The following is a 144179-nucleotide window of genomic DNA, read 5'->3' as shown; positions in this document are numbered from 1 at the left end:
CCTCTGGTAAAGATACCTCTTCTACACTTAGGGAGGTGGATTGCACCCCAAAAGCAGATGCTTATCTGTGAACAGTGTTCCATGAACCAAAGCCCTGTCACCATCACCAGCTCCGCAGCCAGTTATTGACCTGCATCATTGTGTCCTCCTCCTCTCACCCTTTCCCTTGAGCAGTAAGATTGGAGGGAACACCACTGGACTCCCTATGTCTGTGACTACTGTCTACTGTGGAATTCAAGTGACAGGGATAACCAGGTGGATTGAACATCTGGCTCCCTATACTGCATTCTTTCAAGGCATTTTTGGGGCAATATTTAGAATGCCTCAAGTCACCCCTCTACCAATCCCATCTCTGTAGATGGAGGTGGAAGTATAAAACCTGGCTTCTGCAAGCAATGGTAGGAATGTGTTCATACCTTGTGCACAATTGCCACGTGGACCCACAGAATGTAATGAGAACTCAAATGACAAGGCTTTATTTAGGGAAATCACAGGATCAAAACACTTAAAATCAGACAAAGTCTTAGGGCAGAAGACAGCTTCTAAATATTCAGGGCCTAGGTGTTCCTTCCCCCAGTAGTGTCAAAGTGCTTCTTTCCAGCTCCCACAGTTTAATAGATAGCTGGTAGAAAACACAGACTTAGAAAATGAATGTCAGCAGTGACTTTTCTTCAGCACAAGGCATCTGTATTTTGAATGGCACTTTAATCCTGATTTGTCTTCTTAAGGCATAGCTCCAATGACAAGTGTAATAAAAATGTTGTCTCTTGGTTTCTGCATTCTCATTTGTGTCTCTCTGTTTATGCCAAAGCAACATAGACATACAGAATGGATCTGGATAACATTTCACAAAAAAAAACAAAGAAAAGAAAAAAAAAAGTTACCTCCTTCCCTAAATATTTTTTTTTCTTTTCTGTGATCTTTTCCTTTACTTTTTTCATTTTTCTTCTCTTTTTAGTAGCAGAATGAAAACTGAAGACAGCAGTAACACAATTCCTGGGAAAGAAAAATGCCACTGCTTCTCAAAGCCCAAAAAAATTCATGAAATTTCTGAAATATTCCACTGAAGACATTTTTTACTTCCAGTAAAAAAGGAAGCTTCCAGTACAGAAGTAGCAGTGATGAGTAGGTGGGACTGTACAACACACCACATAATAGATCCTCTGCACACCTGACACTCTTCAAGTGTTGCTCTCTCGCTGTCCCTCCTGCTTACATGTAGCAGTGTTTTGTTCCTGTGTTTTTGAGCTAAATGGTATTTTAGACCTTCCAAATCCATCTGCTCTTTTGCCTCCAGCTGCTGACTTATGGAACACTACCATTGTGCAATGTGGTGTGGACACCATTATGATCTCCAGTAGGTGACTGGCACTAGACCAATTCAAACAGCTTTTGAAACTATTTTCCTAAAATGCAACTAATAAAGATAATTGTATTTAGATTCCCAAATCATGCCTTCTTGAAACATTATGTGGAACCTCTCTGGGGCTGGTATTTCCAGAGCAGCTTCTGTTAGTTTACTATCTAGTTTTGATTTTAAGTCTTACTCTTTCTCTGGACATTTTAATTCTTCTGTCTTTCATTTTAATAGACTAGTGAAAATAACAGGGCCTGGTCTTTGTGCGCTATATCTGTAACACTTAGATTGTCCTTAGAGTTCTCCTTAATATAAATATAAATTATAATATTTTTTTCAATTGGCTTTTGTTGTTCAATTTCTCCCTGACGAGTTGAATTTTATTTTTTTTTTTAACTGCTTTGGGATACTTTTTAGCATTTTCCCCTAAAAGTTAGCCACTTACCTGGTGGAAAAATAACAGATTTATGATTCTGTGGATCATTAAAAAAAAAAATTACAAAATGAGAAAAAAATCCAGAGTTAGTATAATTGAACAAGTGGGTTTTTTTCTAAATGGGAACTCAGGTCTATTTAACTTCAGACTGTTTTGAACAGATATTTTGATTTTTCATTAAAAATGTGAATTATTTAAGCTTTCCTATAAAGTCCTATTTCTCCTATTAATTAAAATAGGTAAAAGTGTCATTTGTAAACAAAGGATATCTTTTACTTGTACAAAAAACACCCAGAAGAACATTTTTATTGACCAAAATGAAAGAGTAACTTTAAAAACAGCAACGGAGGTAATTTAATTAAAAAAAAAAAAAGTTATTTTCTACAAAAGCATTTGTTAAAATCTACTTGCTTTGTGTCTTTTTTTTTTTTCTAATTACATTTCCCATTCACTCCTTAAGCTTTGCTTAGTTCTAGTTATATTCTGTCTTCTATCCATTTCTCCTATAAAGTGGTATCTTTCTGCCAGCATGTGCAGATTCACAAACTACTCATTGCTCATATGAAGGTGTTTTCCCAGGTCTACCCTACACAGTGTTTCCCCTCAGTTTTTCACATATTTGCTGCTGCCAGTGGGTTAAAGACCTGTTCTTAGGGCTTTGATGGAGAGCACTGATCTGATTTCACACACTAATCCTGAGTCCGAAGGGGCTGAGGGATAAAGTCTCTCACTTCCTACTTGTGATACAGTAGTTGTCCAGCAGAGCTGGAGCCCTCCATAGAAACAAAGTGTTATGCAATGAACTGGGAAAAGCACAAGCCTCCCAAGGTCTGGAATGAGTAAATCTCTGGAGGAGACTCCAGTCAACAATTACATCTTAAGGATGGAGAAAGCTAGAAAGTTGCACTGAACAAAGGATCTGAGGTGTCAGATCCTGGTGAGTAGCCCTAGGGACCATCTCAACTGGGAGGGCCGGGGTGGGTGTTTAGGTGGGCTTAGACTGGATTTCAGGAAGAGGTAGGTCAGAAAATGGGTACTCTGAGATGATACAGGAGCCACACTATGTGGAAGCATCAGTCTTGTGTATCTGGATCAGAGATTAATGGGTAGTTCTCACTTTGCATCCTGGGACCATCACTTCATGTCATACCACAGGGAAAATGGGTGAAAACATAGCAAACTTAGGCATATGATGCCCACATAATATCTACTGTCATATGCTTATGCATGTTTTGGCTTCCTGTCCTTACCATGAGGAGGTATTTCAATGACACCAAGTCTTTCCTGTTGAGAAGGAACAAAAGTGTTTTTAACCTGTGACTTGACTTAGTACTGATTCCATCGTAGTTGCTCTTCCCAATCTTGTGGCAGTGAGGTCTTCCTCTTCTCTGTATAGTAGTTTAGTGGATGTACACTTGAGCGCATCATGGAAAGCATTCAGCCACTTACGTTGCTCAAGAAAACCAGCAATATTTAATTCCCACACATACCAGTTTAAATAGTAGTGTCCTGAGATACAAAGGTCTTTTTTTCTCTTTTTTTTTTTTCCTCACTGCTATTTGGTTTATAGTTATACTTTTAAAACAACTCATGCTGCAGGTGTTTGTCTTTATTATTTTTTAATATTATGTAAAAACAATCAGTAATTAAACCTTTCCTTTAAGAGATGGCATCAAAATCCTCTTGTTACCTGTTAGGTCCCAGTCAGTACCTCTCAGTAAATAGTCTATAATTCTTTAATTATTTTTTTTACTGAAAGCTTTTTGGCTTCCTCATCATGCCATTGATTACAGATATTCAAATAATCCTGCTATTTTGAAGATCTTACAGTAGATATTTACAGGCCAGGATGCCATTGGCCGTCTTGGCTACCTGGGCACACTGCTGGCTCGTGTTCAACTGGCTGTCAGTCAGCACACACATGCTCAGTAATGACCACTAGGGAATGGGGATATAACCTGTATTATTCTGTGACAACAAAATGACAAAATGTAGAGGCAGTAATTTTAGATGAAAGTCAGTGTTCAACCTATTCCATGAATTAGAGAGAGATACTTTTCAGTGATGACCAGTGATAGGACAAGGAGTAATGGATACAAATTGGAGCATAGGAGGTTTAAGGTGAATATCAGAAAAAATATTTTTACTGTGAGAGTGACAGAGCACTGGAACAGGCTGCCCAGAGAGGTTGTGGAGTCTTCTTCACTGGAGACATTCAAAACCCGCCTGGACACCTGCCTGTGTGATGTACTCTAGGTGACCCTGCTCTGGCAGTGGGGTTGGACTAGATGATCTTTCGAGGTCCCTTCCAACCCCTAGGATTCTATGATTCTATGATTCTATGATACTGATGCTCTTTGCAGAGTAGCTGGCTATAGATCTCCTAAGGTGGAGATTCTATTGGTTCAAAAGCAACTGTCTCAATGCCAGGTAATTTGTCTGCTCTAAATTACTAAACTAAGCTCCCTTTATAGAGAGACAGAATCTCAAAACAGGAATCTGAGGGAGAAGGGATCAAATCACCTCTGGATACCTGTGGGCAAGGCACATATCTAGGAGAGTCACATCACTGGTAGCAAGTTGGAACCAGGCTTTTTTAGGGACAATGAAGTTGCAGGGAAGGCTTTAAATGTTTCAGTGAAGGGCCTACTGGACCACAGTGGTGATCATCTGAAAATAACAGAGGAACCCGCTCTCCAGTGGTGGGTAAAGAACCCCTCCAGTCAACAGAGAGTGGTGAATACCTTTAATGGGAGGATGGAAATTATCTGCCTGCTAAAATTCTAGCCAGGCTCCTCAGTGCTCTGTGATTGGAGGGGTTCATAGGGATGAGGAGGCACGAAAACATAACTACAGAAAACCATGTCTAGCAAGAAAAAAAGTTTGGCCACCAGGACCAGGGATGTGATCCTACCGCTGTACTTGGCCTTGGTGAGGCTGCACCTCGAGTGCTATGTTCAGTTCTGAGCCCCTCACTACAGAAAAGTCGTGGAGCTACTGGAGTGTGTTCAGAGAAGGGTAACAAAGCTGATGTTTGGAGCATATGTCTTACGAGGATCTGCTGAGGGAGCTGGGGTTGTTTAGCCTAGTGAAAAAGTGGCTGAGGGGAGACCTTATGGCTCTCTACAACTACCTGAAAGGAGGCTGTGAAGAGGTGGGGATAGGTTTGTTCAATGAAGGTACAAGTGACGGAGCAAGAGGTGATGGGCTTAGGAAGAATTCCTTCACCAAAAGGGTTATCAGGCATTGGAACAGGCTGCCCAGGGCAGTGGTGGAGTCACCATCCCTGGTGCAATTTAGGAGTCCTATAGACATAGAACTTAGGAATATGGTTTAGTTAAGGACTTGTCAGTGTTAGGTTAACAGTTGGACACAAAGATCTTGAAGATCTTTTCCAACCAAGGTAGTTCTGCGGTTCTGTGAGTCAATGGAATGATTTCTTATGGATATTCCCTGCATCTGCAAATAGAAAAGAAAGCCTCATGACCCAGGATCTTCAGGTCCATCTCTGAGATATTTGACCCACTTCAGGCAAATGAGACAGGAATAGCCTATGGTTTCCAGTTGTTTGAAAGGTAAGACTGGCTTCTATAATTATATTCAAAGAAGCACAGTTTCTGAAGACCTCCCAGAGTAATGAAGGATTAATAAGAAGAGAAATACCAGAATGTATCACAATTCCATGATAGCTGGAAATATAAATTAATTAAAATAACTTGGAAACATCACCCAATGCACAACAGTGTTTGCAATGGTGACTGCTGCCAATGGGTTGGTGAAGATCATTGGCTAAAACAGTTCGCTTTAGTTGTGGACCTTAATTGTCATAGGAGTTGAGAGGCACATACCTCTTCAATGTTGACAGGTATGACTGAAGCCGTATCTAGAATTTGCCATCCTATTTGTTGTATTATGACTACACTGTGCAGAACTACTCCAAACAAGTTGGAGCAGGCATCTGTACACACAACTGGCTCAGAGCAGTACCATGGACCTGGTTAAGTTTCATGATAAGCACTCATATGCCAATACTATTTTTTTCCTATCCCTTAGTAGCCCAAGGACGAATGGACAACAAAGCCTCTTGAAGAGGCAATTTTACTGATGGCAAGTCCTGGAACTCCTGTGAAGCTGGGAGTAGGTAAAATTTGTGATTGTGGCTTTTTTTCTTTGCACTAAATGTTCTCTTTTATTGCTTTTAGCCATACATTATTCTTAAGTTAGAGACATATCTGGTATGCAGGATGCTTGTAATACCAGTATTTTGGCCATGGTTTTCATAGAAATCATAGAAAGTTTAGGGTTGGAAGGGACCTTAAAGGTCATCTAGATCCAACCCCCCTGTGTGGGCAGGGACACCTCCCACTAGATCAAGTTGCTTAGAGCCCCATCCAACCTGGCCTTGAACACTGCCAGGGCTGGGGCTGCCATGACCTCCCTGGGCAACCTGTTCCAGTGCCTTACTATCCTCACAGTAAAAAAATTCCTCCTAATATCTATTCTAACCTAAAGAATGTTTTCTCATTGCTTTTTCAGGTGTCTCATACCTCTTTCCTCCCTTTTTATATATGGATATTGTAGCTTTGAGCCTCCAGGGTAACATTTGGAGTGTATGTCTGGACTTTTCTCCACAGCAGTGAGCATTTCCACCCATGGAAAGGAAATTCTGTGAAAACCACACTACTCTTGAAGACAGTATATCAATAAAAACACAGGTGTGATGGCATATAAAGTCAAACTGTGAGGAACTGATGGGGTAAATGCTAAGTATGGAATGAATTTAAGCAAATGAAAAACCAATCTTGTTGGTGGCCTAACGCTGAAAAGTGAACACCCACACAGTGAAAAAGCAGATACCTTGCAGGTCTTGCATGACAGGACTGGCACTAATTGCAAGGATGAGCTGGAGAAACAGTCTAAGATGCCTACTTTTCAGCAGGGATTTCCTACTACATGATTACTCATTACTTATCTTACTGGATGTGGGATGAATTTCCATTGGCATACTACCCAATGGGCAGAGGTGTGAGTGATACTACCTGACCACTGCAGTGCTAATTGCATTTCCCTGGTGTCATCAGGTCTGCAGATGTTACAGGTCCATCAAACACTTCAAAACGATTTTTTTCTTAATGTAGGTGACTGGCACAGCCTCCTACACATGAGTAAGAATACAGAAGTAATCGTGATCATATTTAGCAGGGTCATGTCTTCTTGTCTACAGAGCTGGTAAACTGCTTACATTCTTGGAGTTATGAGGAGTAGTCCAAATGGCTCCCTTGCAGATTTTATTGAGATATGGACATCAGAAATTTGTGTTGACTAGGTAATAGGCAGCAGATATGTGTATATGCTTAGCTGTCTGTGGTGGTGTGATTTAGTTGGTTTAAGCATATTTGGAGAAGTTATTTGCTTTTGTTGCAAGAACCTACTTCTCTGAAGAACCAATTTCTTTGTGGATAAGATGAGAAACTAGTTGTAACTTAGACTCCAGTAACAGTCAGGAGTTAGTTCAGAAGTAACTGTAAATGAGCTACATTGCAATAGAGATCATTAAATTTTACGTTCTCCTACAATGCTCCTTGTTGTGAACTAATATTATGCATGGGAAATCTTTTGTTGTTGTTACAATTTTTTTGGCATATACAACAATTTGTTTGTAAAAAATAGTCTTAAGTCTGAATTGGAAGAGCCTCATCCCCATTTCACTGCATTACATTGAACATTAAGCCAACTCCTGCTTCTTTAATGGCATTTGGATTGTGCACAAAGGAATGCTGAGTTAGAGATAAGGAGGGAACCCATTCAGCCTTGACCCAGGTTACTCTGTAAAGCTCCATGTCTTCTCTCCTAGAAGTTCCTCTTTATAGGAGCAGACAGTCTGCAGTCTTGGGGAATTCCTCTATTTCCTCCAGCATGTCTCAACCTGGCAGCTGGCACATCTACTTTTGGCAACTTAAAAAAAATCTGGTTTTAGTATGGAGAGCAGATGAAGAATTACAATCTGTAACTTCTAGCTATTTCTACTCATTTAATAGGCATCTTCTTTTGTCCCTTCTGTCAAAGAAACAGGCAACCTGAGTCTCTGGTCCTGACTTTGTCCCTGGGCAGTTGTGATTTTCTGTCTTTGGGGAGCCGTTGTGATTTTTCTGAAGTTGTTCAGGGCAAGACCAAGGACAGAGTGAAGCAAGACTAAGGAAAAAAATTTTTCTTGTTTGCTGCCAGCACGACTCGCCCCTTCTTCCAGTCTACAGACCTGAAGGACTAAATTTCTTCCTTTTCTTCTCCTTTTTTTTTTTTTTTCCTGTTTTTCCTCCATTTATTGCATTTTAGCTATCACCAAATCCCGAGAATGTATGCAGAGGAGCTGTGGTCCCATTCACTTCAAAGCAGTTGGATAGGGAAGCACCAAGAAGGAAAACCAGTCCTTGATGACAATATCATAACAGAAGAAAACCAGGAATTATATCTGAAAATGTTCCTGTATAATTGCATTTCTTCATAATATCCATAAAGTCAATCTTTGTTCCAGGTTCCCCTAGGACAAATTTGCTTCAACAGTATGTTTCAACAGGAAGAGAAAAAAACTGAGAAGTGAATTTTGAAATTACAGAGAGTCCTGCCTTGCAGATTAGTTCCATCTGGGACTACTAGAATATCATTACCCTCAAACCAGAGATGAGGTGTTGCTATTACTAGGGAACAATAAGTCCTATTGGAAGAAAAGTGCAATTTCCAAGGAAGAAAAACATCTTCATGAGTTTGTGTTTAATAGACAAATATCATTGTTTAGGGAGGAAAAAAAATAATGTATAAAACTTGAAACAGTATTTTAAAGCTTTCTTTTGGTTTGTTTTTTTCTTTTAATTTTGACTTTAGTGTCAAGAGGTTGCAAAATAAAATAAAGCAGTAAAGCAGTTTATTTCCTTGTAAGTCTCTCCACACATCAACAACCCACTCATCCTATGCCATACAGGGTATAAAAATTTATTGTAGTAGAATAGTTCTGCAGTTCCACTCCATTTGCTTCTGCAACTCAACTAATACAACGAGAAGGGAGGTTTGCACAACACTGAGTGAGCATTACACCAGCATATGCAAACAACCAGCACTTCCTGCACATCCTGCACACTTCTTTTGTGTGTTTTACCCTTTACAACAAGAAGGTTGCCTCTTTGTTTACTCTGGGGACAGTTTTGAACAGTAATGAAGGAGGTCACAGGAATAAAGAGTTGAGGAAGGCCTTGAAATACCAAATTCTGAAGAGGACACTGCTAGAAGAATCAGCATTTCCTAGGGAATATGTGAACCTAATAATGAACACTTCATTCATTTCACAGCTGTTCATTTATTAGCACTAATGAAATGCATCTATAAATAAGTAAAATTAAAAGGGAGTTTGGGAATACCTTTAAGAAGATATTAACAAGAAGGTAATTAAACTACCTCTAACTTGATGCTGGTCTTCTTAAGTTAACACAGAAAAAAAAATGGCCTCACTTCTTCGCCATGAAATGAGATGAAGTATCAGCATTTTTGAGGTAGAAGAATTTGAAAACTTCAGGCATTTTAGGAATTCAGTTTTGCAGCAGAAGTGGTTATACTTCCTAATGAAAAACGTTTTTGAATGAAGTTTATTTTGTGGCAGTTTATTTTGACAACTTCAAAGTTTTGTTCTGCCTTTGCTTGCTGGAGAAATAAGTCATAAAAAAATTCCTGACCAGGCATAGTTAAAAAACAGTGAGACTGATTTATTCTTCTCTTGCATAATATCAAGTTGAAACGTTATTCATTTAAGTATGCCTTTTGAACATTGCTGTCCTCCTACTGACAGTATAAATTACCAGGATTCCTATGTCTCTTGAATGTGCAGAAGCAATTAAAATGAGAGGTCAATCAGACAGTGCTTTAGTATTATCATATCAAGACATACCAAAGAAGCCTGTTTTCCAACCAAAAGAGTTGGTCCAAGAGAATGAAGTTGGCACACTTTTAGTCAGGGAACAATGTACTATCCAAGATACAAGAAAAGGCTGGGATACATTGGATATGCAGTTGAGTCGCACTACCTCTGCTGGTTTTGTCTGGGAATAAAGTTAGTTTCTTCACAGTGGTTAGTATGGGACTGTATTTTGGATTTATGCTGGAAATGGTGTTGATAACAGAGAGCTATTGTAATTGTTACTGGGTGGTGCTCACACAGAATGAAGGCCTTTTCTCCTTCTCACCACACCCCATCAGTGAGCAGCTGGGGGTGTGAAAGAAATTGGGAGGGGACACAGCTGGGACAACTGATCCCAACTGACCAAAGGGATATTTCATACCATAAGACATCATGTTCCTCATATAAGGAGGAAATGGGGACATTCAAAGTGATGGCATTTGTCTTCTCAGATAACTCTAACTCCTGATGGATCCCTGCTATCCTGAAGATGGCTGAACACCTGCCTGCCCTTGGGAAGTAGTGAATTAATTCCTTGTTTTGCTTTGTGTGCATGCACAGCTTTTGCTTGACATCTTAAACAGTTTTTAACTCAACCCACAAGTTTTTTTCACTTCTGCCAGTCCAGTTCTCTCCCCTCTCCCACCGAGGGAGAGTGACCAATCTGCTGCATGTATCTCAACTGCTTGGCTGTGGCTGAACCAAGACACCGGTTGTGATAATAATGGATAATCATTCTGTCAATTAAACAGCTGTAAATCACCAATTTTAAGCTAGGTGCTGGTGTCAAGAATAGAAAATAACTGATTGCAGCTCTGCAAACAGCATCTTATTTTCTGAAAATGAGTGAAATAAAAGGCATGAAAATGAACTTGGAGCAGGCTGATCCCTCTGTAAAGTGTGCAGTGAAACACTGTACCAGCTAATGCATTGTGTGACAGAACAGCTGGAAAGCCTTGTGATACATTGTGAGGACCATTTCTTTTTTGTTTTTGGTGTTACTGAGTTCTGCTGTTAACTTTCCCTGTTAACGTATCTGCCCGGACGAAGAAGAATATTTTCTTCTCAACAGTAAAAATCAAATACTTGTTTGTTTTTTAATAATGTCTAAATGAAATCAGTCATTTTTCCCCCGTCATTTCCATGGGGGGAATTTAATTTTGCTCCAGCTTATGGGGAAAAGAAACTTCCAACTGACAAGTTTCCTCACTAAAGGGGATAAAGAAAACCCTCCCATTGCATGAAATAATTACCTAAGTAAAGCTGAAATATTTAACAAAAGAACAAGAACACTTTTAATGGTGATACTGAAATACTGCACACTCGATTTGCATATTCTGTACCCATGTGAGAAAACTCAGAAGGGAAAGAAAAGTATTGTGAAAGAATTATCACTGTCTCTGATATTCCTTTTTTCTGCTTACTCTAAAATCCAGGAGATTATTTCATTTTAAAGTCAGTATTTTTTATTAGTTCAGAGCATTCCAAATATATTGTTACTAGTGGGATTAGTCTGCCCAAGTAAAAGTACTCATACTGAGGTTTACTATGTTGAGCTAAACCAAATTAGCTTGATGGTAAAACAACCAATAATGCAAGTATTCAAAAGTCTTCCATCTGACTTTGGGAGTGCAAGCCTCTGTTTATTTCAGCAGAATGAGTTCTGAGGAAAATATCCATCTTTGGAAAAGATGACTGTACCTGTAGATCCCACAGGAGAGCCCAGGAAATAATGTCTGGGCACCTGTAGCTCATCATGTAGTTCTGAGACTTACCCCAACCTGATAGAGGCGAGTTGAAGGAATTCTGAAAGGTATCTAGATCAATATGCCTTTGCCAGAAGGTGACTTCTCTTGTCCTAAAGTTCAGGATTCATGTAGGAAAGCACATGCTGTTGTACAGTGCTTCCATACCTGGAGAGAACCCTCCAAGGCCTTGCTTCTTGTGCTTGATATTGCATATAGCATATTGGAGTCTGGGAGATGGCCTGTCCAGATGACTTTGATGTGACAGGCTTCTAAGGTCCAGGAGTATGCCACTCAGGAATCAGGGAGTAACTACATGCTGCTTCTCCTTGTAAGCATGAAAATTGATACCTAGAGTGATGCCACTGAACACGGGCTCATGGAATCAATCTTCCTCTGCTCTGGGACTGGAAAATGAAAGCAGGCTACCCAGAAAGGAAGGAGTTTTTTCTCCAAGCCACCTCTCCTTGTTCACGGATCTGCTTTAAGCAGAAGACTCTGCAAGCAGGAAGCCTGAACTGAAGCAATGGGAAATGTGACATAACTTTGAATTGAGGAGCAGACATCCCAGCTGGCCTGCAGTGATCCGGTTGAGCTGGTTTATTATCCAGTGCAAATGGGATTTACAAGGATGAATATCTGATGGAGTCTTTTTGTGTGAACTAATGTGATAAATTCATTTGGTTCCCCATTAAGTCTGGGACAAGCCCTCTGAAACAAATTTCTTAGAGAGCTCTTTCCTGTGATAGTCTCTGATGGTGAGTCCCTGGGGAACCTAACTGAAACAGGCAGGGACAGCAGCTTCTTACTTTCAGCTGTGTTTAATGTACTACTACTACTACTTTGATGTAGCAGGCTGTATTTCTGTTTGACCAGAATTGTCCCAAATTGGTTGGTTTATCTTTTGTCGGCTTTGGGGTAGTAAAGCAGGCTAACTTAGTGCACTTTTATCTTCTTGGCAATGAGTGGAGATGAAGGATGAACCACTCACCTAAGCCAAGATCCAGTCCAGATATTGGAAGTTTCTTACAGTTTGGAAGTTTTTACAACTCTGGTAATTCATGCGACTGCTGGGGTAGGGTGGAGCTCCTGTAGCTAGATTGTTATGCCAACAACAGCTGAAGGCAAAGATTGACAGCCAGAGTCATGCCAACGTGACTGAGGAGGAGTACACAACTGCAGCAAGTGTTTGTTCTACTTTCCCCTTATCTTAATTAATAGCACCATTAGCCTGGTAGTAGCCAATTAGCACACAAGATAGAAGCTTGACCCACCTCATAAAAAAAGTATTAAATAGTCTTGAGAATCCTCTATTTTTGAGGAAGACAGTCCCAACTCTTTCTGGGTGGGTTGATAGGCCTGGACCTCTGACCTCCCCAGGCAGCAATGTCTCATTGGTAAGAAGATGCACCTTTGCTGCCTTGCAAATGATATCCAGGTGAATCATTACTCTAGTTTCACTCACTATTTAGCTACCTTTGAGATATTCAGCACTAACGTAATCAATGTATTTATCAACAGCAATTCCAAAATTGCATCTGTCGCCTTAATACATTTTCTATCATTTCAGCTGTGTGAAATTGTCTCAGTGCAAGTGCTTTGTGGGGCTTGGAAACAGGCCATGTTGACTTTTTTTTTTCAGCTGTCACAGTGAAAGTCCTTTGTGGTCTCTGAAGTTGGCAAATGTTGCCTCTGATATGTGGCTGCACACACACTTAATCCTTTAGTCAGAAGTAATTGACCAAGTCTGGGACTAGGATTACATTGATGCAGCTGCACCTGGACTCCTCTCTGAGTCTGAGCTTCATGACTCAACAGGAGGGTCTTTCCCAGCCACCTTGCAGACTCATACCTTTTTATGCAACACTGTTAGCTTTAAGAAATATATGGCAAGCTTAACCTTTTGAGTGCTTTCAGAAGGCTTGTGTTTGAGCAGTTTCAGCTGAGAAATTGAAACTGAAAAAAATACTTGTTTTTGAAGAAAAAAGTACCCATTTATGTTATTGTCACAGCCTTGGGGGATGGTGACAGACTTGACACCTATACATACCCTTGAAAACAACAGTATTGCTAACACGAAGGTGTCAGGCTTCCCAAGCTGACATGGAAATTATTAAAGCCCTAAAGCCTGTCAGGATGCTGACTCAATAACCCAATATGCTTGGCTCTGTGCTTACTGTTTGTTCTTAACACAGCACTGGAAGAAAGCCAGCATGGGTATCAACAGAAACATGACCTCCTGAAAGACTGATGAGAAGTTGACCAGGAGCTGTTTGTGCTGAGTGTCCTTCCTTGCGGTGGTCTGTGCTTCAGCAGGCACTGTGGAAAGGAGCTGAGGGACTGTCCGTATTCAAGATATATTCTCAGTATTTCTGCTGGGGGACTATGCTCCCAAAGAAGTCACAGATGCTGTCTCCAGCTCAGTTCACATAGGTCTGCACCAATTTCAGACCAAGGTCAGTGATTTTTCTGTGTCAGTGATAACTTTCAGTTATTTTAACTACAAAAAAACAGTATCTGGACAAGTCCCTCTCAAACTCCACTTTTTAGCAGATAAACTCCGTAATGGCTTACACCAACAATTTTGTTTAGTTTGGTTTAAAGTACGGTTTCCTGAATTTATCAAGGACTCCACATTAATGTCTCCAGAGAGCAAAGCAGTTAATGCTTGCTCAATGAAGGAATCTGTCTTCTGCTGCAACCTCACTTCCCTTAGCCGAAAGACTAAAGCAAGCCATAATTTTGTTGATGAAAAAAAAATATGCTGTCAGCAAGTAATCTCAGTACTGAGTATAGATTTACACTTCAGTCTCTCTGCTGGATGTGTCTCATACATACAATGCTGTAAAGGTTCGAAAGACTAATGATTTACTGTACAAGATGAACTAGCCAATGGATTTCCCATGAGTGTTTTCTAAGCACTGATTACTATAAAAGCTGGTATTTAAAACTTATTTTTGCAATTTTATTTCCTGTGCAGTGATTGATCTTCTTGCTCTGTACCACTATTAAAATAATGTGCAAAAACTGCACTGTTGCATCTGGCTTTGGTTGTGATGTTGTTCATCCTTGTTAGTCAAAAAGAGACCAAATTAGTGAATAGGAGTAAAGAATGGCATCTGGACCAGTGAAGTCTGCATGAAGAAGAAGAAACTTCAGCTGCCTGAAGAAGCTGGTCTGGTTAGTAGCATGATGGCCTAGGGATTATGCAAGTGGCTTTTACTTATAATACCTGTGACTGCATTTACCTGTGAAGACAGTCATTTTCAGTCTCTGTGCAATACAATCAGCTATTGATCCAAACCTTCTTGCACCCTTCCTGTTTGTGGTTTAACTTGTTAAGCTGGCTGAAGGGTCTATACATCTGTCTCTCCTAAGAAGCTCCCAGTCTCACAGGAACAGAAGCATCCACATTAGCAGGAAGAAGACATGTCATAACCAACACAGAAAGACACTGTGGTCATCACTTTGGCTGTCCCAAAAAAAGGGGCCTGACACATCCAGTACTCACAGAGGGCTTGTCCCTCTTTAGAACCTTGTCAGAACTTCTTCCCATCTTGGGATCATACTGTCTGTGGCTCAACAACTGCTACTTCAGAATAGTTTGTTTCAGAAGAATTTTGTCCTCAGAGGCTTTTCATGGTCTACTTGAAAACAGATTTCAGTGTTAAAAAAGGTTTTCTAGTGTCTTTGCTTGTGAGGACCTGGGTTTAGGACAGATGTTATTAGATTTCTTATTTCACTATAGCAAGTTTAAAAGTGTCGAGGACCACTGAAGAACATACTGTGACTCAAATGTGACCATTAATTTTGGACTCCCTGGTGTCTAGAGATGGTACAGTTCCTGGACAAGAGCAAGACCCACTCTCCATGTTCCAAATTAAAACCATCTGCATGCAGCATTTTTTAGCCTTGCTGATGAGCTATTTTTTCTGAATTCTTTTCCCCATCCCACTGCCCAGGCAGTGAGCAAGCTGCTGTGTCATGCTTATCTGCCCGGCAGAATTAAAACACATCAGTCAATCTTGTGCAACAGGCAAGAGTTCCTGACTTGATTCTCTGTTCTGCTGCTCAGCCACACCAGGAGTGAAGTTCAGAACCAGTCAAATGTGTGCACTAAGACTTTTCTGAAAGAATACTGGAGGTTTCTGTGAGGAAGAAAAAAAAAAAAGTTCATAAAAATATTAGGAAGTGTACCATGAGGCAAACACCACCTTTATTCCACAAGGAACAAGTACCTTTTATGCTTAACCCTTCTGAGATGCAGCAAAGATGAGGAAAAAGCCAAAAACCTGTGAACAGGCCAAATTAATAGGAAACAGTACAGTGGGTCTGTATCCTTAAGGCATTAATTGTTTGAAGCCTCCTGTTGAATGTTCTTGTCCTAGTGCCAAGAGTTCCCTGGTGCTCCAAGATGCTGGAAATTGTAATAGCTGTGAGAATACCAAGCAAAATTACTATTGCAGTAGCTTGAAGGCCGCAGGATTCAGCTCCGCTAAGTTGCACTCACAGAGCACTAACGAGCAACCCCATTAGGGAGAATACCTAAACTATGCCAAAAGGAGCAGAAATAACTAGGGTAGAAGGCAAGTGAAAGAAGGCTGGAGTGGAATAAGCGGTCTGGTTCAGAAATATGACTGAAAACCCTTGAGCCAGTTGATCCATTTCAAATAATTCCAGGGCTTCGGAATGCAGAGCTTGCTTTGCCTGGAACCAGCTGGGTGAGGAACACTCCTGAACTCACTGCCATGTATCATACAGCTAAAATGTAACAGAGGGTCATCTGGTGTTTTTCTGGAGGTCTTGGCAATAAATAATCTTCAAACACTTAACTTACTGTGGCTGTTCTGGCAGACTATGATATAAGCTGAGTAAAGCAAATTCCTACTCTCTTGTATTTTTTTTTTAGTGAACAAAGATGTTTTCACTCTGACACTTTAGCTAACTGCTCACAGTCTGATTTTTTGCAGTGGGTATTTTTTAATTAACTCAGGCTTGGTAGAACATAAAGTTCAGCATAGGAACATTTCTTGGTGATAGTTTTTTATTGGTCAACCTTCAAAAGAAATTAACTGATTTTTCTTGAAACTCCTCAGACAATTCAAGTTTTATTCACAGATAATGGACTAAAATTATGGTGAAGGTTTGGGGTTTTTTTCCCCCCACTTACAATAAAAAACAGAGAATTCCCTTCCTGAAGGACAGAAATGAACATATCTTTAACCACGATAGTACAACAGTAGTATGATTCTAACAGTAGATCAAAAAGAGCAGAAAACATATTCCTATGCTGATCTTCTTACTTTAAGAATTTGAAATTTTCTGCAGCTAGACTACATAAAATCAAGGACTAGATTCCAGCATTGGGTTGGTTAGTTTACTGGGACTTCTGGAAACTTTACCTATAAATCATGTAGTTAAACAGTGCAAAATGATGATAGCATTTGATGAGCAGAGGAGTATTTGGCATAGGTGGTATAAATACTTCTCTCATTGCAAAATCTCTCTGTGAAAAATTGTCAGATTCAGTTATCCGTTTATATCCATTTGCAAGGTTATCTGCTGCCTAGAGATACTGAAAAGGATTCAACCAGGGAAAGAATCAAAGAATTCTACAAACAAGGCTTTAATTCAAGAAGAGTACAACTCAAGGTCAGGTGAGACCTGTGATGAACAGAGGGTGATTTTGTCAAAGTTGTGTTTTCTTCCCTTCTGCAAATCTCACTGGTCCTTTGAATACTTCATATATTCAAGGAAAATGCACTCATTATGATCGAAATACATTACTCGTTTCACCTGTCCTGCAAAGACCACAGATACCTATAATTATAAAGAAAGCATTAACTGGAAATGGTAACTTCATGTTTTTATCTATAAAAATACTATACTTTTCAAAGACATCTAAGACATGTTGAAGGTCTTTTCCTGATTACTTGACCTGAACAATCTGTTAAGCTTAATTCAAAATCTCAGTGCTGAAATTTAGAGAAAAGGTGTGAAACAAGGCACAAGTGAAGCTGAACACCACTGCAAGATAGAAGTGGATTGTCGGTCTTTCTCCACATCTGTTAGTAGGAAGTAGACTGTTTGTCATGTGAAAGTGTGAGAAGAAAAATCAGATTTCTTCTGGTTATGGAAAGAATGTAGAACAAGGAAATTCAAGACAAGTACAATATTTTTCACGAAATAGTAGTGAGAGCAGTGGTTTTTACATGCAGTCCATGGAGGATGAGTTAAGAAGTATGCAAGATGCAGTGGTCCCCACTTTTCAGAAGATAAGTTACTAACGATGGGGAACAGTCTTTCAGAATTGTTGGGCAAGCCATTCAGTACTGGCTGCTGAATTCCTTCCAAAATGCATCTTGGAACACTTTTTACTTTCTGGAGATAAGGATCTGAGACCAAGACCCTGGAAAGTGAAGCAATCTGCCCATTTTTCTGAGAACTATGTAGATTCAGAGCATTTTGGAGCACAGCTAGGCTCTTCTTGAGTGTTGTTTTGACCCCTGTAAAACTATCAAGAGAGAAGCGGGAGGGGCAGAGCAGATAAGACAATAGCGGGCAGTTTGTCAGGCAGTGAAAAAAGCAAGGATTTTCTAAACTTGATCCTGTTTTCCTCAGTTCCAAGCACAGAACATGATTTTTCCAAGCATAGGGTTTGTCCATAACTAGGTGCAGGTTATAAACTTCAGACAGAGTGTGTCATGCTCACCTCTTCCAGGCATAGGCTCCTTGTTAATGTTAATCAAAGCCCTCACTATGTTTTTCTAAAATAAAAAAATAAATACTTTTATCAGACAAATAATAGATTTTTCTCTCTGATGGCATTAAGACACTTTAAGTTGCTTTTTACCTTTAACTTTTGCCCTTACTGTAGCTCAGGACGAGGATCAATGCAGTGTACACTGCAGAATACCATATAAGCTTGCATCCCTTTCCTGGAATAATGCTGTCCTTGCTGTGCCTTCTGTAGCCTGCTTTCTCCTGGCAGGCACATTCAGATGATTGATTGAAAATGAGTCATTCTAAAAATATATTGTTTTTAAAATCTTCTTGCAAATTCAAGATGATTTAATAATGCAAATACATCACTGTGACAAATTTAATTAAAAAAAAAAAAAAGACCAAAAAAAAGACAGATTAAGCCAATGTCTTCCCTAAATGATATGAAGTGGCTTTCAGCCATTATACAATTGAATTATGTCAGCTTTTGTTAATTGTTTTATTGGGAAGTACAGTTAGAAAAAGGCCCCTCCAAAGACGGCTCAGAACCTTCAGAAAATATTCTCATCTGTGCTGAAACAAACCCCTATAGTTTCAATTTAAAGCTTTAGTTTTTAGAGTGCTAGAGGATTGATGCTGTCTCTCAGTGGGACTGCCCCTGCACAAGTTCTTTCCGTTATTGGGTTACTTTTAACATGCTTAGAGTGTAGTGATTTCCTGTATCCTCAGACAGTTGTCTTGGATGGGTTAGATCAGCCTGGGCATGATGCTGGTCTGACCTTGGTAGCATGCTATGTTGGTTTGCTAAGAGCTTCGTCTTTTTCCCTCTGTTGTGGGAAGAGAACCGAGCACAGTGTTTGAGGTGGACCTGGCTTGGCCTCCACTACTTAGCCTGGCATGATCCCAAAGCAATGTTAAATCCCCATCAAACTAGAATTGGAGAGGAGAATATCAGCAAATGACAGAAACCAGGCTTTTAGCAAGCCACTAGGCTTTATTCCATGAGGAAGCAAGGCTGAAAAGGGATTCAGAAAGCACTCATAGTGGATCTGAAGGCAGCAGGGTGAGAGCTGTTGAGGGATGCTCAGCTGTCTCCCTGGAAGTGCTGGAACTGACAGCTCAGGGTATTGCAGCCAAGATGAGGCATGTAAGATTGGTATCACATGAACCTCCACCAAATTTTCTTGCAGAAAGGAAGCTCTAAAAAGCAATGAGCTATTATAATTCTTCAACTAGTTAGAAGCTTATGCAAATATTTACCAGCAGCAAGCAGTAATAGTATTCTTAATTCCTGTAAACTTGTTCGTATTTTTAATTTATCTAATGCTTGTAGAGAGGCAGAAAAATACTCTTTCACTGAGATCCTCCAAGAAATCTGTTAATACTGTGGGTCAAGTTTAGAAAAGCTGTAGAACTGAACTTCACCAAGGATTACAAAGCTTGAAGATCATAGAATCTTGGAATTATTTGGGCTGGAAGGGACCTTAAAGATCATCAAGTCCCAAGTCCCCTGACATGAGCAGGGACATCTCTCACTAGATCAGGCTGCTCCAAGCCCCATCCAACCTGCCCTTGAACACTTCCAGGGAGGGAACATCCACAATTTTCCAATGCCAACTGTGCCACCATCTCACAGGAAAGAATTTCTTCCTAATATGGTTTCAGTTTTATATAATTTTTCCTTCATATCATATGCATAACTTTGTAAATTATTTCACATCTCTGGAATTAATATTTAACACAAATATTAAATAGAAATGGATTAATGAGAGAAAAACTTCAGAAAGTTACTGTCTATCTGCACTAGTAGAAATGAAAGAGTTCTTGTATTTCAGTATTCCCACCACATACTCTGTATGTATAATATTCTATATATATGTGCATGTACACTATACTTTATATAGCCTGTCTTTGATATGATGACCCTGTCTTTCCTCTGCTGCACTTCAGCTCTATAACTTTGTCTTTATTCTGGTATTGTCACAAACTTGAAATAGCCCTGTCATTTCTCAATACGCATCACATTGGAACACAAAACAAGCGTGTGGTTAAAACTCAGTATTGTCTAAGTTTTAGCTGTAAACATTTTCATTGACTATGAATCTCTTTTTGCAAAATGTTCTTAGTGTTATTGATTAAACACACATTATGCTGTTACTCTTTTGCACAAATCCTGTCTTCCAGCATGTAACATGAAGATGAGAGAACAGCATTTATGTAGACTGGAAGCATTCCTTTGAAGATTTTGCTAGCTTTAAAAGTTTGAAACCCTCAGTTATTTGACATTTGTAATTAATGAAAATTTCATATTTAGGACTGAAATCTATAATCAGTCTCTTTCTGATAGTTCCTGCAGAGGGTAAACTTCATGGAATCTCAGATGGCTGCTTTTTTCTTTCAAGAGAAATCTAGTATTTAATCCACGCCATAGGATTTAAATACCCAATCTCTATGGATTTTAATTTGTTTATTTTTAAATGATGTTCTGCTCAGTTTGCTTCTTCAAAGTAAATATACATCTAAATCTTTATTTATATTCTGAGAGCATCTCAGAGTCTCAGATAACTGAAGCCACAGTGGCAGCCAGCACTAGCTTCTAGATGGATGGCGACAAAAAGAGAATGAAGAGAAAAGGTACCTGAAATTCTAGTCTAGTGACCTGGCTCCCAGTTATAGAATCACAGAATCACAGAATCATTAATGTTGGAAGGGACCTTCAAGATCATCAAGTCCAACCATCAGCCCTACACCCCCGTGACCACTAAACCATCTCCCAAAGCACCATGTCTACCAATTTTTTTAATACCTCCAGGGACAGTAACTCCACTACCTCCCTAGGCAGCCTGTTCCAACATCTCACCACTCTTTCAGTGACAAAATTTTTCTTAATATTAAATCTGAACCTCCCCTGGCACCTCTTGACTCCATTTTCTTTTGTCCTCTTGCTAGTCACCAGGGAGAAGAGGCCAACACATACCTCACTACAATCTCCTTTCAGGTAGCTGTAGAGAGCAACTCTACAACTGAGTTGTAGAGAGCAACTCAGCCTCCTCTTCTCCAGGCTGAACAGCCCCAGCTCCCTCAGGCTCTCCTCATAAGACCAGCTTAGTTGCCCTTCTCTGCACCCTTTCCAGCACCTCAATGTCCTTCCCATACTGCAGTGCCCAGAACTGCACACAGTGCTCAAGGTGCAGCCTCAGCTGCTGGTCACACTATTCCTGATTCAGGACAGGATGCCATTGGCCTTCTTGGCCACCTGGGCACACTGCTGGCTCATGTTCAGCCAGCTGTCAATCAGCACCCCCAGGTGCTGGGCAGCTCTCCAGCCACTCCTCCCCAGGCCTGTAGCACTGCTGGGGGCTGTTGTGGCCAAAGTGCAGGACCCAACATTTGGCCGTATTGAAACTTATGCCATTGGCCTTTGCCCGTGGATCAAGCCTGTCCAGATCCCTCTGAAGAGCCTCCCTGCCCTCAGGCAGATCAACACTCTCACCGAACTTAGTGTCATCTTCAAAGTTACTGAGAGTGCACTCCAACCCCTCATCCAAGTCATCAGTAAAGATGTTGAATAGGACTGGGCCCAGCACTGAGCCCTGGGCAACACCACTTGTGACTGGCTGACAACTGGATTGAATTCCATTGAACACAACTCTTTGGACCTGGCCATCCGACCAGGAAAACAATCCACTTGTTTCTTTCCAAAATTGCGAGACCCAGTTAATCACTACTGGAAAAAGCCAGTTCTTCCCTAGGGCATGAAAAAGAGAGCATTGTTCCTCTTTCGTTCCTTTGAAATTCATTTAGGTGTTTTTTTTGCTAATCATTATAGTATTCTACAAGCTAGATAAAACAGTATATAAGCTGAATCTTTGCCTCACTCTACTTATACCTTTTGACAGTCAGGTCTCAAAGACAAGTAAATGTTACTGGAAAAATAAGTGCTCATCTCAAGTTTGCTACTGTGAAAGAAGACCTCTTCCAGCCAATACAACAATGTTTGTGATATAACTTAATGTTATATCACAAATGTTAAGGTTTTGTGGGCTGGGGTAGTGTGTCTGGCATGTGTGTCTGTGTGTGTGTATGTTTAACTGATGGCATATCCTATAGCAACCTTATCTCCCAGGAACTCCATATGCCTTGTGGACTTCTTGGGAAATTTTAATAGGTCAGACTCACTCAGATAGCTCTCACAGTTACCTCCATTTGCAGCTTTCTGTTAGCCCTCCAGCATTCAGGCAGTCTTGTCCTCAGTAAGGGAGGGAGGTTTTGAAGGCTGTGTTTATTGCTGTGGGATTTGTTCCTCTGCTGCTCTCATGAGCTGTAATTGCTAGATTCATGAAGTTGCTTGACAGTGACAAAACCAAACGGGCCTACAGGTTTTCATCTACAAAGCTGTGATTATGATTAACACCAGACCTGGTTTGTTGTCTGTGTTGCCTTCTTTTTTTCTTGTTCTTTTTTCTTTTTTCTTAAACAGCTTAACTTTTGTCCAGACTCATGAGTAACTTTTGGGGGTTATTTTTAAGTCCTTATGAGTTGTAATGCTGTATTTCAAAGTAATGCCAGCCTCAAATGTTATAGCCCCATTGAACCCTTTCCTGTGGTGACTGTTGTTAAAGTAACAGTGCTTGGTAGTGGCTATTGCATTTGCAAGTTATTTTAGAGTGGGCAAGATTTGGTTATTGTGTACTACCCAAACAATCTCCCTGTGAGCAAATATTGGCTTTTTACTTTGAGATTTATATGTGGAAGAGATCTAAGACAGAGGTTTAAAAAACTGGCCATTAGTTTAATTTTTAGAGTTTTAGATGTAGTATTAGTAGAAAGCAGCCTATGCCTTTAGTTAAGCCTGAGTTTAAGAGAAAGTTGGTGAGTAATTGCCAAGTAGATCGATAGGTCTGCTTTTTGTGGAGATGGCAGAGGTAGCATTGCTAACTGGGGCTTGAGTTTTTCCCTTCTTAGCTGTAGAGGATGTGTTCACAGAAAATGTGCAGGACTCTAAAGATAGAAGTTACCTTGTTCTTTTGAATGTCCTCACACTCTGTCTTACCCCATCTCAATGGAAGACATTTGCTACTCCAAATAAGTAGGTTTGATTTCTCTGCTTCCTTGGGCTCCTCATGCCCAAGAAGACCCAGGATGCATTTGGTGACTCATGGAGATATGTAGTAGTGTATTGCCTTCCTGAAAAGACATTTCCACAGCAACCCTGACCACAAGTGGAGATTAAGAGCACAGAGCTATGGATGGAATCCCTTCTGTGTGGAGTCAGTTCTCAGTGGTGTACCACAGGCATTTATCTTCTGCTTTAACCTTTCACAAAAGCTTATCCTGCTGCATATTGACATGATGCAGGCAGAGCATGTTCACTGGCAACTGGCCCTTGGAAGCAATTTGTCTTTAGCAGTCAGTGTGCAAAACTAGTAGTCTAGACTACTAGAGTCTTGTCCTCCATTTTCTTATTTAGTCACACTGTCATTTGTACCACATTCTCCTCCACACACCTCCTGTCACAGGATGGCAGGTATTCAGCCACAGGCCTTGGTTGGATCACAGCTTCCTTTTAGTACAAGGATATGCTACAGTCACATTATACCCATGGTCCTGCAGGAGAGCGTTTTTCCATGAACACATGGAGTTAGTGAAGGTTGGAAGATTTAGAGAATCAGGCTGATCCTCACATTACTTCTGTTCTGCTCACACAGACATCTGGTGTGATGCTGAACACTTGCAGAATTGTTGTAAATGCAGTTTGGAGTTACATTAAGCACCCAGAAGAGACTGTCAGTCCCAGGCAAGATAAAGGGAAATTTTCCAGAACTGTCCTTATGCCAAGCTACTTATCCTCCAGGTCTTAATAGTGTCCCTGAGAGGGCATCCCAGTTGCTCCCACAGTAACAAAAGATGCTCCTGCAGAAACAAGGCAGGGCAGCCTGAGAGCTGCATCCCACAGCATGATTGAGAGGGAGAGTTTTCTTTCGTGATCAGCAATAAGGACATCCATCTGGCTTCCATTATAACCATAGTAGGAACGGCCTTACAGGAACTTGTGACATGCATTAATTAAGCCCTGCTGAAGGAAGGCTCATCTGAGAGGGTGAGAGTAACAGTCATGTTGAGATGATGCCTGATGACATGACCCCAGTGCTACTCAGAGCTTCTTTGAACTTGAAGACCTGGCTTTGGATGTAGTACATTTTTTGTTTAGATAAATCAAAGTTCTAGGCATTGGAGGCTTTCGTCAGACCAATATCTCTTTGAACCCAGTGGGAAACAGTAGTGAGAGACCATTCTTTGATGAATCAATTAAAATTTATTTCCCAACAGCCAAGCCAACTTCAGGTTCATTAATATAGGTCCATTTCTTGTTGGGCTGTCATTTTTTGTCACATTTTTTAACACCACCCCTAGAGCATGGGAAGCTTAGTTATAAATAATGCTCTTGAATAAAAGAGTTCTTGTGTTTTTTTCCTCCCTAGATCAGGGAGGTCTTTCTTGGAGAAACATTAATAGAGTTTTTTCACTGTCAGCTGCCAAAGTCTATTTGCAATAGCAAGGAGGTCTGTAAAAGACGTAAGCTTAAATCTCCACAAATTAATGAACCACAGTGGTGTTAAATGCCTGCAGAGACTTAGGGTGGACCAGAGCCAGATATTCTCTTCCAATCAGCAGCACACTGGGGAAGAGTTGTTGTGCATTATCTCTAAATACAAGCTGACAGATGATGCTGCTTTTTTTCTTATCTATGGTGACTAAAAGTAAAAATGCTGCATGAGACTGGGTGAGACACTCGCTCTTAGTAAATAACTGGAGCCACTCTGGTGGGTATATAAATTTCTTAAGCCTGTACTCACATGAAGCAAGTGAATACCTTGGCATTTTTGCCCAACAGCATGGAAGCTAAGTGAGAGCTCAGATTATCATATCTGTGAGCAAGGATTTCCAATCTGCCTTCCTGGCCCTCTGTTCCTCAGAAGCTGGAGAAGGTCCCAGGTTCTCACCAAACATGTTGATAACCAAAGTCACGAGGCCACTAAGCAGACTAGGTGTGGAAAGGTAGTGGAAAAGGAGGTATGGCAGCAGGAATGAAAATGTGAAGGTCCTGCATGTTGTTATTATCCAGTGATATTTGGAGTAATGCTGTTGCACTGTGCAGTTTCTGGTGTCATCTCTCAGAACAAATTTGGACATGAGCTTATAAAGCTGCCAGTGAAGGCCAAGCAGAGACACCTCCTCCACTACCTGAAATTTGTTCCTCACCGGCTTCTTCTGCCTTCAGAAAAGCTTCTCAGCATATGTGCAATTACTGACATAAGGGATAAAGGAACAAAGTTACCCCCCACTGTAGGAGTAGGGCAGGTTTGTGACCATCTAACCTGAAGGTGCATAAATCTATGGAACCTGATGGGATTCACCCACAGGTCCTGAGGAAGCTGGTGGATGTGATTGCTAAGCCTCTGTCCATCATATTTGAGAGGTCATGGCAGTCTGGTGAGGTTCCTGCTCATTGGAAAAAAAGGGAACATAGCCCCTCTTTGTAAAAAGGGGAAAAAGGAAGACTCAGGGAACTACAGGCTGGTCAGTCTCACCTCTGTGCCTGGCAAGGTCGTGGAGCAGATCTTCCTGGAAAGTCTGCTAAGGCACTTGGAAAATAAAGAGATGACTGGTGACAGCCAACATGGATCACTAAGGGCAAGTCATGCCTGACCAATCTGGTGGCCTTCTACAGCCAGACTACAGAGATGGTGGATGGTGGCAGAGCAACTGACGTCATCTACCTGCATTTGTGCAAAGCATTTGACACTGTCCCACATGACATCCTGGTCTCCAAACTGACAAGGCATGGATTTGACAGATGGATCTCTTGGCAGATAAGAAATTGGCTGGATGTCTGCACCCAGAGATTTGTGGTCAATGGCTCGATGTCCAAATGGAGGCAGGTGATGAGTGGTGTCCCTCAGGGGTCAGTACTGGGACCAGTGCTGTTTAACATCTTTGTTGGAGACATGGACAGTGGGATTGAGTGTGTCCTCAGCAAGTTTGCTGATGATATCAAGCTGTGTGGTGTGGTTGACACCCAAGAGGGAAGGGACCATCCAGAGGGACCCTGACAGGCTGGAGAGGTGGGCCAATGCCAACCTCATGAAGTTCAACAAGGCCAAGTGCAGGGTCCTGCACCAGGGTCAGCAGAACCCCAGGCACAAATACAGGCTGGGGGGAGAAAGGCTAGAGAGCAGACCTGAGGAGAAGGACTTGGGGGTGGTAGGAGATGAGAAGCTTGACATGAGCTGCCAGTGTTTGCTGGAGCCCAGAGAGCCAGTTGTGTCCTGGGCTGCATCAAAAGAAGTGTGGCCAGCAGGGCCAGGGAGGTGATTCTGCCCCTCTACTCTGCTCTGGTCAGACCCCACCTGGAGCACTGTGTACAGCTCTGGTGCCCTCAGCGCAGGAAAGATATGGACTTGTTGGAGAGGGTCCAGAGAAGGGCCACAAAGATGATCAAAAGCCTGGAGCAGCTCTGCTATGAAGACTGGCTGAGAGAGTTGGGGCTGTTCAGCCTGGAGAAGAGAAGGCTCCAGGGAGACTTTATAGCACCTTCCAGTACTTGAAAGGGGCCTAGAGGAAAGCTGAGGAGGGGCTTTTCATCAGAGAAGATAGTGACAGGACAAGGGGTAATGGCTTTAAACTGAGAGAGGGGAGATTTAGGTTAGATATTAAGAAGAAATTCTTCTCTATAAGGGTGGTGAGGAACTGGAATGGGTTGCCCAGGGAGGTTGTTGATGCCCCATCCCTGGAGATTTTTCAGGCCAGGTTGGATGAGTTTTTGCGCAACCTGGTCTAGTGGTAGGGTTCCCTGCTCAAGGCAGGGGGGGTTGGAACTTGATGATCTTTGAATTCTCTTCCAGCCTTCATGATTCTATGGTTCTAAAAAAGCTACTAATCTTATGAACTGACCACAGCGAGGGAAGGGATCCCAGCTCTGTATCAGCAGAGAGTCACAGCAGGAATGAACCCTGCAAACAATGTGGCAATGGAGATATAAGAGCCATTTAATGCAAGGGTGTAACTACTAAAAAATGTCTCCACCTGGAAATGTCTTGTCCTTTCCCTCTCCAGGTAAAAAGGAGAGTGGTTTGAAAAGGGAAATATGTGGTCTCTAGGCACCTGAACTTTAGAGAAGGCCATGTGTTCATTTGTGGCCACTGGAATGGGCCTCTGTGTTGGACAAGGAAAGCAAATGGGTTTTCTGACAGAGTTTATTTGACAGGAGAAAGGAACACATAATGTTTCAGCTCTGGTCAGCACTTCTGATATGCCCACACATAAGCCCTGAGCTTCCCAGGCTTATAAAACACTTCCCCTGGAGATTGCAAGTCCTTCACTGCTTAGCAGACTGGAGCACTGTAAAGAGCAACTGTACAAAGATACACACGACCTTTAGAAAGAAGGATGAATATTTACCCCTGCCTCGCCTCTCCAGAACACGTCAAGGGTTACTCAGGCTTGCTGAGCAGCCATTCCCTGCCCCATCATGTGTCACACCACTATTAATGTGTGTGCCCTTTCTCACACCTTTGTTTTAATTTTAGTAATAAAATCTGAATACCCTCCTTGGATTGAACTGAGCCAGAGATTGACAACCAATGACACAGAGGGTTTAAGAAGCCTTTTATAGTCATCAGTGGAGAAGCGTGTTTTAGCACAGCAACTTGTTTTCTCAGAGCAATGCTGCATCTCTCCTCTCTGGTCCCTTGACTAGACAATATTGTTCTGGCACAGGAGATCTTATAGGAAGCAGTTCCCTGCTGGTGGGCCTGTGCTTTCCTGGCAGAAGCTGGTGTCATATCTGAAACCCTGGAAGTAGCCCAGCCTGCTTCCATGGGGAATCCTGTCTTAACTGGAGATTTCCAGTAACCTGACTGACAGTGACTACTACCATCCACAGACTGTGGGATATCACTGACAATGGACTCTGCATTTGCTCAGCCCTAAGCATTGCTTTCCACATGACTACAACCTCTCCTGAGCCCTCACCCAGAGCTACTGGCAGGAGAGAGACAGGAAGAGGACTTGCAGAATTTTTTGCTCTTCATTACCTCTCACATTACTTATGAATACACAAAGTCTTACAAAGTTTTATTCTTTAACCGTTCTTTTAAGCAACCTAAGAATTTTGTCTCCCTTGCTTTTCCTGGAAGATCATTGGTTTGGGGATACTATGGGGGATAATCACAGGTGAGTAAAATACTAGAGTAAGTACTCTTAGTTCAGATAATTTCCTGAATTGAAAGAAAAGCTCACAACAAGACACTTGCCACCCCATTTCTGCTTAGAGTTAATTTAACACCCCTGTTAAGTCTGCTGAATGCCTCAAAGATTGCTTTGTCTCAGCATTTGAGAAAGAAAATTAGAGTAAAAAGGCATTTTTTTAGTAGGAAACACTGCCATCTCTGAGAAACAAACAAAAAAATAACATTAAATGAAGAATGGTCACTATATGTTCAGCTTTAAAGAGGCTTAGATCAGTTAATACAGAGTAAAGAAGATCAACAGCAGGTATGTTTTATCCTTGACAAATATTTAGTTGGAGTAAACTGACTATGTATTTCCTATTTGCTAAGCTGCATATGAAGCAGTTAGTTGTTCAAGGGAGCACTCCTTGTGCTTCGCTTATAGAAGCATGTAGTAGATTTTACAGCAGGTAAATAAATTTTCATCTGAAAAATAGAGTATCACCTAAACTGCTTTAACACATCTAGTTATTCTCAGAGCCTACAGTAACATTTGGTAAGTCTCACCGATTTAATTTCTTTCATCTAATATTTCCCAAGATTCTTTCTGACATACATTGCTTAGATTTTGCTGACATTTGAGTTGCAAGAGTCCACAGGGAAAGCTTCTTATATACATGACAGTGTATGTCCTTTGAGGGGTGAGGTGGTGGTGTCAAAGAGGGGTCAGAATCATTTTTGCAAAGAGGAATCAGGATCAGTACCCTCATTTCGCTAGAGTGGGAAAATGAGGAGTGCTGTAGCTCTAGCTTCTTGTCAGGTGACGGAAGTAGACTTTAATAATTGGTCAATGTTATCCCTTGTGCTTTGCACAAGGATGGCTTTTGAAGGCCTGTTCTTGTGCATGACTGTAGTGTTCCAGCCGAACTATCCCTCATTGCCTTAGTGAATTAAAGAACTCTGTAGATTATCTAGAAAATTTCCACTAGAAAGTTCTATTCTCATTTTTTTTGTGTTAAAAGTAGTGCAGAGCTGTGATGAACTGACCTAAAAAAACCATGAGCAGTCACCATCTGCCAGCCCATTATTTCAAATGAGTAGTGGACATTTTATTTTTCCTCTCTTTGTCATAACCTATTAAGCTAGTCTGGCTCATCTCCACACTAGAATGGCTGAAATTCAACAGAGGATGAAGGATTTTTTTTCAGGTGAAAACAAGACATCATTAGGAGTTTCCTAATGCTACATTGTAACACAATATTAAAAACTTCCTAATACCTTGCATCACATCCCCATTTAGTACTGTGAATTCAAATTCTTATTTAATCAACTAAATAAGAAGGGCTTTCAATTTGTAACCTGCTAACAGCTGGCAGTAGATGCGTTGGAATTTTTTCAAGTATTACTTAGAAATAAGCAATAGCTGCGAGGTTTGCACCAAGTCTCCCAGATGAGTTTCAGTACCTTAAAATGTTCACATTTGGTCTGAGATTTGCCATGCTGAGTCTTCACAAAAAAGGAGGATTCTTTGTGGCTGAGGGGTGCATATATGGTGAGTATCTGCACAGCTGTTGATAGGATAGGGGACTCTGTAAAGTGTTCCATTTTCAACAGCTTAAAAGCCAGCTGCTAGATATCGAGTTCATGTATGCATAAGATTCACAGCTTATCAGGCTATGAAACTGGAATAGTAATGTCCCATCTCAATAACGGGCTACAGGATTATGGCTTACATAAGCAAATTTGGAATGACTGTACACATACTTTGTCCCATCCCATGCAGACTGGCCTTTTCTTGGGGTTTGACTTCTTTGGCCAGTAGCTGACAAATTATGCTGAATTCTGTTAAAATCTTAAAATATTTTTTTAATTAAAAATTAAATAGAATTGAACTACATTTTCAGTCAGGCTGTTGCTTGCTGTGGGGTCTAAACCTTTCATAGTCCAGCTGAAATGCTCACCATGTAAGACTTAAATTCTGACTCAAATCACCCTCAGCTGCTGCAGCATGAACTTGCCAAATAAAAATATATTACCCTCTAGTACAAAAATAAGGGTTTGGAGGAAAACAAATGTCAGATGAAAGAAGTTGCTTCCATCCCACAGTGCTAGGAGAATTCTGCTTCACTCTAAATACTGAAATCACAGGTGTCTGACATCATATGCTCCAGCCATTTGTCTCAGTTGTGTTTTTCACACCTATCTGACACTGTCTTTAAAGTCACCAGAGACAGGTTGTAACAGAGCTGTCTTAATAAAGAATATCTAAATCCATTTGTAACCTGTTTTTTTCATGAAGAAAGGAGGGACAGTTGGAGAGAAAGAATTAAATGTCTTCATTGAGTGTTTTTAGCTGAGACAATTGATGTTTGCCACAAACCACCTGGGATGCCAATACACAGGGCAGCATCGTGCCAGCATTGTCCATCAGCCTTCATTCAAGTCTCATTTTGAAGGAGAGCTTTATGAGGCCTAGATCATCCATGGTACTTCAGGGAGAAAACTAAATGAAGGCATTAAAATGAACCTACTCAGAATAACCAACAGTGAGTATCACTGCACCCAGCTTTTCATGTAGAAGTTTAGTATCTGCCCCAAGCATGTAGTCTGTGCCTCCATTGCTGTCTGTGAAAGCTGAGAGCAGGACAAGTGTCTGGGATGTGTGTCACTAATGCACTCTCCACAACTGCAGTGATTTTTCAGCAGAATGACTCATGATGTGCCTGCTGATTTCTTTTTGTGTTCTTCTCCTCTGAAGAATGTTTTACTCGACAAAGTGTACTTTTAAAGTGGGAAAACACAGATTGCACCAGCCTAACCACTGGAATTATCCTTCTGTATCTTTTTAACAAGAAGGCAGAAGCTAGTTCCAAAGAGTAATTTACTTTCATGACACAATGAAGCCTGTCAGAATCACCTGCACCCTTTCTTTCGTATCTGAAATTTCTCCCCTGATCACACTGCTCTGATGTGATGACTCTGGTTCCTCTGAACTGGCTTTTTCTTAAGAGAACCAATTAATACTTTCTTGCCCTGTTATCTTCCTCTCCTGAAACTCAAGAGTAAATGAAGAGCCTGCCCTTGAACTTACAGACTACAGTAGTGTTAGTGTGCTTCGGCCTTGGCAGTGTGGGGCTGGAATTCTGAGTAGGTGTTACAGGATGTAAATAATACAGGTTGATTCTCTGTGACAGCCCTGTGTCTTCTTCTGTTAGTAAAATAACCCAACACATCACCTTGCAATGATGCTAAGAAAGAGCTTTCCTAGGGGAAAAGGTATCAGCATTTGCTATGCAATATATTATTATTTCTCTTTCTTTTTCTAATATAATGCAATGCTTTTAAGCTGAACGTAACTACTGCTTTGCCTCTGAGCAAGCAAAATGAGGCTTAGCTGTGTGCAACCTGTTTTGTATATATAATAAATTCTGGATCCAGAGATACATTCGATGTCATTGCATATCAGTTTTTAACTTTTGGCTACAAGAAGCAAACATAGTCACACCAAACTATATAGAAATGCCTGTGTTTCCTTCACAGAATGTTGTTTTTCCTAAGCAGAACTAATGCAAAGTAGCAAAACTTATTTAGAATTTGATAATCAATTTTAGATGTCAAGTCTCAACAGTGTTTTTGACAAATGAAAAAAACAATATATCCATTCAAATAATATCCATGTTTCTCCTCGATTCTGCTACCATTCTATTTGTATATCAGCATCCACATGTTGACTTCCAGATGTAGCCTGGTAGGAATTTCACAGGGAAGCATTGCAAAAAATGTATGAAATCACTCATTTTTTTATTGGCTGTGATTCCATTTTAAAGGAACATCATACCATTTACCCACATCATGCAGGAAAAAGTAGCAAGTAAGTAACAAATGAAATTCACATTCACAAAGTCTCTAAATCATCTTCTAGCTGCTTGGAGGGTTCTGCATGCATCTGAAAGAAAGCTGGGGGGCATTTCTACTAGAAATTGCATGGCTAAGTTGAATTTTGCTCTGTGTGTGAGATAAAGAGAGAAAACAAGCATTTATTTATTTATTTATTTATGACAGTATTGAAACATTTTACTAACTCAGTGCATGAAGAAACAGTAATCTTGGTAACATATATTCAGAACAGATACAGACAACTTTCAGATACATAAGACATTACACTGAGGTCACAACAGCTAATTTCTAACAATGCCTATTCTAGCACAGTAAGCTTGCCAAAAAGATGTATTCAGCAGCATTGGTGTAGTCTTTCTTCACAAATGAGAGGGGCTGGGAGGGACCTAAGCCAACGCCTGGTACTAGAAACATAGACAGAGGAACTCCAAAATTATTTAGCACATGATCTTATATTTTGTATTATTTATTTGAAACACAAGAGTAGCATTCATAATTAATATTGCAATCTGATTTCATATGGCTTTCTCTAAAGATAATGCGATTTCACAAGGCCAATGGCAAGCAAAATACTTTACCCTCCAAGGGTGGAGGCCCTTTGACTTCTTTTTTCTAACCAGTAAGGTCTTGGAACTGTGAAAAAAATGGCAGCAGTGTCTAGCCATCACCCTTTCTGTGTAAATAAAAACTAGTGAAAAACAAAAGACCTCATTTACCTGAGATTGAACAGACCAGTGAAGCAAATAAAACAATAGCATGGAAAGACAAAGAGATATTCAGAATCCAAACAACAAACCATGCTTCTCTTTGGTCTTGTTAAGTGCTCCAACACCTGCTTGAGTGCTGCAGGAGAAGTGTCAGGAGACAATGCTTCTCACATCCATACATAAGCCAAAGGTGCCTGTGTTCCATGCTGCCAGTTCAGAATGGGAAAGGAAATGGATGGGCAGAAGGAGGGGAGAATGCCTGCTCTTGAGTCTGTTCAGCATGGCTTAGGCACTCTGGGAACAGTGGAATGACTTCAGGAGTTGTCCAGAACTCATGCAAAGTACAAGAAGTTGTATGAGGCAAAACCAAGCAAAACCTTTCCAGTACCTGTGGGAGACCTTCTGTCATGCTTCTTTATTGAAAGAAAAGTAAAAGTAAAATGGGAACTAAGAGCTCACACCTAGCTGAACTCCCTGTGTCCAGGGAGGAAGGGCTGCTATGGGTGTGCAGAGCTGAAGTACAGAAGTTTTAACATAGCTGAGCTGGGAAGCTCCCAGAAAGAAAAGACGGCAAACATTATTTTCTGCTCTGTGAGCCCGCCATGAGGCCTAACAAATTCACCACAAGAGTTCTTATGACCCTCTTCAGGGTTTGAATCCAGATGTTCTCACAGATCAGGAGCTCAGCTCACAAAAACAGTATTTTTAATGCTCTGAAATAAGAGATAGCATTACCTGCTTATGGAATTTGAGCACAGGTCACACAAGATGCTGACTTAGACCAGTCATTCAGTGGCACAGCTGCTGAGGCACCTTTAGAAAGAATAATACCAAATATTGTTCCCTTATCTCTCTTCTCCCTTTCTTCTCTCTTTTTCTCATCTTGCACTTCTATGTGCACAAACTTGGACAGCAAGCTGCCAGTGAGACTGTGAAAACAAAAAACAATTGGCATTACCATTCTGCAAGGAGGACACCAGGCAGAAAATTCTGATTCTCTATCAGGAACAGTATTTTTCTAGATGTGGAAGTGAGTCCCTGAAGGGGGCTAGGGAAAGGTGAACCAGCCAGTGGTAGAGAAAGGCCAGAGCACAGCAGAATGAGGTCATTCTCTTTATTCGTTTGTTTCTAGAGTTCTCCAGCACAAGGCCAAGGAAAAAATGCGGACAGATGTGCTCCTAATTTCATCAGGGGCACACTTCTGCTGATTCTACTTACGTATTAGAGGATGCAGGCCACACAGATTAGTCTGAGCATTTCAAAAATACGGATGTCAGCATGTCAGTGTGATTGGGGCTAGAAGATTTTGCTAATAGTGACTAGATGAAGCAAAGAGCCAGCTTCTGCCTTTCAGTTTTCAGGGGTGTTTGGTTTAGTTACCTCTGTGGCAGAGCATCAAAAACAGCTGCTGCCTTTGTGACAAAAGGAGAGTTTTCAATTATTTGAGGTTTACTTAAATAGGCTCAAATTACTAGTTGCTGAATTTGCATGGGGTAAGCAGGACACACTACCTAGAAAATAATAAATTGATCAACACCGCTATGCTATACTTAACCACTGATTCAGAGATAAGGAGCGCTCCAAGTCATTAAACCATATCGGGGACTCATCCTGCTTGAAATGTAAGGTAGGGAAAAAAAAACCCACTAACATTATTTGAAAGAGTAAAATCCGCCTTTTCTTTCCTCTCAGAAACCTTTGGCAGCTTGTACTTGAATGAACACGTCTTGTTTGTAGATCCAGTCTGAAGTAAGTTGCATCTCTATCAGCTGGTTCTGACTTGTAGATCAGTCAAACTTCCTCAGTCTCCAAATTAGGTTCAGTAGAAACATATAGTTGAAGTTATCTGTGAAGAAGCAAGGACTACCATACTGAATAAGAATTGGGTGAGGAAGGGAAAATAAATATATTTCTTCTCTTTCATAATATTTTTCAGAGGTGCTGCTAAAAGGCACGGAATTCATGAGCTCACTGCCTTAACCGTGGTGCAGATTTCTTCTGCTGACCTGAAAAGATTATAAATATCTTTTAAAATGTCTTACTCATTAAATACTGAGTTATTCACCTAATCTCAGTTCCACTAAGCAAATGCATCAAAGAAGTTCCATTGAAGTAAAATGCCTAATTTAGGTACATAAGGAAGGGTCTCAGATGGATTTTTTTTCTTTCTTTCTTTCCTTTCTTTTCTTTCTTGCCTTTTTTTCCTCTTTTTTTTCTCTTTTTCTTTTCTTTTTTTCCCTTTTTTTTTTTCCTTTTCTTTTCAGTAGCAAGTGTGCATTGGCTTCCAAATCTCTTCTATACACTTAGGAAACTTTCATTGTTCCCATGATGGGGACACACAGTGCTTCTCTTAGAAGATTATGAGACTGAGATGGCATGATGCTCTCACAGAGATGCGACTACAGAGAACTAGTCAAATGCAAAAAGTCCAGGATCAGCACTTCAGATGAAAAGACACACCTGATCATGAAGCTCTGTATTCAAAATAAGTCTGTCTGTGCATTTGAGCCTGTGTATGTACTAGCAACTCAGCATCTCCAATAGAATTTGGCTTATGTTTTGCAGTTACTCAATACCTACATTGCTGTATTGATAAGCTTTACTGACCTGGGAAGGGCAATAAAGACAATGGTGAGAGATTATTTCCTCCCACTCTACTAGTATCAAGGGATGCTACACACCGTTATGATATTAATTAGCTCCTGCACAGCACTGGAGAAGCACCCTCACTTTATGTCTTTGTTGTAGGTAGAGGCTGAAACCTACATTTTACTGCTGGAGAAGCTGGGTGGGCAGAAAATTAAGTGATCTCCCCAAGGCAACACGTTAATTTACCATGATAATAGCAGGCATACTCAGGATTTCTGGATCTCCAGGGCCATGGCTAAGATTCAGGCCACCACACTCTCCCACACAGTTCAGGAAGGGGTAGGCAGGACACGGTCACCAGAATATACTAGAAACCAAATGTCTGTCATGCGAGCAGTGCTGGGAATGGGACAGCTGATTACAGTACTGGGCAGCAAGAAAAAGAATAGTTAATCAGAGCAGGCTATATACTTAGTCATGTGGGAGGTCCTCTACCAGAGCAGTGTGCACTCTCTTGTGATTTCAGCTCTGTATTGCAACTAACTGACCAAATCTGCTCTTTCATGTTAAGTGTATGGCTAATTCCCAAAGTAACATGACTCTTGTTTAGATTCTGAGGCAATTAACTTCTGAGGCAGATGACTCACTTCTTCCACAGTTCTAAATGATGTCAGCTGTTTAAGTCATGTGTGATTTACCATCCAAATGAACTCTTATTTATGCCAGTGGTGGAATTAAAACAGGATAGCTCTGCTTCCATGGGAGAACTGAGATATCCCTTCCAAGGGCAGATGTGCTCAACAACAAATGGCTAGTGTGAGCCAATCAACCAGAATACTAATAATAATTGCTAATAATTATTATTAATAATTATTAAAATATACTTAAAGAAAATGAAAGAGGCCACTGCTCACACTAAGTGAACACTCCTTCCTGCTTTGGATGGAAATGCATGTGAGGTTGTTCCTTTTCTATGCTTAATGTACAGTTGCCTTATTTAACATACATAGTACTATGGCTTATAATAAAAGTTGTGTAGTCTGCAGCTTTTTAATTGTTACATCCATTCAGAGGCATCTACTGGATGTGACTATGTACAAAAAAAGGGATGGATGAGTCTTGTGGTGGAGGGAAAGAGGCAGTCAAAAGGAACAGGAAGCAAAGGGACTCCCAGTGAGCAGAAGAGGGCAGAGGTGGGGAGGGCTGCATGGTGAATGGCAAGATTGTAAATCCCCATTGGGCAAAAGAGAAATCCTTTGCAGTACTGTTCATGCCCATCTAACAGTCTGCAACTATTACTTCTTGAACATGTCTTGCAGGGGCCCTGGTAGGTATTTGATGACTGTGTCTAGAATGCTCTCTTCTTCCTCCTCCTCTTCATCCCCACAACCAGGAGGGATTGCCTTCTTTGGGCGTGTCAGGCTCCCTTCAGCATTAGCTTCCAGTGCAGCCTGGGCCTCTGCTTCCTTTTCTTCCTTCTTCTTTATCCCATACTGCAGGGGAGAGATAGCATATTGTCAGTCACTCACTGAACAGGATGACTGATAAAGCCAGTCATCACACATGGTGCCTCATACTTTACAATATGAACATCACTGTTGATATTCTGCTTTTGCTATTTTAGACAGACACGCAAATTATCAATCCTAAGAACTACTCCCTAAGTACAGCCCAGAGGATGGACAGCTCTCAGAAGCCAACGTGGTCAGATGCTCAAATCACTCAGAAACAAGCACAGGAGAGAGTTTGGGGCTATATAGCCTTGGGCCTAGCAAAGACAATATAAGCTCTGTGTTGGTTAAGTTTTGGGCTGGTATTCTACTGGTGTTGATCCTTCATTTTCTGTTAAGAAGTCCAATGCCCAAGTCCATCATCTACAATGATTTTGAAATTCCATCGGCAGCATTTATAGTAAAGGTTTATGGATGTGGCAAAACTTCAGGAAAAAAAAGTCATCCTCAACAAATGAAAACAAACAGCACAGGCATATGACTAGCAAATTGCAGTGGAAATGAGACAATTTTAGATATTCTCAAGTAGGACATGTCCTACACAACCTCCTCCCTGTTCTCATGGTATAAGCGGGACAGAAAGACCTCTTAGTGAAATTAAACCTCTGTGAGAAACTCTATATTTACACACTTAACTCTGCACATCTGGGGATAAAGCTGACTCACACTGTCTGATGACAAACATCCTTAAGCCTACAATCAGAATGGATGCCTGAAATTTGGTACTCCCACTGAGAATGAAAGGCACACCTCTAAGACTTTACACAAGTAACCATAATCTCATGTTAAGATTTTATATTCAAAATGCTATATTTAATAGAGAAGTAAAGATATGGCTGAGTGTATCAGACTAGGGAGAGTGCTGCAGTATCTCAGCTCCCTCAGTGATTAGAAATTTCTTTCCAACTGTTAGTTTGAAGGCATGTCCGAGGAAAGCAATTTCTGCACCATCTATCCTCATCACTCCTCAGCTTTCATACATTTCAGTAATCCTTAGGTTTTGCTGCTATTTCCATAAGTGTGTTCACTTCAGCTACATTAGGGAGGCATTTGACCTTTGCAAGGAAGAGAAAAGGCATTCAGGTTTGCTGTAGTAGCTATCAGCTTCAAAATAATTGTTGTGTAAAAGCTGTTCATTTATTTATGCCTAAATTTTAATTAAAGTACTAAATAGAATTCAGATTGCTCTCAGTACATCAGAATCATAAAGTGCATAATCTGAACCTGTGCAAAGGCCAGCAAAACATTTTTCATTAATAAGCTTGAAAATAATTTTGAAAAGAAAATCAGATATGATTCAAAAACATCAAAGAATCATGTTGGTACAAAGTATTCTCTTGGAGAAAAATGACATTGCATCAAAAACAATTTTTATAAGAAAGGATCCGTTTTGAGTATTCAGTGTTATCATTTAAATTTGGTGGTATTTTGTAATGTTTTACATTAATCAAAATGTAATGCTGTGAGGATTCATAGGTGAATAAAATGGCATTTTTCAGGTTTGAAACTGCTTCGGAGGAAATAAAATTATAAAAAGGGAAATCTTAATATGAACAAAATTTTTAAAAGAAAACAAATAATTAACCAGACTTGAAAGTGTATGGTTAGAGAAGACACTGAAAGGATAACTTGCCCACCCTTCAAACTCAAGGGGTAACTTGACCTGGACCAGCATTTTTCTAGAGACCTCAGCTGGTGAATATCTCTCACCTGCTCTGGAACTTAACTGCTCTTTACAATTAAAATATTCCTCCTCTTGCCTAAACTGATTCGTTCTGGAATGCATTTTTAAAAGAAAATATCTAGAAAACTAAAAAGACACAGCTATTGTGATAATATTTATCTTTCATGTGTCTTTTTGGGCTTCATTTATTATATGTGCTAAGTTATTTCTTTTCTTCCACTACAAAGCCTAATGAGGGTCTTCCCATCATTAATTACCTCATGGAATGTTCAGTCAGGACTATATGTAGGACTGAAACAAATTCAGAACAACAGGTAGCACGAAGCTGGGAGGATTGGCTGATTCACCTGAAGGCTGTGCAGCCATGCAGCAAGGTTTGGACAGGCTGGAGAGCTGGGCAGAGAGGAACATAATGAGGTTCAACAAGAGCAACTTCAGAGTCCTGCACCTGGGAAAGAACAACAAAATGCACCAGTACAGGCTAGGAGGTGATCTGCTAGAGAGCAGTGGAGAGTTATCCATGGGACAGCAATGTGCCCCTGTGGCCAAGAAGGCCAATGGTATCTTGGGGTGCATTAGGAGAAGTGTGTCCCACAGATTGAGGGAGGTTCTCCTCTCCCCCTACTCAGCTCTGGTGAGACCTCATTTGGAGTATTGTGTCCAGTTCTGGGCTCTCCAGTTCAAGAGGGACAGGGACCTACTTGAGAGAGTCCAACAGAGGCTATGAGGATGACTAAGGGACTGGAACATCTGCCTTTACAAGGAAAGGCTAAGAAACCTGGGGCTCTTCAGTCTGGAGAAGAGACGACTGAGAGGGGATCAAATTGCTGTCTATAAATACACAAGGGCTGGGCGTCAAGAAGGTAGGGACAAGTTCTTTTCACTTGTGCCCTGTGATAGGACAAGGGGCAGTGGATTCAAACTCGAGCACAGGAAGTTCCACCCGAACATGAGGAAAGAATTCTTTACTGTAAGGGTTACAGAGCTCTGGAACAGCCTCCCCAGAGAGGTTGTGGAGTCTCCTTCTCTGGAGACTTTCAAGATTTGTCTGGATGCCTTTCTGAATGATCTGCTCTAGTTTTGGTCCTGCTCTAGCAAGGGGAGTTGGACTCAATGATCTTTGGAGATGCCTTCCAACCCCTAACACTCTGTGATTCTGTGATTCAGCTCTACAACTGCAAGAGTCCCATGTACAGAAAAAGACTGTGTGTATTTGACCTACACAAGCCTGAAGTCTTTAGACAATTTCCTTTGTCTCTCTGTGAGTGAACAGGCTCCTAGGCATATTTTTTGATTTAAGCTTCAGGTGAAGATGAAGCACTTTTCTGTCAGAAGCTTAGGAGAGTATCTGCCATTATGATGGACTGCCGTCTAGTTTTCTCTTCTTACTGATGCTACAGTATTGCATACAGGTCTTCCCATGGCAAGAGTGTTGTTGTGTGTTTATGTGGCAATGGCGATAGCCTATTTTTCTTTTCCTACCTCTATTCCCCTTAGGTGACAGAGGTTGGGATGCTGCAGAATGAGAGGTTTTTTCCTAGAGGAGATGACAGGACTGAAACCTGCAGCCCTGAATACCTTGCTCTCAGTATTTGAGATGGATGTGGCCCAGCAATGTGCACGGGCTCTTCTTACACCTCAAATAACTGATTTCACTTATGTGTGAACTTTGGCTGTGTTTTGGTTGATTGACTTGTTGGTTTTCTTGGTCTGCCTGTCCCATCAGTTCATTTATCCCTGATTTGATGTCCAAGGAGTTGCTATGGAGAGGGGGAGAGGATTAGTTCCCAGACAACTTCTGGAGAAGCCTTTTAACACATTTGAAAGGAGGACACCATCTTTGCCCTCTTTGGGAAGCAAGACTCTATAAGAGGAACAGGCATAGGTATCACATATAATTATTTTTTAAGAATACTCAGCAGAAAAAGTGTTTTCTTTTTCTTTGCAAATAAGTTAATTTATTTACTCTTGTGTGTGCAGCATCCATATTAAAACAATGTCTTACTGCATAATGGTCAGCCTCAGTGAGAGGGATTAAAGTTAATAAAGTTTCAGGAATGGCAGAAGGTTTTAGGAGTGGAGGTAATTAAATTACTTTTGAATAGCAAACACTTCCATCTTGTAATCAGAGAAGAAATCTCCAGAGCAGAAAAAAAATATCTGAGTCATGAAGGACAGCGTAGGATAAGAGGCTCCAAAATACTGATTTTAGATACCTAGAGGGCTGTCTGAAGTCACCACACTGACTCATGACTACAGGGCCCAAGGTAATACTGGATATATTGTACTCCTAAGCTTGTTAGGTCCCTTGGAAAATCTCTCCCCCAGAATCTGAATTGCAGCTTCAATTAGGAAAATCCATTTCATTTCTGTCCTTCAAAGCAGCTGAGACAGGGTAAGAAGAAATAAAAGGTAGATATTCCACACCAACAATTACAGTTTAATTGCTCATAGTTAACAGTGAAACTTTAGTTTTGCTCTATGGTCACCAGGATGGGGACAAGCTGCAGAAGGTTGCTTATGAGAACAGAGGCACTTTCCAGTGATGCAGAGCAGGTGAGCTCCTAGAAAAAGAGGGAAGTGATTTCTTCTGTTTCCAATGTCTGCATTTGTTTTTTTACAAGAAAACCTTCCCAGAAGCCACCGACAGGCAGGGATCCTGGAAAAGCACAAATGCAGTCACTTATGTAAATTAATTTATGTTACAGCTATATATCTGACAGTATAAATAAAAACATTAAATATATCTGTGTTCATCTGTGCACTTTGCAAGACCAGAACTTAAGAGTGTGTCTTGTCCTCCTTCTTGCCTCCTGCAATTTTTGCTTTGCCAAATAAAAGCCTTCCTTTTAGAAAAAGTTAGTAAAATTAATTTCCCAGGATGCTGAAGTAATTTAGATTAGACACAGCTAGTTATTTTTCATACCCTCTGTTTACTATATGTTTGGGGGTTTTAATTTTGGTTTTAGTTTGGGGTTTTTTGTTTGTGTTTGGGTTTTTTGTTTTTGTTTTCATTTTTGTTGTGTTTGTTTGTGTTTTTCTCTTTTTGGTTGGGGTTTTGTTGTTGTTGTTTTTATTTTATTTCTTATTTTATTTTATTTTTAAAGCTCTGTTCCAGTCAGCATAGGTTTGGGCTTGTGTTTCTATAAGAACCTAATGCAAGTGTTCCAGCAGTTGAGGAGTGCTTCACTGCAGGATGAGGAGTCAGCTTTGTCTTACAGTGCAAAGCATGGTGAAGATGCAGATAACTATCAAAAGAAATATTGTTTGTCCTCTCCAGGACTACTGATAACACTTAGAAATTATTATAATCCTGCATTGCTATGTTTGTGCTTGCTAGAATTCATTATTCCGTTGCCTTATTGATCACAAGCACTTCGGCAGACTGGAGGTTGAAGGGACAGTTGCATTCAACTGTAGTCTTCAATTAAATAGCAGACTAGGGGGAGAGAAAAAAGATTAAATTCTGTTTAAACAAATACAGCAGATCACAAACATTGCTTAATTATTACATAAGCAAAAAAAACCAACAAACAGAAACAAAAACCAGAAAATATTAGAAGAGAGCCAGCTAGCAGTCCCAGGTATAAAAGGTGCACTCATACCACTACTGCTGAGAATCCTGGAAGGAAAATAGTCCCCTAGACTGACATTTAGGTATGCATCTGCATTTTTTCCCAGTTTTCTATGGGACCTGTATGGGAGAGAATTCATTTCTCCTTGGTGGACAGAGAACTTAAGGAAGATTTACCCTTCCAGTCATTGCTTATAGTGATGCCACACTGAAATGCAGTAAGTTGTTTCCACACCATTCTCATAAGGTCATTCTGCCCTCAGTAACTCCCCTGGATTGATAGGATGAACTGGAAAGAACATTAAGCTCCCCAAATTTTTGTGTTTTTGTTTTTTGTTGTTGTTTTTTTTTTTCCTTCAGTAACCTACACCACTGTTTTCAATGCTGACTTTGCTGGCAGCAAAAGACAATATAATTCTGCAATAGTAAGTGCTCAGAAAAGATTAGTTAGGTGATTATCTTTAGTCCTTGCTGTGAGACTATTACATTTTTGTCATAAAATCCTTGGGGATTCTTCTGTGTGGAAAAAATCCTGCCATACTCCATTGTGGCTAGGATCTAATTAGCACACCCAGCCCAACAGTACATCTTTGGAGACCAAGGCATTACCACAAACTCAGAGCCAAGACTCAGTAAAATCCAAGGTAGCTAATGAATTTGTTTCAAACCTTTGACATGCACTTCCCTCCAAAGTACAAAAAGTACTTCTGAATCCTATTAGCCAGCAACAGAAAGAATTCACCAAAATGCTTTAAAAATTGGAAGAACACTTTTGACACCCAAAATGAGCGAGTAAGAAAGTGTGTTTATTCACATGCTGCAGCCTTTCACAGGGTCATGAAAAAATGCATTACCTTTCTCTAGCCCTTTTTTATCTGTCACACCAGCCTCTTTCTTTTTTAATTCAAGGTAGCTTTCTTGCTCCTCAGGAGGCTGTGGAAGTCCTGTTTGTAGTGAATGAAAGTTGGTAAGGGAGAATATTTGGTGCATCTTAACAATCCAACTAAATAGTACTAATGGTGTTACAATGCAAGAGGGACCCACTCAGCCTCTACAATGCTGCAGGGTTGGGTTGCTATTACAAATCTGGAGAACTGTTGTCACTTGTGAATAGCCACTGTGTAATAAAGGTCCCACCATTGCAACAGCCTGCAACAAGCTTGGGCTGGTAGCTCAAACCCGCGCTAAAGATGAGGTGCATGTTTCATCTTTCTTCCAGGTTGAATCACTGGTTGGCCTTTTCTCATCCTTTCTGTTTACTGGCTGTGGTCACAGAACAGATATTTAGCACCTTCAGTGATACGTGAGGCAGATCCCATGAAACTCATGACCCACACCATGCTAAGAGCTGTGCAGCTTCAGGGAGAGACAAAGCTTGTACGGAAGAGCTTGCTGACTCTTCTGTACATTTTCCATAGGCATACCTTTGTTTTACGGCAACAAGACAAAGAAGTTTCACTCCTACCAGCATCTATTTAAGCATCTATCTAAGAAAAGGAGCATTTTCAAGGGAGAACATTTACTATAATAATTTTCAAAGGTTCTTGAGTTATTGGTTGTGACCTGCAGTTTTTCTTGCCCTCTCCATATATGCAGGACCTCCTAGCAATTTAGAAAGGAGGCAACAGCTGAAATGGTAACCTCTTGCTGGGTAGAGGCATTAATCCTCCAGATAGTGAGTCAGAAACCCAGTTTCCTTCTCTCTCTCGGTCTGAACAAGTACTTTTTTTCCTGAACAGCAATGAATGGGATCTTCTTGCAGTGGTATGTTGGCTTTTTGTTGTGTTCATTTCAAAAAGCAGCAGCCACATGGACTCCCTTATGGGATAAGTGATACCCAGCCATGCTCATGTTACCATCCTCAAGCTAGCTAAACTAAGGCTGGGTCTCTTTTTTATATTGTCTGAGCTCTTCGGTATCACTAATGAGATATCCAGTACTCTTGTGGTGGAAAGGGGAACAGTTTAGAGTGACTTTACTGTCACACTGAAATTGAGCCTTGGATGATGTGAAGTGGCAGTGAGTGTTGGAAGGAAACACATCACTAATTGAGCCTGCACATGCATATGACCATGCACATCAAAAGCAAGCTCAGCTGATCATGCTGTTTCATGCCCCCAACCACTGTGTAGTTCCTTCCTATAATTTTCCCCTCATAAAACACCTGTGCATGCCTAACAGAGCCATGAACCAGTGGGAATGCTATAACTTCAGAAATTTCCGTATCTGCAGGCTATTAATGAACAGTCATTCTTTAAACGTAAAAAGGAATAATTACAAGAACAACTAAGAATACACCTCACTGAAGCACACATGAGCTTTTTTGGATCAGCTGGGATTTATTTTTGCTGGGAGGACAAAGCCTCAGCTAAAGCCTGAAGGCTTTAGTTTGGCTAAAGACCTTAGTTTTCCAAACTCCTGCTAAAACCTGGAACCTTTTCATGTAATAGGTTTTGCTGAGAAACAGAGAGAAAACCCTTTCAAATCTCCATGCTTGCTGCCACGAACTAAGTCCTGTGTTAATGGAATTGTCTCTTTTACTACTAGTAGAGTACTTAAAACATTACTAGCATGCACATACACACAGAAGCAGCTAACACAAATGCAGTGAGGAAAACAGAAACTCTGATACTGGTGTAAGGAGTATTGCTGTCTCTGAGAAGCACTACAAGAAAAGGGCTCTCTCTGTGCAAAACAGAGAAGCCAGCAACTAACTCAGCCCAACCTGCAGCCAGGGCAGGATAAGCAAAAACGACAAGTAGAAATTATGATCTGACCTGGTTGAGCTGCAGAACTGAAAGGACACACTGTGTCATGCCCACTGATGGGTAGCTCCTGTCACCACATCAACAAGTCAAGCCACTATATTACCCTGTGATTACCTTCCAGACCTTAGCAGATGCTGAGATGTGTGTTGTGTTTGAATTCTGACACTTGTTGCATTTGATTTGCAGGATTTCTGCCAAAAGGGTTTGTAGAGCATGGGAGGCTAGGAAATTTGCATGTTGGCAAAACACTTGTGTGTGGATTTTTAAGCTTCTAATTCTGGATTTCTTGCAAGCAGAGTGGAAAACGAAGTGTGCATTTCCTCACTGGTAGAAAATTTCCCTGTTATTTATATGTTCATACAATCTGGGCATCCTTACTGGTAACAGCTTGCCAGTCACCCAATAACCTTCGCAGGTTCCTCAGTTCCAGTTCCTGCTCATTTGTTTTAGTTTTTCCCCTAAGAACAAAACCAGCCTCTCCCACGGGTGTGCAAGGATTAAAAATCAGGAGCCTTAGAGACACACAGTCTGAATCTCTGAAGCCAGGACAGCTCACTGACAGCATGATCATAGCTGGTTCTAAAAGCAATTGTTTGCTCTCTGGATAACTAATCAGTATCCCATCACTCACCACCTTCTCAGGGCAGAACAGCAAGCCTGAGGACACCGTGTAATTTTTCAGTAACATCACATGGAAATGTTACTTGCCTGTCATTTCAGGCTTGTGTTTGGAAAATGGGCGCTACCTTCATCAGCCTGTATCAGAGCAGGTGTGGGGCTGCCAAGAGAAGGTGCCAGTTCTGCTGGTGGAGGGACAGGAGTGCTGCAAATTATGAAAAACAAAGGAAACCGGGAGCTGCTTTGTTTCAATAAATTTATTTATAAAATATTCACACTTTCCCCTTTGTGGCTTTTCCTGCTGGGTTATCATCTGGAAAGTATATACAAAACAAAAAGCAAAAACTCCAGGCTATACAGAAATTACCCTCTGCATGATGTTTTAAAAACGTAGAGCGTTTCTACATCATAAAGGACAAAGCCTGGGAAGTCACACTGCATTGGGTTTACTGCATTGGGTGCTGTGAACAGTGTTCTGCAGGGATGGCCTCTGTAAGCAGTGGCCAGGGCCTGTCCTGTGCCAGACACAGCCAGTTCCAGATCCAGAGAGAAACAGAGACTGCAAACTGGTAGTTGGTTTAAGGCCATGATCAAGAAGAACTCAGCTCATTATTTAGCAAGATGTTCTCCCATTTGGAGCATTCCACCCCACAAAGGCTTCTCAAAAAATATGGTAATATAAGAGGCTCCTCAAGAGCACCTTGCTCAATTTGATAACTTCAGGTTAAGCAGCTTTTACAGTCACTGGGGAGAGACAAACACTGTGGACAGCAATACATCCTGTGCCAGGACAGGGATATAGGACATCATCCTTTGAGGTAAGCATTCCTCCCTATTGTGTACTGAGGAAGAACTGACCACCAGCTCAGGTGAAGACAACAAACACTTCGATAGCCAAAGCCTGATAAGGTGTACCCAGTTCATTAACCTGGTTATCCCTAAAATGATAGCAAAATATTCCTAGGACTTCTTCCTCAGCTGAATTTATTTCCTCTTACTCTGAACTCTGCAGGTGCCTGTTGTGAAGTTCTTCAATTTATTTTTTTTAAAATAGATGCTTAATGACGTGTTCTCATTCTGACTGATTCACTAAAATTAGAAAGCAGCCAGGTTCCTCTTCCTTTTCCTCCCTCTCTCTCTCTCAAACTCTCTTCCCTTAGGTATAATCAATTCCTTCTGCAGAAATGGAAACAGTCTGGAAATACATGTGGGTTCTGCTAATGAAATCTGGCAATACTTGTGGCATTCACCATAGCAAGTCTCAACTAGTTCCAACGTATATTATGTCACAAAATATCATTTCATAGCTAACAGCCAGCACAAAGAAAAAGAGTCTTTTAAAATGAAGGTCAAAATACCTTTATTTAGTGCTGAGTGAATATGCTTCTTGGCTTACTCACAGATGGAATCATTTTAGATACAACTTCAGTATAGTCTTCCTGCAATTCTCATTTCTTTACAACAAGATTATTTGTTGCATGCCAGATCTTAGCTCTTTTTAAATGTGAGGCCTATCCCTCTGAGAAACTAGAGCACAGCTTCAATAGGTCCTGTTCTTGCCCTCTTTGGGAAAAGGAAGATATGTGTCAGATAATATAGAAGGCTCTACAGAGTTAATGCCTTTCCAGTCAGGATAATAATGGGGGAAATGTGAAGCAGGAATAGAGGAGCTCTTAAAACGCCAACTCTGATATCCCACCTCACTTACTATTTCTGTTCCCCTCAGTGACCTGTGGACCTTTTTCAGTGATGTTGCTAAGCTGGAGAGTTCCTGCACGGAAAAGTTCAGGGAAGAAGTTTTGTTTTTTTTTCTCTGCACATCCTGAGCCACAGTGCAGTAGGATCATCTCGCAACAGCTCTTTTGTTTGAATACTTGCTGGTCACCACCACATTCCTGCAATATGAGGCCCTCCCAGACTGACATATTGAAGGGAGCTAAGTGGATCATAAGTTTTGAATGGTTGCAGGGTATTTAAATCTCATTGGCAGGTCAGAGTTCTGGAGAACATCTTCAGTTTCTGGAGAGAGTTAAGATTTTGCTACAAGAATTAGGTTTCATCAGACATCACTTTATTTTATCATTTTTTTATCACTGTCTGAAGAAATTATGCCAGTAGCTGTGTGTTGGGACCATCTGTGAAACTGGACACTGTATGTTTCTTGCATCAGAGATGTGGAAATAGCAGGCAGGGAAACAAGGCTGGAAGAGAAAGAAGCCTTGGGCAGAGTGCTTGTAGTTGGTCAGGTGCAGAAGGACAGAGCACAATGCTGTGTAAATATCTCATCCCCATAGTAAGTTTCTGGTATGTTATTTAATAAATTTCTATCTATTTCTAGAAAAAATACAGTGACTTTGTTTGTCATCCAGCCAATACTTTCAACTTTCCACAGCCCTCTCCCAGTACCTCAAGCTCTTCCCAGCCCAGACACTCCTCTAGCAATTGCATCATTCACTGCAGAAGATCAAACTCATAACACAGTCTTCTGCTGGGCTTTGAGCAGAATAGTTGTGCTGTGGCTCGAACAATGGACCCTATTCAGGATCTGGCCTTTTGTCTTTCCAGCATGACAAAAAGCCCATCACCTAGAGACAGGATGAATCAGGATTAATTTTGAGGTAGAAAATACAGATTGGTAAAGTGATACAGTGTGGTAGAGTGACTTCTGTGCCCACCATCAGGGAAACTGCTTTTGGTTTTGAGTTTGTTCCTGAAGAAACTGAAACAGATTTTGGGCAAAACTTCCAATAAGGATGATGAAAAATGCTAGGAGTTCTCATCCTAGATTAAGAATGTGCTATGCTCAGTGTGAGCCAGATGGAGAGAACAGAGGAAAGAGGAGGGGAAAGACACAGTCAGCAGTACTAACAGCCCTGATCTGCTCTCTTATTTACATGTAGTAGAGATGAGTCACATCCTGGATTATAAGAAAAAGAAAGAAAATTAAAACTCAAAGCAATATTAGTAGCACAAATGCAATGGTACAACAGTACGGTAAACTGCATTAGATCAAGGGTCCAGTTAGCCAGCTAGAAGTTGATGCTTTGAGAAGGATTGTAAGAAATAGCATAATATTAAGAAATCCTGCCTCTAGCATAAACTACGTTCAGTCATCACCATTTTAGTGATATCATGAAACCATGCTTGCATTTGGGCTCTCACATTTAGCTCTTCTGCACAAATGGATGTAATGTTTCTTCTCTTTTAATCCTGTTATATTTTTGCATTTTCAGTTCTGTTGAAAGACTTCAGCTTCCATGTGACAGCATCACACCCTGGGTGCTCTTTCAATTACAGCTGGAGAATAAATTATTGCATTAAGATTAACTTCCAGAGAGCATGGCAGAGACAGTGCAGCCTGTTTCAATGTTTTGTCACCCTCAAAGTAAAGACTTTTTTTTCCTCACATTTAGATGAAACTTCCTGTGTTGCAGTTTGTGCCTGTTGCCCCTTGTTCTGTCACTGGACACCAGTAAAACGAGTCTGGCCCCATCGTCTTGTCAGCCACCCTTTAGATACTTATAAGTGTTGATTAAAACCCTCCTTGGTCTTCTCTTTTCCAGGTTAAACTGACCCAGGTCTCTCAGCCTTTCCTCATGTCCTGGTTTGAGCCCGGATGAAGCCAAGTTTCTTTTTACTGATGTTTTTTCTTGCAGTGACCTCTCTTCTAAGCAGCACACTTGCTGAAATTAACCGCAAGTTTTCCAGCTAGTGGACTGATCATGCCCACATGTTTACAGTTACTGCTGAGAGACCAAGGACACTTTGCTCTTCTCGGATCTGCTGCTTCAGACCCTAATGGAGCAGAAAAGTCATATGTACAGCCCTCCCACTGGAAGGAGCAGACTAGACAGATGGAAAAATTGATCAAATTATTCCATCCCATATATACATAACATTCAGTATAAATTTGGGGATCAATGAAGTGACTTTCCTTCCTCCTTTCTGTCCATTGCCAGCATCCAGGCAGGACTCCATCCATCCATCACCACTGATCCCCAGGCCCATGCATCCCTGACCCTAATCACTCTGCCCTCAGCTCCTGTCTGCTCTGCCACTCTCTCTGGCAGCTCCAGGACATTTCAGGACTGTTCACAGCTCAGGAGATGCAGGGGGAGTTGCTGCAGGGGGAGGCAATAGGGTTTTGCACATTCCTGGACATACTTGTATATATTTGCACACATTTTCTTTTATCACTATTATTTCAGTAAAGCTGTCTAGTTTTATTTTCCATCTGGAAAGTCTCTCTCATTGTCTCTCTCCTTTCTCTAGCTGAGTGGGAGCGGCACGGGATCGAGAGCATTGTTGTTACTTGTTTAATTGCCGATCCTGATTTAAACTGTGACACCTCATAAGAGAGATGTTCCAGTTCCCTAAACATTTTCATGGCCCTCTGCTGGACTCTCTCCAGTAGGTCTTTGTGTTGGGGAGCCCAAAACTGGAAACAGTATTCCAGATCTGTCCTCGCCAGGGCAGAGTAGAGGGGCAGGAGAACACCATTCAACCTACTAGACACACTGTGCTTGATGCACCCCAGGATACCATTGGCCTTCCTGGCAACAAAGGAACATTGCTAGCTCATGGTTAACTTGTTGTCTACCAGGCCTCCCAGGTCCTTCTCCACAGAGCTGTTTTCCAGCAGGTCAGCCCCTAACCTGTACTAGTGCATGGGGTAATTCCTCTCTAGATGCAGTACCCTACAATTGCCCTTGTTGAACTTCACTAAGTTCCTCTCTGCCCAAGTCTCTAACCTGTCCAGGTCTCACTAAAAGGCAGCACAGCCCTCTGGAGTGTCAGCCACCCCTCACAGTTTTGTATCATCAGAAAACTTGCTGAATGTACACTATCCCTTCATTTAGGTCATTGAGGAACATATTGAACGAGAGTAGATTCAGTAGATTCCTGGGGAACACCACTATCTACAGGTTTCCAACTAGACTCTGCACTGCTGATCACAGCCCTCTGAACTCTGCCACTCAGCTAGTTCTCAATCTACCCCACTGTCATAACTCTTCTAACCCAACTTCCTCTGCTTACCTATGGAAGACAGTGTCAAAACTTTGCTGAAGTCAAGGTAGATAATATCCACTGCTTTCCCCTCATCTACCCAGCCAGTCATAGAAGATTATCAGATTGGTCAAACATAATTTCCCTTTGGCAAGTCCATACTGACCACTCCTGATAACCTGGTTTTCCCCCACATACTTAGGGATGACATCCAGAATGAGGTGTTCCATAACCTTTCTAGGTATGGAGGTGAGGCAGACTGGCCTGTAGTTTTCTGGGTCCTCTTTCTTGCCCTTTTTGAAGACTAGAGTGACACTGGCTTTTCTCCAGTCCTTGGGCACCTCTCCTGTTCTCCAGAACTTTTCAGAGATGATGAAGAGTGGCTTAGGAATAAATCTGCCAGCTCCCTCACCATTCATGGGTGCATCCCAACAGGACCCATGGATCTGTGGGTGTCCAGTTTGCCTACATGATCTAAAGTCTGATCCTCTTTGACTAAGGGAAGAATCTTCCTTTATCTAGACTTTCTCTTCTGTTGCCAGGGTCTGAGATTTCTGAGGGCCCACCTTAGCAGTAAAGACTGAAGCAACAAAGGCATTCAGTTAACTCCTTCTCTGTATCCTCCATCACCAGGGCACCTACCTTATTCCACAGCAGGCCCACATTTTGCCTTGTCTTCTTTTTACTGCTTCAAGAAACCTTCTTGTTGTTTTTGACATCCCTTGCTGGAGTTCATTCCAAGTGGACCTTAGACTTGCTCATTGCATCCCTGCATAATCTGACAACATTTGTATATCTCTCCCAAGTGCCCAGTCCTTTTTTACACATTCTGTAAACTTTTTTCTTCCATTTGAGTTTTTTTAGCAGCTCCTTGCAAATCCATGCAGGTCTTATGCCTCCTTTGCTTGATTTCTTACTCATGGGAATACACTGATCTTGATCTGGGAGGAACTGATGCTTGAAAACTGACAAGCTCGCTTGGACCCCTCTACCCACAGAAGCCCTAGCCTGTAGGATTCCTCCAAGTAGGCCTTTGAAGAGGCCGAAGTTAGCTCTTGAAGTCTAGCATTGTAATCCTACTTATTGCCCTGCTTCTTCCACACAGGATCCTAAACTCCACCATCTCATTTGGCTTCTGTGTCTACTTTCTAGGCAAAATTGAAATGTGCTATGAATACTTTTCCAGTGTGTGCATGTCATGACTACTAGTGATTTACAACTGGCAAAAAAAAAAGCTTAGAAATGTTTCAGCTCTTCATTATGTTTTGGAAATGTATAATTATAAAATAAAACAAGAGATGTTGATACTTCATGAAATACTTACCATATAAACATAAAATATATCTATGCTGTATTTTACATGCTGGTCTTCATGACCGAGTTAAACACCATTGTCATAATGAGATTTTACTGAGATTACTTACACTGGTCCGAAGACACAGGGCAAAACTGACTCTCTAATTTGCCATTCCATGTATATACCAGAGGTACTTCTTTCTAATTGCTACGCTTACCCCTTTCTAATTTGACCCTATCCGTGCCCTTTATCACTTTACATTTTATAAGTCTTAAAGGCACCGGGGATAATTTTATTTATTAGTTTATGTCCTCTGATAATAACACAAAGTTACATTTATTAACACAAGATTGTGTTTTCAACTGGGATTTCAAGCTAACTTAATGCACCTAAAAAGATCAATCCATCCCAAGAAACAGTAATGAAAGATTCTCACTGATTTCTCTCAGCAGGGGATCAGGCTTGGGACTACCTTATTTCTTCTTCTCATCTCCATTAAACTGAATAGATATTACAAATATTACTCAGCTAATCATTTCAGAGCATGTGCAAAAGGTAGTCTGTTTTGCCTAGTCTGCTAGGTCTAAAGTACACAAATACTTTGCTTTTCTCCACACCACATGAATAGTCTCAGTCAGATTTCCTTCCTTCTCTCAGTATTGGAAAGCGGGTGGGATTACCTTCTCATGCTGAAAAGCCACCCAGTTAAGCAGATACTAGAATTCAAAGAACACAGATTTTTTTTTTCAGCCTTGCCACTAAATTGATGGTACCACTTAACCTAATTGGCCTTCTTGTTCTTTGTCTTTTTTCTATTGTCCCGAGTTCTTTACAATCAACCATTTAGACATTTATCTTGTACCACAGAAGTCAATGGAAGTTTTGCTACTGGCTTTAACAAAAACTCAAAAAGCATGATATTTTTGCTGCTTTGGAAGAAACTCTCCACGTTTTGATAATTTTCTCCCTCACTGAAATGGTTATTTAGTTATTGAAAAAAAAAAACAACACAAAAAAGCAAACAAAAACACACACATAAAAAAACCCCAAAATGAAAAAACCCCACAAACCCAACACCAACAATAAACAAAACCAAAACAAGCTGTACTACATGAAAAATAGTTCCAAACACAGGCTGAATTGATCTTTTTCACTAAAATTAAAACACTTAACTTCCACTTGCTCTCAACGAGTCCTTGCTTGTAGAGCTATTTCAATCTAAAGAAAAGTATTTCCTGACACAGGGCTGTTACAACAGGACAGAAACACTCTGTTCTTCTCTTACTAGATGAAATCTCTTTCAAACTAATGTATTTTCTTCAAAAGTCTTCAGCATAAGTGTTTTCAGCAACATTTTCTTCTCTGGCAATCTGTTGATGGGTCTTTCAGAGCTACCCACAGCATACATTCTTTTTCCCTAACAGTGATTTTTCTTCAGGTCTACAATGCTCCACTGAGCAAATCAGAGATTTATTTGAGGCAGTCAGTAGAGATTTGTCTAAATTTCATCCTGTCACTTTTCTTCTGGGACAAGGGAAGAATTTGGTCCGGGGGGATTGCAAGCTTCTACTCCTCTCCCTGTCCTCACTCCTGCCAGGAAAGGGGAAAGAAAGCAACTTGAAATCCATGCAGATTTCAGATTACTTGGTGATTCAATTCTGGCAGCATCAATGGCTTAGGAGTAGCTAAGTGAAGTGGAGTCATTAGCAAGCAGGGCTGTGCTCCTACCCTAATATCATCCAGAGGACAATTAATTTTTCCATGGTTTGAAGTACAGCTATAGGAAACTTTATGTCTCAGGATTTTAAGGCTGAGAGATATCACCAGAGCCTCTGTCTGTTGTGTTTAAGCTCTGCCAATAGCACTTGACTCCTGCACCATGCAGAAATCAGCAGCTGATGTCAGACACAAGTCTGCTGTCCAGAAAGGTGCTGAGGACTGAGAGTGACCAGCAGCTGCACAACTGCCCTCAGGAACAGCTGGCAAAGATTTACCACCATTTGCACACACAGCTAAGTTCCTCCTTTATGGAGGGAATACCTTTAAATCTTGGCTTGACTTTTGCATTTTGCTCTTTTAACTTCTGTAAGTTAATGCCACAAGTTAAGTAAAATTTAAGTTACGACTTAAAGAGTCAAAGGACAGAAAAACCACTATTAACTTCATTTCATATACACTGAATGTTTTTAATAATGTAAGAAGATATTACATTATCAGGTTCTGACATCTTCTTATAAGTTGACATTTAGTGATGCTGTTTCAAGAAGGAAAATCCACCTACAGACTGTGTGAAAAGCAGTCATGGAGCAGAGAGGCTGACACGTTGGATCAGATAAACCGTAACAACCATCCCATGCACATGTACACAAAAAAAAAGCAAGTTTAACTATCAACACAGAAAGCACTGCAAAGCTTCCTCCTTGTGAGTATGTGCAATATGCATGGCAAAACAACCACTTTCCCAAAGAATACTTTCATTGATTCAGAACAAATAATCAGAGCATACCACCTCTTACAGAGCCAAAAGAAAAGGAAAATCATCCTTTAGTAGAAAAGATGAAAAACGTTGTGATTAGCATAATAATATCATCATTCCTGTATTAATCTGTAAATTTGCATTTAAACAAGTTAAATACTCTAGGAAATTTCCCTGCAGTTTAAGAGTTCTAAATAAAACAGGTAGTTACTTGAAGTTGTAGCTAATATTTTTTGTGCTTTGTTAAGTGGAAAAAGAAAATCCATGCATTTATTATGTTGTTTAAGCTTATAATCAAATGCCTACTGTGACTTTGCATGAATTTGGTTTTTTTTTTATTATTATTTTTTGTTCTTGAGTTGGGAGGCAAAGAGTGGTGTGGAATCCAATATCGGTAAGGGATGTAGACTCAAAAGATTTCTTTTACTTGTTCTTGCTATCTTGCTATGCTCTGAATTGTCTTCACATTGGGATGGCTCCTCAAATGAATAACGTAGGAAGCATGACAAATTTGAGCTCTGCTGTCATCATTAGCACAGCAATCTATAGCAGAATCATTAACAACACTTCTCTACCTCAGCATATTTTTTTCCTAGTTGCAGCATCATCTTCCTAAAATGTTCTGCCTCCCAGCTAAAGGCAATTGGCCAAGTAAAGGAACCAGACAAGGATCTGAAGTATCATAAACCAATTTCTTTAGTAGAATAAAAGAAGCCATGCACCATCTGTGACCTGTCATATACCTAGCCCACATCACATCACCTCTTTGCATCTGCTTTTCCTTTCACTTCCTTTCACCATCTGTCTAGCAGTGTCGTCAGGTCAGGGATAATCCTGACACCAAGTGCATGCTGCCTTTCCCATGTGGAGCTGTGGAGACCAAACAAACCATCTTACAGTCCTAACTCGGGCATTTGCTGAAAACTGAAGCCAGGCTGATTCTTGAGACTGAGATCCTCTTCTCCAGCCTGCACTGCAGGTGAATTTACCCCTATTCTTACATGTTACTTCACCTTTACCTTGTCATGAAAGAGTTGCCCATAATTTCTGTTTCAGAAAGCATGAGGCTGCTTACTACAATGGTATTTACTGTATTATGCAGATCATAAAGCAGCTGCAACTCCTGAATTTTCCCAAGCACGACCCACAACTACAAATTAAGTTCTTGTTTTTGAGTTTTGCTTTTGTAGACCAGGATTCATCACAAGTTCTAGCCACTGTGATCAGGACTACACTGCACCTAGTTCTGGAGGTTTTTACACAAGGGGAACTGCACTTAAGAGCATGTTCACTAGAAACTACATAGTTTACCCAATCTACAAATTAGTCTGTTTCTACAGCCATCCTGTTGTGCAGTGTCCACTTTCATTCTTCATTCATAATTTGAAGTTGTTCAATTTACCCTTGAGTCCAGTAAAGCCAGAGAGACCTGGCATTTTGCCGCAAGACCCAGGTGCTTTAATAACTTTTTCTCCACTTAGCCAACACTTCAGAGCTTTCAGGTTTGACTTTCATTAGAGGATTGTGACATTTTTAGTATCTTTTAAGCAACTGCCTTACCTCCCAATCATGAAGCTCTGATTACAACAGACCAGGGGAACTGTGCAATGCTGTTGCAGGATAACTGCACCAGGAAGACCCAGAGTTTTGTCCTGTGGGGCTCCTATCAAACTCGTTCAGAGCTCTGCTTACCTAGTGTTGAAGCTTTGTACCTTTTATTTCAGGTTTCTTTGGCAGAATCGTGTACAAACTTACACGTGCGCAACAGTGCAGGGCTTACCATGTTGTTTCTGACTCTTCAATGAGCAAATGCCAAGAAATTATCCTAAAAAAGCCGTTATATTTTATGTTAAAAGCTTGCAGGGTGTGTGTGTAAGATATGAGATTTCATGCTGTTTGGTGCTACCAGGACAAAGCTCCTTTAGTAGTCTCTCTGCACCTGAATTACCCCCACCTTCAGTAAAGCAATAGCTGATACCTCATCTCTATTTGACATCTGACTTAAGATAAATTGATGAACTCTTATAGTTTTTTAACCAAAAACTGAAATTCCTTTCTAAACTACTTCAGTCTGCAAGACAAAAACAGTCCAAGTCAGTCAAATAGATTATTTTACTAAGCCTGAAGTATACTTTAATAATTTATTGGTATCCTTACTAAAAACAGATGACAAATCACAGACATTCTTTCATAGACTTACTGGAGTTATGCTGTTGCTCTTACTCAAACTGCTTTGTGGTTAAGACACTTGCCACAATCTGTGTTGTAGAAAGAGGCAGGAAGGAGCTTTGAACTACCATCTCCTGCCAGGATTTCAAATATTATCTCTGCCTGTCTAAAGAATACATATGAACAATACAAGAAAAACACAAGGGGTGCCCAGACCACTGGGACTGGACAAAAAGATGTCTCATAACTGCTCAAGTGGTAAGACTTCTTAAAAAATAGAATGCTATTTTAGCAAAACCTTTCACTGAGTAAGTTTTATCAAGGGCATGGTTTCATAATTGTGTTAAGCAGATTTGAATTATTTTAATGTGTTCAGACTCTATGTTGCTGTGGGATATTTGCTCTTATTACCTGTCGTGTGGTACCTTTAACATTCATGTGTGCATGTGGATCACTAAATTGGAGACAGAAAGGTTTTAGATAAGTCAGTTCCCAGTTCTGACACAGTGTAGGAATGCTGAATTTGAGGTAAAGCACTCTGCCTTCTCTGTTTCACATAATGCCTCTCTAAGTGCTTTCAGTAATCAGAAATCCCAGGTTTGCTCTTGAGAAGTTGCTGTATTTTGCAGGGAGAAGTTGCTTTTTTGGAAACTGAGGACCAGTCAGTGGTAGGAAAAGAGCACAGTCTTGTTGGTTTGTTTTAAAATCTGTTTTTGCATTTGTGAGGCAAGCAGAGATGAAAAGCAGTGCTGGTAATATGAACTGACTATTTTATGTTAACAGCACAAGTGAACAGCCAGAAGGTGGAAAAGAAAAATCAATACAAACGTTGGTGTGTTGAGCACTTCCATGATCGGTCACCTCTTTTGCCCCATCACTGGGATTGCTTTTGCCAACCAAATCCACTCAGAGATTGTTGCCAAAAATGCTGGTGAACAGTCCTGAGACTCCAGCCTCTGGAAGGGCCTGCAGGGTGCGGAGTGTCTTTTACACAGGCTCTAATGTGACATACAGGAGTGCGAGGCAGACTATGACTGGCATAAGTGACAGCCGTTCTCCTTGGCATTCACTGAGCCTGTCAAATGAGATTGAGTGCTAAATCTCTGAGAAATGGAAGCTGAAACAAGGGACTGCACATACCTGTCAAGGGAAGAGCCTATAGAGCAGATCTGAGACAGAGTCCTGCTTCTTTCCTCAGAGTGTCAGATGACCTGCAGGAGCAGGGATATCCCTATCTCTGGGCATAGCTCGGCAGTTTCTCATTTGAGAGTCTCCCACTACCTGTTTAAAGTGAAGCCCTGAAGAACCCCTTCCCTCCCTTCACCTCCAAATCCACACTTAAAGCATTTGGTAGCACAGGATTAGCTTAAACCACTCACCAAACACCCAATCTGATTGACAGAAGATCAGCTAACCAGTGCTATTTTTTTTTTTCTGTTTGTAATCACCCTTTCCTAGCAAAGCTCTTGGAGGAGGATGAGACTTTTTCACCATATGTTGAAATTTTAAACCAGCACATTATTTTCCTTTACAACAGGTAGAACATACATCCTCAACCTAGACCCACAATGAAAACCATTGGTTTTGAGGTGATACGACCATTTTCCAAACACCTTTAGAGAGACGGGTCTACAATCATCTCACTCACCAAGTCAGACTTCCTCAGCAAGAATTCAACATAAAGCCTCCTTTGCAGCTCTCATATTGACTTGTGGTCCTCAACTCCTCCTCTGGAATCTGTCTCCTTTCTCAAGACATAGGAGAAAGGCAAATAAAGAGTGGAAGCACACATAAAAACTGAGAGTCTGTTTCAAGAGCATATACAGGTTGTCAGCTCTTTTATCGCAGGAGACAACATAGTTTAGAGTAACAACTGGCTGTCTAAGTTAGAAAGGACATCTTCTCAAGGGCTGGAAGTCCAGCTGGCACATGTATAGAAGGCATTGGTGTTGTACTTCCTGACTTAAAAAGCACTGTGAAACTTTTAGGAGTTAACTCAAGTGGGTCTGTTTCTGTTAAATAGCATTAGACTGACAAGGCCCTGCGTGAAGTCAGGGAACTGTTCTCTCAGATTTCCAGAAGGCTCTGTATCACGTCCAAGGCTTTGTGGAGATCTGAGCATGCCTCAAAAACATCTTTCTCTGTTTCCACTTTGAATTTTCTCATTCATCTCCATCAAAACTACCCAAGAACAAAAGCACTGTAGACAAGAGTTGTTGCAGTAGCAGCAAAGAGGTATGAATGGAGAACATTCCATAAACTCCCAGCCCTAATTCCAGATCAAAATTCAGCTAAACTCAAGCCACAGTTTTAAATTCCCACTTGGAGCTAAAAACTCACATTATATGAAACTATCTTGAAGTGGGCAGAGGCAGAAGTCTTCCTTGTTATTCAACTAGAGATTGACTGTAGAATGCAGAGGTGCTGCCCTTCACCTCACTGAAAGCAGTTTACTAGCTTCTTCCCTTCTAAACACACCCAATAACTGCTGCAAATTATGGTGCATGCAAATCTGTAATTACAGCACCAGGAAATGTAAAGATTGCAAGCAAAAATTTTCTATGCAGATATACAGCTGGACCAAGCACATGATGAAGCTGAACCTCTGCTTCTCTGCAATACTATTTTGCCAATTTGCCTTTGCTGGCCAGGTTTGTAGTTTAAACTGGTATGTTCTGCCTACAGCATCTTCAATGGTACAAGCCACTCATTAGGGAGAGGAAAGAAATACTTTCAGCACCACCCACCAGTCAACAACCAGGGGTTCATCAGAAACATCAGAATGTGTCAAAACATTCTAGGGATTTTCAAGAGAGGAATACTTGGATGTCTCTATACCTAAAACTCCTTGGCAGAAGTTGACTAAACTTACAAGAAGGAAATCAGTCACCAATGGAAAAACAAGCAAAAAACCAAACAAAATAAACTAATCAACCTGTCCTATGTATGAACTGAGATCTGGCCTTGTATCAGCCCTTCTCCTTTCAGGCATGTAGTGTGACTAATTCTTCCTGGCAATCTGAAATCCCAGGCTGATGAAAGAGAAAGCAACATCAGAGCAGATGCAGAGTTTTGTGGTGAGTCCAGCACAAAGTCACATCTCGCTATAAGGAAGCAGCAGCATTTCAAAGACTGAGCCTGGCTCTGATGACTTTCAACAGAAAAGAATGATGCATTCATTAGCTGAGCTGTGAAGGTATCAGGCTGCATTCTCAAGTAGGCGTAACTCCACTGGTCTCATTAAGTCTTGGCAAAATATCTGATCATTCAAGACTCAGATAACAAATTGCCAATACAAATGACATAATACAGCTAATGTCTGATATTAAGCAGTAACTAGGAGCTCTTTGGCTGCAGCAAAAAAGGCACAGACCTTTAAATCTTGTTTGGTGACCTTAACAGTCCTTGAATTAGCTTGATACACAAAAGAACAAACAACTGTACAAGCCCTCCCCCTTACAACTGAATTAAGCTGGGGGGGGGGGGAAGTTATATTAAAAAATGGTGTAACTGTACTTATTACATGCAGCATTGCTGATCAAATTATTCTCATGCCATTGTCTGGATTATGAGATTGACACAAGCAGCATGATCCAGGATAGAACTGTCTACCTTTAAAGCTGAAATGAATAAAAAAATTTGTGGAGGGTGTGTTGGAAAAAATTCTCCTCTAGTCACTTAGCCAATTTTTATACCATTCTACCTAAGGAGATTTTCTGTTGAGGAAATAATATTTTCTTCCCCAAAGCAGCAAAGCAGCAAATAAGCTGTTCTGCCTCTTGATGCAGATGGATGCATTCCCTTGCCGAGATTTAGCCAAGAAATTACTCCATGTAGTCATAGCTCTAGTGGCTAAAGAAACTCCAAGTGGGTGTTCCCATTTCTAGAGACTAGAGACAATGGGAATGTGGGTCATACAGGCTCTGGATTGCTTTTCACTTTTAAGTCCTAAACTTCTGTCATGTGCTACTGTCCATGGAGGTGCCCAGGTTTTTAGGAGGAGAAGAAACCCCATTTACACACAGGTCAGACTATCTCTACACCTTGAGCTCAGGAAATCAATTCCCTTACTCAATCACTGCATGATTTTGTGTAAGTCACTTGATTTCTCCACCTGTAAATCATAAGTAGTAAAGTAAAAAGAAAAAAGTAAAAAGTAATAAGTAGACAAAGTAAAAAGAAATAATAATAAAATTATTAATTATATAATTAACACCAAATGTACAAGATAATATATTCTTCATTATGTAAGTTATATAATTACTGTATGACATACCTATATATAATTAAATGATAATAATTTTTTAATTAAATTTTGGAGCTCTGTTGTGAAAAAGCCCTTCTGTGCAGCTTGGTCTTGCTGGCTGATGTGAACAAGCAATGTCATTTGGCCACACTTACAATCACAAAGAAACTTCAAAAAGGCAGAAAGAGAGCTAGCTGCTATTTCAGAGATGAATGCATACTGTTACCTTTATGTTTCTCTAAGAGAGTTCAGTCAGAAATCCACTGAAAAGACCTGCAATCATTTTCTTCATACAGATTCTTAGTTCCAAGTGTATTTGGGCAGTTCCTGTCTGGAGAGTCAGCATGAATTACTGCAACCCAAACTCAGAAAAACACTGGGTTGTGCCAGCTCTCCTGGATAAGTAAGCTAAGACATGTCTGCAGCCTTTGCAAAAAAAGAGAACTCTGGATGCATATAGGTTGCTTTACTTCCTTCTTCATGTAGTGGATTTGACCTGCCAGTGCAGGGATGACTGTGAATGCTACTACCCAATAGGATATTCAATAGCCTCTTTGTCCAGGTATTAACCATTGCTAATTCTATGAAGAAAGACAGGACCTTCAAGGATGTCCTGGTTTGAGCCAGGATGAAGCCAATTTTCCTTTTTACTGATTCTTTTTCCTTCAGTAAGCTTTCTTTTAACCAGCAACAGTGTGTCCTAGCTAAAAGCTGGTAAGACAGTGGGATGTTTTTCTAACTGCTGGGTCTTCAAGGTCGCACCTTCACTCTGCTGGCTCAGACACTACGTGGAGATCTATGACCCCCCCGTAGGAGGCTGAGTTAGACAAACAGCAAAACTGGCCAGAGATATTCTATTCCATATATCTACATAAGCTCAGAGGAAGGTCAGAGATCACTGGAGACAACTTCCTTCCTTCTCCTTCTGCCATTCTCTTCCGTCCATGGCCGGCATCCGGGGAGGACTCCATCCATCCATCACCATCGACTCCCAAGCTCGAACTCTCTTGACCCGCATCACTCTGTGCTTTCTCCAGCAGTAGCTCCAGAATTTCTAGGGACTGTTCCAGTTCAGGGGAGTGCTGTGAGAGTTGCTGGGGGTGGGGGGAGGCAAGAGGCTTTTGCTCATATCTGAACATATTTGTATATAACTGTATATATATTTTTTCTTATACCATTCATTAGTGTTTAATTAAAGCTGTATAGTTTAGTTTTCAATCCAGCCAAGTCTCTCTTTTTTTCTCTCTCTCCTTCCCTACCTGGGTGGGAGGGGGAGGAGATTGAGAGCATTGTTGTCTGACCTGAGTCAAACGTTGACAACAATTTATTGGTGCCCAACGTGGGGCTTGATTTTAAGCCCAGATTACACATTTTCATCAATTGGGAGTGTTCAAAATTCCATCTCTGATGGGAGGAATTCCTCAGATAGCAATGGGCAACAGTTTGGCTGAATTTCCTGACAGATTGAAAACTGAACAGACACTTTCTACAATTAATCTACTGGATCTTTTTCCAAACCTGCAATTGTACATGTGGTATGCAGCCAAGAGCATTCTGCTTTATGGAGCTGCTCTTGTGATTGTTTTATGGTTTATTGATAGAACTGTAGCCATAATCAACCATATAATTACCAGCCTAGTGATCCTAGGGATTATTATACTGTTCTTTATGGGGACTCTGTATGTGTACAGTTACAGTACAAGTCCTAGTGGTACAACTCCTAAAGTGAACGGAACGGTCCATGTTGGTACCAGCAGTAGCAGGTTCAATCGTACATCTCCATTTGTTTTGAGCTGAATCTCCCAGCTTTTGATCTGAATAGCATTGTTGCAGGTTCTGGTCATCCTGTGACCAGAAGCAAGGCAAAGGCAAAACGTTCCCCCTTTTTACCCACTCCCTATGCTCCAATTCATAGAATCATAGAATCATAGAATCCTAGGGGTTGGAAGGGACCTTGAAAGATCATCTAGTCCAACCCCCCCTGCCAGAGCAGGGTCACCTAGAGTGCATCACATAGGAACGCATCCAAGTGGGTTTTGAATGTCTCCAGTGAAGGAGACTCCACAACCTCCCTGGGCAGCCTGTTCCAGTGCTCTGTCACTCTCACAGTAAAAAAATTTTTTCGGATATTCACCTTGAACCTCCTATGCTCCAATTTACACCCATTACCCCTTGTCCTATCACTGGTCATCACTGAGAAGAGCCTAACTCCATCTCCCTGAAAATCACCCCTTACATATTTGTAAACATTGATGAGGTCACCCCTCAGTCTCCTTTTCTCCAAGCTAAAGAGACCCAGCTCCCTCAACCTTTCCTCATAAGGGAGATGTTCCACTCCCTTCATCATCTTAGTAGCTCTGTGCTGGACTCTTTCAAGCAATTCCCTGTCCTTCTTGAACTGAGGGGCCCAGAACTGGACACAATACTCCAGATGCGGCCTCACCAATGCAGAATAGAGGGGGAGGAGAACCTCTCTTGACCTACTAACCACACCCTTTCTAATGCACCCCAGGATGCCATTGGCCTTCTTGGCCACAAGGGCACATTGCTGGCTCATGGTCATCCTCCTGTCTACCAGGACCCCCAGGTCTCTTTCACCTACACTACTCTCCAGCAGGTCAGCCCCCAACCTGTACTGGGACATCGTGTTGTTCTTCCCCAAATGCAAAACTCTACACTTCCCCTTGTTGAATTTCATCATGTTTCTCCCCGCCCAACTCTCCAGCCTGTCTAAATCTCTCTGAATGGCAGCACAGCCTTCTGGTGTGTCAGCCACTCCTCCCAGCTTGGTGTCATCAGCAAACTTGCTGAGGGTACATTCTATACCCTCATCCAGGTCGTTGATGAAGATGTTGAACAACACCGGTCCCAGTACCGACCCCTGAGGGACTCCACTAGTCACAGGCCTCCAACTAGATTCTGCCCCATTGACTACAACTCTCTGACTCCTTCCCATCAACCAGTTCCTAATCCACCTCACTACCTGATCACCAAACTCATACCTGATCAACTTATCTACAAGGATGCTGTGGGAGACGGTGTCAAATGCCTTACTGAAGTCAAGATAAACCACATCTACCGCTCTACCATCATCTATCCACCTAGTAATTTCCTCATAGAAGGCTATGAGGTTAGTCAAACATGATTTACCCTTGGTAAAACCATGCTGACTGCTCTTGATGACCCCCATGTCCTTGATATGCCTAGAGATAGAGACAAGAATAAGTTGTTCCATCACCTTTCCAGGGATGGAGGTGAGGCTGACCGGTCTGTAGTTACCCCGGTCCTCCTTCTTGCCCTTCTTGTAGACTGGAGTGACATTTGCTATCCTCCAGTCCTCAGGCACCTCTCCTGTTACCCATGACTTACTGAAGATGATGGAGAGTGGCCTAGCAATGACCTCCGCCAGCTCCCTCAGCACCCTTGGATGCATTCCATCTGGACCCATCGATTTATGGACGTCCAGATTACTCAACTGATCCCTAACCCAATCCTCATCTACTATGTCCTCACCTATCTTGACTACTTCTGGGGCTATATGAATCTGGGGCTCATGGGGAAATCCTGCAGGAGTAAAGACAGAGGCAAAGAAGGTGTTCAGCACCTCTGCCTTCTTTATATCCTCTGTCACCAGGGCTCCCACCTCATTCCTCAGTGGGCCAATATTGCCTCTAGTGTTAGTTTTGCTAGCTATGTATTTGAAAAAGCTCTTTCTATTATCCTTAACCTGACTTGCAAGGTTAAGTTCCAAGGAGGCCTTAGCTTTCCTAATTGCCTCCCTACATTCTCTGACAACATTCCTATATTCCTCCCAAGTGACCAGCCCCTCCTTCCATGATCTGTAGATTTTCCTTTTCCACTTAAGTTTGCCCAGTAGTTCCTTTTTTAACCATGCAGGTCTCCTAGCTCCCTTACTAGATTTCCTAACCCTTGGGATGCTCTGATCCTGTGCTTGCAAGAAGTGGTCCTTGAATGTTGACCAGCTATCATGAGCCCCTTTATCTTCCAGCACCCTGTCCCATGGGATTTCCCTTAACAGTTGATTGAGGAGGCCAAAGTTCGCCCTGTGGAAGTCCAGGGTTCTGGTCCTACTGGGTATTCTGTTCCTTCCACACAGGATCCTGAACTCCACCATCTCGTGATCACTGCAGCCGAGGCTGCCACTGACCACCACTGCTTCAACAAGGCCCTCCTTGTTGGTGAGCACAAGATCCAGCAGCGCTCCTCTTCTAGTCGGCTTGTCCACCATTTGCATTAAGAAGTTATCATCAGTGCACTGGAGGAACCTCCTAGACTGTGAAAGGCTGGCTGTGTGAGTCTTCCAACAGATATCGGGGTAGTTAAAATCTCCCACGAGGACCAAGGACTGCAGTTGTGAGGCTACTGTCAGCTGCCTGTAGAAAGCCTCATCAGGAGGTCTGTAGTGGACCCCCACAACTGTATCACCCACACCAGCCTGCCCCTTAATTCTTACCCACAGACTTTCAACTTGCCCCTCATCAGTCCCTGCACAAAACTCAATACATTCTAGTTGCTCTCTCACATAAAGAGCAACTCCACCACCTCGCTTCACTGACTGATCTTTCCTAAAAAGCACACAGCCATCCATGGCCACATTCCAGTCATGTGAGCTGTCCCACCATGTCTCTGTTATTGCTACCAGGTCATAACCCTTAGACTGCACACAGACCTTTAACTCTTCCTGCTTATTCCCCATGCTGTGTGCATTAGCATACAGGCATTTCAGGAAACAAACAGAGCCCACTGGTGGGACTAAATCCTCCTTAGACCATCTGCCTTCAGGCCCTGGTACGTTCCTCTTGTGCTTGTCCCTAACAAACCCAGTTTTCTCCCCTTCCCCCTTCACATCTAGTTTAAAGCTCTCTCAATGAGCCCTGCCAAGTCCTGCCCCAAAAGCCTCTTCCCCCTCTGGGACAGGTGCATCCCACCTGCCACCATCAGGCCAGGTGTCTCATATAGCATCCCATGATCAAAAAAAACAAAACCCTGTGTTTGACACCAATCTCTTAGCCATTCATTGACCTGGAAACTCTTCCTATATACCTCCCCACCCAATCTTGCAGGAGGGATGGAGGCAAACACTGCTTGCGCACCAGACCCCCTAACTAGCCCTCCTAGGGCCCTGAAGTCACTCTTCATTGCCCTTACATTTCTTGTGATAATTTCATCACTGCCAACCTGAAAAATCAGCAGTGGATAGTAATCAGAGGAACCCACAAGATCAGGGAGTTTCCTTTTAACATCTCTAATCCGGGCCCCAGGGAGGCAACAGACCTCCCTGTGGGATGGGTCCGGTCGACAGATGGGCCCTTCTGTCCCCCTCAGAAGGGAGTCACCCACTACAATTACTCTCCTATCCTTCTTGATTGAAGAAGTCCTAAGGACTCGAGGTGACTGATGAGTCCTAGGTGCTTCACTAGATAAATCTACCCCTCCAACTTCATTTTCCTGTCCCTGAATTTCCAAGGCCTCATATCTATTATTCAATGGCAATTGGGAGGGTGGAAGGATATCTCCCGCCTGAGATATCCAGAGTTCCTTAAAGCAACAGAGGCTGAGACTGAGGAAGGAGAGGATTCTAAATCTGTTGATGGAGCAGGTACCTCTCAAACAGATAACAAATCAGACCACTCTCAAGCACATAGAAAAGCAAGCCCTCCTCAATCAGATGACGACAATGACCTTGTCCAGCCTTTCTCTATGAAGGAACTGCGCCTCATGAGAAAGGACTTCACACGCACTGATGGTGAGGGAATTCTTCCTTGGCTTCTTCGATGCTTTGATAGTGGTGCTGAAACCTACAACATGGATGAGAGAGAAGCCAAGCAGTTGGGATGCTTGGCCAGAGATGCTGGTATTGACAGAGCACTTAGTAGTAAGATGGCAACTACCACCCTGTGGGACCAACTTCCTTCAGCTGTGAAAGAGAGATACCCCCACAAGGGTGACATGGAATGGCGCCAGAGCAGAACACCCACTCTTGAGAAAGCCATCACAGTGTGACACACAAATATTCCGGAGGTTTGCACAGACTGTACCAGCAGCACATGCCCATACATTCTCCCTCATGGGATACATTGAAGACTACGCAAGACCAACTGTGCGTGAGGTGACTTTGTGGCTAGAGGCTTTTGCTCATATCTGAACATATTTGTATGTAATTGTATATATATATATTTTCTTATATCATTCATTAGTGTTTAATTAAAGCTGTGTAGTTTAGTTTTCAATCCAGGCAAGTCTCTCTCTTTTTCTCTCTCTCCTTCCCTACCTGGGTGGGAGGGGGGGGGGATCGAGAGTGTTGTTGTCAAACCTGATTCAAACGGTGACAAAGGACTTCCTCAAGCTGTGGGCAAGACATGGTGAAGACTGAATGCAGAATGCCACTGAAACTGGAATGAAGTAAGGTTTTACCCATGATGCAGATATTCCCTTTGCATTCATCTTCTCCTATATGCAAAAAACCCAACCCTTTCTGATTAAAAAAAAATCTATTCAAACTCTATATAAATTCCTCTGTGTGTACATGCACATAAAGTCAATAACACAAAATAGCAGGGTATACTGTCTCCCTATAGTAATGATGCTCTGTAGGAAAAAAGTAGTGCTTCATAGATTACACATTCTTTCTCTGCAATGTGTTCAGTCTATTCTGGCTCTGAAAAAAAGGAAAGCTCCTAAAAGAGCAGTTCAACCAGGAATAAAGAAGGTACAAGAGAGGGAAGCTGTACCGTGTGATCAGACAATAAACTACAAATAGTTATTGTCTTCCCACTTTTCTTGTTCTCTGGGTGATAACATAAAAAAAATAACTGATAGGGTGAGGGAGGGCCAAGCTGAATTAATTAAAAAAAAAGTCAATTAAAATCATTGGCTATTAGTTACCAAACAGATCTTCTGGTAATGGGGCACCCTGGTATGAAGGCCAGAAGGGTAGATTAGATTGTGAGGTGGCAGAACAGCATGTCCAGCAGAGAAGTAATATCTGGCTGTTCAGACACTGGTGCTCTGCTGCAATGGTACTTGAAACAAAGGGGTCCATATTTCTTGTCTTTCCAATTAAGTGAGCCAAATGCTTGGAGTTTCAATAAGTCATAGCCAGGAAGGCTTGATACACCATTCAGATGGCCTTCCTGGCTAAACTACAGCATTAATCACTGTAGGTCTCCTGCTTCAGATTATTTTTCACCCAGTCCTGAGTGGGTGAATCTGCTCAGCATCATGCCAGTAATGTGCATAAGTTTTGCCAACATGCTCAGCTGAGACAGAAGTTTAAGTGAGGATTTCAGGCGAATGACTCTAGAAGACAATCTAGTCAGTGCATAACAGAAAAAAAGGCTGCATTTCAGAGACATTTCAGAAACTCTAGAGGCATCACCCAGTGGGATCTCATTAGCAAGTATCCAAAGTGACATCTGCTGGTGTAGATTTGGATTAGCGTGAAACATAGAAAGGAAGTCAGAGCAAGGTAGAGCTGCACAAAGAAGCTGACTAATGAGACCCAAAAGGTATTAGTGGGGGAATCGGCAGCTGGAAACTGAACCTGCTGAGTTCTGCTAAGTAATTGAACCTCAAACTATTATGGAAGCAGATAAAAACATGTCAGTTTGCTTCCAAGCTCCAATGGTTTGCTAATGGTGCCTCCCTTTTCTGAATTTTAAAAATGGCATAAAGCTACAGTGCAGAAATGAATCCACTCAGCTTTTCCCATCAGGGAAGCTCTGTTAGTTTAATGCCAAGAGATAAGGCCTGGTACATGCACTTTCTTTGAGACATCCCAAAGAATTCTGTATGTGTTGGTTGCTGGATTCACAGAGACCAAGACATGTTACATGTCCAGGGACTTCCATGGGAATATAAAGATGAAACTACAGGGATCAGGTAGGAAAAGTTTCCCTAAGATCACTCAAAAGACAACCGTGTTGAATAATGGCCTTGCAGGTCCTCAGTAGCTACATAAATCCCTGTTCTGTGCTGAAAACCACATCTGGTAAGCACCATTCTTTCTCTCAATTTTCAAGAGAGACAGTTGAATTTGGGAAAATCCAGATAGCTTTCTTAACCCTTGGCTCTCTAGTTGTGCTTTCTCTTACCAGAGAAGACCAGTTTGCCCACTATTTCACAAGAGAGAGTAGCTGCCTTGCAGACAAAGGGATTTTTTTGGAGATGCAAAGCGGAAAATGAAACCTAGCTGGAATTTCCAAAGGTTGAAAGTGTTAGAGAAGTGAGTGATTTAGTAAAATTGCAAAGGGCTGTAGTCCAGAAACAAGTTTGAACCTAAAGATCTGTACTCCATTCTGTGGAGAAAACTGATACGGAAACTTATTAATCTGTCTCAGAGGCAACACAAGCCAGTCAGGACACCTTTGCATACAGCTGGCTGGGGACAGGTTCTGGCAGGAGGTCAGAAGTGTGGTGCAGGTGAAATCACTTTAGCCCCTTGGATACCTCCAAGTACCAATATGAAAATTATCTGAGGGATTATGGTGCTCTTCAATCACCATGCAGATGTCCTTTCCTTCTTCTGACTCCGCTTGGGCTTATGCCAGCTTCCACTGTCCTCAATAACCAATTAATCAAATGTGTCCAAAGCACAGTAAACACCACAGGAGACTGTCCTTGCAGCCTTCTTCACCCAGAACAGCCTGTGATTTAATTGCTGCAAAGAGTACAATTCTTCTCAGTTGTAATCATTACTGGCATTATTACTGTTCCCACCTACCTCAGAGCCCACTTCTTGGAAGGCACAATGTAATCCCTGTCTGGCAAAGCATCACACTGGGGGTGCCATATAGCAAGGCCTATTGCTTTCTCCTAGGCAGATGGCCTGTGACACAGCTGTCAACACTTTTTGGTCTATAGCACAAAGACTATATACGCACCGAATGAAACTAAGCAAAGAATTCCTTTCTTCCTTTGTTTGTTTTTTTTTATCCTGAATTATCAAAGGCCTATGTAAAAGCAGAAGAGACAAGTTAATGATACCACTTCTCATAAACATCTCTGGAAATCTATTTTAAGGCTCACAGACTGAAGATCAGCCCCAGTTTCATAAGATCACAAGTACTGGATAAAAATTCACACCGCTGGTTTAATATAAAAGATTTAAAAGGGAAGAGATCAGACAAAATGTCTGTGTTCATTGAGATAAGAATCTTACAGCTTGAATTACAGAACATGATTCATTGCTGAGGAAAATATTTTATTTGTTTGAGATTCTTCACCTTTTGACATGCAAAGAATACAAGGAAAATGTACTTACATATTTCTTTCTCTTAAAATTGCTTTTTCAGGTAGTGAAATTTCATTCCTTTGTAAAGGAATTTTTAAAGCCGTTGGCAATTTCTACATCTGAAGCTAGTGAAGAATGAAACACCCCATAGATGTACTAAGACCAAAGAGTTTAGCTAACAAGCTAACATTGTGGAGCTGTCTCAGACAGGCAAAGATTTACCAAAAGCAGCAAAGTTTTACCAAAGGTAAGTTTGTGCTCCTGAGCTTGGAGTTTAGTTTCAAAGGTCTGATTTTGCTGGAGAACAGAGCCAATTCACATTCTGGTATTTTTCCTTCCCTAACACAGGATTTTCACAGTTACACAGCAGCTGCATATGGAAATATACAAATGAAATATTAGAAGTAAATGAGTACATGGTGTTGCATATTTATTATCTCACAGAAGAATCTAGGATTGCAGCTATAAAACCTGATTGTCTTTTTGTTGAAGTGATTTAGTGCAAAAAGAGAAGAGAAGGGAAAGAAAAAAGGGAAAGAAGAGAGGGGGAGAGGGAAGAAAGGGGAGGAAAGGAGAGAAGAGAAATAAAGGGGAGGGAAGAGGAAGGAAAGGAGCAGCATTATGAAAACACTTTCCCACTTCAGAAAACAAAGATTCTAACATAGGACTTCTCTCATTCCTAGTAACCCAAATGTTCTCACTTTTCTACATTTAAAATCCAGTATCACCTGCCTTAAATAATGGAAACCTGAAAATTACATGTCTTAAATATCTACAAAGAACTGAAGAGGTTTTTTGGGTATCCTGGGATATGGACAATTCTAAATACTGCAGAGTATCTTACTGAGTAACCACTAAGAGCATTTAATAGCCCAATAAGAAAAATGTGAAGAATTAATGGCATACATCCAGAGACAGAACAAGGACTACACATTCTCCTGCTGTGTGATATGCTGCCTCCAGGAACAAGCATCCAGTCCCAGACTCTATAATTTTCCTATTGCCAGCAAAGGGACAAGAAACACTTGAGTATTTCTTCCTGTGCCATAGAGGCTTGCTGATCCAACAAGATACAAACATTCTTCTGCCACCAAGGCTTTAATCACAGAATCACGGAATAATGACCCTTCCACTTTTGTACTTTGCTTACCGAGATAAACCTTTGAAGAAACATGACTGGGATAGTCCTCAACTATATTTGTGAAAGCCTAATAATAATAACAAAGAACTAAATCCTCAAATGAGGAAATTAATTATATTGCTATCAGAATTTGGACACTACATATTAAATGAGCTTCAGAACACACATTGTAGGGCTCAGCAGAGAGTATAAACTGCTTATTAAAAAAAACCCACACAATTGATCTAATCTTGTGCAATGAGAGAGAAGCTTAAACATATGACCATGTATTTAAGCACCCTGTCACAATCTTTACACAACACCAAACAAGGTAAATTACAATTGTAGAGACAACTTCAGTCCTCCCAGCATTTGAGTTCTCTATTTGCCACCTTTCCATACTTCTCATGCAGTTTTCATGCTCAATTTGGAGGAAAGGAATCCTCATTACTATAATGAATTTTGCAGCAACCAAATACTTTTGCATAAAAAAATATCCAGCATTTTCATTTGGAAGTGAATTTTAAAGGATGACATTTGGACATGACATTTTGAAATAACTGGGCCACCAGTTGTCTGCCAGCTCCTAGTCAATATTAAAGTCCAGCATCTGATACTGAAAATGGGTTGAAAGAATGTAAAGAATGTACCTCAGGTGTATTGCAGCTTCCTTCTGCCCCGAGGTGTATGTGTGCAGCTTGCTTTGTGATTTGATCTGGGCTTGATCTCAGCACTACTTCCTCACCTATGTCCTGGGACCTACCACAGCTGCCTCTGGGGAGAGTGTCATGTCTGACCAGCACATACAAAACTGCTGAGAGCCTCAGTGCCACTGTGCCTGGTAGGTCAGAGTCTGTTGCCAGTGTCCCAGTGGTGAGGCTTTGGATAGCTAATATCCCTGCTACCTTGATAACACCAAGTACTACCAGCTTTTCATGCTAGAGCAGCCATCTTGTTTCCAGTGCTGTAGGGTAGAATACTGCCTTCTCTAAGCATATGACCTTTTTATGTTCTATACCTGCATCTTCAGTGAGAGTTAGTTACTTTCTTCATGTAACAATCCATAATTACTTATTTGCATAATTAATTATTTCCACCACTACAGTAGAACCCAGGCCTAAGAGAGCCCTAGTACATGCTCCGCAATTAACTCTACTCTTGTCTGCTAGTGAGACAAAGCCTGTAGTTTGTCCTCTTGGAAATCTTACTAGGAGCAGCCATGCTGGGCTGAGGGCATATATATCTCAGTTTAACGGATTGGATTTAAAACCTGGAGTTAGCACATGTGGGAACATGTCTGTGGTATCTGTCATCATTCCTTTCAAGTTCTGCCATAGCTCCCATGTTTTCTGAAGCCCTAAAGAGTGTATTCATTACACTTGTTGGAGAGCCAAGGCAAAAAGTGCAAAACAACAAACATGATGAGCTTGTCCTTTCTGTAGGCCTCACCTAGAGCCTACAGAATTACCTGATGAAGCCATGGTTCCCAGGTTGTTTCCCTGACATCCTACAGATGCACTAAGGGAGTAACTTTGTGACTGTGTGTCCATGACCCAGGACACACACTGTCAAACCTGTGTTTTGTATAGGTAATCTGTTCCTACTCATTCACTCAGCTGGAATGCTCATTTCTCACTCTTTCATGTGCAAAATGAGCAAATATCACTGGCGAGACCTTTAATACTTAAAACTTGGATTTGATTCACACCTGATAACAACAAGTTATTTATGTATGCATGGCACACAGGATATCTGTTTCAGATTTCTCCTTCTCTACATTTCTGCTTTTACTGGAATGGAGCAAAGATACTAAGGTAACTTCTAAATAAACAAAGAGAAATTAATCCAGCCCTTTTTTTCTATTATTTCAATGTTTGTTTCTCATTTCCAGACACCAAATTCACAATACCTGGAGATAGAGTCTTCTGTATCATCAAATCCATCTCTTTGTCAGGACAATGTAATCTCTCGCTTTCATAGAACTGTCAAACTTAATTAAAATAAATATACATCTCCTTTCTACATATTTTCTGATTCTGCAGAAAACAGCTTTATCTTTCAAAAGCATGCTACCTGGGATTATCCCCAGGAGAAAGAAAACCAGAAGGAACTGAGCTCCTGCTTTTTCACAAGCTCAGTGCACCCCCAAAAGCAGAACTTCATGTTGCTTATCTCAAAGATAACTCACCACATTGTTAGAAAAAGCCACACTCCAGAGCTCTGACTGAAGCCTAATAACATTCCTTCAAGTATCCCTGATTACTCTTCCTGCAGAGCCAAGCCTTTATCATATTGCTCAGGAGACAATCCATTTCCAAGAGACTTCACCACCGCAGCCTAACGCTGCAAAGTCTAGATGGCTGACAGTATCCCAGGGAAATTCCTGTTGGCTGGGTGTTTCATCCAAGCTCAGGCTGTAGGCAACCTACTCAGGAACATGTGAATTCTAGTCTAGATTACATCAGATTTGTAACAGAGGGCACATCAGATTTAAAAAATATTTTTGCAGGAGTTTGCCCAACAAGAAAAATGAAACCATCTACCTCTGGGAACACTTCAGTGTTCTAGCAGAAGAGGCAGCAATAGTGAAAACAGGGCATTAGTCTACCTGTCTGCAACTCAGAAATTAATTACTTTTTTTCTTCCCCTTATGTCTAATGGAGACCTGTGTCATTGCTTAGAAACAGTTTCACCCATAAACATACATTAAATATACACTGCACAAGTTGGTATGTTTATATTAATGTATATGCACTACCTCTCTATTAATTAAGTACATTATAAAAACAAGAAATTTTGACCAGGTAGGCATTCTGAATCTGTCTGTCTGTTAACTCGTACCCTCTTTTAAATGACTATATGAATAATTTTCTCTTGCAGTGCCTCAGACAGACAATTCCCTGTGAGTACCATCTTTTGATAGCAGCATTAGCCCAAATTTATTTATTTATTTTGAGAACAACTCTTTATGCCCCTTTACAATTTGCACTATGCGACAGAACAATTAATCCTTTTCCTTGCTTCCTTCCTGAATCACAAGGATTGAGTCAGAAGTTCAGCTAAGTTGCAGACAGTTTTATCTATGCACGGCCACTCTCAGCTCTGTCATGAGACTTTGACGCCCCCTCCCAGACATGTTCTTAGGGCACTGTAACCTGTGCAGAAATAGGCACTGCACAGGGAACATCTCTTATATTGATCACGACAGGTATTTTATGTTGCTCTTTTGCATGTGATGTAAGTCAATACACAGTCCTTCATCATCAGAAACCCCTCCTCCAACCATTACTCACATTTCTTTCCAAGTTGCTTGAGCTCCAGGGCCTCTCCCAATACAGCAAAAATATGCTAAAGAGGCAATTTTGGCCCAGTCTTGAGGGTGAGACAGCAAAATGATCTTCTCCTTCCACACATCTATCTATCTATCTATCTAGTAAAGGTTTGTTTTGTAGACTTGTTCTCAATCTCATTTTGAATCCTCACAATTATTTGTTTCCTTCTCACACCAAATCCTGTCATACAAGCATCAACTTAACTAGAAGAGAGTGCTTCCCAATAGTTAAGTCCCTCAGATGAAACTCTCTTCCTTTCAGATTAATTACCTGTTAGAAGTGGAAGCCTGCATATCAAAGTAGAGTAGATTTGTCATTTGAAATGTCAACTATTTGAACTGTCAACACAAAAAAAGCCTTGGAAGCAATACAGAAGATACTTGGACTGTATCTCTCTGAAACACATCAAATTATGACCCTTTTCACAAACCACAAATGTAAGCTTGGAAAGCACCCACACAGGATCAGAGCAGCCTCTTACATTTAAAATAATGTGAGCATTTAACAAATCATCAGAAAAAATGGTATTTTTCTTCCTTCATCTTCACTATTTCAACTTTGCAGGGCTTTTCAGGGTGGGAGGGGTTTTTAAACAGGGACACAGGTCAGGGGACAGTGCACAAGATTAGAAAGTTCAGTGTGGCAAAGTAATTGCCTGGCTCTACCCCAGTGCTCAGGGAACTGGCCACAAATCAGCTGAAAACAGTAGTTCTCCTCTAAGCATTATGAATTGCCAAGTGTGTGCTGAAAGCCAGATCCTTACCTTGTCTCGAATCCCTTGTCTCATAACTTCTCTTTCAGCCTCCATCTTGGCATATTTGGCTTTCCTCTCTTCCTCTTCTTGCCGGAGAGCCTCCTGTCGTTCCTCTTCTTTCTTAGCAGCATCTGGGTCTTTCTCTTCATCCCCACCCAGCATCTTCCCCATGTCTTTGGTAGCCCCTAAAGAAAGCACAAGAGAAAATCATCCCTGTAAGAAAATGGGAAAGCCATGATGATGCCAGCTCTCTCCTTTCCCACACTCAGGAACTCCTTCCACTCCCTCTGCACCTGGAAAGGAATCTCCGTCCACTGAGGAGAAGGCACATCCTCACAGAGGCAGGAGGTGGGCAAAGTACTCAGCCTGACCAGCTGGGTTACCTGCCACTGGTAGAAGCACAGCAGTGAGAGGAACAGACTACGTCCGTAGACTTGCGGGATAGCAACACAATTGGTTTGCAGTCCTGAAGGGGGCAAGGTGTGATTCACACAATGTTCTCACTCCATCAGCCCAGTCAAGTGACTGAAGATTTATTTTGGAGGGTCTTTAATGGAACATCCAGAAAGAAATTAAATCAGAGCTAGGAAAGGAATATGAACTATCAATTGTGGGAGTAAATTACCATAGTCTTAATTGTTGGCAGAAATTACACATCCCATGGCAGGCAGGAGCACAGTGCATTAGCAAACATTTGGAATTGAAGATATCTAGGTTCCTACCATGGATCAGGAAGAAGCAGCATCTCTGCATCTCTCTTATCTACTGTGCCTCTAATGCTTAGGACATAGGTGGGATCCTGGCTCTGCCTGGTCTTCTTTCTACACTTGTATGCACCTTTGTCTCAGATTTTCAGACCTTGTGTGCTCCTGAGCCCGATCTTTGTTATTGTGCAAACCCCTTGAAAAGATATGCAAATGGGGAGGCTTCTCGTACATCCCTCTGTCCCCACAGGGCTGCATAAAGGCCAATTATTCTGTATTTCAGAGGCACTTTTATTGGCAAATGACTGATAATCATCCAGCTGGAGAGGAAGGCAGGGGCTGGGGAAAGGGACAGGGCACTGACTGTGGTACTTCATCATCAGGCCACTGGAGGGCTGCAGCATGATCAAGCATGATTACATGGTGAAGACATATCCCTTGGGAGTTGTGTTGGACTTTGCATGAAGAAGGAAAACACACTCCATAGTTCACTAAAAAAAGGTACCTTCACCCTGAAAGAACTCTGTAGACAGTTGCTTACTGTCCTTAGTTCCTCCTGCATCAGGATAACACCAGTTTGGTTCCTTGCTGACTAGGACTTCACTGAGTTAGTCTGATACAGTCTTCTTGTAACACACCCACATGTACATACATGCATACACATTTAACATCTCTTGCCTTGCGAAAGACAAAGTTATCTGGCATTTTCAAAGGCTTAAGTTGGAAGGAGACACTGTAAAAGTCCTTCCAAATAATTGTTTGTTGGCATTATAAGAGGTTAAGTGAAGGGAAGAGGTTTTCCCAACCCCTTACCCCCCTCCCTTACAAATTACCTCATCAGTGTCTCAATGGGGACAGAGAACTGAGTTTGTACTTGCTTTCCTCTATTTCTCAGGATGGCAATGGTGGAAGCTTGGTTCCTATAGGGAGAAAAATCTGTAACCTGTCAGAATGATTCCTCCTGAATTGTCCCAGATATGATAGGTATTGGATTAACTACTGCTTCTAACAACCACCAAGTAATTTGTTGAAAGGTGAGCAGATCCTGTGGCTTGTCCCCTCCACACTTCTTTTCTGGGTCACATGTTTCCCCAGAGCCCTATCTTGTAAGCATCCCTGAATCAAAAGTAACCTTCCAATCCCCAAAATGTGATAGAGAAATGAGCCCTCTATATATCTCATAGAGAAGCATGGGGAAACTGAACAATTTAAGCCTGATGAGATCTGGTTGTTACAGATTATTTTTGCTAGGTGGAAAACACTAACAATAAACATGACTCACTCCCGTTCAGTTAGGTAACCACAAGCCTCTTGGCACTTCCATTCTGTTAGAAAACCTGTGGATACAAAGAGGAAGACACCCAGCATCCCCAAACAAACCCCATCTGGAATATTAATGGTCCCTAGCTACTGCCAGCCATCCTCTACTATCATTTTGCATCCTCTGCAGGGTCAGATAAATACACAAAAATTTCCATTTTTGAGAAAACTTACTCAGACCATGTGATTATTGCCTTCCTGGGGTGCAAGAAGGGCTAAATGAAATTGCAAGCAAGCTAGGATTTCATAGCAAGTGCAACGGCAATGCAGACTAGTTGGGTCACACATCCTTATTGCAGAGACCTTCCTAAGCAGCTTTACAGTGCATAAATCACTGATGATCAATGCCAGTAACATCTTTTTTTATTCCTCTCAACAACTATTTCCACTGATGATCAAGATTATCAAGGTTATGTCTTTTAACTTCTCTCCACTTAGAGCTACCCAGATGGAGTAATACTCTAGTTACTTATGAAGCAGAATTCAGCAGCAGAAAGAGATTATTTTTGCCCTTTAGGCACTATTTCGAGGCTACCATTAAGTTATAATCTCAGCTGAGCTCATCATGTAAGGAATGAAATTGCAGACTTCTTTTTTCTTCTATCTCTTAGATAAGAGTAAGATTTTGAATAATTTAGGCATTCAATTTTGCAGCTGTTCAACACACGGAACACCTACAAGAATAAAAATATAGTTTCAGAATCTTCACAGGCTATTTTAATTCACCCCGATTTCAAAGTCACCTTCTGGATATACAGAATGCTGCACTGTGTCATCAGTCATCGCTGATGACAATGGGAAGGAAATGTATAATGAGAAGGCAAATTTTACACTACATTTTCACTCTGATCTCTTGTGTTACTTTTTGGTACAGAAAAGCTTTTTTTTTCTTTTTTCTTTCTGTCTCATTTGTTCTTCATCTTATACTTTAGGCTTTGTTGTTAACATTCCCTGGATAATATCATCTGGTTTTAGCAGGTCATCAGTGGAGGCTCCAGACAATTCATTTGCATACAAATGAGATGCTGCAGTTACAGGTAAAAGCAGCAGAAATTAGCAGAATTTCTGTTGACAAGCCTGCTTTTGAATCTTCCAAGGAAACAGAGGGGAAGGACACACTTGACTGAACCTGTTCATGTGATAAACCTAGGTTTTTTTGTCTTCTTTTACATCTAAACCATAACATCTACCTTGACAGAAGAGAAGTCAGAGAATGCCAAAATAATCACTAATCAGTAAGTAGCTTCACTCAACATTACTCCCAACACCTCTAGGCAAGGCCACAGGAAGCACACAGAAACAGCTAAAGCTCCAGGACAAGATGTGCAAATGGTCACCTTTCTGACTATAATCAAATGCCCTGCCCATGAAGGTTAAAAAAATTCCATGAGGGAAGGTATCTCTGAGTGGTTTTTTTAGAAGATGAGTGGTATGGCAGGCATTCCAAACTAATAGTTAGACCCTGCATCCTTGCAGCAAAGAAGGTCAACAGCCTCCTGGACTGCATTAAGAGGAATGCTGCCAGCAGGCTGAAGGATGGGATCTTTCTCTTCTACTCAGACTTGGTGAGACCAGATTTGGAGTGATGTGACCACTTCTGGACCCCCAGATATAAGAGAGATATGGAGTTACTGGAGTGAGACAGAAAAGGGCCATGTAGTTGATTAGAAGACTCAAGGATCTGTCACACAAGGAGAAGCTGAGACAGCCTAGAGAAGAGAAGGTTCAGGACAGTCTCAGTAGTGTGCATAAATACTGATGAAAGGGAGTGAAGAAGAGGGAGTCAGACTCTTCTCAGAGACAGGAAAAGAGATACTGTGTACAAACTGAAATACAGAGAATCCCATTTAAACGTAAGAAAAAAAAAAAGGATTTGCTGAAAGAGGCTGATGAGCCTCTATCTGTGGAGAAATACAAACTTCATAGGCCATAGCCCTGTGCAACCTGCTGTAGGTCACTGTTTGAGAATGTGATTGGACTAGACCACTGCTGTGGATCCCTGCAAACCTCAGATATTCTGTGACTCTGTGAGACCTCACAAGTAAGTGGTTTAAATGGCAACTGAAAGAGACTGTGGTGAATAGAGTAAAAAACATGTACCGAAACAGAACTTGCATCTGAACAGAGGTGAAGTCAGTTCTTAAACTGCCTGTCTTCTGTAACAGGAGAACCACCTCCTGTGGCCTAACCTTTCAACAGCTCACTGACACCAATCCAGCTTTCACACAGAAAACATAAACTCACAGATCCAACTTGCAGCAGCACTGCTCAATTTGTTACTTGTTAAAAAATAAATAAATATAGGTATCCTAAATATTCACATGCAAACCTATTTGCTGTAAAAGCTATATGGAATGAAAGAAGGATTTTTAAGGACAACTTACAGAGAAAACATAGGAACACCTTGGGCATTCTTAATTAAGCAAAGGATGATGCAAATTTGCACTCACCATTGCTTCAGGTGAGGTAATTAAGTGAAATCAGAATTTCTTTTGCACAAATCTCTTTCCATATTGCAGACAAATAGCACCCCATACCCATCTTTCAAGAGGGCTGCATATTTGTGTGCATCTCAGAGGATGTTGCAGAAGTTTTCTCCCTCAATCACAGGTGACAGAGGATGAAGTGAGAGGTTTACCTGAAATAGGCATGACATGAGGAAATTTTGCAGGTACCTTTTTGGTAGTACCCTTTGTGGTTCAATATTTAGATCAAACAGACAGGAAAACTGATGTCTCAGAGTTTCTAACTCACAGCATGATTTTTATGTTGCATCATCCAATCACCTGGAACTAATCACAGAGAACTGTCCTGGAGGAGGAATGGGTCACTCATTTTTACAGCATCACTTCAGAACCAGAACTAAGAATGTTTTATTGATGCCACTGGAGAAACATCTTTTTCATTAAGGCCTTAATGCAAAGCTTATGTCTAGTATACAGAAAGTACTTTCCCCATTTTAAGGCTCAGGAAAAAGGCAAAGTTGCCATTAAGAAAACAGCCTTATAGCAATCATTATGGGACTCCTTACACTGTCCAGAAGTTGAGATGCTTAAGTATTTGTCAGGAAAGGCTAGGCTGGCATTTCTATTGAGACTTCACTAGGCAAAGTAATTTCACACACAATTTTTCCCTCTAAATTGAATAATATCTAAAGGAATCAGATCTTGTCAAAGTGCTTTTGTGCAAATCCCTTAGATGTTACAGAGATCCCTTCAAATTATTCCCTCTGGCTGCTGTGTCATAAGCTTCTTCTCCTGTTGTAGCCAAACACACAGCAGTAGGTGAGATTCTTCTAGACAAAATACAAACTGAAACTCTGTTCCCCCTTCTCTCAAAATATGGCACTATATTTTCCAACCCATTTATATTCCTCCAGCCGTGTCATTTTATCTGCTTATTGCACCTGAACGAATTAGAATGGCTGAGACAGCAATTCTCACCACCAGGTTGAAATCCAGTTCCCAACAGGGATGGCTAGGTTCAGGTTTCTGCTCAGAAGTGTATTCATGTGTGCTGGGTGTCTGACTTCCCATTACAGTACATGGAAGCCCACTGTGACCTTCTGTTGCCTCTGTTGAGAGTGAGATTTCCTACAAAGCTTGAATCACAGCCCAACAAACCGAGTCCAAAGTTGCATCAAGCTTCAGGTGAAGCATGCTCCCACCTTTGGTGAGTTCAGATACTTATTTGCCATGTCAATACCTCATGTAGATGCATCAGCCTATGTATTTTACACAGCAGGATTCATCTCCACCTATTCCGATCTAGTAAACAGTCAGCTAAATACCATGCTGAGATACAGATTTATATATGCATTTGAGTTGGAGACAGAGTAAAAACTCAAAAATATGGTCTACAGGAGCAGAATGGGGAGTGGGGAATGAGTGCAATTTCTCTCTAGCATAAAATATAGACAAGAAACAGCAGGCTCCCAAACTTGCTATGTTTGGAAAGCAATTCCATTTTATGCACTTTCTTTCACCCTCAGAGAAGAAAGAGCTGTCTGCAGCATATCACCAGCCTCCCTTGCAGCAAAGACAAAGTGACAGAGGAATGATCACTAAACAGCCCTTTTACACAGAAGCTAGCTCAGTCTCAAGTGAAACAGAAAATAAGGAGTATGTATTCTATAGCCAGACCTAACCCACTGATCTCTAGAAGTTGTTTGTATTTATTCAGTGCTACTGCAAGACATTTCCATTCTGTAATGCCTTGAAAAATTAACTGAATGATTCATGAGTTCTTCTGACTTCCAAAAACAAAACAGCCCCAAACTTACTACTCATAGCTCATTATCTGCTACACAAATAACTCCTGCAACTTTGTATAAACCCAGCAGGAATTCAATTTTCCCATTTAGTCCCGGGTGAAAACAAAACAATGGCCTTGGGACTTTTAGCAACCAGATGAGCCAAGCATAAAGGAATAAAGAGCAGTCAACAATGGACTCGATATCATTTTTGTATTTCACTCTGAGGGTTTTTGACATTACAAGATGGGTTCAATGTGACTTGAACTTTTCCATAGGTTTTTGTCTCACTCCTCTTTGAAAATGAGAACGGGAAAAAATTAGTGAACTAAGCTATTTAGGGTCTCTACCCAGTTTCCTGCACTCTCTTCTGGGCTCTCTTCCAAGGCTTACAACAGGTATATTGTGAGTTTTTCAGACATACCATGTTGCATCTCCTTTCTTCAGTCTCCCCATCTGTAAAGTACCAAAGAATCTAGATGTCAGTTTCACTCTGGTCAACATAAGGCAGGTCCTGATTTCTTGGTTTTTTTTAGCCAGCTTCCAACAAATGATGCCCGTTTCAAGAAAAGTTATTGGACGTGACATGAGCAAAAAGGTTATAAACTATGTAATCCAAAATCACTGTGTTCAGACTATGGGTGGTTCCAGTACCCCTAATTGTGTGGATGGATTTTTTCTTGTCAAGAATGAGATCGAAACAACTTATCCACAAAGGACCAGTACTTAATGTCAGTTGGTGAGACTTAAGCCTTTGACTTTTCCACACTACTGGGGCAGTCTGGTTGTGTGCCTGGTCTTTCTGCCTCATGGACAAAAACAGGGAAGGGCTGAGAAGGGCCTGACTCAGACATCCAGGCCAACACACCAGCTTTGGAAGCAATAATCTTACTCTGATCAGTACCATAAGACAATAGCCAGGAAAGACTTTGGTGCCTATGTCCATGTTAACCTCTTGCTCTTTTCAAGTACAAAAAGTAGTTTGACCTCTGCTATTAATCCATTTAGGAGCAGAACAAAACTACATTTTTAGGAATGTTTTGGAAACAAAAGAGTACAGCTCCATGCTTGCTGTAGAAAGCTGTTTCCTGCAAATATCTGCATATTTCCTCAGTGAAAAGAAAAAAGATGCCTCCACTATCTGCCTCTGGTTCCTTCAACTGGGAGATAAAGCTGCAGGGTCCTTTCCTTCTGCAGTTTTATTAGCCACAAGACTGCTATTTTCCCATTAAAAAAAATTAAAATATATATACACACACACACATATATACATATATTTATTGAAAAATATATTTGTTTATAATAAACTATTATTATTTCATTATTCTATTTTATATATTATATTATTATATTACAAAAATATATATAATTACTTATTTTAAAATGGCACGTTAATACTTTCAGCTGAAAAAAACACCTGACTTCCTTCTGTTAAAGTTTCGATAAAAAGGTAACAGCCTTTTAGGAGGGTATCACATGACATTCTAAAGGGGTACCTGCATGAACAAAGTATTATATTTATACATTAGTACTGAATAGCTCCAGAGGAGATACCACATTTCATTAATTAACTATAACTAATACACCTACTGAAATGTATTAGTGATTCCTCTTTCATAAACAAAGAACTGATACCAAGTTCACTGATACTAAGGAGCTCACCTGAGAAATAATAATATCTCTGAAAATGTCATTTTCTGGACTTTTTGGTACAGAGAAGATCTCTGAAAAGGATCGTGAACATTGTAATAAATAAAGAAATTCTTAATGAACTTCAAAGCTCAAATCAGACATCAACCTACTTCTCCATTTACTTTTCCAGATGCACTCAGAACAAGTGTCTTACACAGCTTGAGACAGGGTGTGTTTATATGCATTTCTGCTCCCTGAGCCAACCTGTGGTTTTAGGCTTATTTCCAGGTGTGTAGGTTTTGGCTGGGATAGAGTTTGTTTTCTTCTGAGTAGTTAGTATGGGGCTTTGCTTTGGATTTGTGCTGAAAACAGTGTGGATAAGGCAGAGACATTTTCAACACTGCCGGGCTGTGCTCACACAGCATCAAGGTCTTTTTTGCTCCACACTCCACCAGTGAGCAGCTGGGGGTACACAATGAGCTGGGAGAGGTCACAGCTGGGACAGCTGACCCCAACTGACCTAAGGGATATTCCAGACCATATGACACCAAGCTCAGCATATAAAGCTGGGGGAAGACATACAGAGTCATGGCATTTGCCTTTTTATTACTTACTGTCAATCGTTAAGGAGCCCTGCTCTTCTGGAGGTGGCTGAACACCTGCTTGTCAATGGGAAGCGGTGAATTAATTCCTTAGTTTGATTTGCTTGTGCACATGGATTTTGCTTTACCTATTAAAGTGTCTTACTCTCCACCCGTGAGTTTTCTCACCTTTACTCTTCCAGTTGCCCCACCCCACCAGTGGGGAGTGAGAGAGTGGCTGTGGAGGGGCTTGGTTGCTGTCTGGGATTAACCACAACATCAGGTCAGTGAGATGCCTATCAATTTCAGTGTTAATTTTTCTGATATATCACAGAAAAATAATATTGGAAGCATCCTAGTGAATTAATTGGAATTAATGAAATGGTGAGTTATGGATCATTGGTACCATGCAAGTCAGGTAGTGACAGAATATAAATGGGCATAAGGAAGGAATAAAAAAGGAGCTTCAGTTTACTTTGTTTATGAAAGAACACTACTGAGAAAAAGCTTCACAGGATGGTATGGATTTATTTATTTATTTACTTTTCACCCCAGACAAAGTGATTAGACTATGTTCCAAATAAATGAGAATGCAAGACACCAGTCTGGTCTACCCCTGGCCCCAAGGATCAGCCTTGAGCTGTTCCTGACAGCTCTTTGACCTGCTATCAAAAGACTGTAGAGTTGAAAGCAAAACAGTGAATAAGGTTGTGGTCAACAGCTCACCACACTGCAATTCAGACTTGGTCTGCATTCAGTGTTTTCATCTTTTCTACATCTCCATTTTCCAGGTTGTTGGTCTGCTAGTTATTTCCTCAGCATCTGTAGTAACTCCCCCTTCTCAGTCTAGTGGAATCAACTGACTCAGTCCTTCCTGTTCTCTGAGTGCTCATGTTGGGATCTAAAATATTCCCCACCATCAGCTAACCAGGAAATACATTGGAGGATACCCAGCACATGGAAAAAAAAGGATTCACTGAGACCCATCCAATGTGACAGGTACCAAGACAGACAGGTATAGCAGCGAGAAGTTACTCACAAATTCAGAACTGTGGCAAGACTCCAAGTAAGCATTTGGAAGATCAAGACATTAGCACAATATCACTTGTCCAGCTTTCCTTTTTCCAGATCCTGGGATTTTTTTCTCCACCTTGGTCTGTGTTCATCGTGTAATGTCAAAAAAACTCTCTGAGCCTTGCCATTCCTTGCGCCTTCTTCAGAAAAGGGTCCTGAACAAGCAGGCATTTACTCTGACTGTCCATGTTTCGACAGGGAAGCCTTTATTTTAATGTCCCTGGACACTTTGTTTTCAGCCATTCTACCTCCCCAGACTCCGCTTTCTCCACCTCTGGTATTTTACTTTAGTCTTTCTCCCTTTTCCTCTGTATCCACCTGGACAAACAAGGTCTCAGAGGTCTTCTTGATGGGAAACAAACTGGCAAGCTGAGCAAACTCTGTGTAAAGGAATTTGAAATATTTAAGGATATTTGGAGATATCTGGAACTCTATTATTTAGAGACAAATGCCTCTTCTCATCACCACAGTAATGTTTCTTTTCCCTTACACCTCCCAAGGCAGATTTTAAAGGCTAATGTCGAAGGACCTTTTTCAAACTTGGTACAAATCCATATGGAGGCTGATAAAACTTTCCAGGAATTAATTTTTCCCACATTTTTCTGAGCTAGCAGAAGATTATAACATGTGCAAAAGCAACATTTTGCTCTGAACATGGGTACTGAAGCCCCAAAACAGACAAGGTAGACAGCCATGTTAACACAATATTATTATTTTCCTACTTTACAAGCTGCTGGAGAGTCTCTTTTTTCAGACAAAAGAAAACAATATTTTTGGATCAAGACCCTTCCAGGCCAATCAGTGTAATATCTTTGGCTAAAATCTTAAGTCTGTAAGTTTTTTCCTCTGTGAAGTCTCCATCTCTGCATAGAGACAGTTTCTCTCTAGCTGAGTAGAGGAGTAAAGTACTTACACAAAAACCAACATGTTACCTCAATGGTACTTGTGCATTTGTGCAAAAAAAGGGATATTGTAAGTGCCTCTTCTATTTTATCTTTGTATCTTACAACTAGCGGTTCACATATTTAAGTGAACTTTTCAGTTTCTATATGATTTACTCTTTTGCAGTGGTGCTAAGTCCTTTTTATACTGCTTTAACTAGAACAATAAAGTTGCCCATGTAGCCTATGTGAAGAAGTAATTCCAAGGTGACATTCACCTGATCTGATCTCAGACCCATAGTGACACTATCCTGGACATACAGAGCTCTCTTCCTTTTTCTCATAGAACTGTTTTGATTGAAAAAGACCTTTAAGATCTTCAAGTCCAGCTGTTAGTCTAGCACTACACAGCCTCTTCCAGTTCCTGACAATCCCTTGAGTGAAGAAGTTTTTCCTAATTTCCAATCTAAACCTCCCCTGGTGCAGCTTGAGGCCAATTCCTTTTGTCTTATCATTTGTTAATTGTGCGAAGAGAGAGACAACCACTTTGCCACAACCTCCTTTTAGGTAGATGTGGACAGCAATAACCCCATTCCTTCAGCCACTCCTCCTAAGACTTGATCTGCAGACCCTTCACCAGCTTTGCTGCCTTTCTCTTGACACACTCCAGCACCTCAATAATGTTTTGTAGGGCAGTGCCTAGAACTGAACACAGTACACAAAGTGCAGGCTCACTGGTACTGAGTACAGAGGGACAATCACTTCCCTAGTCCTGCTGGCCACACTGTTCCTGATGCAGGCCAGGATGCTGTTGGTCTCTTGGCCACCTGGGCACACTTCTGGCTCATGTTCAGCCAGCTTCTGACCAACACCCCCAGGTCCTTTTCCAGATGACAGCTTCTCAGCCACTCTTCCCCAGGACTGTAGCATTGCATGGAGTTGTTATGACCCAGTTGCAGGACCTGACACATTCGTGTGGTTTGCTATTGGTTTTGCTTGTCGTTTTTCACATTGCCAATCACAATTTCCATTTCATGATGAACTAGAAACAGTCACTAGTCCAATATGTATCTGTTATTCAATATGATCCAATAGGGCTTTTCCCAGGGTGAAGCAGCTACTGCATTTTATAATCAATTTGTGAAAGATGTCAAACACTGTTGATGGCTTGTTAGCGGTATCACATTTGCATGCATCTGAGTAAGTGTTCTTCTAACTTCATATTGTGCTGTGCATACTTGATTTACTATATTTAATATCTCTGAGCAGTGAAATGTTCACTTAAGTTGGTTCACTAGCTTGCAAACCTCCTCTGCTGTAAAAAATAAGCACACTTACTAGTTGAAATAGTTTATACTCCCTTACAGACCTTCATTCTTTCTCTTTTTGCTCTGTCATCTCTCTGAAGCCTACAAGGCAGCATGAACAATTATTTTCTGGTACATAAGTGTGCTATATGCCAAACAGCTATTAATATCATAATGTGACATAATTTCATGTCAGTCACAAGATGGTGGTAGATTGTGAGATATTTGAGACAAATGGACAACACAAATATGGGAAGACAGAACCTGTGGGAAGGTTATCATCTGCCTCTGAGCTGGGGGTAAGGTCTTGCAGAAGAAACCTAAGGCTACTAGAGGTGTCATGATGGAATCTGCGGTACTTTGGTTTTGAAAGGTTAAAAAAATCTTAGCTCTACACATTCACACATCTCATATTCTGCAGAAGAGTTTCTTTTTCATCTGAGTGCACCACCCTGCAACACTCAAATCACAATTCTACCTTTGTCTTTGTAGACACACAGGCCTTTAGGAAAGGATGACTACTATTCAGTCACTAGTAATAGTAATACTCCTATTGATTGCAAATAGATTGTCTGGAAAAGTGGTGCACTTACCTAAGCAGGCCCCATGGAAGACTAGAACAGAAAACCAGCTCCAAGAATAGAGGGTTTTTTTCAGTATTTCACATGTAATTTATATACCAGTGTTGTTACAAAAAGCTTTACTACAGTGCACATGTGTTTAAGTAGCACCCTTGCAACTCCAACTTTGTCTTAGAAAGGAACATCTGACAATTCAAGCACAAAACTCAGTGTGAGCAGAGGCAATGTGTCCTGGTTCCCTGTCTATATGGTTAACTCTCTGGAGGCAGGAATTCTTGAACCAGATCTCTAACTACACCTGGAAGGCTGCAGTCCCATGCTCAGGGGGACACTCCATGCAACGCCACAATCAAAAAAGCAGGGACAACTTCCTGTATACCATAAATGCAGTAGCTTCTGTTCCTTCTCTGATTTGTAATCCCTAGCAAATGCTTGTCTTGTCCTCCTCACTCCTGTGACCCAGCTAGGGTGCAGCTATATATAATCTCTACTAGCCCTGACATAACAAGCCTGCTGTCCAGGTTTCTTTCCTAGTCCATGGAGATCTACTCCAGATAGTAACACAGCTTGGAATGAGATTCTTCTGGCCAGCTGGAAGCATCTACTTTAGGAGGGGAATTCTCCTCTGGACTTACTGGCTGGATATCTCCTGGTGGAAAAGGACCCAAGCACCTTGTTCTTGAGTCCACCTGCACTGCAGCATCCTGGCATAAGTCATAAGCAGCTTGTAGTTTCAATAAGAAAAAGAACTTGAAAGCAGATCTCCTTGCCGCAATTTTATTTGCCTAGGAGTTACAACGGTTTAAATGCCATTTCCTTGCTTATGAGAAATTATTCAGTTTGGCACACAAAGAACAGCTGAATCAGAAAACATTACTAAGTGTGCAAATCTCTGGTGCTGTAATAGATTGCCTAAATTCACTCTGATGACAGATACCAGATTTTCTCTGTTGCCTTGGAAAATGACAGTCTTTCCCATGGTTTCTGACTGACATGGATGATGAGCCTATCCAGGAAGCCTTGATAATATCAGGCTGTCAGATAATCCTGCTGACTGGAATCTCGCTGTTGTTTTAAAGAAAATCTAACAGAGACTGGAAAAACACCATAAAACAGTAACTTTCGTGACATGTTTAGTACATATACATAGTATTTTGCAACGGGCAGCAGTCTCAAACCTATCTAGACAGAGCAGTGAGATCACAGAAGTCAAAACAACATGACTCCTCCCTCTGGTGGGTCATCTCTGCTGCTATGGAGGGGCATTAAACTTCTGTTTCCTGTGTGGACTTCTGTGTTCTGAGATACTCAGATTATACTAGTTAGCTTCGAAACATTATGCTAGGGCCAAATTAGATGGATCTGTTTAATAGCATTAAAGGAAGGAAACAATTTTTTTTATTATTTAAAAAAAAAACAGACCTAAACAAAACCAGAAGACCAGACATGTTAGCAAGATGTTATGGCTTCAGTTGCTTCCTTAGTGACTGCATGGGAGACTGCAAACTGTTGCCCTGCCCCAGCAAGGCATGTCTCCTTCAAGGAGACCCCTGTAAGAGCCTATTGGCAGGAAATCAGTGATGCTACATAGTGGCCCTCAGACTGGCCATGAACCATCACTGAAATACAGCATCCTCCCAAAGTAAAGTTTAAAGGGACTGAGTCAAATCTACAATGAACAGTAGGAGCCTTTCCCATGCAGGTGAGTTCTGATGAGATATCTATTGCAAACCTCTTCATGGCAGCAAAAGATGTTTAAGCAGCTGTAATATACCCTATCTGCTGAAACTACTGACCTACCAGAAAAGGTAGGAACTCCTTAGAAATAATTAATGGACTTTAATATATTTTCGTAATATATTTAAAGAAATGTGGATGCTTGGTAGCAGCAGAATAGCAATACACTGTTGCCATGGTGCTTTGTGGCAGTCACAGTGCTATCAGTGGGATGGCACTACACCAGAGAGAGAAAAATATTCTTTAGAATGGACTAATAGTGAAACTGGATGCATGTAAACCTCAGTTTATTGCATACAATCAAGTTCTGCTTGCACAAATGTTAACACATTTTCTGTCAGTTGCACAGTCTGCAACTCAGGCCCTTAAATGCATCAACAACAACAACAAAAAATTGCCACATTTCTTGACCAGCTGCGAGCAGTAAATCTGCTCTGACATCCAAAACACGATCTCTCAGGACTAAGAACATACTAAGTTAAGTTAATTTCCTTAAAAAATGTGGAAATAACAAGAAACACCTTCTACTCCCAAGCCAACAAATGTCACATTTCCGTTGCACATGTTCCTACCTTGGGTGGGCTTTCATGCCAGCACTTGTGGATCTTGGGTCCTGCAGACCCCAATAGGAAACACCCTAAAAACAAAGGCTGGTCTTTCTATGTATGTATATATATATATACAGAAACAGTCAATAGTAAGACAGTTACTAAGGTAGGTTTTATCTGACAAATTTAAGGACACTCCAGCTGACACTGCTGAAGCTTCTACTGTAGGCTGTTCTGAGGATGCCAAGGTGAAGTTGTCCTCTTTTTCAAAGCAAAAGTCATGCAAGTAGCTTGAGTGAACAAGACCCATATAGTCACCTGAAGCACACCCAGAACTTGACCACACACTAACCCAATACCAAAGATAGTCATTACCTGTCCAAACAACACAAGAAATGTAATGGAAATACTGCAGCACTAATGCTATATGCAAAATAACTTTAATTTATAACTAAATACAAACATTTACCTCACCTGAAAGCAAGAACAAGGAACGATTTCCCTCCTGCAAGGCAGAACATCAAAGGACTCACTGAAATACCCCAAGGCAAGGCCATCAGGATGAGAGGGCACAATGGCAGCCCAACCTGCCATCAAGTTCTGTGGGCCTTTCATCAAGACCAGGCCACATAACACTGTCTTGTATAACATAGCCAGGCTGCATAACCCTGAATCATATAAAATCCTGATTCTGCATCACTCAGAAGAGAACCCACACATGGACAACAGAAGACAAAAGTGTGAACAGCTTTGTTCTTGGTGCCTTTTTCATATTGTGGTATCTTATTCCTTCTCTATTTATAGTGAGAACTGCACAGTCATTCTAGAATGTGCAGATCTCAGAAGGAAGGAAAATTTTCTTTCAGAATTTTATAGTAATTTACTTCAGGAGACAAAAGCCCCATAGTGCTGTTATACACCAAGGGATCAAAGACATTTTGCAAGTCATCTTACAGTCTTGATTGTAGAAGCTGTGTTTGTTCTATTTTCAGTCTTCATCAGCAGCTCTTCCTCTCACCCTTTTTAATATATAGGCCATGTCTCCTATTGATAAATGCATTTTTCAGCATGGTATGGAGTCACCTCAGTCTATAGATTTACCCAGAAAAGCTCAAGGGATCAGGAGATAATTGGGAAAGAAAAATAATTTATGCCATTTCTGTACTTTCTTTATACTGCAGGATAGTCAAAAGAAAACTGAAGGGCATGGAATACTTTTGAACCAGAAGAAAATTTTTTTTTGAAACTTTTGTACAGGAGGTTTTTAAATGTTGCCTGATCTGAGACTTCACATCCTCATTTAGGGATTAAAGATTAAGAAAACGAGATTTTAATGGCACTCACCTCTAAACCTCAACTCACTGAAATACTACATACAAAAAGAGCAAACAATGCAGTCCTAACAAAAAACATATTTTTTTAAATGCCCATCTGGTGAAAAAAAAACAACACAAAAACAAGGAAATAATTTTATAAGACTGTTCCTCTGACTCCTTGAATTCATACAGATTTACATGGGAACAGCTTACTATCTAGGCAACACAGCTTCATTCATCCTGCATTCATTACTTGTATGAACATTACCTTCTCTTGTATTCTAGAGCAAGTACTGCAAATGATGATCAGTATTGCTCAGACACCAGCTCTATCTCACAGAAATGTATTTTCTCCTTTGGGAACTGCTGTCTATTGTAGGTGTACTAAGCCTGCTCTCTAGAGACGCTCTGTTCCTCTTACTGTCCTGCAGAAGAGAGGGTACAGTAGAAGGGTGTAAAGCAGCCCTCCACAACACTTTATTTAAGAGCCACAGAGTATCTGTTACCTTATCTAAGCAACAGAAAAGTCAGGGTGTGAATGAGACTTGAAGGGGACAGCCATGCCCAAAAACTTGATTACTACACTATGGTACAGGTTTGTCCTGGGCAAGAAGTATAGCATGTGGTTCTAAATACCCTAGCAGCAAATCCAGCACAATAAGCTGGGATTGCATCCTGCTCTTCTTCAAGCATTTTCAGAATCACAGAGTCAAAGAACCATCAAGGCTGGAAAAGACCTTTAAGATCAAGTCCAGCCTCTGACCAACACCACCACATCAGCCAGACCATGGCACTAAGTGCCACATCCAGCCTTTCCTTGAACACATCCAGGGACGGTGCCTCCACCACTTTCCTGGGCAGCCCATTCCAATGTCTAATCACCCTCTCCAGGAGGAACTGCTTCCTAATATCCAACCTAAACCTCCTTTGGAGCAGCTTGAGGCCGTGCCGTCGTACCTTGTTGCTAGTTGCCTGGGAGAAGAGCTCAGCCCCCACCTGACTACAACCTCCCTTCAGGTAGTTGTTGAGAGTGATATGGTCCCCCCTGAGTCTACTTCAAGCTAAACAACCTCAGCGTCTCCTCATAAGACTTTTCCTCTAGTCCCTTCACCAGCCTTGTTGCTCTCCTCTGGACCTGCTCCAGCACCTCATTATCCTACTTGAAGTGAGGGGCCCAGAACTGTACACATCCCTACTCCTGCTGGCCACACTATTCCTGATACAAGCCATGATGCCATTGGCCTTCCAGGCCACCTGGGCACACAGCTGGCTCATGTTCAACCAGCTGTCAACCAGTGCTCCCGGGTCCCTCTGTGCTGGGCTGCTCTCCAGCCACTCTTCCCCCAGTCTGTAGCGCTGCCTGGGGTTATTGTGGCCAAAGTGCAGGACCCTGCACTTGGTCCTGTTGAATTTCATGCCATTGGCCTCAGTCCACCGACCCAGCCTGTCCAGGTCCTCCTGCAGCTTCTTCCTCCCATGCAACAGATCAACACTCCCCCCCAGCTTGGTGCCACTGTGAACTTACTAATCCCCACATCCAGGTCATCAATAAAGATGTTGAATAGGACTGGGCCTAGCACTGATGCCTGGGGGACACCACTGGTCATCAGACACCAGCTGGATGCAGCTTCATTCACCATCACTCTTTGGGCCTGGTCATCCAACCAGATTTAACCCAGCAAAGGGTGCACCTGTCCAAGCCATGGGCTGCCAGCTTTTCCAGAAGGATGCTGTGGGACACTGTGACAAAGGCCTCTCTGAAGTCTAGGTAGACCACATCCACAGCCTTCCCCTCATCCACTGGGCAGGTCACCCAGTCATAAAAGGAGATCAGATCGGTCAGGCAGGACCTTCCTTTCCTCAACCCATGTTGGCCAGACCTGATCCCCTGGTTACCTTCTTCATGCTGCTTGATGGCACTCAGGATCATCTGCTCCATAACCTTGCCAGGCACCCAGGTCAGACTGACAGGCCTATAGTTCCCTGCGTCCTCCTTCCAGCCCTTCTTGTGGATGGGTGTCACATTGGCCAGCCTCTAGTCATCTGGGACATCTCCACTCACCCAGGACTGGTGATAAACGATGGAGAGAGGCTTGGACAGTTCTTCCGCCAGCTCCCTCAGCACCCTAGGATGAATCCCATCCAGACCCAAATATAATTTTAAGGTGGGGAAAGTTATACTGCCAATTACCATGAAGAAAGGTCCATCATATTGACTCAATGTTTAAAATTACTACTCCATAATCTGAGACTCGAATGTCATGCTAAAAAGCTGGATTTTTTTCCTCATGGTATTATGTATAGACATTTCATGCAGGCAGAGGCTTGTCATTGGACCCTTGTATACAGAGATGCACATCTGAATTATTACCAAGCTAATTGTTTCACATTAAAAGTGTGATATACTCAAGGTCTTGTTCAAGTAAATTAATCCTGTCATGGAAGCATCACAATGAGTTCTCTCACCTAGAGGAAAGACAGCTATTAAATTAACTTATTCAGTCTTTTTTCCCAGTCCATCCCCTATGGACTATGCTGAATGCAAATATGACTCAACACGTCACTATTGCTAAATGGAATCAGAAATACCTTATGCAGACTTAAGAGTGGAATAATTGGAAGATAGCACAAGACTTCAGCAATATCTGAGTTTGAATGGAAAATTCTGCAGCTCTGAGTTTGGTCCTATGTTATTGTCTCCTCTCTGGTAGACTCAAGTAGAATACACACACACCTCATTATCTACATTGACCTCTCTTTGCTGTGAAAGTGAAAATCACAGCTTTTGCAGTAGGTAAGAGAATACTGACATCAGATGCCAGGCCAGTATTTTTGGCCTGTACCTGTCTAGATGTGTGCTCATAATACCAGCTGATGCATCTGGATGCATCCAATTGGGAGGTACCCACCACACTTCATTCCAAGCTCTTGGTGATGTTAGCAGTGCTGCTGAGGTCAGGTGATTCCCAGCCATTTGAGAGACCCAAGCCATCCAAGTGAGAGCAGAATTCTTAAGAGGACCTCAACATGCCTGTGGTTATCTGCAAAAGGTCATCAGGATTCAGAACCAAAGTGTTTACTTAATAGTGCTGTCCCTGTAACCCAGGTCAAGAGAGAAAATAAGTGGCTTTTTACTACTTGCTTTCTATGGTAGCATGTGGAATTAGCATCTCATAAAAACTCTTCTGCCTGGAGGGAGTACTGCTGTAACACCATTTTATTATTCCTAATGGCCATAAGTTTTGAGACCCAAGGGAGATCAAGGACTAAATAAAAAGCTTTCAGTATGAAACAAGTAAACTGGATACACAGAGACCCCAACCCATCAAGCTTCAACTGAGATAAGCCAGCACTGGAGAAAGATACTGTTTTTAACTCCACTGTCATAGACAAAGTAAAGACATATTTCCTCAGTGCAACCCCATGCTGACAAGCACACACATCATTTGCTTTGGAGGACCTAGTTCAGACTAAGTGTTTTGTGTCCTTAGTACTTGCTCTGAAATCAGAAGTCACTGGAGCAAGGCTGACATGACAGCACAAACAGCATCCTTTCAAGGCTGTAGCTTGCTTACTGTTAAAGAAAAAATCCAACATGTGGCCTGCTATACTTGGTCCCATTCTTCCTTACCTTTAATGAGTTGTACACAGTGACCATGTGCAGGGGAAAGGAGGGAAAGGGACAATTAAAAGTGTTTACACAGAGAAAAAGATACTGTCCCTTTCAACAGCCAATTAAATAAATCCAGGATCCTCATGTACAACCCAGAACTGCAGGCACAAGGACATCAAAAGGACAATTTCAGCACTGAGACATTTCATAAATGCACTCCAGAAGAATCAATAGGAGGGGCTGTTATTTTCAATCCATCTGTGATCTCAACTGCAACTGGATTCAGTCTCATTTTTGCAGACAGACGGACTGCAATACCAAGAAACTGCCCATTTTTTCCTGTGAAAAGGTGAAAGCTCACCGTTCACTCTAAGCATGGGGAAAAAAAGATTACAAAATATTAAAAGATAATATATTCTCAGCTAAAATAGGATAATATCTTTAAAAATAAGTCAAAAGAAACCTGCTGATCAAAGGTTAGAAATATCTTCTAGCAGTGAAACAAAGTTGATCAATGTCCACTAACACAGAAATAGTATGAAGTAGTAACCCAAGAGAAGCAACCTGCATTTTGTTGTGTCTGTACACAGTCAGCATCTGTCATGAATATGCCTAGGAGGTTCATATAAACATGCAATTTAGACTCCATCTGCACTGCAGTTAGAGTCTATGCAGACTGTCAAGGTAAGGGAGATTACATGAAAGTAGGTCATCAAGGACGATAGGTATGGGATGGCTTTGACCCAAGAAACTATTAATAGAGTGGAACTTTCCTGTCAGAGGAAAAGACAAGTTGCTGGAACTCTACAGAATCAAGAATGACTGGGAGAAGGAATGACTCTTCACTGTCTCTCTAAATATACAAAGCAGAAATTAATAATGAAGCAAGTTGCTAACAAAGTTAGTCTAAGGAAAACTCCAGACAAACACCAGAATGTGGTTATTCATAAAGCAAGTAACTGACCTGTCCAAGTCCTAGCCACAGAATATTGTAAATCTGATAAATTTTCATGGCATGGAGAGGAGAATAGAGATCAAGTAGAAAAAGAGGGCTGCTAAATATGAAGAAACTATGTTCTGTTTAGTAAATTCCTGAACCAGCATTGTTGGAAGCTGGGAAAATATTTGTCAAAACATAATTCTGTGCTTCCTCTGTTCTTATAGTCTTCATTATCAGCAGCAACAGGATGAGGGGCCCAAGCGGGCTGTGCATTTTTCCTTGTTGGACTGTTGTTCCAGCAGTGTGTGATGTTGAGTCTAGATTAGGATTAAGTTAAAATCAAAGTTTATACCCACACAGCATTAGATTTCAACACTAGGCTGGGGGCATGGGAATGAATGTGCAAGAGTTCTTTAAAAAAAGAAAACAAAATGTGACTTCACAATTTCTATTACAGTTTTTGGAAGCTGAGGCACATCACTTTCCCTGATGTCCCACAAAGGCAACGTTTCCTCTGTTGCCTTTTATTCCCCACAGTGAAAGCAGCATGTGGATATTTTTGTGTATATTTTACAATGTCACTACATGGTATGAAAAATTCCTTTGGTATTTGGAAGTTTAAAAAAGGCTGCTAGAATTAGAAGATTTAGGCACATCAGGTCTGTTCCCCCAGCAAGACACTTCAGTAAGTAAAATGAGGTATCACTAAATACAACATACTAAATTATTGCACTTGCTTCCATTCCTTTCCCAGCTGGGGAAGAATTCCTTCAGGCCACAGGAAGAGACTGTCAAGGGAAGGATGCCTGAGCTCACTCTGATATCATTTTCACAGATGAACTGACAAAAGACTCTTGCTAAAAGAGCAAGAACTAGCCCTCCTGGCCCCACAAATACACCCACTTCTGAGGAATGATTTTATGCTTCTTTTTCAGGAAGCAACTGTAAACTGATACTGAGGATGCAATGTGAGGAAAACGTATTGACAGCCTTACTTTACACAGGTAAGATGGACCTCCATCATTTCAGCATGATTAATATAATCTTTCAGCTTTCTTTTTTCTTTTTCACATAAATGGCCAGCATGTGTGGAAAGATAAACAGAGAAACAGGCTCTAAACTGTGTAATAGTCACATAATTGATAGTGAAAAAAAAAACAGAGCTAGACCAAAAAGAGTATCATCTTTTAACAGGTGAGCATGTCAAAGTATTGGTTTATGATTATACAGCATACTGCTCAAAGTCAACAGCTCTTTGGTTACAGACATTCAAAGTAAGCATTCTGTTAGTAATTTAAAGATACAAGCAAGGTGTTCACTCAGCAAAGGTGTTTGGGAGATAATATCCCCAAAGCCAAACACATACAGGCATTTTACAAGTTCACGTAATTTTATTTTGCCTTGAGAATTAACACATTGTCTTTCTTTGCTAGTTTCTTTAGAATAACTACATCAAACAGATATCCAAGTATCCTTCAGGCTTTTGGAATTCAGTGCACGGACTAACACTGCCCTTCAGTGTAAAAATAAATGTTATAACAGAAATGAAAAATGCCATCAGACTTTGCAGCAGGACTTTCCCAGCCCATCATCAAATACTTTCTTTATCCATACAAAGACGTTATACTTGGAACAGAAAAAAAGGTAAGTTGCTTATTCATTACAACTTCATTATTTGGCAAGAACATAAACGTATCCTCTTTAATACCAAGAAGTCCAGGAGTTTGAAAACAGTTTCATTAAAAAAAAAAATAATAAAAAAAAAAAAATCATAATCTAAGCTATTGTTTTGATAGGCCACAATTTACTTCATTAGTATTTTTCCATTAGCAGTTGTCAAATTCCAGCTATGAGGGTTCATCTGTGATGTGCAATGTGCTGTCTATATGAAATACAGCAAGCAATAATCCTTCATCTCCTCATCTGCTCAGTGGCAGAGGGACCTCCCTGCTCATGCTTTGTCGAACACAAGAACTTTTTCTTTGAATTGCAAATTTTGTGGACCTATTATCTAGTAGAAATGCTCTTCAAAGAGGCATTTACAGCTAGTGGACTCCTTCTTGGAGAGGGAAGAAGGGAAATACAAATACTAAGGAATTTCATATTTTATTTAGGTATCTGCTTAAGTCCACAGCTCTATCCATGTACATGTATGTGACATTTGCCTGCAGATCATGCTGTTATACTGAATGTTGCACCACAGTGTAGCTGAGATATATATATATATAGACGCAGAAGCACTGGCCATGACAGAGCCTGGTGCCTAGAACCTCCACTCTCTACTACTGGGAGAAGGTAAAGAGTCCCCTGGCACACTAAAAATTTATGCTGTTACTCATCCAACTGCACACAACCTGAGATGTTCCCTTCAGTCATAGAGCTGGATTAAGTGTTACCATCCTCCCACTTCATGCTTCTTAGCCTGTCCTCACACTGTGCGTCCAAATGTCCCTGTGCAAATCTTTGCAGAGCTTCTCTGAAAATGGATGGGAAGCTATGACAGAAGGAATTGATGTGTTGAGGACTGCCACTATCAACCAGTCCTTAATCCATGGCTTGCGCTATTTGCTTTACAACATGTGAGGCTGAATGTAAAACCAGACCAATTTTTAAAAGCCTGCAAAATCCCACAGTCAATTAGCCCTCTCTATCTTTTCAAAAAGCTAGGAGTTATTGCTTTTAGCCACTATTTCCTCTCTTCTTCTTCCTACCAGAAATATCTTTCTAAACTTTTCAACTCTGGCCATGTGGCTGTGATCCAAGGTGAATCTGTGAAACTGAACTGGCCGATTTGATTGGTCTGGGAGGCCTCAAGTGTCAATAAGGCAGAGTGAGCAACAATTTCCTGAGCCTTCAGTATATTTAGCTGTCCAAGAAATCTCACCATGAAACAGACACCAGTATACAGGTACTTCCAATCCACTGTCGCTCACTCCCAGGCCAGAAAAAGACCCAGAATATAAGGCACTTTTATGCAAAGACTGATTGTGCCTTTGAGTGTAGATAGAATACCAGCATAATTGTGCAAATATATAATTAGATAATTATACTGGTATTCTTCCATAGTTCTCAAACAATTTTTATTTGACACCACACTTCCAAGAGTACTAGGACTACACAAAATACAGTTGCCTAATAATAGATTTTGAGTTTCTGCTATTTTACATCAAAGCTACAATAATAGGAGACTCCACCCTGGTATTAGGTGATTATTCTCAAGAACGGTTACTTTCACTAGATATAGTGACTTACTACTACCCCAGGGCCCACAAACAGCATTAACAGCCACAGAAGGATGCCAAATTATTCCAGAAGACTGGTCGTCTAATGCACAATGGAGCATCCAGTCTAATTGCCAGTACCACCAAAGACAGTATATCCTTCCCAGCTCCACCTAGATCATTAAAGACTATCAAGTAAAGATTCCTCACAACTACCTGTGTTCTTATCTCTGCCAGGCCCAGCAGGGAGAAAACATCTAATCTGGTCAAACATAGAAATATTAACAGCATAATATTTAAATCTGTTTGTACAATGGTTGGGTTTGTACAGATAGTCTCTCACAGAGGAACTTTGCTTAAGGACTCTGAGGGAACAGATTTCAGAAGAACTAGGATTAGAAGGATGTATTGGGACAATCCTCGAAAGCAGCAATGAAGCTTGTTAACCTATGCAGACCAGAGTGAGAATTCAGGCTAGTGAAAGTCCCAGTCATGGTGAAGCAAAAGTTGTACTGAAAACAGTAGAGAGACCTTCACTAGTTTCAGTGCATGGTGGAGGATGTCGAATCTGTGAACACTATAAAAACATGGAGTTCCTAATCACAGGAAGCCTAGTGCTTATGACATCCTGAATGGAATTCTGGGGGGAAACAAAAGTGCTGCCACCCCCTTGGTAACTCTGCAGTCTGAAGTGCCACCTGTTGATATCTATGCTCCATTTAGATCACTTCACATTTATTGTGTTCTCCTGCCACTGTTCTTGGATTTGACGACATTATTTTTCCAGTCCAGGAGCTGCTACTATTGAACTTTTCCTCTAACCCTCTAGACACCTTGGTGTCTCTTGCCTTAGGAACACTGTCCCTCAACAAGTCCCCCAGACCTCTAATTATGCACCAGAGGGCAAGACAATATTCAAACAGACATGTAACATAGAGCTTTACTTGGAGAAAGAGTTTCTTCATGCTAGCTTCTAGGTTACCATGGCATGCATATACTGTTCTGGCTTTTGCTTTTCTTTTGTTCCATCTTGTTTGCTGCTGCCAAAACACAGGAAGCCTTGCACATCTTCTGGGCTTGACATACGGGCTCTTTTTGGCATTTCCTGACACATCCGAGAACGTATTTGTTCTTACCAAATTAAGCAAAAACCATAGCCTCCCTTCTTGCCAAACTGTGTTATGAAGAGATTATCCTGATTAGCACATCTCTTTTTTTACTAATTAAACATCATTTCTGGATTTAGCTGACAAGCTCCATCAAGCTTTGTGCTGATCTTCCTGCATTGTCAGCTTTCTTTTTCTCTCTCTATCTTATGAATTTTTCTTCTGCATAATATAAAACAGGAACAAGGTTTCAGAGTGATTTGACAGCAGCTTTACAGTGTAGGTAAGACTTGTACGCAGCCATCAGAGAAATCTACTCTGAATATTAATCTGATGTTGCTAAAAAATAATTTATTGGTACAGCAGTTTTTAAAGCTGAGGTACATATTAGGCTGAAAAATCCATGCAGTGAATTTGTCAACAGTTATTACTGTAAATTAACTATCAGAAAAATTCTAAATATAATCCTTGTGCTTGGTTTTAGGCTGCATTCAAGGCTTCAATCTATGAACTACAGTAGCCTGGCACAGCCTGGCCTACTACTAGCCAAGCTATAGCTCACAATGTGCAAAGGCTTGGCTTCTTCTCACAGAATCCCTAGCTTTCACCAATATTTCTAGCCTTTCTTGTATACTCCTCCTGGTACCTTGAAAAGAACTAGTCAACAATGCTGGTCTGAGTTTAGTGTTGGTTGTGATGCAGTGTCTAGGATAAGCAAGAAAAGGACATCCCCTCTTACATACCTGCATGGGCTCTCCCACCTTACTGCTAGCTGAAAGCATAGGAAACTATTAATATTTACTGTGATACTGGTCTAGAACATATTTTCTTCTTAATGTGGTATAGAGGACATAGAGAGGATGAAGAATGCTTATCTGTTGTCCTATTCTGAACATGCTGAAAGTACAGTCTAACTCCAAATTAGGAGATTCATTAAGTGATTGGCTTAAACCTGAGAACAGTATCGAGTTGTTTCCACCACAGAGCACAGGTAGGCCCTTGGCTACAGTTTCACCCATGGGAAGAACACGAGGTCCATTTAAGCTGTCATTATCCAGTACACAGTGCATTCCAAACCATCTCCAGAGAGTGATTATTTTACTGCCTCTTCAAATCTCAAAGCAGCCATTAGGGTATGATTCAGGTCCCCCTTCCTTCCTAAGCTGGGCAAACAGTCTGCTTCAACAGCAACACAGAATCTGAGCCTTTTGTTAAGGTCTCCACTATGCACCACTCCCAAGTTGTGTACTATGCACCTCCAACACCCTAGCAAAGCTGCACAAACTTACTTGGCTAAATCACTCATTGAAAACACTGGTTAAAAAGCAACTGAGCATCACCCATGTGGAAAAGATATTGCCCATAATGTGGTCAGAGTCTTGAAAAACCCACATACAAGCAGCCTTAATTATTTCTGAAAGCCATTACTCAGTGCACGGCATTACTGTGTCACCAGGATAATGCAGATTTCCTTGCATTCACTCTGGCGTTTTGCTGGATTATGAGCCCAGCTGGACACCCAGAAGCATGGTGATCCGGACCACAGCATCTGCTTCTCCTCAGTTCAGCCTAATCTCACCAGTGTCTCTCATGCCAGCTACATAACAGAGCACATTGTATTCTCACGGTTTCTTTTTAAAAGGACACACTGAGCCTGACCTAGGACTCAACTTTAATTCATTCAGTATGCAGTTTGTTGATACCCTAGTGTGTTCAATTACTGCACCCACTGCCTTCCTTCGCATCTTCCAGAACTCATTATAGTAGTTCAGCAAGACTGCAACTCTGTCTGGCATGTCATCTCAGTCCAGAAGGAACTGGCTTAGTGTGACAAGATACACTTTTAAGAAAATGCATATTGACTGGCATCAATTAAATCACGTACACTGGAAGATGTACTTACCTCCCTTGTGTTAGACATCTTGATTTTTTTCAGCATACTGATAAAGTTGGGTCATCCCCTTTCCCTTTCAAAATTTTACTGTTGAAGTAACATCAGTTTTCTTCTGGGCTTCCTGCAGTATTAAAACAACTTACTGGGAAGACACAATCTTACTTTTTCAGAAAGTTCCCTGAGCAGCAATCTTAAAATTGTGCAAGAACTATTATCCTTTTGGCATGGAAAGATTTCACCAAGTTTTATATATATTGTCACTGTCCCATTTGTCCCATAGTGACTCTATGCATCCATTCTTGTGCAGAATGGTGAAAGCTCAGCTTGCTATAAGCCTTTGGCCACTTGCTAATTCTTCCTATCTTCCTTGACACCTAGGTTCAGTCTCCCTTTCTTTCACCAGCTTGCTCCATTTTGCTCATGGTCCCACACATTTTAGCCTAATTTCTTGCCAGACAAATACTGCTTCATAGGAAGTTTTTACTCAAGTATACTCAAAGCAGACACATACCATTTTTTAAAATAAGAGTGAACAGTGACCAGGCTTGAAATGTGAAGCTGATAATAAAAGAAGTACTTGTTTTCCAAGATAAAATATTTTCTGAACTGCTTTGCATGGCTGTTTTTTACAGTTTTATCAATATTTATATAATTATTTGCACAGGAACCACTTTAAAATGCACATACATTATCATGCTTCCATCACTAACAATTACTGTTTCCATTAAAACCAAATCCAAAAACCCACAGTGGCAAAATCTATTACCTTCATTTTCAACAGCTGATTATGACGACAGCCAGGAACACTTCTTCCTTTAACCACTGGTAAGGATTCTGTGCTAGTATGGTCAACAGTCCTAAAAAATGCAACTCCCTGTGTTGGATACTTCACTCACAATTTCATTTAGGTTAAGGGAAACAGAAAGCTTAAAGTGCAACATTTTTAGAAGGGAATTAAGCTACTCTGGACTCCAAATTATTCTATAAACAGCATGTCCAGACGTGCAAATCCAAGTGAGCTGTTCTTGAAAAAGGAACATGGAAATAAACCTTCAGAGAAAATTAATTTGATTGTATTTCTTTTTTGATAATTTTTATACTTTGCTTTAAGACAAAGTCACCCGAATGCTAACACCTACTGAAAATACCAGTGGAGCTGGAAATCCTAGGTCTAAATGTCCAGAAGTCAGAGCACAAGAATTCTAAACAATGTCAGGATCAGGAAGTAAAAAGGACTTGTAGATCTCCAGACTTATGAATGCAAGCCTACAATTGCCTGGAAATACCAGGCTACACCAAATCTGTTCTACAGACATGCCTCATCACAGATTGATGGCATATGCTCACCTGAACACTTGCATCAAGAATTAAAAGCTTGCCTCCAAAAGAGGAAAGACTGGGATTTTTTACAGTCCCTGCTCCTATTGTGACATCCTTAACAGTAGATCAACAGAAAATCTTCTGGATGATCTTTCAGAAGCAGACAAGTGCCATCACAAAACACTGACCAATAGAGGAAAAAGACTTGGGAAAGGATGAGGGACGCAATGGGAGAGAGAGATGGCAAGGACAGGTGGAAATGTAAAATGTGTTGAAACACTGCCAGACCTTCCTCTTAGAAGGTGATTATGTCTATCCTCATAGAATAGTTTGGGTTGGAAGGGACCTAAAAGATCATCTAGTTCCAACCTCCTTCCATGGGCAGGGACACCTGCCACTAGACCAGGTTGCTCCCGTATCCAACCTGGCCTTGAGGGATGGCACGTCACAGCTTCTCTGGACAAAATGTTTCAGTGTCTCATCACCCTGACAGAAAAAAAACTTCCATATTCCTTCTCTTTCACTCCTCCTTTTACCCCCATAGATAGACAAGGAGGAAAAGTACAAGATGTTACTGGAAAACACCTGGCACCAAATTAGGATTTTGGTGACAAGGACTTCGGTAGTAATTCCAGAACAAGCCTTCCCATGAATATCACCTGCTCAGGATTAACTTCTGGTCTGTCCTACCTTTGTTTTATACTCCCAGTGCACAAGGTGGGGTAGTAAAGCTCAGGTCTGTATCACTAGCTCAGGGAACTAGGTGTGGAGCACTTAAAGCATTTGTCTAACACCTTTTGGGTGTGAGCACAGACAGTTTCACTGAACATTTGGGGGCTCTAGAGGGGATTACACTGCATGCATGGCTGGTGTCACACAGGCTGCAAAGAAGTATTGATGGGGCTCCTGTAACTCTTTTTAATTGCACTGTTTCTCATCTATGTCACAGCTCAATAATTTTTATTCACACATCTCAAGAACAGACATAGGCTGAGATTTCACTATCTGTAGCCAGCCAGAGATAATGCAGAAAATATTAGCAGAAAAATCTGATGTCCCAAAACTTTTTAATGGCACTGAGGCTTTTTGAAAGTACTATTAAAGACCGGTACCTCCAGTTTATAAGTCCAAGCATCCAGCCTCTGACAGATGAGACCATCAAGGTTTTTCAATTTGATACTGGTAAACCTCTGCAGTTCCTTGACGTTCAGCTACCTTTTGAGAAGTTTAATCTTTCCCAAAACATATGTCTAAATGCAAGTTCTACCTCACTGCCTTCCTTACCTACTAACATGTTGATGACAGCTTACTTCCATCTCAGACAATCCCATTTGCTTGGTCTGAGGTACTCCAGGCACTCCTAGGAAGTCTTGAATTTCTGGGTAGCAAGGAGGAAAATATCTGCATACCTCATACAGGCTCTGCACACTGAATCCACTAGATCACGTTGTTGGGATACTCCCCAGGATTATCCAACAAAGGAACATAGTGTCTAATTTGTAGGATGATACAGAGAGGATAAAACACAACCATATCCAACCACACTCTGCACTGATGGAAAGAGGTTTTCCCAAGGAGGAGGGGAAAGTGTAAAATATTTTTTTCAGCAGTATATCTGAGAATTGACTCATATTGAAACTCAGGATTCAGAGACAACACACTCATAAAGACAGAGGCAAGAAAAAGGTATTTGTATTTGGTTTTATTACCTATTCATTTTAAGTACTTTTTTTAAAAGTTGTGCATTCAAAAGAAGGAAACCACCTATTTTTAAGTCTTGTGGCCCACATCTGAAGCGAAAAAAACACGTGCTCTCTATCCTGCATTCAAAATCACCATGTCAGTCCTGAAAGACTGAAAAATATCCTCCAAAGAAGAATTTCAGCTTCAATCTCCTGCTTTTCTGGCAGAGTTACTCTCATGCGAGAGTAATCTCAGGTCCTGCTGGATTCAAGGCTACAGCTCCACCAGAATAAAGTAGCATCTACCTAGTGTTTACAGCCAGAAGAGTAAATGTCTAACAAAATCAGAACTCCAGAAGAATAAAAATAAAAAGTCCCTGGTTCATGTTTTTAACTATAGAGCAGTATTAATGTATTAAAATCCACATAGGTTTTTTTCTCTCTAAAATGCTTTACATTTTAGAAGCCTCCTATGGCCAGTTAAAAAAGCAGGAGAGAACACTGTCATTTAAAATCATTAAAAGCAATGATTCAACAAAATCTAAGTTTTTCTGACAATCTTGGTTTAGCACAAGTAAATCACTGCTGTGCTTAACAACTTAGTATTATATGTCAGCCTTGCAATTACCTCTGAACATGGAGCTTCCTACCCCATACCCTGGAATGACAAGGTAAGATTATTTCATTTTATTCTGTTTGAATAAACAGAAGAATTTCTCAGCAACTACCAAGATTGTCTAGGAGCTTTTTCTGTCATAGCATGCAGGCATGACCTCTAGAAAAAAGAAATGTAGCTGACATTGAAGAACTAGAGCTTGAAAACCCGGAAGTTTGTTAAAATCTTGTCTCTGTCTGAAATTTACTGAAGTCTTACTTGGTGAAAATATGTTCCGTGCTTTGGTGAGCTTCAAAGAGCTCTCATTACTACATGTTCTACACAAGAGGAATTCTGCTCACACCCAAAGTCTTCCTTTGGATTTGGGGTGTGTGTGAGTATGACATTTTTCTTCTATGGTGTCCAAGAAAGAATGTCTGAGTAAGCAGTTAACTCCATGTTGCATCATACTGTTCATGAAAAGGGAAGATCTTAAAAAAAACCCTATTTCTAAAACATGCCTGCAGTCATGTGATGGGAGATGGGAATATTGTTTTAATTGTGTACTGGGAAAAAGATATTCCAAGGAGCTCTTTAATGGTTCAATAACTAGTAAGCACATTGAATCAAAAATTACCTTAGTATAATGTCTACACCTTGCTTTCAATAGGCTGAGCCATACGATTCAGCCCTCTGCGACCCTAAACTGTCTACTGGTAGTGCCTTGGCCCCAGAGATAAGGAGCCACCAGCCCTGTTGCTGTCACAGATTATTCCATAGCTTCACTGGGACTATAGGAAAGAGTCCCTGCTGGGAAGGCAGTCGCAGGCAGAACTGCTAATTTCCACTGCTCACACGTGTCGCTTTCTGCAGATAGGGCCAGCTAACATAGAGATCATGAAACCATTTCCAACACATGCAGAGTTAAGCATAGTATAAGGATTTTTGTTTGGTCTGACTGGCCATTAAGAAATCTTGGGGTGGAGGGGGGAGCTGCTAATCAGGCCAATCACATCGTCCTTTCTTACAGGTTTCAGCCTTCTGCACAGAATGCCTTGCACCCAAGTATAACCCACGCAAAGATGCATCTCAGATCAGGCAGTAGAGAAGATCTACTGAATAGGGACATGTCCAGTGAAACACTCTCTGGTCTCTTGAATTTGGCCACCAGCAATAAAGCAGGAAAAGCCTGAAAAGTCTTGGAAGTACTCAGGGTTTCACCAGTGGAGCAGACCCTGCCTAAGCAGAAGGGCTTTTGTGTCAAGTCATTCACATCCAGATCTTTTCTTTCTGCTACTCTCATTTCTTCTTTAACTTGCTCCTTCCTGGGGCATGAAATGAGCCTATGCAGACTTCGCTATATAAATAATGACAGAACATTCTTTAGCAGGGAGCAAATGCAAGGGTTAAAGCAAAGGTGAATATATCTGATGTCCAGGCTTCAGCATCTAGCATGCAAGCTGGGCCTATGACGTTTCATGCACTTATCCACAAAGTAAGCTGGGTGAATCACTCAGGCCTGCACATGGCTTAGGGTGTATGTCAGCACAGTGGAGTTACCCACACTTGTGCCACATAGTCTTCTAAGTACATGGAATTTACATCCTAGATGTGAAATCCTAGATAGATACAAGGTCAGAATGGAGGACAAGCTACTTTTTTATCAATAGGAGATCTCATGGGAGGTTTCATTTAGAGAAAAAGGCTTCCCAGAAAAAGCCTGCCTTTGGAGTGACATGTTGGTCAAAATGATGGCAAAAGCAACTGAGAATTGCAGTAGCATTTTACAGCAAGAACCTAGGTGCTTTCTTAGCTGTCAAGCAAGCAGGCTCTTAACTGGTCTGTTCTCACTCAGCACATACTTCAAAATCAGAAGGAAAACTCTTTGTATTTTCCAAAAGGGCAGGAAAACATGGGAAGGTATGACTCATTTGAGTCCTCAGCATTGGCAGAGGTCAGCTGCACAAGGGAAGAGCCCTGCCCATGCTAGTTTGAGTAAAAAGGAATGCAGATACACTTCTCCTCCACAGAAAAGTCCAGGCTGCATATTCCTTCTGGTTCAAAACAGGATAAAATAACCTGGGTATGACACTAGGTCTGTTCGACTTTAGGTCTTACAGCTCATTGCAGAAAGAAGCCTTAAGAGTCTGAGCACACGCAGTCTCCAGAGGTTGCAACGAACATCTTCTGTAGTTTTCCCAGCACATGAGACTAATAAGAGCTTGAAAAGTAAATTGCCATTGAATATATGTAAAGAAACACACACAAAAAACAAAGATGCAAGTGGAAGGCTGGCTACTCTTTTTGCAGAATCCTATTTGTTCATTAGTGTAGACAGAACAGACTTCAGTGGTGTTTTGTCAAGCAAGTGAATGACCAGGCAGCTTATGGCTCATCTGTTTCCACCCCACCTGCTTTCATATCTGTCAGTCTTGCTCTCTGGCTTACTAGCTGGGCAGCACACCTGACACCTTCTGGTTTTATTCCCCCTCCCTTGACAGAAGTCACACATGCCTCTCAAGTGAGGCCTCCATTCTCCCCAATTTCTACATCTCAAAAACAACAGTGCACTCAGGTGAGTGTTTTCGTAACAGCTTGTGTTAATCTTCAACAGCAAGCAAGTACGTGTTAGGCAGAAGATCTTCTCTTTCCCACCAACAGACACATTAAATCTGCCCAGATCTTTGGAGGATTTGAGAGTAACATCCTTTTTGCAGCAATGGCATAAACTATCCATCGAAGTGCCACTTTGCGTCCGTGGAAGGGAACGGGACAACAGGAGTGTCATGCAGAATAACAAATCCTGTCCTGTCTGAGGACCTCATTTTTCACAGTCATTTGTCTTTCAACTTTAGTGACAAAAAATCCAAACCATTGAGAAAATGAACTCTGCGAGCTTTATTATTGGCAAAAAATCCTCTGCTTTAGTGGGAGAGTTGGACTAGATGATCTCCAGGGATCCCTTCCAACTCTGATAATTTCTGTAATTCTGTGATTTCCCTGGTCATGGAGGCTGGGAACCTGGGCTTTGCAAGAAACACATTCCTTCTTTGAAATTTGGGAAAAAAGAAACAATAATCTGGTGGAGTCCTTCAATTTCATAATGGGAGGAAGGCTAGGATTTATTGAATATACTGATGCAGACTGAAGTCAAGGGCACATGCACAGTTTCAGCCCTGCTTTCCTGTTACAAACAGATTAGATGGAGTAGGCCATCTTGCAGGGTTACATATTTACATGGAAAAAGAAGATAGGTAAAAAATTATTCACTTAAATGAAAACCAAGAGGGACAGAGATTATGACCTTCCCTATTCCTAAAATCAGTGATTAGAAGACCAGTCAGCATTTCTTTAGCCACCAATGCTGGCCAAAGAGATGGGCACTATAAGCAAAGAAAACTTCAGAAAGGGAGTAAAGAGGATATGACACGTACCTAGGGTACTGTTAGAAAGCTAGTGCTAAAGATGGTGAACTGAAAGGACTGCAAGGAAGCAGACAGGTTAGCTATGAAATGAAATGAAAGTTGTGAAAATGAGAGATTCGCAAAAATCATGAGTCCACAGGAGGTGAGGCATTATCTTGCTGATTCTCAAGCTGTTTTGATCACCACAGACACTCAAACGGCACTGGATTTTGCATATTGTTTAGTTAGCTTTGTATCGCTTCAGAATGACCAGCAGGTCTTGGGAGGGTCACTGGTTTTCCTGAAGTTGGCAGAGCCCCCCTCACCCTACAAGGAATGATTGATTCTAGCACTGCAGAATGTGTTGGTGTAGGGATGACACAGTCCATGGAGTAAATTCTTCTCAATATCCAGTCTTCGGTGTTTTGCAAGTGCAAGAAAGGAAAAGAAAATCACTGAAGATTAACTGAAGGCAGTTATTGTCTCCAGTCCCCTTTATGTTACACTTAACTGGGGATATTTTTTCACTCCAGAATGCAAATTGCTTGATCACTGAAATAAATTATATGCTTCTCCTTTTTTTTCCAGAGGTAATACTGGTGACCAAGATACCCTTGTCTCTGTAAGCTCCACTGTGGTTATCTTTCAGTCTCTGTTATAGCAAGGAACTGCGGCATAACATAAACCTGAAAAAAAGCCTAAGCAGATAGGAAGGCAGGCACTGCTCCAGGCAAGTCAGACTCTGCTCAGTGCCATGTCTTGCTCAGGCAGCCTTTGTGGATACAGCTTTATGTTCCTGCAGAAAGCCACAGACCTGCTACCCACAGTTATAAGTGCAAGGGAGAGATACCAGAAGGAAAGATCAGAATGTGTATCTTCTTCAGAAGAAGAAACAATCCCTGAATAATCTACCAGTCAACACCCCTCCACAATGTGCCTCCAGTAGAAAGCATTTGCAGCCCAACTCCCTTGAAAATCTCTGCAAGGACCTGAAATATTCTTGAAGATGCAAGTAGTCAGATAGCTACTTCTTTACCCAGTGTTCAGTGTTGGCTCACTCTCCCTTGCACTTGGTTCAGACAGTGAAGATCTGAGGGATAACTCATGTTACAACTTCTAAACACTGATTTGGCAAAGACAATTTTTAATTGAGCAGTATTACTATAACACATGGGGGCCTTGTCCTGAACAGCTGTGCTTCCATCAGCAAGAACATCATAAGATTGTCAAGGAATTATGTGCTAGGTGTCACCTTGCAGGGAATAAGTGAAATCAATCCAGTAATGGAGTCAGGAAATACTTCCACTCTCCTCATAATCAGCCAAACTACACACCTCATGCTAACTTCACTCATTGCCACATAAACAACTATGGCAAGAGGCAAGCTGAACTCCTAATTTCACATCATGACACCTTACCAAATTTCACTGAATAACCCTATCTATGAATCCACATACTGGGCACTTAAGAGTCTTGGAGACAACATGCTAAATAAATTTATAGAACACTGCAACCTTTCCAGCAGAACAGCAGTCTACTGGAGAAAACACCACCAGCAGCCATCCCCCAAAACCCTAAACCACTCCTTAAACATGTTTAAAGGTAACAAGAACCCTGTGACACCAGCTGAATTGTATGGCTGGTCTTGGGGTTGATTGTATATGCAGGGTGAGACATCTCCCATTCACAGAGCTCTTAAAGCAATGTTTGGAAATCATTCCTCATTTTTACAGTCAGTCCATTGTAGATCCATACTCCTTGCACTCATGGACTGTCTTACCAGAATTGAAAGGACCAGGGAGAAAAAACCAAGTGTAACTCAAACATATTAGGTGAAAATGCATCATTCATACTGCACAATGAGAACAAGAAACACATCTGAAGGAACAAAAGCAATGGCAAACAAACATTCAGAAAAGAAGTACTATAATTCCCAAAGTGCATGTTAATTATTGCTAACAGAGTAATTAACGTTTTTTAAAACCACTGAAAAAATGAAATTCGCTATGCAACTTCTAATTAATACTGTAATAATTTATCACAACCTAAAAGGAGAATTATTCACTCCTCATTAAAGCAATAATACTCTAGAATTTTATCAGGGAAAAATAACTACCAGAAATAGGGCTGGAAAGATCCCAAAGAAATCATACACTTCATCTTCCTACTGTGACTAGGAAGTTGTTTCTGTATCATTTTATCTGATAGATTATTTTCTCACCTGTTGTTGAGGAAAAAGTTCTACCCCAGCCTACCCCAAAAAGGAATTTAGATTTTCTCTGTCAGAGACCCTGACCGCTTTCCTCCTCCCCTTTCTTAAGTCAATATAGACCAGCACTTTGTCCTCACTACATGCACGGAGAACAGTTTCTCTCTTCCTCCAAGATTATATATGAAGATATTTCAAACTTGACTGTGCAGAGTCCTGGGTTCAAGTTCAGTTCAAGCTGACCCTACTTTAGCAGGGGAGTTGGAACAGAAGATCTCAAGAGGTCACTTTCACTGTCAGCTGTTCTCTGCTTCTGAGAGTACTCCTGCTACATGTCAGAACTAAGATCCAAACCAGCAGACTCTATCCTTCAGGTAATGGCTTGGTCTAGGACACAGCATTGTTTTTCTGGGATGGAAAGAAGCAACTGGTTACTTCATTGCTTCTCATTCTCTGACACTCCTGATAAATTCTGCCAGACAAATCTGTCTCTATGTATTCATAGACACTTCATTCTGAAATCTGCCTCAGTAGAAGATACTGAGATTTATGTAAGCAAAAACTGAGCTCTAAACGCAACCATCCTCTCCATTTCCACTCGTGCAGCAAGCAATGTTCTGTCATTGCTATGACACCTCACACCACAAAATGAGAACAGCACATCACCCAGATGACAACTATGCTCAGAGCTGAAAAGACAAGAGTCACAAAAGGACAAAGCAAAGACTCACAAAGTTTTTCCTGATTTCAGAGGAAATTCTGGACTATTGATTTTTTCATAAATGCCAGTTAGCTATGTGCCTGCAGCAACAACTAAAGCTTCCAAGCCATCAATTCTCCACATTGTTTTCCTGATTTCAGAAGCACTTTAGGACAGATTAGTTACCATGGAAAAGCAGCATTTATCTTTTCTATTACCAATTTACCCTTGCTTTCCTGCAGGATATTCTTCCCTCACCACAGTGAATTATGAGCAAGTTTGCTGTCTGAATATCAGAAAAGGATTTTCATTTCCTGCACATACAAAACTTCCTGTTGGATGACACATGAAAAGCTTCAGGTCAGGATAACTTGATGTATATAAAGAAGCCATGAAAAGTGGGAGACTTATGTTTTCTCAAATTTTTTATCCTTTTTGTGATCCCACTCACTCCTGCTGAGCATTCAATCTAATTAGTGTTTTCTTTCCCTTGCACCCTGGTAACTGAACCAAACACTGACACTCTTCTATCCCATCAAGGTATCCTATCAAATGTGCTATAGTACCCTGTCAGGGGAGAGAAACAGTTCTCCACCAAACTATTTAGATGAGGGAAACAGGTAAAAGAGCACTGCTAATAGTATCATCTGCCAGAATTTCTATGTACAGGCAAAATATTAAGGCAAAGCTGAAACCTCTCTGCTTAAAATGAACCAGAAACTACATTGGTATTACTCCCCAAAGAAATTATCTTTTGGATGTGACATGCATCACAAAAATAAGCCGTTAGTCAGGACACTGTGGCCTGCAGAACAATGTGTCTCCAGGGGAGAACACTTACTTGAAAGGCAGAGTCAAGACAGTCCCTCTGAGACTCTACAACAGTTTGACAAGGGCCAAGTGTAGGCTATAAAATGTGGTTCTATTATAGGCAACCACCAACTCTGCTTTCCCCCCAGAAGAATGCTAGCACCTCTAATGAACTACGCTTCATCATGCAACATCTTCTCCATGGACCACATCTCACATCTGGCAAATTTAAGCCCATGAAATTAATATACAATGAAATACTTCTGTTCCAAATAGCAAGATGTACTACCACCATGGGAAACCCTTTCTAATATACTTGAGCTAGAGATAGGTGAAAAGCCAATTCTGTAACCTTCACAGGGGACTTACAGACTCCTGGGGAGGCAGGGGGTTTGGAAAAAAACATGTGCAGTATTGTTATAAACAGTTTCAATTTTTTTTTTTTTTTTTTTTTAAAGTATTCTTACAGTTAGCTATGCAACCATCTTCAGCAAGAAGTTCTTGAATGCTTGAGATGTGCACTAGGAATCATGCCTCAGGAGAACTCCTTTAGGTATGGACTCATGGGAAAAAAACACACCTCCTCACTGCAGGAGAACACAATGCGTTTTTTCTATCCCAGAGACTTAACTTACATAAAATCACCTGAGAAAGCATATAAAGGCATGAGGAACAAGATTCAAAGCCATGAGAAAGAACTAGATCTTCATGCATTAGGTAGAAGGCTGGTGGAACACCTGCACAAAGTACTTTGAGCACTAGAGGTGCCACACATTCAATACTGGACAAGCTCACAGTGTGGATAATTGCACTGAGGATGATTAAATATAACTACTGTATTATAGCCCAGGAAGACCCTGGACTGAAAATAAAGAATGGGAGATAAGAGAGTTTTAGGGAAAGGTATTGTTTTGCCCTGTACTTATGTTTTCGTGAAGTATCTACCTTCAGCCAGTACTGGAGACAAGATACTGCAAGAGGCAGACCATCATTCCTGTGTGATGTGCTCTGGGTGATCCTGCTCTGGCAGGATGGTTGGACTAGATGATCTTTCAAGGTCCCTTCCAACCCCTAAGATTCTGTGATTTATCTTATCCAGTAGACCTGCCATCCTACACTTATTTCTGTCACATTGGATCCTAGAACAGTAAAAAGGCCCTACAGATGATGTGAGACACTGGTGAAACAAACAGTGTGAGCTGCCCACACCACACATAGGATCAGAAAGGCCTGTGTTTTTTTTGTTCAGCCTTTTCAGAACATAAAAAACACATTGACTTCAGAGGTGCAGGATGTAGGCACAATCTGCCTATCACTTTGTAGAAAAGGACAGCCAAAGCTAGCATCTTAATGACAGTAGACAACAGCCTCCTGGTAAGATTGTCTAAATATTCTGTATCCTAGTTACACAAATGGGCAGCAAATGAGTTGCAAATTCCCCAGCAGAGTATGTCTAGCACAAGATCTTTTAATTCTAGCTTTGGAGTGAGTGATTTCCAGGAAGTATGCTAGAGTTTTCAGTGCTGACTGCAATCAGGCCCCTTACCTTTACAATGAGCTTGATTTACAGCAATTTTATGCTGAAACCCCGAACTCATCATTATCACAACAGGAGAGAGCATATGTCATCATTCTTTATTCACCTCAAATCATACATTACCCAGCCTTTCCATCCAATGACTCTGAGTCTTTGACTGGGACCTACAGAAGCAAAAGTCACCAAGTGTTCCATACGGTGACTTTCATAGCCTTTTAAACTCTCCTATTGCTTTGGATAGCCTATAAAATGGCAAAACTTTGTTTATTCTGAATGACAAATCCAGTCAATACAAAATGAAGATTTGAGGGTGGAGATCCAGTTTTACATAACCAATGAATAAAAAATTTTCATCTCTATTCAAATCCCATATCAAATTAAATTTTGACAAAACACTCCCTTGCACTTAAAGAGAGATTCCTTGTGTTTATCAAATAAATACAGAGATAACATGTTCGGGTCTGAAGGCCACAGCTAGTAGAGTCTGGACAGTGTTCTGGGGTAGGTCCCCATTACACTTACCCAATGGCCCTTTTCCCAACACCGGCAGTGTTGGAGGCAACACTGAGCCATATGGTCCTTTTACTTGATCTGCTATCCATTTGATCTGACTATAAACAACAGTGAAAACAATTTCATGTCCTTATGCTGTGTAACTGTTCAAAAGGAAGGATTAAACTTACAGCATTAGGAAGTACGATAGGAATTGAATCTTGAGGGAATTTCAGTGATGGCAGACACAAAGCAGCTGCTAGGAACTAACAGGAACTAGAGAACAGAAACAGACTTTGATGTATTAACAGTTTGCTTCCCAGTGCTTATTCCAGCTAGATTTGCAGTGAAGATTTTCAGTTTACATGACTGCAACTGAGTTGGTTTCAACTATCCAGGACAATCCCACTGCATACTGAGCAGCGTTGAATCCTAAAAAGCAGTAACTTTCTTGCTCAGCACTTTTTCAGTTCCTATCAGAATCCTCTTTGTGTTCATCCTGGATTTATTTGTAACAAATGCTTTCTGATAAGCCTGCTATGCCAAATACAAAAAATTGCTCCCACTCAGCAAGGCAGAAATTCTGTCTTCACATTTTATTCTGTCTTTACATTTCTAATCTAGACTACAGAGTAGATTGAAACCATTGGCAACATTCTATAGTTTTCAGGTATCTTGTGGTTACCACATTAATCATCTCCCACATACTCACACATACTAGTCAGCTTGCATCACTGGTAAGTGTGTGTGAGGGGGACACGGAAGTTGCTGCTTCTGAGAGCTACAGGTGAAAGCTGAGTTCTTACATTCTGTGAACCAACCTGCAATTCTGTGAAGTCAACATCAATGGAGAATATTCTCTGGTGATCAGAGACCTGCTGTCTATTTTAGTGCATGTCAGATGAAGTGCAGGATGGGTAACCTACATGCACAGTGAAGGTTAAAATTGTAGCTCATCCTAAGAAATAAACTCTGTTTCAGACATGTGTCCTTGTTGCATAAAGCTCTGGACAGGTTCTGGCTGACTAGTAACATAATTAGTGTTCAATCAAGAGACTATGTATATCCTTCCTGGAATAGTCTTCCTGGACATTCATTATCAGTAAAGACATTTGTATCCTTTTTATTGCCCTCCAGTTTTTTCTTCACTTTAATTCTTTTAAACTAGATTTTGGATGCTACGTGCTCATGCATATGTGAGTTTTCTTCTTCAGTGCTTTTCTTTTCCACATAAGAGGCAGGACCCTTCTCAAATCCAGTCCTAGGAATCCCTACCCTGGATCATCTGAGATGAGGTTCTGCCGCATCTTACATGAAAAAAAATTGCAACAGTAAGACACTAAAACACACACAGTTTTATTAAAATGGCAATGACAAGATCCTGCAAATGTGAAAGAATGCAGTGTAATGTTTACTACACCATATAATGCATTGTGCTTGCTCCTGGAAATTCTCCACAGCAAGATCTTGGTAACAAATACTGGCAGATTCAAGTTGCTGTTGAACATGGCAGTCATGGAATATTTCCAATGTGGCTTTACTAAGCATTAAGAAACATGTAAAAAATGAACAAACAAACAAAACCCAAAACAAAACACAAAACAACCAAAAAACCCCACAAAAAAACCAAAACAAACACCAAAAACTGAGGCCTAGATCATAGGTACATGGGTGTAAACCTCATCTGCATGAAAGGTAACTCACTGTGGAGAGATCAAATCATTACAATGCAAATGAAATTACATTTGTGGTAGAGGTAAAATTTCCATCAAGAGAGCTGAAAAAGGAGCTGTTAATGACACTGTAGAGCGATACATAGCTGACACAAGCTTGGAAGATGGTCTTCTTCTGTTCCTATCTTCAGACACAAGTGTTAGCCTTTGAGAGAGCAGTTAGCAGACTGGCTGTCTTTGAAATTAACTTAGTCACCAAGGCAACAGGATAGTGGCCCTGTGATAGAAGAGGAGAGTTTATCACTCCACAGGTACAGGACAGATGAATAGTGGTGACAAAGCCAGTTCTTAGTCATGATAGCAAGTTCACCCTACTCATATCCTAGTGACTGGGCTTTACCTCGGAGCCTTAGCTGTCTTTTGTGAAAAAGCAAAAAGACCTCCCCACCCTTTGGATAACAGCCTGTGGTCTGCTGAGTTATAAAGTAGGATCCATTGTTATCACTGAATATACGTCCCAGTGCATGCAGGAGGGGCCAGGAGTGTACCACCTCTATGTTAGTGGTACAGGACATCTAGCTGCTTTTCAAACAAATGGTTATTTTGGCTGCTACTTATCAAACAAGTAGAAAAACAGTGGGTACTCAGGCCCAGGGGGATGGAGAGCCTTCAGACATTGTAATTACAGAGTATAATAAACTCCCCTAAAATGCAAATGAAACTCTACGTGTCTCTGTGAGCTAATGAGCCCCTAAGCCTCAATTCCAACTAGCAGCTGCTTATCACAATTTTAAATCTGCTATGCAAAAGACCCCAGAAGCACAGCTGCATCTGAAGCAATATTGAAAACAGAGAATTGATGCAAAGAAAGATGGGACGTGACCTAGAAGAGTCAGTGGAAAAATAAGTGACTGCAGTCTAAATCACAGAATAATCATTATAGAATCATAAATGGTTTCAGTTGGAAGAGACCTTAAAGATCATCTAATTTCAACCCTCCTGCATGGGAAGGGACACTTCCCACTAGACCAGGGTGCTCAGGGCCCCATCCACCTTGGTCTTGAACACTTCCAGGGATGGGGCTTCCAGAACTTCTCTGGACAACGTGTTGCAGTGTCTCACCACCCTCACAGTAAAGAATTTCCTCCTAATGTCTAACATAAATCTCCCCTTTTCAAGTTTAAGGCCATTTCCCTTTGTTCTCTCACTACAAGCCCTTGTAAAAAAGCCCCTCCCAGCTTTCCTGTAGCCCCTTCAGGTACTGGAAGGTGCTCTAAGGTATCCCTGGAGCTTCTCTTCTCCAGGCTGAACAGCCCCAATTCTCTCATCCTGTGCTGGTAGGAGAGGTGTTCCAGCTGTTGGAATGTTAAAATTGAGGGGAAAGCAGGGCTTTCTGCTGCCAAGAACAAATGCCACTGGCTGCAAGAAACAAGGCTAAAAGACTGTCTTATAATGGGAAGCAGCAACAGATTACTGTAGCCTGGGTGTCCTCACAAGTCTCAACACATAATGGCTCTCCCTGATGTTCTTGTCCATGTTCAGCTTTCTGTCGTGCACAGGACAGAACAGGACCATCAACATTGTTTCTCCCACAGAACAGCTACAGAACATCCATCCTCTGTGGGCCTTGTCAGATAACTTGCTTTTGCATTCACACAGCTGAGGGAATGAAAAGAATTCCACCATATGACATCTCATGTTCATTCTTGCCCTGGGGAGAATTTCTAGTTGTGCTGCACTGGATCCTTGTGTGGCTGCACTCTCAATGGGAAGGTGTAAGTACCCAGAAAACGCAATGAACATAATGCAAACATAAATAGACATGTAGGAAACATATCCTTGAACTGTTTTCAGTTTAACAGCTCCAATTCTAACTCTAGTGTAGGCCCCTTAGACACACCTGGAAGCAGAAAGTCTGCTGCTGCATCTCTGTGCTTTCAGCTCATTGTTAAGTTGCCCAAATAGTGTGGCTGTAGTCGCCAGTTACCCCATGAGAGCTTGTAGGGAATTTGTCTTTTATCTGGCTGACATACTGAAGACTTCCTCCCACCTTTCTAAGTGAAAACTACGTAAGACTTCTTTTCCTCCCATTTCACATACCTCAACACAAGACATCTCCAGTTCAGAAACAGTCCTTGTACTGTTTCAGGAAAAAAAAATTAAAATTCACCTCCTTCTTGTTATAATTTCTCCAGGTGACTTGTACATATATCCAGCACTGAAGAAGTTAAAGGGAACCACAGCACACAGAAATGGCTCATGCTGGCTATGTTTTGGTGGTAGGATACCTCCTTGCCCCTCTCAAAACCTCTCTAGTTTCAATGTATTTTTCCTTGTTCCATTTGCCTACCAAGGCGAAGGAAAGGAACAAAAGGGTAAAATGTTGACATGTAGCTATAAAGCTGACTGCTCATTAGCAGACATGAAAGCAAGAAGATACCTTCTTTTTCTTCTTGCAAACATTTTGAGCCAACCTAAATTGGTTCTGTAGCTGTGACCATTGAGGGCCTTCTCCCAGGAAGACCACCCCAATGGTAATATGGGCATTTAGAATATATAGTAAGGGTAAATTGTGCTTTCCACATTCTCCTGAAAGGAAGCCAGTGCCTCTGGGAAGGCCACTAGAAGGTCAGTTAATCTTGCTTCTTTGAGGGGCCCTCAGAATCTGTCCATTTGCTGTGTTAATTGTATGTATCAATCAGTATGTTTGCAGACTCGACAATAAAAAAGCTCCTGAAGACCGCCTGTATTGCTTTGTAAAGTCTGGAAGCTGATGCACAATTGATTTGCTGTCAGGTTGGAGGGATGTGCTGCAGGGAGTGTGTCCTGCAAGGTCTATCCCTCATTTTAATTAATCACTTGAATAACAACATGGACACTTAGCCGACTGTTGCATCCGTGTAAGTGCAAACTGGGTAATATAAGGAAGTAAGAGATGCATGGCTTGTAAGGAGACAGAGTACTTTGCACTACCTGGGAAAAAAAACAGCAGCTTTCAAGCACACAAACCTTTCCACAGTTCTTTATCTCAATGATGGCAAGCTAAAAGGGGCTGCCATGCAGGGCAAAATTAGCATTAGAAGTGCTCTCAAATAATGGTATGAAACAGATGGGAAGCAAAATTGCAGTTGTCTACCGGAAGAGGAATATTCAAGTGCATAGGTATAAGTACACTCTCCACAAGAGAGTGCGGACTCACCAGCAGTTCTGCTGAAGAGGAGAGGACAAAAACACAGAATCAGAGAATCATAGAATGTTAGGGATTGGAAGGGACCTCCTAAGATCATTGAGTAAAACCCCCCGGCCAGAGGAGGACCAAAACTAGAGCAGGTCACTAAGAAAGGCATCCAGGCAAGTCTTGAAAGACTCCAGAGAAGGAAACTCCACAACCTCTCTGTGGTCCCTGTTCCAGTGCTCTGTCACCTTCACAGAAAAGTTCTTCTGCATGTTGTGGAACTTCCCCATATCCTATCACAGGGCACAAGTGAAAAGAGGTTGTCCCTGCCTTCTTGAGGCCAAGCCCACATGTATTTATAGACATTAATTAGATTCCTCCTCAGTCTTCTCCTCTCTAGACTGAAAAGCCCCAGGTCTCTAAGCCTTTCCTCATAAAACAGGTGTTGCAGTCCCTTTATCACCCTTGTGGCCTCCATTGGACTCTCTCAAGAACTAGGGAGCCCAGAACTGGAAACAATACTGCAAGCGAGAACCCCCTTCAATAAGCTGGAGACCTGGATCTCCTAATGCACTGTCACAGGTAAGACACAATATACTAGAAAAATGACACTAGATTAGGTTTTGTCTTACCTCTACAATTATTAAAGGATCACAATGAAATGGAAATCAATGCAGTGTGCCAGGAAATAGCTCATATTGCAGATTAAAGAGAAGAACTACTAAATACAGCTCTCCCTCATCCTGACAGAGTGAGTGTATCAGAATCACAGAATTACCAAGGCTGGAAAAGACTTTTAAGATCATCAAGTCCAGCCTATGACCAACACCACCACATCGGCCAGACCATGGCACTAAGTGCCACATTCAGCCTTTTGCTTGACTTCCACTACTATGTTCCCCATCTCATTTAATCACAGAATCACAGAATTGCTGGAGTTGGAATGGACCTCTAGAGATCATCTAGTCCAACTCTCCCACTGAAGTAGGATAACCTAGAGCACATTACTCAGGACTGCATCCAGGTGGGTTTTGAAGATCTCCAGAGAAGGAGACTCCACAACCACCCTGGGCAGCCTGTTCCAGTGCTCTGTCACCCTCACTGTAAAGAGGTTTTTCCTCATATTTAAATGGATCTTCCTGTGCTCCAGCTTGTGCCTATTCCCCCTCATTCTGACACTGGGAACTACTGAGAAGAGCCTGTCTCTATTTTCCTTGCACCCACCCTTTAGATAATTATATACATTGATAAGGTCTCACCTCAGCCTTCTCTTCTCCAGGCTAGAGTCCTAGTTCCTTCAGCCTTTAATAAGGAATGGAGATTTTCCCTGACCCTTATTTTATTATTAATGTATTCATAAAAGCACTTTTTATTGTCCTTAACAGAAATTGCCAGATCAAGTTCTAACTGAGCTTTCACATCTCTAACTCTCTTTCTACATGACCTTATAATATCCTTAAATGCTTCCTAAATCACCTGCTCCTTTTTCCAAAGTTGATACACTCTTTTATTTCTGAGTTCTTGTAATAGTTCCCTGCTCAGCCAGGCCAGTCTTCTTCCCCACGGGCTCCTTTTTCAGCACACAGGGACAGCAACTCCTGTGCCTTCATAATTTAATTCTTAAAGTAAGCCCAGCCTTCCTGGGCTCCTTTGTTTTTGAGAGCTGCTTCCCAAAGGACTCTCCGAACCAGCATCCAAAGTCAGCCCTCTGGAAGTCCAAAGTAGAGGTTTTGCTGACGACCCTCCTAACACCACTTATTGAAAATTCTATCCTATTATGATCACTCTGCCCAAGATGACCTCCAACCTTTACATCTCCCACAAGACCTTCTCTGTTAACAAGCAGCAGGTCCAGCAGGGCACTTTCCCTAGCTGGCTCCCTCACCAGCTGTGTCAGGAAGTTGTCTTCCACACACTCCAGGAACCTTCAGGACTGTTCCCTCTCTGCTGGGTTGTATTTCCAGAAGACATCTGGGAAGCTGAAGTCCCTCATGAGAACAAGGGCTGGTGATCACAAGGCCTCTGCCAGCTGCTTATAGAATATTTCATCAGCCTCTACATCCTGGCTGGGGGGTCTATAACAAACTCCCACCAAGGTGTCTGCTTCCTTTGCCTTCCCCTTGATTTGTACCCACAGACACTCCACATTGTCATTCACAGCATGAAATTCTAGGCACTCAAATCAGGCAGCAAATCATCCTGATACTCTGAGTGATTGTGTTGTGCTGAAAATGTTTAAATTACCTTCACCCTTTCCTTTTTTTGGTAGCAGGATATATGCCAATGCTATATTTCACCCTTCTCCATCAAAGACCTACCACAGATCCCATTAAAGACTTCATTATCACCTTTTGGGCCAGAGGAGGAACACATACTTACTCATAGGAGGAAGATGTGAGTGTTCCCCAGACATGCTGAGATCTGTCTGAAGATGAAATAGTCTCTAGTTAAAATTTTTGGTGTTCCTTTCCATTGTCAAGGTGGTCTATCCATTTGAGGGCTGTAAGGAGCTTGTTCAGGAATTTCAATGCTTCAGCTGAAAAGTTACACAGACAAGTCTGTCACAAGTTAATTAAGCTGAAGTTTAGGTAACAATGAACAGCTTTTCCTTACAAGTACAGTCCTCCACGAAAGCCAGTTCAACTATCTGCCTCCTTCAATGTCACCGTAGCTGATGGGTTTACAAGACCAAGCCACATACCTGGATTGTGCTTATCTGTCTGACATAGATCCCGCAGCAGTAAAAGCACAGCACCATTGGTTTTCAGATAGACCATCACAGATGAAGTCCAACCTACTTCTGCCCTGACACCACACTGGAAAACTAAAAGCTACGCCCTAAAAACCAGTAACAGTACCACTGCCTGTCCCATTGGTTTCCTCACACACATTTGTGGCTACAGCCAAAATCTTGAAAGATAGACATGTTAGCTTCAGGGGTATACTCTGCACACATCAAATGACTAAATATGACCATACTGTTAACACAAAGGTCAGTGTAAATATAAACCAGACTGAGCTTGTTGAAATCCAGAGGCCTGCTGACAAAAGTTTAACAATGAACTGCCATTTGCGACCAGAAGTCAATTAAATGTCATGAACAACTAAAGGAGAAGTTGCTCTGCTTCTAATAGCAGGCTAAGGTGATGGTGGACAGGGAGAAGGAAGCTTTCTGCTCACAGTTTCTGTTCCCTAATATCTCTCAGGGGTGCACACGTACAGTGAAACAGGTAGGACTTTCCATGTTCCCTGTGCAAAATCACATAATACAACAGGTCAGAAAGAGAGAAAAAACCCTGGATAAGAAATTCTGCCTCATTTGCCAAACTGGCATGTGGTAATGACCACAAAGCAAACTAGGTCTCTGAGGGGCTGATTACATGTGTTGTGCTCTCTACCCTTAAGCAGGTATAGGCCAGCTTCTCCAAGGAGAAGAAAAATTACACCTGTGCTCCCTTCTCCACTCACTGTCCCAGTTTGTGCTTCTTGGTTTGCTTTTGAGGGCAAGAGAATGAATTCCAATGAGAGAACAAAAAAACAAACAAACAAAAACCAAACCAACAAGGCCTACTCTGCCCAAGACAACTGATTTCTTATTTTTTAAAGAGCAGTTATTTCCAGTTTTAATATATGCCTTAATAAAGGCTAACTAATGAGTTGGCTTCCGTATAAAGGCTTTGTAGTTAAAGAGAAGGGGAATAGGGACCTTATTAAAATGAAAGCTCTATTGAATGTGGCATTTCAAGCCAGTTACCTCTTACCACTTTCTTTATTTGGGTCTCTAATTAAAAGGTTAACAAACATGAACAGTGAGCATCTGCTAGAACATAAGGAACCTCAGGTCTCTCTGCTTGAACCTTGAACTGAATTTAACTACTAGAGACTGTCAAGGATATAAAAGCAGCAAGTCTCTCTGATTCCTCAGAACAAACTTGCATAGGGAATGAAAATTATGGGGAATGATTAATAACAGGGATTGTCCTCCCACCTATAAGCCTACTGTTCTCACATAATCAGTACAAGGAAGGATTCCTTCTTCCTCATATTTGATGCCCTGCACTACGATGGTACACTGTAGTTACCACATGCACAGCACTAGTGAGAGGCACAGAGAGTTCTTCAGCAAAGCCAGCCTGGTGGGTTTTTGGAATGGCAATGAACACACCTAACAGATGGAGGGGGTAGGAAAGAGGAAATGACCTCTCAGCACAGAATGGCTCCTCAAAGGGTGCCATGGGCTTTCCAGCAGGAGGTATCTGCTGGAATTGAGGTTGCAAGCAGGCTCCATCAGTTCTAGTCCATTGTGCAGCACACCCAGCAGGCTCATGTATTTTCTGCTGGAATATCTGAAACATGCCCCATGCATAAATGAGCCTGTTCTCTCCTCATCCTAGGTCAGGATGCACATTTCTGTCAAACGTCACCATGCTTTCTCATTAAAGCCGACACCAGGTGTTTCTCAAAGAGAACACACATACAGTGGCACTACATAAATTGCTGCAATTCCACTGTGAGTCCAGTTCATCACAAAATTACTATGTCATCACGAGCAGAGACAGAACCAAAGCTCAATGGATGAAAGTCTCTGATAGCATTAACCCCTATATGTATGCTCCACTGATAGTTCACACCAGCTCTTTCAGCAGCACCAGGTGAATATTATCCCTGTAATCCAGACTGCTGAGCTGTGTAAATTCACAGGGCATCATTTGTCTTTGTTCTCACTGCTAGGCCCAAGAAGCACCTGGCTTTAGATAAGGGCAAGTACCAGAATCTAGGCATATAGTTGCAGGGAAGAAGTTGCAGCAGTCCAAAGAAGGGTAACAGGTTTATTGGTGGATAACTTAAGTGATGAGCCCTCAAATAAGATTTACTTCATTTCCTTCATTACATTGTTGTCCTGATTAGAGGTCACCAGGAAGAGCAGACCCCAGCACTTCTATAAAACACAGTCAGCAGCTCTGGCAGTACTAAATAGCACTAGCAAAATGTCAATAGATTTATACTGTAAACCCCTACCAGCTGCACCATTAAAAAAACATCTGCTCCTAAAAAGTACATGAGAAAGGGATCCCCAACAGTGCCATGTAGGTAGTCAAGAGTGATTTACTGCTCTGTGCAGGGTGCTAATACAGGCCTGAATCACCAGGTGTCTTCAGAAAGCAGAGAGACAGGAGCTTGTGTCACATGGAGGACAAGGTAAGAAAGCATTATGAAGGACACAGTCTGCCTGTCTTTCTCACATGAAGGACTTTGTAAAGCATTCCTGATCCTGTGGGAGTGGGTGAACAGATCCCCTCTGCACCTTTTCAGGGCACAGCAGTAGTCCTAAGCAGCTGAGCCAAACAATGCCAATGAGAACCTTAAGTTAGGCACTGCATATTAGACAAGGAAAACTACACAAGAAGTCTGATCCTGGTAAATACATCTCAAAAAACAGGTTCATAAGCTCTCCCTTTAAGTGGTTTTAGTGCTATCTTAGCACTAAAGTAAAACAGAAGGAGATAACATCCTGACAGGAGTGGTCATGAAATGAGGAAAAAAAGAAGACTGTAAGATAGGCCAGGGTCCATGACTATATGTGCCGGCTGTTGGGAGAGGACAGAAAATTAGCCATGAAAGTAAATATAACATCACAACCTGGAGGAGATACAGGAAAGTATCTGAAATAATGTGCTAGTGTATCTTGGATGCTTTCAAATTTCAAATGACATTCAGACCACTTGAAATCAAGTGTGGTCTTCCCCTTGATGTCAGTCATCTTTAAGTCAAGGCCTTCCAGGCCCCTTCAAGGCCCTCAAATTTTACAACTGGCTTTTATCTTCCATGGTTTCTGATTAATTCTTCCCAGTGAAGGAAAATTTCCCTATAAAGATGAATAGCACTTCACTCCTACAAACATTTGAAGTTAGAAGAGTGAGACCTTTCTCTTTTGCTCTAAGAGAACTGCAGTTGGAGAAGATCTGGCTCTTGTCATGACAATGAACTCAGTCATCTTCCTGGCATACTGTCTCACAGATTATATGCCTATTGGTTCCTTACCAACCCATTCCTCAACAATACCAGGAACTTCAGAACAAATACAGAAAGGAAGTTTTTCCAAGGTCCTTCTCCCTGAGCTCTTCTGATCTCTGAGGAATTTTTTTAAGCCCCAAAGTATTAAAGGTAGATTTTGGCACATGTGTTGCTGAAGCCAAATAGAAAGCCAGGCAGGAAATGAGAACATCTTTCACAGCAGACACTTTGCAGCTCTGAGACCACCTTCAAATAAGTGAGCAGCAATACAGCACACTGCAGCTGAACTTGATTAATGGCATTTTTCAGAGGAGGAACAGGTAGGCTTCCTCTGTCCTGCCATCAGGAAATGTATTTACAACATCAGATTTCCACCCTGTCAGAGACAATAATTAGAGCAGAATCCAAACTGCTTTTGCACCTGGCAAAGCTGTCATGCTTGAATATGCAGGTAGTGACTGTGAAGGCTCCTCAGCTGCAAGTGATGCAATAATACAGCAAGAAGCCATGCTAAGCATCCAACCTAGAGAGAGAGAAGGTACTGCTCCCACCAATTGGAGTCCATGCATAAATCTGGTGTTGGGTTCCATTCACAGTTTTGTCTCTGCTGCAGATATCTACCCTAGCAGATATCTGTACAAAGATTTCTCTAGGAGTACAATTTGAATCTACACATCTTCAGGGATTAAGAGCTCTCATTGGATCTTTTCCTTCTTTGAACTTGGTGGGAAGAGGAATTTTACTCTCCTGACTCTTCTGCACTGAATACATTTGCTTTTGTTCTGTTCCCTGAGCTTTAAGCAAGAAGAAAAAAATAGATGAGGAAATAGGTATGACAGAATCCATGTTAGTTTCCATTAAGAACAGCATTCTTTAGCTTTCTACCTGACCATCCTGTCCTTAAACTAAAGGATACTTCTGTTACCAAAGACTGCAGGATGGGTTGTTTTCAGCTGGAGTTTGTTCACCTGCTTTGCAAACTCTACCTGAATTACTTATTTGCCCTCCTGATGCCTCTGGCAATTTATTAGAGTATTTGCAGATACCTAAACATTACAAATCACGCACAAGCACAAATGTGTTTTATGTATTGATTTTAAACAAAACATGAATACACTGGCACTGTGTTTGCTGACTTCAGGCTTATTTTGAGTTTAAAGCTTATTTAAAATATTACATAAATTAGACCATTACCTTTTTTCTCTTACCATGAAATGCACAACTTTTCATTGAATCAGTCTTGCATTCCTGACTGCCAACAAAGGCTATTGTTTGATGTCTGCCACGCAAAACCTACTAAAAACTAAGGTTCATCACTTAATCCCAACCAGCATTTCCAGCCAATCAACAAGGCAAAAAATAAATTACTTTATCAAATCCAGTCTCCTTACATCTGCTTTACTCCCAACTGTAATACAATCACTTATAATTGAGTTGCAGTTTAATCAAATAAGTGGGACACCCCGTGAGGAAAAAGGAAGGGGAAAAAAAAAAAGAGAGAAAAAGGAAGAGAGAATCTAGGTCGCTCTGTTCTTAAAACAACAAAATAGGTAATTGCTTCTCTCCAAAGCATCCGTGCTGCACTTGAGGTATGTTTGAGACTTTACATAACTCCTACCACCTCTGAGTTAGCCAGCCCCTTCGTGATAAGGTACCACAAATGCCTCCTCCACACACATCCAGCAGTAGAGACGGCAGATCTCACCCAGCCTTTTCAGAGTGTATGGAAACCAGAAATACTCCAATCTATGAGATTTTGAGGGGATTTTTGTGAGTTTTTAAAGAAGAAGAGAAAGAAAAAAGTCAGGATTATTTTACTTGCATCTGCAAGTAAAATTAATAGAAATGCTCATCTTCAGCTGCTGTAGACCGACAGATCTCTGTCAAAAAAGACATGTTTAGAACAACTAAAATTTGTAAATTATATTATGTTGTATCACAGCAGTGCTCAGGACCTTGTTGTGCAGAATCAAACCCTGGGTTTCACTGGTCATCCAGATCTTGTCTCCGCTGGACTAAATTAGTTCAACTTGGTGGTTTTGAGTCAGGATTAAACTTTTAAGCACCTAAAACAGACCTAGTTTTCTACAGTACAAAGCAAAATAAACATTAAAATGGGCCCTAAATAAATGTCAGACAAATAGCCACACAAAAACCAGCATAAGATAGTATGTCTACAGCTGAGAAAAAATGACTGTGCTTAACTCAGGGTGACCAATTCAAACTAGCTGAGTTAAATAATGAAGTTAAAACAGCATTGAAGCTGACATACCCTGCATTTAAGCTGGGGAGAGAGTTCAATAAGAAGCTAAGTGAAAACTGTAGAAGCTTTGTCTTCACTTTAGACAGTGTGGAAGGAGAACACTCTTGTCTCTGGTGGTGACCTACAGGATGTGTTTTACTCACATATTCTAAGCAACTTTTACAACAGCTGCCAGCATACTAGGAACCCATGTATACTTTCTTGGAGGACAAGAACTGAGGTCCAGGCAGTACCACCTGAAAAGCCAGATAAAAAGCAAAACCAGAAGTCCTAATCAAGCTCCTTAGCCAGAAGGCAAGTCATTGCCTCCATGACAGGAGAACTCAGGCCACATGACCAGAAAAGTGCTTGATGACACAAGTGCTCTTGACACAGTGCTCAGAGATGTTAATTATAGTGGGATCTCTGCCTAACAGCATGCTTGCTAGCGACACAAAATGCAGAGTCAGGAGAAAGGCATGGTATGTTCCTCTTCTCTTTCAGAAACCAGCATCTTGCTAGGACAGTGATCTGTTGTCCTACCATCTGCCTGAGTGCCCTTGCTGAAGGTTTCCTTTGGGTAGGCACTCCTGAAGTAATCAGCCAGTTTTAAGAAGACTTGTGTGGAAAGTTACCAGCCACAGTGACAGAGCCTCACAGTGCTGCAGGAGACATTTGAGATCAAGGGACTCAGTCCTGCATATAAAACACACCTCTTATCCTGGGCACTGAGCCAGCACAAGGCACCCTCCTAAAGAGCCTACTTTCACAAAGAGTTAAGTCATATCAGAATGTGAGCCTGAGTCTAGGATATTGCCACAGTAGACAGCAGGAGCACAAAGAGATGAGCATAGACTGAGTCTAACAATCCGCTATCACAAGTAAAATAGTAGAGATTGGTACCAAGGAGGACAAAATAGCTTGTTCCCAGACAACTGTTTAAAACAGAGAAGAGATTCTAGGGAAATGCCTAGTTCTGAAATTATTTCTCAGCTGTAGTGCAAAACAAACAAATGAACAAATGTATTAAAAAAAGCTGCTTCCATGTGAGCTGTAGGTAGAAGTTACTATGGAGGGAATTTCAAGCTTTTCTTATTATGCTACATTCAAAATCACTGCCTGGGTTGAAACACCACAGTTGGGGAAAAAAGGAGAGTAGCTGTGAGCTTGCTTTACTCAGAAGAGACCTGATCAGCTATTCTGGAAATGCCTTTGCAAACTGACCAAGTCCTTTAAAAAAAAATAAATCATTTTCAATCTGAATATGATAACTGATTTCAGATCACCCTTGCAGCAGACCTCTCATCCTCTCATATGGATACAACAAGGTTAAAGTTTTCAGAAAAAGGAAAATTAACCACAGTTCTATGACAAATTTACCTAGAGGGCACACTGCTGGTTCCAAACAGATCTGGGCCAGATCCCTGGACCCTACCAGAGTCTCCTATATTGTAACATAAGAATTGAGTGTAAAACCTAAACTTCTTTCAAATAAGATTTTATTATGGACAGTCTTACAAGTGAAGAGTTGAAAATGTTCTCTGCTTTCTACAGAGGTACTCAGGAGTGAAAATTATTTCCTGCCTTACTGTCCCTATCTCTCTGGGCATGCACAATTACACTGATAGACTATTGGAAAACCACCTGAGATCTAGCTGCCATTTCTCCTCACTTTCCCCAGGAACAGGCTCCCCCAGAACCTGCCTCCTCTTCCATTGGTCAGAAACACTCTTAATTCCTGACTCAAGTATGTTCATGGCCAATTTATTCACATTATCCTTTTGCCAATGTTGTCTTTCACCTTAAGTAGCTCTTCCTTCACTGCTGTGTTTACCTCTCTTGTATACTTAGAGAGAGCAGTTGTGTCCCTTCTTAACCTTTTTGCTCAGAATTATAATGCATCTCCATGTAATTATAAACTTCCTCTTTGTTAGCCTCTTAATCTGTCACTGTGCAGCTTGTATGACATGGAATAAGAACTGCTGATATTTAAACTGCACATCCAGAAAAATGCAGAGGAGGAAGCTGGAATCATCACAAGTGTTTTAAATATAGAGAATGCAACAACAACAAAAAAATTTAAAAAGACTTGTCTATTTCTAATGGAGACTGAGATTTTTCTAAACATTCTCCAAAGCAGTTTCATTCCCAGCTGGAACTGCATAAAAGCTGCTACATTGATATGCTGGCAGTTACCAAAACCTCTGGATAGTTTCTCCTTCTCCTCAAATCTTTTGTTTGTTTTTGTTTATTTTGGGTTTCTTACATAAAATTAATTTTATTTAATGAAAAATTAAATGAAAATGCAAGGAGAAACTGGTTCATTCACAAGGAACAAAACATTTTCCTCAGTAGGAACCACTCATTCATTCAGGCATGAGCAGCATCCACACAGTTAACTCCAGCATAAAATAGATAGCTGTCACAGATTAAAAATACATCTCTTTGGATATGATGTCTTGCTCTTATGCAGTCTTTCAGGATTGTGATTAGTCTCTCCTCTTGATTGCTGAGAAAATACAAACTATGTATTCAAAAGTTTTCCAGTAAAGAACACATTTTTGTCAAGATTTCCAAAAGTCCTCTTGCAAATTAAAATTGCAATTAACATATGCATTTTCAAGGAATTTAATGGACATGTACACTTAGGACAGGCACTGGAACCAAAACCAAGCAGTTCCAGACAGTTTCTGTCCCTTCAGGGGGCATGCAGGAAGTCTCACAGTATATGCAATAACATGGTGGGAGGGAGGCAGAAAAAAGAAGAAAATTTCACAGGCAGTATCAAGTCAAGGACAAACTTTCAAGTCCATTAAGTAGGCAAGTTCACCTCTGCCAAGCACCAAGAAGCAGAAGTGAGAGAAGGAAAAAAAGAATGCTATTGCCATGAAGAGAAGGGCACTGTTCTGGTGCCCATGAGTTACACTTCACCCCCTCCTGCTCTTGGGATAATGGAGCCACATACTGCTTCCTATGCAACGGTACTGGGAGAGACACTGTCTAACCTGGAGAGCAAGTGACCTTCCTAAGCACACCCAGGGTTCTCCTACAGATGAGGCCAGCAGCTCAGACAGCCATCTCCCACTCAGTTACTTTAAATACAAGGTTCTTTTTTTTTTTCTTCTGATCAACTTTTCTTATGCTAGCTAGCAAAAAAGAATAGGTGGATCCAGGGACACAGAGACATGGCATTTCAGCTGTCTGCCAAACTAAGCATTGACACATTTCTTTGCCATCCCTGTTCCTTTAATTGTTGTCTGCCTTCCCATTCATTGCTCCCAATCTCTCAAGAGAAAAGAGGTATTAAAATAGCCCCATCATTCCAGACTTATGTTTCTTTGTTTCTTTCCTTATTTTCCTCAGAAGAAAATTCACAGCCATTTTAATCACAGATTTTTGTTGATGTTGCATGTTTGACATTCTTTCAAGGTCACCATCACTGCAAATAAGCCACAAGACTCAAATCATGCTGCAAAACCATAAATAGCTGCTAGGCAGCTTCATTCTTGTATGTATTGACAAATTCAAATTTTAAAAAGATGCACATCAAAGCCAGTAAATTAAATTTATTGTTTGTATCAATGAATTTCTGCAGGGTCATCACCCACCCAATTTGAAATCAGCTCATTCAAAAGCGAAGGGGGGGAAAAAAAATAAAAAACCTGTTCTCAAATTGCAGTGTGATCATCAATTTGTCCCTAGTAGAAAGACATAATTTGCTTAACGTGTTGTGTTTCTAATATGCACTGTGACTTGTACCAGTGATAGGAAGATCACTAGTAACCTTTGCCATGTCTGTAATTGCAGCTGCTACCTGTTAGCAAACCACATGATCATCTGCTCAGCAGCCTGTGGTAAATCTCAGGCTTCGCAGCAGAGCTGTACATCCTTTGAGACCTGTGTACCAGCCACTAAAGTAAATCTGCAAGTAACAGAACTGCCTATATCCAGGCTCTTACAATCAAGCTGTAAATGAGGAAATAAGATGGCAACCAAGATAGTTCTTAAAGCCATAACTTAGCCAATGTTTAAAGGTACTGTTAGCCTTCAGCAAGCACTTGATTTCAGCACACGGAATGAGTATACAAAGGCAGTGCAGAGTTGCAGACTCCCAAAGAGGAGGACTCAGGGCTAAGACAGAGAGCTTTCTGCCCCACGCTGGAAGAGCAGAGTCAGAGAACTTGGAAGAGCCTCAACATGCTGCATCTGCAGCTGTTGGAAGTGGGAGAAGAACTTCTGTACCTTTGAGGAACTAATATCCCATAGTCACCACTTTAAGACCTATACCCCCTCTCCAAGGGCCTAAAAAACTGTGGATTTCAATCTTAGAGAACACTAGAACCTGTCTCTGTTCCCGAGTCTCAGCACCACCCTCTATTCTCTCTCTTTCCTCTCTGAGCATCATCCTATATTGTTTGAAGGGGGGACTGTGATGTTCCAACAGAAAATCATGCATTTTCATGGAGCTCTCTCACATGAGGCAAGCCAGTGCCAACACACTACAGATCTGTCCCTCTTTCTGGCAGCCTTTCCTGCTTACCACCATTCCTCTTCTAGGTCTCCTCAACAATTTTGTGGCCTTCAAAAACTGCTGGAGATCTTCTAATCTCCAGGCAGCTGTCACAGATTTTATACTGCAGTTTCCCATGCAAACGTCTTGCCGCTAGAATGGATTTCTGTGCTGTTGGCCTTCGGGGTGATCCAGAATTAAAGAAATATTCCTGTCCTCCATACAAGCAGGATGCCTGTCATCCCTTGAGAATGGAGAGACTTTGCAGAGATTACTGAGGCCTTTTGGAGTTTTGTGCATTACTACAGTGCTAACAGACACAAACTGTCCATACACTATCAACTCAGCAAGATTTCTAAACACATGTAGACCTTATGGATTTTATTTCATTGCTTTAATTCTAATGAAAGCACAAATCCCTCCCATCTACATCAGCATTCATATACAGCCGCCTTCTCTAATGGTTGCACATGAGAAGTGAATAGGTCTTCTCCACAGCTAACAGCTGAACTTCCCTCTCCCCAAGGACCAATAAAAAGGCAAGTCAGTAGCTTGTATTTTCAGAGTCCCATTTCACCAGGAAGGTCTGAATAACTCATATATTATGCACTAGACTCTTGCCCAGCTCCAGATCCACTGCTGCAGATAGTGCTTTCTATGCAACACAGGCCAAAAATTCAGCATTGACAAATTATTTTTGTGCCAGAAGTATGCAGCTGGCAAGAAACCACAACTTCGTCTCCATGAGAACAAACTTCAATTTAAAAAAAAAAAAAAAGAAAAAGAAAAAAAGAGCCAGAAAGATACAAGTGTACAGCAATAGATGTTAATACAAAAAGTATGCAGGACTTCATTCAAGGTGGTAGACAGGGAATCAAAGAGAAGCTTCTTTTTTCTGCCATGAAGGATTTCTAGACAAAGTCCTTAAAACATGTGAAATTTCCTTATTTCTCCCTGAGACAGAAAATTTCACTCTTATCCCTGTCACTGCAGGCTCTTGGCAAGCAGATGCTCAGTGGAAGAATCTTAGTTAAGCTTTTTGTGGAACACCTCTACATTCTTCAGAATGTCAAGTCTAAACCTCCCCAGATGTGGCTTTGAACAATACCCATGTGTCCTGTCACTGGATCCCAGGGAGAAGACCTCAGCATCTCCCTCGCCGCTTCCTCCCCTCAGGAAGATGTAAAGAGCAATGAAGTTGCTCCTCGGCCTCCTTTTCTCCAGCATAGACAAACCCAGAGTGCCTAACCACTCTGCATAGGACATGCCTTCCAGACCTTTCCCCAGGTTTGTGGCCCTCCTCCAGACTCATTCAAGGACTTTCATATTGTTCTCAAATTATGGGATCAGAATTGCACACAATATAGGCCAAAGTTATCAGACAATTAAGGTAGGTAGGCCCCCAAGTGCTACAGTGGGCTAGTGGCCTTCTGTCTCATTTTCTCCAATCTTTGTGATTTCAGATCACCTGCCTGGAAAACAAAAGACCTTACATGTCACAGATTTCAAGGATTACAGGCAAAGGAGACCCCAGAAGTAAGTAACAGCACTACTTGTTGGCACTACAGCTTGCAGTTCTGAGTTACAATTTCTGTCCTGCTCCAGGACTTCACACATCAACATACATAGTGGAGTGCAGTCCAGGTGATGCATGAAGTTACAGAGCAGGAGAGAGGCTCAGCAGAGAACTGCAAATGTGAGGAACAAAAAGCTGAGTTGGAAGAGAAGGCAGATACTACTATGTTTATTCCATTGTCTGTTTCACCCTGGACAGGTTTGTATTGCCTCTGATTGCACACAATCTCATTGACTTCTTCAGGGAAAATCAAGGACTTAATCCCCACATCACAAGCAATTAAAGTGAGGCAAATGCAGCAGCAGCATGTACACACTGTAAGCCACACAGAAGCCACACTGCCAAGATGTTACTGAACATTATTATAATTTCCATTCAGGCTTATCTGGCATTCACACACACTGACATCTTCACTAATACAAGCTTAACTCATGGTCTGCTTTTTCAGACCTTATGGACAGTGACTTAAAACCAATTATCTTCAGGAGTGTTTAAATCTCTGCTTATGTTCAAGAATGAGGCAATTCCCTCTGGACTGAGTTCTGTGGTATACCTCGCTGAATCAAATCTGCCAGTAAGGGACTGGCAGTCCCCTCCTGATGACATAGTACAGATGGAAATCTAGTGGTATTTGTCTTCTGCCTACAGTATTTTAAGAATCCTTATGAACCACAACAAGCCTCCGCTGAATCTTCAGAGATAAAGAAGATTATCTCTAACACCAAACAGCAGTTCTCACCCTAAGCTGCTGCCAATAAACAGAAAAGCATGCCTGTAATATAGTCCAGTGAATATCCATCCAGAAACTCATATGTACCCTTCCTCCAGATGGGGCTTGCATTCCACAATGAATTCAAGGAGTGCTGGCAGCATGAAAAAGAAATTTAGACTCTATCATTTATATGTATCATTATGTATGAAATTAGTTACATGGTTAATCCACAGGCTGACATGAAGAAAATCACTTTTTAATCCCAGCTAGACATTTTTCCTCTCCATGGCGATAAAAAGAATGCAGTAAAAGGGCCCTGCAACAACACCATATAATACATAGTTAATTGTGGCTGTTCAGTACATCCTTATCTTCACAGCCTTCTGGTCTGCACAGTGCAGGTAGGTTTCTGTTGTAAGATTATCTTTCTCCCTTTAACCACATCATTATCCCACCTCAGACAAATCCTCCTCATCTTCCCTTTTCTTTTTCCATGTGAAAAAGATCCTTGCCAAAGGATCTTTCCATGCCAAAGATCCTTGGCCCTCAGGTCTCTCAGTAACAGGATGACAGACAGCAGAGCTTCATGAAGTTTAGCGTCTCTTCTACTTCAGCCTGTTATCCCTATTTGTCCAAGCCACCAGTGACAGAGGAAATAATAAAATGCAGTGTGACAGTCAGGTGTTAATACACCCCTTGCTGTCACGCAGCTTATGAAGAAATACGCAGTGAATAACACATGGCTAAATTCCTCCAAGTACCATTTCACATTCTCCACTTCCAGATTTTTCCTGAGAACTCATACACTTTGGTCATTATGACACTGCTCCAGAGCTCTGACCTGGCTTGGTAAAGAGCACTCTTAATGTAAAATACAATCACAAAAATCACTCTGGTTGTCTTCATTTACAGAACTGTCACAGGAACAGCAAAGTGACCAATCGCCCTGACTACACAAGCATGATAACGTCTGCTGGTGTGGCAGGGTCAGAGGTAGAAAACCTCCCTTTGCTGTATCTGTTTCTTCTGTGGAAGAAGCAGCGGCAATTTTAAGCCTCTAGGTTTCCTCTTGCTACTTTCTTCCTGTTGTCCTACACAGTTTATCAACATCATGGCTACATTTCGTACCCATGGCGTCTGTCACTGTCAAACAATAAATGGAGTGGCTTTTACAGTGGGTGCTGAAAGGTCTGAGGAGCATAAAAACCCCACAGAAACAAATTGGTCAAATGAGCTAATATTTTCTACTGCTTTTTTTCTGGATCACAGTCCCCAGTGCTAATGAAAGGGTCAAGGCTTTTACCTTGAAGAGGCCAGGGATTTCCAAAGAGACATTTTAAGCTTGTCAACTGTCAGACAAAGACTCTGCTGCCAACACTAGCAGCAAAATCCCAGTGCTGGCAGCACAACAGAGGATGGTCTTCACCTGAGAAGAAACAGTGGGCTTCTGCAGACCCCATTTGACAACAAGTCAGGGAATGAACACATTCTACTTCAGCAATAGAACCTACCAAACTGATTTCACAAAACCTACAACCTCTGGTCACGAGACTTCCAAACAAAGCAACTCTCCACAACATAACTGCTTTTCCTTGCTCGCTAACTTAGCTCACCTACCTAACAGAACACCTTCTTGCCTTCTTCCACTCTGACGGGCAAAACTTCAATGAAAAACAAATCTGCTTGTCCTGTGCCATTTGAGACAGGAAATGTCTTCACCAATTGCTTCAAAAGCAATGGGAGAACTCCCATAGGAATGTTCAGCTAAGGCTACTGTTTACTGGTAATTGAACAGAGTGTGAGACCTCCTGTTCTTCGAGAAGGGGAGTTTGGAGGTAGGGGAGCAAGGATGTTTTGCTTCCAGTACCTTCTCTGATCACTCCAGTATGAAGACACCTGGTCCCACAGTTGTCCTAAGCTTCAGAGCCCTGCACAGCCCTGTTCAGCAGGAAAAGGGCAAAAGCACCCCACCTGCAAACGGTTCTCAGAGCTAGGCTCTTAGCTGCCATAAGCCCTGGCCTAAGCCCCACTTTGGTGCTGGATGCAGGGAAGAGAAAATGCAATGTCCACAATGCTCAGACAAGGAAACCCCATACTCTGTAAATTGGAAGGGACCTTACTAACAAAATCTACAATATTTTTTTTCCTTCTCCAAGGAGTGCCAGAACACATTTTAAGGGTAAGAACTTTTGCACCATTAAAAAATCATAAGCAGACAGCAAAATTAATTCAGAGCTGTTCTGGAAAAAGCTGCATTAAAGTAAAATCAAAGAGCCATGAAATCCACTGGAAGATGCACCCTGAAACTGGGAACTATAAAAAAAGCTTACTAGCCGATCACACCATGTAACCTAGTCAAAGCAAGGCTGTCATCAGCCAGCGGTTTGGTCCTTTGTTCAGTTTGGGCATCTCCCTCTGGAGGTCTCAACTGGTAGACAAAAAAGGAAATTAAAGAAACAAACTGTAACCTTTAGTCTTGGCTTGCTATGCCAGTGTAGCCAGATTGCATGCTCGCATCAGCTTGGGCTTTAACTCCAGTGGGACTCAAGGATCCGCAATCACCTTTACTTTCCATGTTATATTTGCCCTGGGAGATGTTATTTTTCCTCTTTGAAATCATTTCTAATTTTAAAATAGGTCTCCACTTTATGAGTTATAATTTCCTGTATTTTACCACTCTGCAGAGACTTCTACTTGATTGAGTAAGTGGGCAAGTTCCAGACACATTTTGCTAATACATTAAGTCAGCCATCAAAAGAGATGGTGTTCTGGGCAGCATCTTGATAGACATCAGAAACTCAGGCTTCATCAAAAGATGCTTTTTGCATTTGCCTTCTCAGCAACTCCTTTTATAATGCAAATGCTGGCCCTGGCAAGCAACATTATGCTAGGATGAATGTCTGCCCAGAACAGGCACTGTTAAGCACAGGCAGACACTGCTTTCAACTCAGGTTTGTCACTAAGCTGCAAGAAAAGGCATGCACCTCAGCTGTTACTCCTTTGCTGCAACCTTCCTCCCCCTGCCTTCAACTGCAATCTCCAAGCAGTCATTTCCCTTTAGTGGATTCATGGTTCACCAGATGCAGTGGCTAAATCTCCAGTTTGCAGGTACACTTGTTCACTTCTGTGTAAGCAACCTTATTCACACTGTAGCTAATAGTGCAAAATGTGCTTTTCTCAAAACTGTTTCTCCTTCAGAACAGGCATTGAAGCGTGATGAAATCTAATGCTGCTACCCCACAAACCACTTATCTTCTCACATAGATATCTTCCTATCTTGCTATTTTGTGCTATCAAATTTGACCCCTTCTTCTCCAGTTTGATCTTCCTATTCAAAACATTCCAATTAAAAGTTGGGTTGCTTGCTCTATTTTTAACTATAAGAGTTTTGCACCCTTTGTGGGGAAAAAACAACAACAACCAAACAAACAAACAAAACCACAAAAAAACCCAAACAAACACAAAAAAAACCACCAAAACCAAACAAACAATAGCAGATCCTGTGCTTTCAAAGATGAAAATCATGTTTCTATGTCATGAGAGTCTTATAGTAAATTTTGAAGCTGCATGACATCAATAACAACATGCATGAAACATTTCTGCAGTCCCATGACTCTACACTTTCTCCAAAGTAAAATTTACGGAAAATGATTGGATGAGATACAGTACAAAAGAGGATAATCAGAAACACCTCATTGACTTCCACTGAGATTAACTATTTCACTTCCCAACAGCAGCCAGCATTCAGCATAGTCTCTGTGACAGCTTGGTTTTGACTAAATGTTATGGGCAAACAGCCCAGAAAGACAACATGACTGTGGCAGAACAAAGGAATCTGTTCTTAAATATTTCTTCTTTTTTTTTTTCAGTTTCCCTCCTTCACACCACTACCTTTCCTACTTCTTGCTGTTAGGTTAGAAACAATTAATCACATGTGGAAGAAATATACCGAAACCATATAAGAGGTTAGCCTCAAATTCAGGTGGAGTGTGAGAAGGATACTTTATTACTGTTCCCCATTTATTGTTGCAATAACGTTACTGAAAATAACTCTCCAAATACAAGGTAGAAAAATTCCTGCACTGGTCACTTTTTGGTCAAGGTCTGGCCACTATTTGGGAAGAGGATAAAAAAGTGGCTCACGCTCAGACATAAAAGGCTCCTCTTTCTTAGAGTTTACTCTGGCTAAACCTGTCTGCAGCCTTTGCAATACCAGCCTCAGTGGCATGGCATGAAGCAAAGCAAGACCTGCACATTGTATAGCAGGTTATGCAGCCATCTAGTAGGGTTATGCAGCCATCAGATTAGGCATGACCTAGGGCCTGCACACCTTCTGTGGAAGGTCTCTCCCCCTCACATGGGGCTTCAGTCTCTGCTTGTTGCTGCCCTCTCCTGCTCAGATTCTTCAAACACTTGGCTCCGGGAACATGAATCAGTGACAGGCATGCTTTTCCCAGCCCTCAAACAACTCTTTCAGCTGCAGACCCTGCCAGAGGCCCATAGCAGAGTATTCTCTCTCTTGTCAGGTACAAAGTGTGTGGAGAAATAAGGGATCAGGTACACCTTTGCCAACCACACTTACCCCCAAGAGCTTGTTTCATAACAAAATCCATGGTGATGGCTTACGGGTGCTGCCCACCTTCACACCTGCACAGCGACCAGGAATCCTTAGAGGGCAGCCTGCAAAGAGGCACAATCAAAAGAGGAATGCTGTCTTAGGAGGAGAAGAGGCTACGGTCTGGTCTTTCACATCTCTCTCCCCACAGTTTTCCTCCCCTCATCTAAGTGCAGGCAAACTTTCAAACCCCATCCCTGCAGACCATCACTTTGCAGGACAAGGCAGCCCCTGGCAGCTGGGGAGCAGAGCTACATGCAGGCAGGAGGGCGACAGGGGCGAGAAAGAGCAGGTTAGGGGCAGGGTGGTTTCCTCAGGCACGGTAGGTGAGCCTGCAGGTGCAGTGCAGTTCTCCTCAAGGCTGGTCTCCTGCAGACGGGCAGGAAAGCGTTAAACCTTTGAACTTTCTCATTTCTCCTCCTGCCTCTCGCCCTCACAGATTTCGGAGGGCCAGCTCCGGAGCGGCAGCTCCGCCGAGGGGGCGTTTGAAGGTGAAGCGCTCCGCAAGCGGCCGGGGGAAGCCGGGCGATCCGGCTAGGGATGCAGCCCGGGCAGCAGGATGGAGAGCACGGATGCGGGGCAGGCTCCCCCATCCTAACCCCTCAGGAACCTCACCCCGAAAGCCCCCAGGGCAGTGCCCGTGAGGGAGCGCTGGGACGGCTCAAGGTTGAGAGCAGCAGCCGCAGGTGCAGCACAGCAGTCCCGCGCAGGCTGCTGCCTCCCTCTGCTGGCCCCGGCCCCGCCGAGCGGCGGGGGCGGCTCCGGGGCAGACTGCCGGCCCCTCGGCACCGGCTTCGGTAGGGGGTCAGAGCCCTGCCGTGGGGCCCGCCAGCACCCGGGAGGACAAGGGCTTCTTCCCCCATCCCTCCTGCCCCCACCCCACCTCTCCTCGCTGCCCTTCCGCAAGCCGGTCGGCACGGAACGGCCCGGCGCCGGTACCTCGCTCGGCGGGCGCTGAACGGAGCTGAGCTGTGCTGTGCTGAGCTGAGCTTGTCGGCGGCTCCGCTCCGCTCCTAGAGGCTCCGGCCGGCGCCCATGTGCTTGCGGGCTGCCGGGGAAGTTGCGGGCGCGATGTGGGGAAAAGAGAGAACCAGTCCAGAGCTTCTCCCTACTTTTCCCCCGCGCCCCTCTTTTTATCACAGGATTTCCGGACCATCCCACCGACACGGTCCCTCCTTCCTCCTCCCCTCGTTGCGGGAGCTGGGCTCTCTCCCTCCCTCTGCCTCCGGCTCCCCCGCCCCTTCCCTGCGCCGTCCTCGCCCCTCGAAGCTGACCGCGGAGGAGCTGACCCACAGCGCTCCCCAGCCCCTCCGAGGGGTGCATGTCCCCCTGCCTGCCGCACCCAGGTGTCCTTGCGTTTTGCTGCTGGGGAAGGAGGGGAGGCTGTCAGCCCTCTGTTGCATTTTGCAGTTGCTTCCTTGCATCTCCTGGGGAAGCCAGTGTGTGTGCCAGAGGGAAATCTCTGCAAATACGGCTTCCTGCAAGAGGGGGAGGGTGGGAGAACCATTCGCGTCTTCTGAGTCCTTTCCGGAGATCCCCTCTCATTCCCTAGGTCTTGAAAGGAGTTGGAGAGGCAAGGAAGAAGATAGGGAGGGAGCAGAACCTTCTCCTCCCTCCTTCGCCTCGGGTTTCACTATGGCCGGAGAAGGACCGCCGGCTGTTCGGCTCGGTTCGCTCGCTATCCAGCGGTGTTTGCAGCGCGGGAGGAGGCTGTGTGGGGACAGGGGAGGGCGAAGGTGGTTGGGGGCAGGAGGGCAAGGAGAGAGGAAGGGGAAAAACCTCTCCCAGTGGTTGCCCACTGAAGGGCGCGAGTGCTGAGATCCGCTGTCCGGGCCGGGCTCGGGACTGCATCTGAAGGTGAGGAGGACGGAGCTGGTGCGCTGCAAGCGGTAGTGGCAAAGCAAAGCAAAACCCCCTTCAGGGCACCAGCGCCCACTTTCTGGGATGCCGGCACCCAGCTCCGGGCTGAGTGAGGAGGGGACAAGCTCTGCTGCTGGTCCGCTCTCCTGTCGCCTGCAGGAGATGTAGGACAGCAGCCCCCAAAGCAACCGATATGGGGCTAAAAAGGGGGATGGGGAGGGGCGGGGCGCGGGATGGTGCTGGCAGGAGTGGAAGCCCTGCGGTGGGGGAGCAGCGAGGCCTGCATCCTGATGAGACAGGCACGGCCCCTTGGGCGGCCGCCTCTGAAGGTCAGGGAGGGCGCCGGGGGGGAAGGGGTGCAGGTCCGCAGGCACGACTGGCAAACCAACGCCCCTCGGGGCGGCGATGCCAGCCACCGGGGCTCCTCAGCCTGCAAAGCTCCCGGGTACCGGCTGCAGATGGGGGACAGCATGCTTTTGCACTCCCACCTGGGTCTGACTCTGTGCCCCGAGCCTGTCAGTGTTTAAGAGGCAATGATCATCTCGTCCAACTGCCTGATCAACGCAGGTCAGCCTGGGTTATGAGGCAGTTGGACTACGTGATCACTGTAGGTCCCTTCCACTGAACTATTCTACTCTATACAAAAAGCTCCCAGAAAGGCACTTTTTCAACAGACACTATCAGAATCAGCTTAGGCAGCTTGGCTGGGTAGGCATGTGCTGCACTTTTACTAACAAACTTCATAAAGGAAAAATTAATACTAAGAAGGGGTAGGGAACCCTCTTGTTTTAAGCCTTAATCCACACCCAGCATTTCCAACTCAAAGGGCATATGGGTACATTTTTGATGGTCCATTTTTCATACATACTGTAGCAGTGGCTAAAGCAGACATGGAAGTACCCAAGAAATCAACCTGGGAGCCTGCTGGAGCTGTGTGCCCAGGTTTCCAGTGGAATTTGGGAAGGAACAATTAAAATGCTTTCAAACACAAGGGTCAGAGAAGTATGAGCTAGTAGTTGAAACAATTGCCTAAAACCAAGTTTCTCCATCCTGCTTTGGGTATCCTGGACCATGCTAAGTCAAAGAACTGTAGCAGCCAATGGCCAGCACAACCAAATGAAGCTTCTAAGAAATCTCATCCTTCCTGTCCATAGGATCTTCACAAGTTTTGCAACAGCAAATATCCTCCCTTGTGGGCAGAGAATAAAGTGAAGTCATCCACAGGGGTTTTCACAGGCCAGGCAAAACCATAGGCAAATCAAGAAGTCCCTGAGAGATCCTTGAGCTCAGTGACCTCTTCAGAGCTGCTGGTCTGTTCCCTGGTCATGTATCCGTGGTTCCATCTCCAAACTACTCACCTGTTTTCCAGTTTATACAGCTGCTACAGCAAATCAAGACATGTGAGGCAGTGAAACATGGCCCCAGCATCCACTGTTTCACAGGTCCCTCTTCTTCAGGAGAATAAAGGATAGCATCCGCAAACCAAAAACCCCACTGTTATACTCCTAGTCCTAGCTTCAGTGCCTCTCCCCTACCCCAAATGTCAGCTTCCATGCAGGTCCCACCAGACGGATGTACTTTCAAAACGAAAACTCAAGAGCTTGTGAGCCTGAATTGGGTACATCTTTTCCAGTCTGGAAAGATCCCACCTCACCACTCAGTATTCAAGCACAGATGCAAAAAAGGACATGATCAAAAAGGATTGATGTTGTGGACAGATCTGTATCTAATCATGTTCTCAGAAAGGCTTCTGGAGAAGGCTTTTTCCTCAGAAATTGAACAGAGGGGTTCTGACACAATGTTTCCTCAATTTTCTGAGAAACCCCACTGGACAGATGGATGAATGTGGATCTGTTACATGATTTACCTAAGATACATAACTTCTGCTGTGAGAGAAGTAACAGCTTGCCCAGCCATGGCAGTGATCTGAGTGGTGACTCATGGATCTCGTTTCTGATGGCATACAGCAACAGATTATGTCCGTAACACTTTGTGAATATGAATCTGACAGTAATGCATTTTAATAGTGTATTTAGTGGACAGCAACAATCTCCAAAGTAGCAATGTCTTCTGATCAGGGCAATTGTGGGAACAGCCTTATTCTTTCTTTACACAACCAGAACAGTAGGAATCCACTCTGACCTTGGTTGGTGCAGATGAAAAATACAGAACATTCAGCGCAAAGATCTCCTCCATACAGCTTTGACCATGGAAGTCAGACTTCTTACTGGCCAGCCTGGGAATCCGTGCATTTACTGATCTCTGTGTGAGAAGGTGGAATAAGCTAATAATACTTTTTTGACACATTTTCCATAAGAGGTTTCCAAAAAGATATAAAAGAGTCTGTTTGGGGGGGGGAAACAAACAAACAAACAAAAACCAAAACAAAACAGCCCCAAACAAATAAACAAAAAAAACCCACCTGGATGAGTCAAGTTGTTTCATTTCAGCATCTTTAAATGCAATGTTTGATTATTCAATTCCATATGGTGTTTGCTAAACTGAAATCAATGCCATGTAAAAAAGATACTAATAACAAAGTATGAGGGGTACAGAGAATACTTGAGCAGCTGCCCAAAATGAACCTACTTTGGTTTTGGTTTGTTTGTTGTGGTTTTTTTTTCCTTGGGATGTGGATTTTGGGGAGTTTTTTGCCACTTTAGTATCAACTTTCAGTGATTCACTCTCTGTTCAGTGCAGGAGCTGGAGGCAGCTCCTGCAGGCAGGAGCTGGACAGCAGGAAGACTATTAGCTTTTAATCAATACAGCTATTGAGATAGAGGAGTCAGTCACTTGCTAAGAGTAGTTTGTGGATAGCAGTTGCAGTCCTTCCAGTGGTTTGGTTCACTGAACACAAACCTACTGCATGTCTCTGTTTGCACTTTAGCTGTCAATTCTAGCTGTCAAA

At 41.7% G+C, this 144179-nt stretch overlaps 1 protein-coding gene across 2 annotated transcripts; it reads right to left on the bottom strand.

Annotated features, from left to right (window-relative positions):
* Window positions 1-32471: 32471 nt before the first annotated feature.
* On the bottom strand, window positions 32472-140556 carry CPLX1 (complexin 1). Of its 2 annotated transcripts, XR_007891870.1 has the most exons (5): window positions 140351-140556; window positions 139379-139476; window positions 75447-75622; window positions 34691-37121; window positions 32472-33968 (listed from the first exon to the last, which is right to left on the bottom strand). XR_007891870.1 is itself a non-coding variant. In XM_051643387.1 (4 exons), the coding sequence occupies exons 2-4, from the start codon at window positions 139407-139409 to the stop codon at window positions 36924-36926; spliced, it is 405 nt and encodes a 134-aa protein (XP_051499347.1). In that variant the 5' UTR covers window positions 139410-139476; window positions 140351-140556; the 3' UTR covers window positions 32472-36923. The 2 variants fall into 2 exon arrangements, 1 of the variants encoding a protein (XP_051499347.1); XM_051643387.1 differs by having other exon boundaries at window positions 32472-37121.
* Window positions 140557-144179: the final 3623 nt, after the last annotated feature.

Source organism: Apus apus, chromosome Z (assembly GCF_020740795.1).
Source record: "Apus apus isolate bApuApu2 chromosome Z, bApuApu2.pri.cur, whole genome shotgun sequence".
NCBI classification, from domain to species: Eukaryota; Metazoa; Chordata; class Aves; order Apodiformes; family Apodidae; genus Apus; species Apus apus.
Note: the sequence above shows the minus strand (reverse complement) of the source record. Positions and strands in the feature narration are given on the sequence as shown.

What these genes read in the sequence shown, in the direction of transcription:
- CPLX1 (XM_051643387.1), bottom strand. Translation starts at nt 139,409, where the DNA reads ATGGATTTTGTTATGAAACAAGCTCTTGGGG. An exon ending in TATGAAACAAGCTCTTGGGG is followed by an intron (nt 75,623 to 139,378) that starts GTAAGTGTGGTT and finishes TGCTTTCTTTAG; the next exon opens with GGGCTACCAAAGACATGGGG. An exon ending in GACAAGGGATTCGAGACAAG is followed by an intron (nt 37,122 to 75,446) that starts GTAAGGATCTGG and finishes TCTCCCCTGCAG; the next exon opens with TATGGGATAAAGAAGAAGGA.